The sequence below is a fragment of the Manduca sexta genome, chromosome 18, assembly GCF_014839805.1.
Source record: "Manduca sexta isolate Smith_Timp_Sample1 chromosome 18, JHU_Msex_v1.0, whole genome shotgun sequence".
In the NCBI taxonomy this organism is placed as follows: domain Eukaryota; kingdom Metazoa; phylum Arthropoda; class Insecta; order Lepidoptera; family Sphingidae; genus Manduca; species Manduca sexta.
Window position 1 is genome coordinate 6,036,348 of NC_051132.1, and position 144,179 is coordinate 6,180,526.

The following is a 144,179-nucleotide window of genomic DNA, read 5'->3' on the forward strand; positions in this document are numbered from 1 at the left end:
ACCGTTGGGCACGGATGTCCTCTACAATTGAGAGGGATTAGGCTTTAGTTCACCACGCTGGCTTAGTGCGGATTGTTAGACTTCACACACCCTCGAACTTCCTATAGAGAACTTCACAGGTATGCAAGGCAGGAAAACATCATGAGGAAAGCCTCATGATGTTTTCCTTCACCGTTAAAGCAAGCGATAATTCACAAAGAATACACACTTATTCTTTTTTTTTTAAAGTCAGAGGTTTGTGCCCTTGGGTTTTGAACCTGCGGACATTCGTCTCGGCAGTCCGTTCCACAACCAACTAGGCTATCGCCGCTTCCCTTTAGTAATTCATGTGAAATCTAAGTTTCATTACAATGATCTGGAGATCGCATTTATGCATATTGGTACTAACATGTTGTGTCTGGTTACCTTTTAGAACATTTTCAATTCGCCATCGAAAACGATTATAAAATTTACAATTAGTGCTTGATTAATATAGGCTCCCCTGTCTCATACAGTCTTACTTATAAACTTGTTTTAGCGTTAAGAGGTGGTTAAGAATTGTTTAAATAGCTGTCAAAAACATCACCGGTTTTCTATTTTAAATCTTATTAATAGACAAGATGGTTTTGACTTGATCGAGTAAATTTGTGTTTTAACTAAGTTTATTTTTGCGACTTTTTTATAACTAAGACTGCTAATGTGACAGAAAACATATGGCGAAAAGCGGTACTTATCCTAATTGTTTCTTTGTGTAACCTTTTGGCGATATGCGTGATGATTGTGTGGGATAAATTATTGAGTGTATTAAGTATTTTCTTTAAACGTAATTATATTTGGAAACGTCATAACTGTTTTTAAGTGTAAAATATCAAAATCTGTAATAAGAAATACGGATTATGTTAAAGAATGAATGAATAAATATTTTAATCGATTATATAATATGCATATAATATAATATAAACGTTTGTAAAATGCAATATTAATAAAATTATATAAGAAAATTGCCTTATTATAATAGGTTTCTTTTTTTAGAAATAAAACTATTTTCTATATTGGGCATTCGGAACAAGTTTTAAAATTGTATTATAGAGTTTTTTATAGCTACATGCAGATGCAAATCGTTAAAATGATAATTAGATCGCATGTAGATATATACGAATACATAAATATATTATATGAGAAATATAATTATAGATATTGACCGCGTATCTATTATTTGTTTTGTTTTGTAAATATTATTGTACAGTTAGGTAAATACTAAGATGTACAAAAGTAAAGAATATTCTAGAAAGCAAATTTTACACAGAGAAGATATTATTGATGTATTATATTTGTGTATACAAATTACTTATTTAAATGAAACAATAGATTATTCCTATTAATTATAATTTTAGAAAGATGTGTAGACCTAATAATGGATAATAATATATTCTTATTATTCGGTTTATTTATTATTCTGCTAAATGCGTAAAATAAATTTAGAATTATTATATGATAACAAAACTGCATTCTTGTTTATTAACCTGTTAAATAATATCAACCTGTTAAGTTATTGGCCTTTATGGTGCGTAATACTATGTCTACATACATTGTTGGTGCTAGTACCAGCTTCTCATAAATCATTTGATGGTTTTGATGCCGAATACTATTCCACGTTCCGAGATTTACAATGCAATCCTTATACGATAAAACTATAATTATTTTCATATTAATACGTGAAGAAATAACTTTGTGAGCCCATTGCGCGTATGGAGCAGTACGAGATTTGAAATAATTAGAGTTCATGTAGACAAGGATTGCGGAATTTTTTTATTTATGACTTGCGGATGAATTTCTATAACTGGACGACCACTGTATTCAATCATCTCTACTTAGTTCTTCTTTAATATAGAAAAAAAGTGCATATATCTACTAATAAAAAAATATTTTATTTTCCTTTAACCATTACTCAGATTAGAAAAAAAAACTATTATAATAAAACTATCCTAGTATCTACAAGGAATGGTTACGCATATTTTAACTATAAAGCGACATCTAGCGCAATATCTTCGAACCTTATTTCTCCGAGTAAAGCTTTAAATTTTTCTCTCTACACAGTTTACTAAGATATTGTTTTCTACTTATCATTTTATTTAATGAACACTATAAACCTTATCATATCGATCTACAAAGTGACCTAAATGTGCATCATTGTTATTATTTTCACGTTAAATGTACTAAGTTATGCGTACGGTCTGTGAAAGTGTTCACGATTTGGTCAGCGTTGCGTACCACCTGTGCGAGAACATACGAGCGTTTGTTGCGCTGAACTTGTGAAATTTGCTGTCGAACTTTCTGTGAGTAAAGTGTAATCTGGGACAAATTGGGACAAAAATTATACCTAATTCCATCTCAAAATGATATTAAATTCTACCTTCCTCATTAAGGCTGTAGTAATTATGTGAACAATAACACTTGCCATAGTTACTGAACGTAGTTATAAGTCTGGGTACGGCATAACAGCAAATACCACGGGTGTTATAATGAATATAAAATAGGGAATAGGTGGAGATTCGTTTTAATACTGTAGGAATATAGAGCCCGGCAATGGCTATTCACATCCGCCAAAAAAATAGGAATGGATGTAAATGTAAATTAAATTAAATTCTACCCAATAGTACTGGATACTATTGGGTAGAATTCTACCCAATAGTAATGGATGTAAATGTAAATTAAATTAAATTCTACCAGAGGATAATCATAATGTAGGTGTTAGGATTACTCACGCCTTTAAAACCATATAACCTAACCTAGAAGATGTAGTTATATGCATATCTAGTCATTAGGTTTCTTCAATGAGACTTATTCTTGATAATCTTCTTTGTAACGTGCTGCAAAAAAAATTTGGTTTATTTTATACGACCTATCCTCTACCTAACGTCATACACCTTTGGTAGAACGATTCTTAGGCAAATTATCTTACAAAAACATTAAAAAGTCTTTGCTCACAAGGAAACCCACGACCTACCAGTCCATATTCCCTGACATTAGACTGATAAGCATCAATAAGCATCTGAACTCAAAAGCGAACAAGTCATCAGATTTACTCGACGAAGTTCCACTCCGTATGTTTTCCACATCAAGACTCTTGAAGACTGCCGCCAGACGGGATGCACAAAAAAGTTTTTACGCGCCACTGTTGCGTAAGTGTTACGGTGTTTCTGCTTATGAATAATTTTGATATGTAGACTTCCGACTCTCACCTTGACTACCTATACGATCCTGTCATATTACAATAATTTATTATAGCACTGTTTTTTTTTGGTCTGATAAATGATTTTTATGTCGAATATTTATGCATTTCCTAGTTAATAAAATGATTATCACTGATTAACAGAAAACTCACAATTTTAATTGATTCTAGATAGGATGGATGGGTCTAGATTAGCCATTTTTTATCTGGGCCACTTTAACGTTTCAGTTATGATCCCCTGGTTCACAACTTTTTATTAGCCTTCTGATGTATCTATATACGTAAATAAAGTTTTATGTTTCATTTATTTTAATATGAAATATTTACAGAATTAACTTAATAATTTTATTCTTGTCAGTTTATCATACAGCTCAAACTATCTTTGAAAAAGTCACTTGATTTTTGAAATCAGGTGGATCACTTGCAAAAGCTCGGCGGACCGCTTGAGCAAACCCGGCGAGCCGCATATTGAATATAGCTATTCTTGAAGTATATTTCGTACAGGATTGTCGTGAGATAAAAAAGGCCATAACGTTAAGAAATGCTTTTTAAAGTCCATTTCCAGATTTAAATTATCTTATACAACTAGATGTACAATAAATCTACTAGAATACTGCCTCTACGTTTGCAGCAGTGGGGAAGGCTGCAATTTTCCGAAAGGGAACCCGACAAGAAATATATTATTAATATGCATAAATTCTGTCTGCAATTCATTCTATTGATAATTAAATTTTAGTATACTAGGTTATAAAAATTATAGATGCAATAACAGGACAATTAGTCAAACAGGTACTTTTGTATATATCGGGTTATTTAGACCCTCCGCGATTGATACACAGTTAAGTAGCGAAATTACTTTAATGTATGCTGAAGAGGTAAACGAAAATGCCACGAGCCATAGTATTACTGTTTAAGCTTGGCAGGGTCGAGCAGCTGCTATTCCAGAATTACTCTAAATTCAAATATCTCACATAACAATGTATAACCTAAAATCGAATTGTAAGTAACGGAAAAAGATGCCTTTATTTAAAAATACACTCAAAACTATTTATTTATTCTGTTCGCAAAATAATGTTATAAATGGCTTCATTTATTATATTAACTATGACATTGGGTAAGCTAGTAATAAACCAATGAATAAGTGTAATTTTCAGTAAAAGTTATCCCACATAAAATTCCACCAAAGAAAGTCGCAACATAAATAATTATCCAAAGCCGTAAGGTATCCAAAGTGTTTATTCAGAATTAGATCTATTTGCCCTGCGTCCGACTAGCATACTTGCGGCGGAAATCTCTTTCAATTTGTTAATACGGAGAAAATGGTTTTCTACTATAATTATTACAACGCCATCTAGTGAAACCTGCGCGCGATTTATAATCAAACAGTTTAATAAATAAGTTGCTGTTGCAGCCGCTTGACATCGCCCAATGAATACCTCAGCGCTCACACCAGATTCTTGTTCTAGGCAGTAGACTCACATGGCGTAGAATTAAAAACAGCCTTTTTACAAAATAATTTTGTTACCTTTAATTTAGTACATTTTTTATATCTATACAAACCACCAAGCTCTCTTTCTCTCGCTCCGTAGATATTAATAGAGACTTTAGATACCTAGATATATGTTAAAATACTAAGGTTTAACGATACATACATAAGTACACCATTTATAAATTATATCGTGGATATTTCGGTATTGAATCCGGCCAATTCTCTATCCAGAAGGCTAAGCTTAGTATATTTACTAACTCAGAGATTGGGTCAAAATATTTTCTTGTTTTATCTTATCTTACTCGCACTAATATTATAAATTCAAGTTTGTGAAAATATTAACATGTTAAGATGTTTGTTAGAAATAAAAGCAAAAACAGATAAACAGACTTGGATGACATTTGGCTCACAGGTAGTTGTTTACCTGGATTATTACATATTTTGTATCCCGATAATTTACTCCCATAGGACATAATGGATTTGGTTTATCCATTTTTTTAAATAGATGGCGCTGGCGTGCTATAACGAATATACTACTGGTATATGAATCGCTACAGTGTTTTAGTAACTTTTGTAACGGGAAGGGCTTTTCATGTAGATGAAGCCGCGAGCGGATATATAAATAAAAAAATAATTTAATCCAGTAAAACTGCTTCCTAAAACTTGATTACTGTAAAATTATAATCTATTCGCTATAAGACTTAGAAAATTTACATAGATTTGTTGATACTTTTCCAAAGCAATTTTGCCACTTATAAAAAATAGGAAGGCTTAACCACATATTTTATAGAAAGTTAATTTCGTAATAAATACAATAATTCGTGGGAGTAATTTTTATATACAAAGAAAATGTATATTGTGTTTTGTGTTACAATCACTCTTGATAACTGGCATTACTAGTTGTTATAGACATGATTATGACGCACTTACGGCAAAGACAAACAAGAAGAAAATATTCGCGTCATTCAATAAAGTTTTCTAATGTCGCTATTCTTTGTCGTTAAAGGCTGGTTTATAATTTAGCTGCTTTACAAAAAACAGTAAACATATTTATAATATTCCATACATACTGGTCACACATTTTGGAGTCGTGCCTTATTTAAATTAGTTACTATAAGACTAAGTTGTAAGTAAAAAAATACACGACAAATTGAAATGCTCCTCCTATTTTTGAAATCGGTTAATAAGCCTTTAAATTGGTCGTAGTATACGGAAAGTTATCTGAATAGGATTATTCGTCCAGTCCAGTCCTTAAAACGGAATACAAAGTTTTTCATCACGCATTAATATCTAAGTATATATTAAATGTAAAAGATTGTTAAATAATGTCCACAATTCTTCCACTATTTAGTGTTCAAATATATGTAAACTTTTATTTACACCTATCGTAGTATACAATAAAATTAAACTATTTCACAATTAAAGATATTAATATTGTCATAATATATCTTTGTCGAAGTTATGTTTATTACTGATTTAATAATTTAGAACACTTATAAAAAGCACACACATCACGACTTTTGCAGGGACAAAAGTCGTGATGTGTGTGCTTTATACGAGAGGTGAAGAGCTAAGAAGTAAAACTAGGAAACCTACTTTTTGCCCTTTGTGTTCCGTCCCATGACATGGCATGACATGCTCGCCCCTATCATAATAGGGGCGAGCTTATTGCCATAGGACACTTGTTACGGACCCGTGCTTATACTGAGCAGAAAAAACCAATACTTATTATTTTGCCTGACCCAGGATTCAAGCCAAAGAAAACATTTTAAAAATTATAACACAATTAATTAGTTATTGACTTTCGCTAAATTCAAAGCAACCTTGTAAAATATTGCCCAGTTATGCGTGTTGAGAAAGTAAAAAAACATTAAAGTAAACATTAAACTTGAAAGTGAGGTGATATGAAAACGAAAGTCCGGCGTGTTGTGCGATCTAAGATGTGTCGTGTTAACGATGACGTTTAAAATTTGGCCATATTGCGCCACGCCCGTTCACACCGCACGATTTTGGTAACGTATTTTATTCATTTACGTTACAAAAATCTACAAAAAAAGTGTGTGGTTCAAATTTTATTTCCTATAATATAATATTATACTTTATTTTATATTAGCTTCCGCTCGTAGCTTCGCCCGCGTGGATTTCGGACATCAAAAATGGAGCCGGTCGCGAACGTTCGAGAATGTTCGTTTTACGAAGCTACTCGCTAGGTGATTCGCTAGCCTCTAGGTGCCAAGCAAGCCGCCTGCCTGTGCGTTCGCGACCTTATATATATATACAAAAATAATCCTTATAGCATGATTCAGTATTCACGCATGATGGCTTATTATTAGCGTATTTAATGTATAACTTTGGTGTTTCTATACCGATTTCTATGATTCTTTTTTATGGAATATTTAATAATGTTAACTTTTTTAATTAGGGATGACTGACAGTGTTATAAACGTAAGAGTAGACAAATATAATGAGAGAGCTACGAACTGCTAAACTATCGGGAGTTACACGTGTTATTGTGAGTCAACCATAAAAGATAGACATATGCTGTCGTGGGATATTTTTTACATAATTTTAAGGAGAACATTTCCATCATACATGATTTCTGTGTAGCTTTAACCATTAAGGTTGCACACGCGACGGAAGCTTAAAAAACGGAGTAACTTCTCCCGTTTTCCCAACATTTCCCTTCACTGCTCTGTTCCTATTAATTGTAGCGTGATGAAAAGTATACTATAACCAGCATAGGAGTATGACAAATAATTGTACCAAGTTTCGTTAAAATCCGTCGAGTAGTTTTTGTTTCTATAACGGTTATACAGACAGACAGACAGACAGACAGACAAAAATTTTACTAATTGCATTTTTGGCATCAGTATCGATCCCTAATCACCCCCTGATAGTTATATTGGAAATATATTTCATGTACAGAATTGACCTCTCTACAGATTTACTATAAGTATAGAAGAAGATAGATTTCAAGATTTTGTTCTCTGATATCAATAAAATTTTCATAGAAATAGTAAAGCAAATTATAATTAAATGAATACTTGTAACAAACGAATAGAAAAAATGTAATATTTAAATTGGTATAATGCGCAAACCCAGTACTTTATATTTTTTAACAATTACCTAGTCATTAACCTTTTAAACTAAATCACCAGAAGCATATTGATTACATTAGGATTTCATATTACCACTATTTAGCGAGGCCAATCCTGAGTGAGAGTCAACGTTCTTACATTTTCTACAAACGATAACATAAAAACTTTAAGTGGATGTACAAACATTAGTAGTATTAACATCTAAACATCTTATCTTTATAATTCAAGATGTTGTATGGTATTTCTACTCTATATGGGCGATCGTATCGCTTACCATCAGGCGAACAGCTAACTCGTCTTGTCATTCAAAAAAATAAAAAAATCTAAACTAATCTACCTTGTTCCTAAAATCATCTATTCTTTGCTTAGACCATAGGCTTCAGGAGACGACTCAGCCGGTTTTACGATGTTGCATATCAAAAAAATATTTGTAACATTTGTGACACGGTTTAGTTGGAATCCTGATGTTGATTTCCTTATGGTAGCCGGGACGATGATTTTTGTGTCTACTCTGAATTCAATATTAATTATTTTTTCATTGAGTCAGGGCTTTATTTTCATTCCTTATTTCACTCACTTTAAGACAGACAGACGTACATTATACGTATTTATAATGTTAAGTATGGGTATCCGTTTCATCTAACGATTATTCCCAGACATATCGTATCGTGAAATCTGAACAGGTCGTAACGGTCCCCTGTCGTATGTATCTCCTAACTTTCGATATCGATCGATTATTCGCATTTTCTATCCCTTTCGACGCAACTAGTTATTATTGTTCTCCCTCTCTATTGTATGATAATTGTCTTAATTAACTTTCTTCGTTCAGATTGTTCTGTTACTTAATAGAGCCTAGTTTTTTTTTTGTTTTTGTCGATCTGTTTTGTTTATGTTTACGTGTGCTGTACAAAGCAATGGTTTGTATCTAGTTTTTTTAAAAATCGTTCAATTAATATTTTATTAAGTATCCTGTGGATGTAATTACATGCATTATATTATAAATGTTTGCGTTCGTATTAGTCTTGTTTTGGTTTAGACATAAATATTTTCTTTTTATCTAAATGTTTACATCAAATCGAAAGTTTAGGATATGAAACCGGAACAGTGACCTTCTAAGCAGCGTTTCACTGCCCTTAACTCGTGGGTCAAGTTCTAATTGAAACCTGCTTGTCCTGTTCTTCATGGTTATGAATTCTGTAACGGGTATGAAGTACTATCAATTGATATCTCCGTAAAAATAACATAATTTTGAGAGCTTGTACCTTTAATGTTAAGTTTTTATGGTTTGTTAACCCACAACGCAAAAAGGAGGTGTTATAAGTTTAAGGTGTGTATCTGTTTATCTGTGTGTTTGTGTGTTCAATCGAATGGACCGATTTTGATGCGGTTTATTTCGGAGGTTTGAGAAGGATTTGTTCAGGCGTTTGAGGAAGACCATTAGTCCAATTGATTTGACATTTGGTTTACTGATACTTCGGTGTATTTCAGGTGTAAGTAGTAATTTAAAAGTTTGAAAAAAAAAACTTTTGAATAACCCTTGACATAACAACATCTTTAAAGTAATACGAATAAAATGTGTTCGTATGTCGTTTAACTTGACTATAAACCCTACCTATTTTGACCCTAGCGACAACGCGCCGCGGGACCTAACGTCGGACCGAGGATATGAAAATACATCTATACCGGTCTGTAAAACTGAATGGTTTACTTTTTGTTTGTTTGTATCAACGACTTAATGTTACAAACTACGGCTTTGATTCTAAAAGTTCTTACACTAATATGAAGCTGGATTATCTAGTAAGATTCAACGAATTAAATTGTAATTACTTACTAGGGATCATAGTTTTAGAGGCTGACTCTTATTTGTTGACATGAAATAATTTAGATTATATCTAGCTATGCCCGCGGTTTCGCCTGCGTGGAAATCAGCGTGTCACAATTATTTTCCCGTGTAAATCCCAACGCACGAGATTTTTTACAACCACGCAACCTCTTCAACATTAATAGACAGAAGTAGATTTTGAGAAAATTGATCACATACAGACAGAACGCATTTAAGGACTTTGTTTTATAATATGTATAGATTAAAAATGACTTTCATTATAATTAGAAAGAAAAGAGTATTACGAATAAAGGACATTTTCCTAAAATAGCAAATTACTAATTAGATTATTAATCTCGTGTAGTCCTATTATGATAATAAGGTTTCAAGGACCTAACGTATATGCCTAAAATATTTTGTAGAAAGTGATGAACACACCCGCATTTCATTAGGCTACGTAACTTATTTATTATTCATTTATTCTAATTCTTTAAGAATTTGTTTCCAAGAATATACGGGTTATATCCTTAAATTAAAATAGCAACTTTTATATTTAATAAACGTATTTTGTTGAGTAATGCTTTGGTTTTCTCTAAGAGTACAAACCGTGCCACATTTTTGTTATTTTAGGCAATGTTATTCACTACAATATTGTATATTTTTCCAAAACTAACGAGAACAAATTAAAAACTGACATTAAAAAGAAAATGGTAACAATTTTCTAATATGTGAAAGTGAAAGTTTGTAACAAAAAAATGACCGATCTTATTAACGCGAATTAATAATTACATCATTCAAAACCAAAATCAAAAATTGAGGTAGGTCATTAAAAAAGTCATTTATCAAGTAACTGCACACCGCTTAAGCTTTAAGGTCTATATTCCAGCATTCCTGATCCACGGAGAGTCGCGAGAGCAACCTGCTCCGCACGCTTCAACGGAGGGGGGAATTGATAAAACTGTATAGCGGACGAAATATCATGCCAATACTTGCTTAACGCCACGCTATAATACTAAATTAGTGAATAGAAAAATATATCAAAATGAAAATAGCCGTAGTACTTTTATCCCTCGTGATTATAGTAAATGCAGATGACAGTGACAAAACATTGGAGACAGCGATCAACTTCATTAAGGACTGTCATGGAGACTACATATTGTGTGTTAAGGTATATTTTTGTAGTGAAAGTGCAGTGAAAACTAATGTGAAGTGGAGTGCAAGTTGCATTATCCGTGGACCCGTTAATTTCATTTGTTTAATAATTCTTATCTGTCTGATGTGTTTTTGTTAAATTCACAATTTACTTTGTGTTAATGATCGGAATTTTGATTTCTAAATACTAGGATTTTTAATATATCTTCACTTAAAAACTAAAAGACTAGCTTGCATTTATTAAAATAAATAGTTTACGCCCTCTTTCCATTCAATCATAAGTTTTTGTTTAAATTAATATATTATTTTTATTTACAGGAAAAAATGCTTACAATCGTCGATAACTTACGGACTGTTAGAAATCTGAAAATAGCCGAAGGTGTAGTTTTCAAAGCCGAATCTGAGCCACTACCTCTCAAACCGGTAGAACCCTTACCTGTTGACCCTTCAGCAAGAGATGCTGAAGTTAACTACAGACTACTGGATGGAGTGGTCAATCTCTTCGAAACACATGCTTTGGAGGTTAAGATGAACAATGAAGACAAAGAGAGTCTGCAAAGGTCTCTTGATGAAGGTAACAATCAATATATAAAACAAATTTTTAATACCTACTTCCTTTAGTAAGTAAAATGTACTGATATTTTAAATAATGATAACAGTAAAATTTACATTAACACGAATGTTAACCAAGGTATTTATAATGGTAATTAAGATGCTTATCCTACAAAACTTACAAACATCTTCAAGAGAATATTAATTACAAAGTAAGGTTTATTATTTAGAATTAATAAAGCAAATTAAGTTTATAAGATAATGGTGAGGGTACTGGCATTCTGTCAATTTGGGCTACCGAGCATCAGTGTGCAAACATTGATAAATTCCGGTTGGGAGGATAATAAAGCCTACATAACAATTAAACATTATAACGCATATTTAGTGTTTCAATAGCAAGCACAATGTCGGGCCATGCAGGTCATTGATATTCGAATTTCTGGATATTGTTATAACTGTTTATGAGCAGTTGCAATGCTTACTATCATTCGAGAGATTTGAACCCATTATAGTTAGATAGAAAACTTAAAAAAAACTGTTCATAAAAACAAATCTCAACTAATTATTTTCACCAGGTCGTGGTAAGAAGAAAGGTGGTGGAGCTATTGGAGGCATTATCGGTCTTCTTGGCGCGAAACTGCTGCTTGGAAAACTCTTCATCGTCAAGCTCATTGCCCTGAAGGCGTTGGCGACAGCTAAAATCGCGTTAGTCCTGGCTGTTATCCTCTTTGTGGCATGGTGCCTGAAGCAAGACCACACAAAGACCACTTATGAAGTAGTTCCTCATGCCCTTCATCATGAAAGCCATCACCCAGTTCATGTGGAACATGTTGCCCATGATGGCGGCCATGGTCATGGAGGAGGCTACTCCAGCTACGGTGCTGACTGGAACAAAAACTTGGATGAAGCTCAAAACCTTGCCTACAGCGGCTATGCGCATAATAACTAAAACCAAATACCAATTATAATTTAGGAACCTCTTTTGTACAAAGATTTATTTATTTATTTATTTATTGTAATTTATTAAATTGTTTTTTAGTTATTTTTTCATTTTTATTTAAGCCCCAAATAACCAAAAAAATATTCAAAGCATTCTACATTCAACATGGGATTGAAATGCAGTAAGCAAAATATTATACTTAATATTTTAAAGTTTGTTAATTGAATTCATTAATTTGAACACGAAAGAATTTTTTCTATAAAAACTTTAGTTCAAATAACACATCGTTAGCTACAAGGCAATTTCCCAGCAAATCGATTCTCACTTGACTTTCCCAGCTAAATGACTACTGGTTTTTACCGTATCCTACTTCGTTAACTGTTCGAAGACTGCATCGCCGCTTTGATTCTATAAATATTTTATATAGTAATAAGTAATAGTTTTAAATACCTGCAAAAATAAAAAATAGAGTTCAATTAACCTAAATTGCGAACAGAAAATTTAATTCAATCATAAATCTACCAACATCTCGTTACGTTAATACTGCGGTGCATTCATTTATTGATTCGGTCAGTTTAAAAACACATACACGCCTTTTATCCCGAAAGGGAAGGCAGAAACGGAAACATTCATTATATCCAACAATGCGATAGAGGGCGAGGATATCGCCATATCGGGCACAAATTCCTAACTCCGGCCTGGTGCTAAGTTGAAGAACTCAATGTCACTTTGCTCGGCCCGGAGATCAAATCCGAGACTTGAGTATTAGAGACGTATCGTACAAATACGCCAGCAAGGCAACCGTCACTTTACAAATATCCTTCTGGAGGATTAACAAGTACATACAATAAAAAGGTACATCTTATAATTAGATATATAGATATGTAACAATTCTGAATTATAAATCTTGTGGCTCGAATACTATGATAAGTTCTTGATGTTATAAATTCCAAAGCCTAAAGAAATATTTGCTAAAACACAAACATTATCTACTGCCTCTCATTTAAAACTAATCGGAAACCAAAAATCAACATTCCCACCATTTAAGTGTCATCACTACAAACTCTTAACTAGCTAAGGAAGCTCGTCATTAAAATAGAGAAATCGATTATCATTTCCTTCGTTCGGACATTTTATAGAAGAACCAGTATTTTGTAGAACAGAAATGACGATCCGCAGACGATTTAGGCCATAACTTCACATAGTTTGTGAAGCGTTATGGTCAAATGTAGCGTGTAACGGAATAGAAAGTTCTATAATGGTCGTTATGATATGTCAAAATTGACAATCGTAGACGCCGATGTGTATATAATTATGTTTGTGTATTCAGATTGTGTTTTAATTACTATAGGGCCAAAAATCCTTATCTTTACAATACATTTCAAATCTTTATCGACATACCACGATTATTGTGGTTCTCTGAAAAATAACGTTCTTATAAATAATATTTATAATCATTACATCTATACTATATAGTTAAAAGTGGCGATGGATGCATATAACCCGATTCCTGAGGCTTCTCTTTCATAATTTATGTAAAATTTAATTATTATTAGAATGATTTGGAAACCGCATTTATTTATATTAGTACCTATACGTTGTAACAATTAAATTTCTGAAAAAGAAACATGCGCTTAATAAGCATAAGCCATTCGGTTTCTTTTTGTACTACTGAGTCGAACTGAGGTCAATGACAGCAATCTTGTGTGATTAAATCTTCCGTCATAGCAAGTATAGCGCACCAGACTTATAAATCGTAGATATGAAGACGATGAAATTTTTAATTTGGACCATTATGGTATTGATATAAAGGCGTGAAATGTTCGCATGTGCCGCGAAATATATGACTAGGGGCTTAATTGTTTTAAATAAATGTTTTTTAAGCCAACTTTGATTAGTCTTGTATGAAGAGTACTTTCCCTCTCTAGTTTATTTACTTCATATACTGTTACTATAACGTGTTGCATGCTTTGTTCCTTTATTATCCTCGAGGATAAAAGTATTATGGTATGTTATTATACAGTATTAGTTTTTGTCTGCAACTTTTGCGTGAAAAAGTATCTCCGCAATTAATATTTTCTCGGAATAAAAAGTAAATTTTCTCGGAATAAAATGTAGCTTCCTATTAGTGAATTTTTAATTTAAATTCAGTAGTTTCAAAGATTAGCCCATACATACATACAAACATTCCCTCTTTATTATATTACTATAGATGTACGATTCATAACCGACATACACATTACACAAGCAGCAATTAAAAGGTAGTTTGTATGCTAACTTAATTTATTGAGAAAATACTGAGCGGTGTCAGTTATACCATTTATGACACTTCACACATGATTATCTTTAATTACTTGTGACTGATTATAACGTGAGTTGATTATAAGTCGTAATTAAAATGCTTCTGCACATTGTCTAAATTATACAATACGAAACCAATACAATATGAACAAAATTAGTAAAATAATGCAATCAATAAATTACAGTGTGATTTACATGTATGTATATTTATAACTTTTAAATATATTACAATGGAAAGTTATGTTATAAGACAAATTCAAATTAAATAAAGACGAATTTTTTTAATAACATATTGATTAATGAAGATAATAGATAAATTATGAATACACATAAAATAAAGGTGTATTTTTTATAACAAAGTGATTATTTTTTTTAACAGAATTAATTAATTTCAATAGACAGCAACGATTACGAGAATTCTTATCAATTTTAAATAAAATTTTAAGTTTCTGTTATAATATAAAAAACGCGAAAGTAAGTTTTATTTCGATGTCTAACATTCGCGTAAATATAAGAAAACGTTAACTTTCTGTGTTCATTTATTTATTGGGTAATTTTGTTGTCACATTAATTTTAATACCTTATTATAAATACAGTAATAATAAAAAAAAAAAATAGCCCTGTATTATATACAGCCCCCACTGTTGGGCACGGGCCTCTTTTACTACTGCGAGGGATCAGGCATTAGTGCTAGCCTAGTGCAAAATAGTAGACTTCACACACCCTCGAAATCCCTATAGAGAACTACTCATGTATACCGGTTTCCTCACGATGTTTCCCTTCACTGTTTAAGCGAGCGCTAATTCGCAAAGAATACACACATAATATTTAGAAAAGTCAGAGGTGTGTGCCCTTGGATATCGAACCTGCGGACATTCGTCTCGGCAGTCCTTTTCACAATCAACTAGGCTATCGCCGCTTAATATATAATAAAGTAATATAAATAAATAAATCAGACACTCCTTTTATTTATCGGTCATATAAAAAAAATCTTTTATTATGTTAGAGGTCATAGTGTTACAACCTCTATTAGAAAGGAAATTAATTTTATATCCATCGTAATTAAAATAAATGAAACGGACATTTTTATTATGGTTTTCCTTAAAAGTTCTGTAGGCCGTATATGGTAAACGATATTTTATAGAGAAAGTTTTTTTATTATTTTTTAATGATGGGAAGCGAAAATGTCTATCACAGGACGTTAAAAGAGTAGTCTCAATTTGATAAAAATAGCTACTGTGGGAATTTATTCGTAGTTTTTGTGTCCTACAAATTTATGTATTAAGTTTGTGGGATAAAGCTTATCCTTATTTATTGTATATCGGTAGGACTTCAATTTATTATATTTTCTCTAACACTGTTGATAACAATGTGGAGCACTTAATATAAAGCCAGGTATGATTCCTGTCGCTGACAATCTAAAAATGTGTCGTGCCCTTTTTTCAGATGCTGGCTATGCTATTGTGGACAAAATATATTGACCCATTGCTACTAGTGACGTTTCAGCATAAACAAGCTTGCAATCGTTTATTATTTATACTAATATAATAATTAGTATAAATATAACTATTCTTACCATATTAGTTCTTATAATTAGTATTTATAAGTCAGGTTTAGGTATATCGATATTAAAAATAACTAACGGGAATTTCCTATTAGTTTCAATTCAGTTATATTGTTAAGCGACAGCAAAAATGTAAACAACTTTCACTTTTGTTTTCGTAAAAATGTATTTTTTTATAAATTTTATTTTTTCTAACTTCCGCAATATTCAAATTAGTCTCAAGCGTGTAAAGATGCGTGGAATCACGTTTTTTATTCAAAATGTTCTATTATGTATCACAACCAGTTCCAGCTCTCTCTAATTTATGTGTGGTCCACATTTATGTTTGTTACGTTTTGTCGGGGTTGGTCAGATGAACTTGACTTGCTTGGCCGGAGCTAGAAATGTTTGTGTTTACAGAATCTTATATTTGATACGATTTTTTTTTACTTAAAAAAACATGTTTTACCTTTATTGAGGAATAAAGAACTATTAAACCCTCATATCTTAGACATACTAAAGATTATTATGATTTTGATTGATTATTCGGGTTATGTAAGGAATCAACAACGGTCTGTATAATAAATACTATTTACTATTCCCCACATTTACGGGTTAATTTTAGGACCAGGCGAATAGTTCATAAAACAGCGATAGAATTATAATTTATGTTTCTAAGGGCTGAATTAATAATCAGATAAAAAATATTCGAAGAATATTGTATAATACAAACGGATTAAAAATAGCAGTTGTGTGTATAAAGTTGTAACTTTGCCTCACTTTTATATATAGTCAGTTTATAGTTTATTTGATGGATTTTACCTGAGGATTGAAAACTAAGCCCTTAATATAAAAAAAAATATAAGCCGCGCAAGTATATATTTAAAGATCAAGTTTAAGCCGCGATGGCGGTCTCTCCGTCTAGTAAAACAGGTTGAAACTCAAAACTCACTGGAACTACTTTCTATGGATGGAGTTTCACGTATTTTCGTCCAATTTCTTCATTGAGAGTGAGATTATGGTTGTTACCGGCGTATTAGATTGCCGCCGCGTACACATTCGCTTTTTCATTTAGTATTCAATCTTTGGTTTTAATATTCAACGTTAGTTTATTATTATGTTTATAAAAAACTATGTAATGCTAACGTCTTCGAATATAATATTTTCTGGAATAAGAAGTCTATATATAAATCCAATATAAAATAATCTATGAGCCAAATTTCATCCAAAATTCGTACAGCGTTTTTTAAAGTCCGCCATGACAGTCAAATTCCATTCTACATCATTAGTTTTAATTTGCATGTATACGTGTTAACCGGTCTATAAGTTTTAAGTATAACGGCATGTACATTGCAACTTAACTGCTGTTGATGTTAACTGTTAAGTTGAAAAGATAGATTGCATAGTTTACGTGTGTTAGGAATGAAGGAAATAAGCGATTTCGGAAAAAATCTATCATATTATTTTTTTTTAATGTTTTTGTTATTTTTATATTGATTAATCGTATTATAATGATTTAAAGAACAAGTTTTTAATAATTCCTAATATGCATTTTCAGATATGCTTTCTACCGTAGAAGCACAAGGTGATTTTTATTTTATAGTAATGTACGACTGAAAGTGTTTTCCTTTTATATCTATTGTCACATACTTTGACGTACTCAATACTCATATTGTATTAATATTGGACTTATATATGTTTTATTTTTATTATTGACGGCAAAGTGGCCTCACTGGGCTTGATGATAGGTGAAGAGAAGTTCAAAAACATTGACTATCTCATGTCGGTGTCGACCAACGAGAGGTAATATAATTATCTCCGGTCGGTCGCCACTGTTATGGCGGCTGCTTAGTTGCTTTTTCACGGTCCGCTTGAAGGTACCTAGTTGTATAAAGGAACGAACACGTATGCTGGCAAACATGTCCACAGCTTAATAGTAAAGAAATAGGAATTACTAAACCTTATCATTTAAGCAGGGATGGAAGAGACCACGAAATTTGTCTTAAATTATTTCAAACATAGACATTGCTTAAAATATATTATTTTTCTGTCTGCATATGACACCGTTACACTGGTACGTCATACCGATTATGTTCCTATAAATAATATCATTATCATAACACATACTAAAACATTTTATAAAACTTAAGTCCTATTTTGTTAATGTCGTAGAATAAACATTTACGACTTCGTTAAGACTGCATATCAGAGCTACCAACGTAATAATATTATGACTAAACAGTCTACATAAGGCTCGAAATGTTGATGTTTTAAATATACACCAACATAATATTATGACAAACAAGCTTCATACGCCTACGCTTTTCTGATTTAAATATAAGGTAGAATCGTTTCTGTTTTAAATATTGAAAATTCTACTTAATAGCTTCCATTTATAATTTGTAAGTATTCATATCTCTCATCCTATTGATTTAATAATTAATTAGTTTTGATTTATATCTCAAGTACAGTTCATTCCTACAAAAGGTTACTGATTTTTTTTACACTTATAGATGAATAGAAAACGTAATAAAGATTTTGAGTTTAGGCACGTGAAAATTAATCCTAAGTTATAATTTTATTTCAACCAATTTGTATCATAAATTAAATGCCTTTTGCTACACACTATATCCCGGACAAGGAGTCGAGCCTTGGGTCTAAGAATGCCCTGTATTCAGAGATTGATCAAAGTATCGACAAGTATAATTGCTCTCTTCGACTGTTTAAATACCTATTTTACACGCCTACAATTAAGTTTCTTTTCCATTGATCTAAGCCGCGGGCATCCGCAATGCAGCTGATAAGCGATATGTCCAGTTAATGTTGAATGTACAATTACCTATGTGGGTAAACAGACATTTCATCGAGAAAGTGGGAATAAAATAGAAATTTTCATTTGCAACGAGTCTCTCTGGTATGAGATCGGATATCGTTTGAAGAAGTGATCCTCAAACTTTTTATTTTGCACCTTCTGCAAAATAGTATTAAGGGTGATTAGATAAAGTACGCAGTGGCCAATTATAGATTTTTTATACAACTGAAGAGAAAGACGCCGCTGGATGCAAACCACCTTCGACAAGTTAGTCTAGAAATGTTTACAGGATGCCAATGTTCAGGAATGGTCTTCCAAAGGCTGAAGAAGATGAAGGACAAGACGAGCAAATCTCTCCCCTGATGATAAGCGATACGATCGTTCAAATGGTACTAATATTATCCAAAACTTTTGAATTACCACTTCCTGACATTCTGCTGCGCTTGTCACTCAGACATTAATACATATATAAGGTTAGGGAGTCCTATTCCGTCTATTTAGGCGAATCCGTCGTTTTGCAATTATGGGCATTCTATTCAAAGGACAGCTTTGACAGCTGTATATGTAAGTCTAAAACTCCCCTATTTACCTATACCGCCAATAAAGCTGTCTTTCGATTAGAAATCCCGTGATTGCAAAAAGATGGACTCCGGTAGACGGAATACGGGCCCCTGACCCTTATATTTAAAATGTGACATATAATAATATTAGTCATATGACTAAAAACATTGCAGCTAAATTATAATCAATGTAGACAATGTAGATAATACAATTTCTTGTACTAATTTTTGTTATTGCTTCGAAGCTACTGTGTGTAAGTATTGTTTCCGGTTTGAAGAACATTGAAGCCAGCGAAATTATTAGACATTATGAAGCTTACTTCTGGCGTCTTTGGATGAACAGCGCATTGCACAGACTGTAATTTACTATCCATTATCTATACTAATATAAAGAGAAAAGTTTGTGAATTTATAGGTTTACAAAGGCTAATCTCTGAAATATAGCGACGATAGCCTAATTGGGTGTGGAACGGACTGCCAAGACGAATGTCCGCAGGTTCAAATCCCAAGGGCACACACCTCTGACTTTTCTAAAAAATCATGTGTGTATTCTTTGTGAGTTTATCGTTCGCTTTAACAGTGAAGAAAAACATCGTGAGGAAACCTACACATCTGAGAAGTTCTTTATAGGAATTTCGAAGGTGTGTGAAGTCTACCAATCCGCACTAGGCCAGCGTGGTGGACTAAGGCCTAATCCCTCTCAGTAGTAGAGGAGGCCCGTGTTCAGCAGTGGGCAAGTATATAATACAGGGCTGATATTATATTATTATTATTATTAATCTCTGGAATCTCTTATTATTATTAATCCTGAACCGATTTTGAAAATTATTTTACTAATAAGAAACTACATCACTCCTGCGTGCTACAAGATTTTAAATATTTGCCTAGAAAAACTTTTCCCCACGGGCGCAGCCGCGGGCAAAAAGTAATAATAAAAAAAATTACAATACTATGTATTGTGTTATTAAAAATTCTACTTAGCATTACTATGATTCATCATATATTGGTGGATATAATATATCATCATCTGTAATATCCTAATATATTTTATATCTGCCTGGATAATGACCACCTAATAGAAGATGTTAAACCTGGCATAGTGGCCCACGTTAGTGTGTCGCGTTCCGGTATAAGATTGTGTATATCCAACAAGCCGGCATAATTGTAACGACTGCCGAGGGGTAATCTCTCGTCAGTCGTAAATCTAGACCCCACTCCACTTACCATCAAGTGCATCGCGGACACTTTGCCTTACACGTATACAAAAAAAAACGAATTTTGACAATCAAAAATAAAAATAGTAAAGCTACTATAAAATTTACACACTTTAATATTTTTCCGCATTTTATCAATAGAAATTATTCAAGGATGAATCCCCCTTTATAAAATGAATATCTAAGAACTGTAGGTTGAGAAACATTAATCTACCTTGTTAGTTGAACGCCATTACAGCACAAGTAAAGGTAAAAGTGTATGTGGCTTTCATATATTTGTTATAATGACTGTGTCATATATCATCCATTTAATTGTAGACCGACTACCAGTATGCTTTGTAATATAATGTGCAAAAACATTGAGTCTTTTGTAGCGCGAACAAAGTAAAAGGACCGAAATTGCTTTTCTAACTAAAACATACATATTTGTATAAACCAATGAATTAATATAATAAAAAAAATATTCATAATTATATTTACATAGTGCGACAGTATTTAATCGTTCAACCCAATTTATCTTTAACGTTTTCGCCGTATTCGGTCCTCATCTGACGTATTTGATCTCAGATAACGTTCTCCGACCTAAATTAATACAATTTATTCCTTACCTATGAACGATATTAATTAATGTAATACATCAGTTTGTCGCTTTCTTCTTAATGTCTCATCATTTGGGTGCGTATGAAAACTTTAACTGTTTCTTAGTTTAATCACTGATTAACATGTTCATTAATTAGGTCTTGCGCAGGTGGTAGGTACTTAGGTGTATTGAAGAATATAATTAAGAAACCATCAGTCAACACTAAATTAATATAACTAGCTCTATTCGTTATGCATTAGAACATTAAGAACCAAAGTGTAAAGAGATCTATCTTATTTCTAGTCATGTTAAATTAATGTGATGATGTTTTGAATTGGCTAGGAGTTGCCAATAAATTATATTAGAATTGTAATAAATAGTTCAACTAAGATGATCCAGGAGTGTCAATAGGTAGTATTAACATAGAGGTACAATACAAGACTGCGAACAGCAGCTCGTCTCGGACACGTACCTTAAGGGGCAATGCACTAGCACTATATTTTTCAGTTAGTTCGGTTTTCATATTCACAAAAAATTAAGTACTTAATGGTAATTTATAACATAGGATCAGAATGCAATATATTATGACGTAATGATTTATACCCGATGAGTGAAATGGAACGGAATATGAAGACAGGAATGGACCGAAGGTGAGTGAAAGGGATAACGTAGTGAAATAAGCTAGGAGGAAGGAGAGAAAATGAATGTTAAGAATAAATGAGTGTGGAAGTGAAGAATGGTGTATAAATATATTTAATTATTAAGACTTTAGTCGATTAAGACGATGAAAGTAAAAAGTATTATATATTGTATTAAGTATTATAATTTCTTGTATTATATAATTCCAGAAATTTATCTTTGTTTTGGCTAGTATTGAACATTTCCTACATAATTTTTGAGGGTTCATTCGAGATCTTCAATTAGAGAAGCGTGTATTATTTATTCCTTAATCCGACTGTAAGCCAATTCAAAATAACCGCACAGTACTTGCAACTAACTTCTCTAAAACATAGCAGTATTTGTTTTAATAACAACAATATTTTCTGTATCTAATTTAACTGCGTTAATTACTTGGTAGTTATTTTTAATTGTGGGTTATGCTTTCGTTCATATTAGTGGTTTACACCTGCGCAGTTAAAAGTAATTACAGGGTTAGCATCGTCATGGTTATACGTTATAAAAAATAGTTTCTTGGATATTAAGTGCTGCCAAGTTACTGAGTATGATCTTGATCTGTATTTCTTAAAGCTGAGAAGTATCATCTGCATTTCTAAAATGAAAAATATCTATGTATAGTTTTTTACAACCAATTATACTTTTAACGTTTTCTAATCCAACATTAAATTAAATACAAATTTATATTATCTGTATGAATAATTATTGAATTGTAAAAATCTATAAAAATATTATATGCTGTAAATCAATATCTATAATGTTTGTTAATAATATAATGTATGTGCTAAAAATCTGTATAAATATAGATAAAACTGGTAACTCTACACGTGGGTTACTTTATTCCAAAAGAATTTATGATAGGCTACCATACATAAACGATAAGAAAGGATAAGAAGAAATTGAGTTATTTGGTCGGTAGACATGCATGGGGAAAGTAGGTGCACTAAATGCACCTCTACTCCTTTGGTGCTTTTGTCGCCCGTTTAATGACCTTGATGCCCCTTTGTTGTTAAATAAATGAGTATGTATATGAGTACAAATATGTCTACTACGTGTGTCTACAATTGCAGCGATTTAACTCTCCATGGAACCAACTAAAGTAATTAGTTATTGCCCTTTCAATTATAATAAATACAAACCATTTTATGGTGTATTTTACGCCTAACAATAACAGCTAGCAAAAGTGTAAGAAAGCGATGGGCTGTAGGAAGAAAGTAGTGAAAGCTTTCACTGATGTACAGTAAAGAAGTTTTACTCTTACATTCTTAGAAGGCGCTTCGTTTGGGTTTAAAAATGATATTACTTTTTAATATTTATTAATTCTCGATATCACACATCACGCATTTATCCCCTAAGAGGTATGTAGAGGCGCAACCAGGACACCTACTTTTCGCCAAGTGTGTTATCGTCCTATAATGTGATAGGAGGCGAGGTAATTCATTGCGTTTTGTTCCTGTTATTTTATTTTCTTGAAATTGCTAGCTATAATTAAGAGCGTTCGTTTTCCTAGCATAATTTGTGTAGGGAACGCCGTTGGATGAGTATGGGTGCAGTTTAATACCGTAGTTTTTATGGATAAACGTGTGACGGAGTTTAAGTGGTTTTCAAATGACGTTACTGATGAAATCGGCATAGAAAAAGACATGAAGTACTCAATAATTAAGAAAAATAACACACACAAAACATTTTTTTTCATTGGCGATTCGTATTGAGAAATTCCCAGCCCACAGTTTAAATAGATTACTGCTGTAACCGTAACCTAAGCACATCTTCAATTACTGCTTACTTATATTTGTATAAGATTAAACTACTTTTCTTATTTGTAGTTTCAATAAAATTATTTGATTGGACTTAACGATGAGTCTATTTCATAACCACAGGCTAGAACTAATACAGCGAGAGATGTTGGATTCTATGTTTTGAGAATAATACTAAACTACATTCATTGCCTGTCTATACAATATTTGATGACCGATAAACAAACTATAATATAGAAAATTCTATCTCAGGCTTCAAACATTACAATATATAATACTGAATATTTTTAACCCTAGAATTGACACTAGGACCAGAGTTAGCATCTATGGAGTTATGAGGCGTTTTGTGATCGATGATTGATGACCATCGCAACGAAATGGGCATATAATGAGAGAAATGCTGTAATTTACGCATTCTGCCCAACTACCGAGTAACATAGCGTAAAATTAACTATCAGTGTGCGTGTTTCCTTAATGCGTTTGTCTTAGATTTCAGGTGAGAGTTTAAGGAAAATATTTAATAAATGCAAAAAAAAATGGTAAATATTGTTTGAATATAGATTTTTACAATTAATATATCAAATAATACATAAATTTAAAAACTATTAAATATATGCGTTAATAATGAAATCTGATTTGAAATAGTAAATGAAGAAGAACGAAATCTGAATGATAGAAAGAGTTTAATCTCAACTAGATTAGTAGTAGGTTTTTCGTACACAAGAGTCGGGTTAGGTCGATACCACCGCCATAGAAATACTAGTAATGAACAACATTTAGCAAAAACAGTTGAATTCATTTGAAAAATATTGAAATTAAGTTTTTAATTGTAACTAAAGACTACTGCCAAAGATGTCTTATAAAATACGTGCCACTGCTGGCCCTAGTTTACAGAAGTTCCAGTTGTGAGTGACCGCGGGATGGTCTCGAACAATAATTAATTACCGAACACTGCGAATCTTACCTACTAATATATCAAAGTTTGAGTGGTACTAGTATTTATAGATTGTCCTGTTGTTTACCGTCAGGGCTGATAACCAAAATGCCTTCCTACACCAATAACGTTAACATAAAGCAGAAAAATGTATTGAAATGTCATACACATACGCATATCCCTTCGATAATTCTATGGCTAAGATATATCGTTTATACATGACATTAACGATCGTAAAAAGGCATATTAGCAGCAGCATTACAGCCTTTACGGTTTACCTGCGCCATCATTCATTTACAAAAAAAAAATAACAGATTATATTTCAGAAGAACAAAAACCGATTCACAAGTCAATGACATGATGGTTGTTTATTTATGAAATTATCCACACGGCATAATTAGTCCTTCTACCTACGAATTATAAATCTATACGTAATCCAAAACTGCTACAGTATAAAGGTGGTAAAGGTTGCAGGAACTCGGTAGACGTAGAAATATAGAAATCTTTAAGGGAAAACTATGTTCACTAATGGACTTCCAAACTTCGAAGATGTTCATGAGCAAAAATTAATCACATTGACCTTAATGTACACGTACCACGTAATTTCATACAATTTTACCTAGTTGTCATAGTAAAAGTATACGAAGTATAATTTTTTATATAAATTTGAAAGTTTAATTACGACAATCATAAAAACTACAATAATTATGATGTTGGTGTGGTAATGTGTTTAGATGGTAATGTCTGTAAAAAGTACTTCTTTATATATTTTAGGGAAAGTCGTAGTATGCAAAGGAAATAAGAGTGTTTTGTTCTGTGATGTAACTTTTAACGTAAGTAAATTAAATTAAAAACGCAATTGTAAATGAAGAGTGTAGACTACAAATTGCTAGTAAGCATGATAATATATTATTCGATTATAATATAGAAAAATTTATATCACTGAATTAATAATCATAGATTAGATAGATGCTATATAATAGATTATTAATATACAGCTATAGTGCTTGGATGTGCGTAATTTTTTTTTTATAGGAAATATTGCGTATTTGTTGAAACCGAACTCGTATCCTAACAAATACGTGTACGCTGGATCCGGTGTGCGTTGAAAAATCGAACATCCAAACATGTTCTAACAGTAAGTACTTTTCATAAATACCATGTATAAATTAACGTAATATTAATATGAGTTAAAATGATTTTAAAAAATCTTGTAAAACTGTTGAAAAAATAACTAGAAATGCCATAGTACTTAAATGGTATTCATTATGTTTTTATTTTAAATTAAAAAGGATCAATAAAACGACGTGAACTTTAAATGAAGATGTTTGGTTTATTTATTTTTTGTTACAATAAATTATTAAATTAGCACACATTCGTCCTTTCACACAAATAAACATACACAAATCTACATACAATAATGATATAAAAGTATACATAAAATAAAAACTAAAAAGAGATCAGGCCTATACATAAAAGAGTATTTTATAGGTACTTTGAATAAAAAGAAAAAATAATAAGATAACAAAAACATAAAAGATAAAAATAAAGTACTATGTAACTTCTATTTTGGTGTATCATTACATACCATATATACATCAATATATACAATCAACTATATACAACAGAGCTTTCGATCTCCAATGACCGAAAAGAAATTAGAAGAGTAAACATAAAAACCACTTTCACACATTATAAATACAATCACGCATAAATAAATAAATTTCTCATAAATTCCGGAACGGATTTAAATAAATATTTGGTATTAATTATTGTAAGCGGAATAAGCCATGTTGTTGGCCTCGTTCCGGGAGCGGGACCATCCGCCCTCCCACCCGTGACCATGCTCGACATGAGAATGCTCAACGTGTGGCTCCCAGCCGTGGGGAGCGACTTCCCAAGTCTCTTCTGTGGCGTGCTTCTTCGCCAGAAGGGCTTTGATGAGAGCGATGATTTTGATAATGAAGGCGATTTTGGCGAGAAGAGCGATTTTGAAGAGAGATGCGGCAATCACGATGAGGGCGATGACAACAAGAGCGACGGCCTTGGCTTTAGCGAGGATCAGGAGGGGAATGAGCAGCTTCAGCTTCTTCTTGATGGCCTTCTTCTTCTTACCACGGGCTTCATCGACTAGAATAGAAGTATGTGTTAGATATCAGTGAATGTAAGTAACACGGCCTATGTGTTTAAAAAAAGAAAATGGATAATGATTTCTTATGTTTACGCGAATGTTAGACATTTAAATTAAACTAATTTTCGGATTCTATCGCGGTGCTAGTATTTTATTTTCTCCCGACGTTTCGAAGACTTTGCAGCCTTCATGGTCACGGGGGGGACTGAGGTGTTGTTCATCCGTAAAGTCAAAGTTACAATATCTACCTACATTCAAACCAATTGATCCGGTGAAAGAACTAAATTTCGTCTTACTTTAATATTGGGATCCTAATGGCATGTTATTTATGGTAGTTAAATGTATAGGTTATTTTGAAAATAATTATGCTATTCGGGACAGTAAGACTTATAAGGAACTAAATATCTTAAAATAGAAATTGTGACTAGTTTATGGTAAGCATTAGAAAATATATTATGTATATAAAAGTTCATAAAGAATAAATTAATGAGGAAATTGTTGTTTGACTACTTTTACTGTGTGATATTTTAACACAAATTTTTACATGATATTTTAATTTCGATCTCTCATTTTGGTTATAGAAAGTAATTTTTGGGAGTAATAATGACAGGACGAGCAAATAGCTTGCTTTTTGATTGCTATCCATCAGAAGTTCCTAAAGTACACATGACATGAGGCTAATTACCTAAAGCAGACATGTGGATAAACAATGCAAAGTTAATGCTTAATTATAAAATACCGCGTAACATTTGTCACTCTAAGATATATAATCTTAAGTACCATAATAAAACGTAATTAATTTGCAGCAAAGTCAAAAATAAAATATAATATTAAGCGGTGGTTTTAGCCTAGAACGTTCAACAAATAATTCATACATAATTTTATTTCTTCTTCCCTGCCAGCCCGAGCTGGCTTCTTTGTTTACTAAGTATATTTTTCATTTATTTTATTGTCTTTGTTTATATAAGCTAATCTAATTAAGTAATAATTGAATATTCTCATGTACCTTGACTTATCATAAGTGCAACTATGTTCGCCTACGTGATGAATAAAGCATTTTTATTTTATTTTTTTATTTTTAATATCTTTGCAGTATTATTAGAACGCAGTTACTACTGTCCTTTAATCAGTTTGTTCTCAAAGCCATTTTTTATTATTATTAAAACTAAAATGAAATGTAACATTATAGATCATCAATAAGTTAATTATTATTGTCATATGTCTATGAAAATTTGGATCAATGTTAAATTTACACATCGGGTGCAACAACTTCTTAGTCTTACCATCATCCATAGCTCTGGATTCTTCTTCCTCGCCCCCATAACTCAATTCTAGTTCACCGTTCTGGAAGATATCAGCCGCAGTTTCCCAAAGTTTTTCTGTCACCTGTTTGCTCCTGAGTGCAGGGTCAGTAGGCAAGGAATCGAGGCTCCTGGCTTCTTTGGGATTGTTGTTGAACAGTGTGATACCGTCAAAGATTTTCAATTTGCGGAGGGTGCGCACTTTTTGAACTGCAGTCAACGCTTGCTCCTAAAGAAAAGAAAGATATTTTACTTTGCTATTTTGCGTATGAGAAAATTTAAGAATCTTATATTTTGTTTTATTCTGAGGGAACAAAAGTTTTTTAATTTAAATTTCGAAATTCAATTTTTTTAGGCACAATTTAAAAAAAACTTCCATAAAGATTTTCAATTTATAAAATGCACTTTTGTTTTAGAAATCAGCAAATTTAAATGCATTTTCCAATCACAAGAATGTTAGTCCATCATGAGATATTTCCAGATAAATCCATCTGATCAAACACTAATTCACAAACACAACACTTCACTCCGTACCTTCAAACACGAGTAGGTATCACTGTTTGAACATTTCAACAAGGGATCCATCAAGGAACGCATCATCGGATCTTCTTGCACCAGCGGAGTACACTGCACCACCGCAAACACACTCAAAACTATCACGGTGAACTTCATCTTTCCTGATGTCACACTGATCGAAGACCAAACAAACTGTGTTGATTGCTGATTGCCAACAGTTTTTTATCCAGATCTCCCCCACTTTCATCTTTGGACAAATTAACATTTTTATCTAATATACTACTCATAGAAACTTAGATGACACTATGCCAAAGTGCGTGACATAGATTATTGTATCATTAATATTAATATTTTCGGATATTTCACATTCGATTTTTCTTCTGCTATGTGTTGGATTTATGCAATATGTGTGATTTTGTGGATGACAAATTGCACTTTCACCAGACTCTCTTAAGTTTTGGGACATAGTATATGTGTCAAGAGTTTGGTGACTCTATTGTCTCTTTAAGTTTGAGTTATTATTAAAATGATAATGTATAATGTTACATTAATCTATATTTTTAAAAGAATGATTAACATTCTACGAGAGTTTTTACTATTCTAATTTATGAAACAAATAACGTGGCATTCTAATTTCGTGTAATAAATTAGTCTTGATCAGTGTTGCGTTATCAGTTTTAATAATACCAATAATTCCGAAGCTTAGTTAATATTTAATTATTCTTTTGTCCAGAATTGATATCATATCTTAAATATTCAGAGAACCGCCTCGTTTTTAAAACACTTGTTAATTGAAATGTCATAACCTTATCGATTACTAGGTGTTGCTCGTAGCTTCGGCCGCGTAAAAGAGCTTTGAAAGGATAAAAAATCTACTGAGTTCTTTTCCAGACAAATTTTTACCTAGATGTCAATCTAGGACAAAATCTATCGGTACCTCAAATTTCATAAAAATACGTTCAGCAACTACGGCGTTCAATTTTTACAAAAAAATCAAACGTTCCAACCAAAAATGTTTGTACAAAATTTTATAATAATAGTTTTATTAATACAACGTAATGTTTTCTCTAATTTGAATATATTCCCTCTGTTCCTGAAGATACTGCGTTTTATTTGAATCTTGATAACCTCTCAGTTTCGTGGTTTGCATACGAATAACCGTAATACCTAACTTTGTATTAAATCATTTTGTAATCTGGACTTTATTATACTCAAAGATTATACAAAGCATATAAGATGCTATGAAATGTTTTCTCAAGGTGGTGAAAGTTGTCATAGATTCATTTAAACGTGTCTGAGATTCTTCTAGGAAGACAAACAATCATACAGACAAATATTTCGAAAGGCATTCTGAGATAAATGTTTGTCACTTTGAAGACGGCCGTTAACTGCATGATTTAACTGACTTTTATTTTTATATGAATACGTGTTTTGTAAAACTCATATTTTTCATAGAAATTGACATAAAACATTAAGTTTTTTATATATTATTTTTTTTATTATAATTTTGGATAAAAATAATTGCAATCGAGAATAGCTTTTAAAAATTTTCTAGCAGTATTTGAAACAAGAATACCATGAGTATTTCTATGATCAGAGATTAAGGTATTTTGTTCTATTGACAATGCAGACTTTTAACAAATACTCATCAGTCTACAGGATCTCTGACCTCAGAATTATTTTACTTCTGAATAATGTACTAAAATATATCACGATCGTCACACTTTAAAGGATGTAGACACACAAAAAACTTTACGTATAATTTCAAGAAATAATTTATTATATAAATTAATGAGGTACTTGTACATTGCAGCATTCACACATAAATAATTCACACACATACACACAAATTAATACATAGAATTATCAATGGTTTAGTTGGCCAGCATATGCCAGGGATTGTGCATCATTCGCCTGTCTGCCCCAGCCTCCAGCAGCTGCTGGTTCGTAGGAGTACCCTGGGTGTTCCTCATGATGATGGGGAGCTGAGTAGCTGACAGCGCCACTTGACGAGCTGCCACTGCCGCCTTTGTTCAATAATTTTCGAATGAGGCCAAAGGCACTCATGGCGAAGGCAATCTTTCCGAGGAAGACAGCCTTGACAGCGACGAACGCGATGATTCCAAGGAAAAGAGGAATGAGAGCGGCCAGTTTCAGCTTCAAGAGGAGGAGGAGAGGGAGGAGCTGCTTGAGCTTCTTCTTCTTCTTGCCACGGGCTGGAATAGGAAAGGTTCATATTATTTTGTGTATTGCCCTTGCTACAAAATTAATAAACATTTTTGGTGACTAAAACTAGAAGGCTATTGTTTTTTTTTACGTTTACACAAAGTATCGAATTAAACATTTTTTTTTTGGTGGTTCATTAACTGTTTGTACGGTACATACCGTTGTATTTGGCCTATAAACACATAAGACTACGTTATGATTCTTTACGGTCTTTGTAAATAGACTCAATTAACCATAAAATATCTTACATATCCTTAATTATCAATTAAACTATTATTAAAATAGATGTAAATGTTGCATTTTATAATATTTTTTTAAAAGTTACGTTGAAATAATTAGCGTGGGTAAGATTTCTAAAAATAAGCCGCAAAGGGTCATAAAATGCCTTTGTTTCGAGCTGATTTGTTCTGCACCGTCTTATGTGTTAGAGAAAGCTCTTCTTTGTCGCGACCTGCGTTAGGTGACACATTGAAGCTATTGTTATGAGGGCCTCTTGTATATGGTAATGTACTTATAAATATATGTTTTGTTGCTAAGCGGCATTTTGGTACTCTTAGTATGAAAACTAAAGCATAAAGTAAAATATATTTACTAGCCTCACTTTTAAGAGGAGGCCAATGAATTATGAATGTTACTTAATTAGATATAGAATAGCTTTTTCATTGTATTCACCTTCATCATCCAAATTCCGCGATTCGTTCTCAGGCTCGGACAGACGCAACTGCAGCACGTGGTTGTCCAAAAAGTCCCCAACGTTGTCGGCTATCCTCTCGTTAAGCTGAAGTTCCCTGGCCTTGGGTTCTTCAACCAAAGGCTCGTAACTGCGAGCAGATCGAGCTGATCCAATGTTGATCAAAGATAAGCCGTCAAAGATGTTCATGTCTTTGGCTATAGCCAGTCGTTCGGTGAATTTCAGGGCTTTCTCCTGAAATGATTGTAGAATTTATTTAGAATTATTTTTATGAATTAGATTATTATCCTATCACTGTATAACTTTCTTTAATTAGGCTTTTTTTATATCTGGTTCGAAATTTGAATATAAAAGCACTGTGAACTTTGAGACAATGGATTATTATATTTAAAATTGTTAATTGAATTGAAAATACGTGATAATACTATGTAAAATATGAGAAAAAAAGCTATTTATGCAATTAACACGGCTATTGTCACTTCAAATCTCCCGTTAGTGGAGACAATTAGAAATAAAATCCATTGTGCGGCGTCACACACATCACTTATCACTTAACACTTTAGATGTTCACTCAAATTCACCTTTAGACATAAAGTGGTATCCTTCTGAACACAATCAGACACTGCACCGATGAGATTTTCCGCAATCCCATGCTCCTTCACTGGATTACACTTCACTGAAGCCAAGATGGCCAGAAGAGCTACTTTCTTCCACATATTATTTTTTTCTTTTTTGGAAGCTTGTACTACAACCACCAACGCTGGCCAACTTATGATGATTTCCAAAAAATCTGAATGATTTTATCCTTGGCTCCCCACCACGTTTTTGATGTATGACGTAAAATGTGTGCTTTGTTTGACGTCGTATGCTAACTGATGGCCCGTAGCTCAGTTGAGCCCAACAGACGTAAGGATAAGTAGAAAAATAAATATTTGATGTTAGAAAGTGAAGTTTGCGTTTACGACATCAATATACGAGCTCTTACGGCGGCGTTTGTGATCTTAGTGTAAATGAAACGAAAGAAAAAGTGTGATTGTTTGAGTTTTCGTAAGTCTACACAAGAGAAATGAAAATAGGTGTCGTAACACGAACATAATATACTTAGATACCAGATTCACCACGAAAAAGTTAAAGAAAATAGATAAAAAAAAATTGTTCACTATCGAATGAACATGTCCTAATTTAATATGTAGCTATTTTTTAATTCTATAAACTTCGAGGTCATCACGAGAAACCGGAAATCTTCGAGTCGGGCCCGAATACTGGCTTTCTGTCGCATTATGTTTTACAATATCGTGGGTTTCACAGTGTATTTTTTATTCTATTTTTATAATTTTTGTGTATGTGATAGTTTTAAATGATTTTCTGTATTATGTGTTTGTTTAAATAAATTTTATGGATCATTTCCACTAAAATAATGTGCATTTACTCTCAAGTATTAAGCAATAGATTGTGGAAATCATTTTTGTTGTATTAAATTCAAAATAATACTACGTATGTTAGTTGTTCGCAAATGTCACCTAAACGTATAGAAAAATTATGGTTGGTATATAATTTATAAGATTTTTTTTTTAATATCATGTGACTGTGATTTTGTGCCTATTGGATAAATTACTAAAAGGAAGTTGTGTTTATTTGTTAAATTATATTAAGCGTACTATTAATAATTTGTAATTAATTGTCATAGTGCAAAGATTGTTCAGTAAGTGCCTAAGTCATAATTGTCTTCTTTAAAGTTGCTTAAGGTTCGCAAATTTTCGTTAGTAAAAACTATCGCAGACGTTAGTTTCAAATATCCAAGTATTTTATATTAAGTAATAATTAATTATAAAAGTTCTTAGAGTAAACTTTAGATACATTTGAATACATCTGACTTTAAGATAGAAAAACAATAATGATATTTATAAAGTTTCTAAATGACTGCAACCAAAACTAAATAAAATTCAATTCGAGCGCAAAAAACAAAATAGTTTTCATTAATGGAAATATAATTATTGTTTGCCTATGATTTGAGTCGGTCTATATATTGTCGTATCACGAGATACTAAAGAAAATCTTTTTCTGAAAATATTTGCACTTATTGCACAGCTTATTTCATTAGAGATATCACTCGAGTTTCATTCAATTATAAATTAACCATCACAATCACCAGCAAACTATGCTTTTTCTTTGGTTAGTTTTACATGTTCATATTAAAACCAAAATCAAAGACGAAGTGGATGTCGATGAAGTCGGCTTATCTTTCATTTGGGACATAATAATATATATTTTAAATAAAGCTATATCTCTAATCACATAATCAACTCAAGTATTCAATCTTAAAACCTAAAATCTAGACCATCTAATAATGTTTATAGTCCTCGTTCAGATATGAGTGATGACTAGCACAAATGTCTAGGTCACAATTATTATAAAACGATTAAATAATTGAGTACGAGCGTAAGTAGTGGAATGATGTAAGAGCATTGCATCGAAGTGAAAGTCAATGCGTTTTTTCGTGTGAGTCGATCTGCGCGTGCGGCAGGACTCGGTCATGGTTCGTGGTAAATCGGTTATCAATTTTAATTTATTTTCTTCTTTTTTTAAAGGTTAATTTTTTGTGCCTGCTTCATTTTTTGAGACATTTATTTGATATTTTTAGATTTTTTGTGTATTAAAGTAATTTTATATTTATTTATCTCCGATAGATCGTTTATATTACAATTTTTTAAAAATAATATTTTATAAATCTTAAATATTGGTGGATAGCATAATAGTGTTTCTTCGACAAATAATATTTAACTTTTGTCAAATTTGATTACGACTCTAACTTTTCTTTTGCTATTATAATTTACAACTATTTTTAATTAAATTAAGCAAAAGCTTAGAAACATTTTATGTAAATATTAAAGCATTAAAAAATATTATTAAATAACCAAATTAAATAATTTATTAACTTTTCGAATGTATTATTCTGTTAGAAATGCAAATTCATGTATTTTTGTAATCAATTTAAATAATCTCGTCAACATAAATAAACCGATTTCTCTGTTTATAACACCTTATGAATAAACATGAATATATTGCTTCTTATAGACAGTCGCCGAGCAGCAGTCTGTAGTCACTGTTGTGTTCCGGTTTGAAGAATATTGTAGCATATTGTAGCCAGTGTAACTACTGGACATAATAAGACTTAACATCTCATGTCGTAGGATGACGAACGCAGTGGAATACCAACCAATACTTTATAATTTCAGGTGTTGGAAGATGTTTCCACTGTTTATCGGCGGTCGTATCGCTTACCATCAGGCGAACGCCAAGCTTGTTTCGTCTATGTGATAAAAAAAAACTTAAATCACTACATACATTCGTAGTTTGCAAATACCTATTTAACAGTCTGAGAATTTATGAGTGTTTTCCGCCATAACATTCTTATTTTTTCATAACATATCTATGTTTCTTCCGAAGTGTGTTTTTTATGTCAACAAACAAGCAAAGTGGTCTGTAATACCCGCAAGCTACTTAAGCATACTACCTCGTGATGGTAGTTAATTTAACTACACTTACATAGAAATAATACTATTTTAGACAGGATAATTTCACTGTCTAACTTTCGCGAAAACATGAGAAATCATCATACACTTATTTACATAAAAATCCTTACCACGCGGTAGTGTGCTCAAGTAGGTACTTTACCGGCTATTATAGGGTGACACTAACGTGTAATTTCTTAAATAATCGCACTTATTAAGATGAAGCGTACATGTAGCTACGATGCGACGTAGCCTTGTAATTTTAGGGCATTTTAGAACATTATGCATTTAGCGACATAATTGTCGTGATGTAGCTATATTTTATGTGATATTTTTGGGAGTAGTTTATGTCTCTTTAATTAACCGACTTCAACAAAAGACGAAGGTTCTCAATTAGACTGCATTTTTTTGAGATAGTGGGCTTAATATATTATTGTGGTGGTAACTAGCAGGTTAGCGTTAGTATTCCTATGTCAGTAGTGTATGATGAGGAAACAATGCTGAGGAACAGACTTTTTATCACAGCAATGCTCCGTCCTTAGATAAATAACGTCTATGAATAAGGGGGTTACACGCTATAAAGGTAATACTGTAGCGATTCATAACACCACCTGTACGACTCCAGCGCCATCTATTTCTAAAAATAAAAAGATCCAGATCAAGTCAGCTCTTTCTGCGTTTACTTCTACATAACATTCAATCATATTCACAAAGTTTCGTTTATAATAGTAGTAAGAAGTAAAATAAGATGCATCAATCCTAATTATAAATTTTTATTTGTAATTTAATATTTATTATGCATGTATTTATTTAGTTATTTTTTTGTGAAAATAACCTCTTTTGGCTTAAGTTAAATGCAAATTACATGAACAATAAAGATCTAAATAAATCTTTGTGCAGTTTATTTTTAGCACTAAAAAAGGTAGAGATATCATCGCCCTAATCCAAGTTCCACACATCCTACATTCCACAGCTTCTACATATTTCTTATTTTGTGAAATATATTATTGAAAATTTAAGTTATTTCATTAAGCAATTTTACACAACACACAATGGATCTTTTACACTACAAAGGACCCGCTTTAGAATATTTTGATATACAGTTTAACATTGCATAAATGACACTAAAATAGACTTAAATTGATAAAATTTTGCGTTAAAATTAAAATGTTATTTTATATTGCTTTTGGCTATTTCTACAGATATATAAGTAGATTGGAGAGACGCCATAGCCTACAATAGTTTAGGACGTTAAACCTTTTTATCTACACGTATCTTGTTAATTGCCGTCTCGTAAGACAAAACAAACCATTAAATAAACGAGGCTAACTCCCTTTTACTCGCCTGCAACGCAAAGTGCTTTCTATTTGATGGAACTTTGTCATATGTGCTCAATTCTGTCTTCTACAAACACATAAACAACGCTGTGTCTATTGAACATACTGATCTTTGTCAAGGTAAAGCGCAAGTGCAAGGGAATCCATAGTTTACTTGCGTTCGAGTATTGATCTGGAAATAATTGTGTTTTTCGAATAGACCGTATTTGATAATAATATTATTGTTGCAATAGGTAAATAATGCTATCTACTTGGGATGTGAAATGTTTTTTTTTAAGGAGTAAACTGTTATCACAATATATCTGTAAAAATATTTTTTAAAGATTAAACTGATATTTTCTTCTATATTTTGCTTAATATGCCCTAGATTTAAGCATAATTATATTTTTTTGTTAATTAAATAGGCATTTTATATCCCTGATAATATTTTTAGTAGAAAAGAATGATAATAATATAAATATTTATGAAATGAGAATACTATTGTATTCTTTCTCGTTACCTCTCAGCAGTTTACACTTACTTGGGCCACCATGGCAGGTTGTAACACCTCGATAAGGCGGTCTCTATCTGGGCAGTTATAAAATATATCCTACCACCAGAGGAAGTTTATTATGCCTTATTTATTTAGTTTGTACTCGGAAAGTGCCTAAATCAGGGGTTAGTAAACTTTGTATTGTTTCTTCCCGCAGGAAAAGTCCATATTATGGATGCTATTCTGAAAACTGAGCAGCGGAAGAATAGTTATGTCGAACTCACCGACCTTCCAAACATATGTCACCTAAAAGACCCCTGGGTCGGGCAAACCCGACTAAAACCTGCGGTAGCCTGCCTATTTGTTGATATAGTCAATTATAAACATGAATAGGAAATTAAAAAAAAAGAATATATCTTAATATGATATATATCCTTAGTATACAAGTATCTGATTTATCAAGATCAATTACTACGCGAGTCAGAACTCGCATATTTCTCACACGAAACTCGCCCGGAAAGAAAGCGATGACTAAGTAAGTAGTTGCTATCGGTGTGGTCGCGACCTTCAATCTGTTTGCAGGTACATCCTTCAGCTTTACTACGCGTGCGCATGACGCGAATTAATTTGTATTAAATCATGTAATGTATATAAATCATGGCAAATATTGAAATGTTCTCGCTAATATAAATGCGAAAGATGGTACAAATATTTGGGTTTTTGTTACAACTGAATACAATATTCCATTTGATATAAACTTGAAAGGAATATTTCCCTGGGTTTATATTAAGGTAATGACTTCAACTGGAAAACAGTCTAATTAAAATTATTATTCCATTAAAAAAAGTGTTAAGATGTTAAGAGATTTGAAAGATTTCAGAAAGAAATGTGGCTAGCCACATATCTTTCTAAGATAAAAGGCAAGGTCTTAGACGCAGTCCGAGCCTCGAACAAATCTTGATCCTAGTTTTCTTAATCGCCAAATTAGGAATTACTTAGTCACATTTTAAAAATATCACACCATTATTGAAGAAAAAACATCATAAATATTACCGAGTACATTAGTACCACTGACGGCTATCATTTTGGATACACAGACAAACGTTCAATAAGTATGTAAATTTCGTCGAGGTGATATAAAAAGTGAGCAGTAAACGCCCATAGGCGCGGCGCGAGAACTTTCGCGGGCCACACCTATAGCGGTACATCTTACGGCCACCTGACGGACAGTGTCACGGTAACTGGTATCAAGAGATTACGCGAGTTTTATAAGCATTTTGTATTGAATGAGCCTGCATAGTATGTATAAAAGAGTATTAAAGTAATATAAGTGATTCAATCAAACGCATTGCGTAATTACTTAGCAGTACTCTAGTTATAAGAATTTTAACTTCTTTTCATTTATATTATGTGTTTTTCTATTTTTTTTTGTCCGTTAATTAATAAACTTTATCTTATCTTAATATAAAATATCGATTTCATCGATAAACTCCCAGTGTCCTTCCTATACTATTATGCTAATAATATAAAAGTGAAAGTGAGTTTGTCAGATGTTTGTTAGGGGTAAACATAAGAACCACTTAACGGATTTAGATGACATTTATTTCGGTATATAACTATAAATTGACTGCCTCAGTAGCCTCAAGCTTTAGGGGCCCTTCGTAGACTATACGTACATTAAATTTAGGTGGGCCCCAAAAGTACGCACTGCCATAAATGGCCCCCAACAAATTTAGATATGGGGCCCCTTTTTGGCAACTTCACCACTACTTGGTGGCGTAGTTTTATGATTTACGCAGTACGACAACGCTCTGAGTTCCAAATTTAAATTACCGGGACGGACGAAGTGATATTGAGTTATTCTGCTCAGTATCAGCTCGGAGTATGAAATGTGTGCCAGATACATGCGATAGGTTCATCCCATATCATTCTCATACTTCTGCCTAATAAATTTATGTAGTTACAGAACTATATAAAAAAAAATCTAATCGATTTAATGGGACCCCTAAATTCAAACGTCTAAAAATATATCTTATGAATTTAGTATAAAATATAATAGTAGGCTACAAAATACGATGAGTAATAAAGTGGTGGAAAGGGGGTCGAATCCAGATCACCGCTAGAACTCTCCATCGCCACAAGACTTGACCGTGGAGAGTTAGCAAAGGCTAGCTGCAAGCCCGCAAATGCAATTTAAAGTTCAGAAGACCGCAACCATGCTATAATCGTGTTTGCTATGTGTGAAAACATTCCTCGCATATCCGTGAAGCTTTCTATGCGTATTTGAAGTGTAAAATGGTGTTTTATAAAGTAGGACTGGTTGCATAAGACTAAAGAATTTTTTATTACTAGTTTTATGGTGGCCGGAAAATTTTATGATTCATTTTTGAAGTGACCATTACGGTAGCCATGTTAGTGGGTTACCTGACTTTATGTAGTGATGGCTGGTCTCTTGAATCAAGGGTCTGTTTATGTAGGTACTTCCGCAATGTCTATTTTTACAGTCAAGCAGCATTATTTTACTGCTGAAAATGAGGTAAAATAATGCTGCTTGACTGTAAAAATCGACACTGCGCTTTGAACTGAGGTTTGAAGGATCTTGTAGCCAGTGTATTACTTGGCAAAACATCCAAATTAACTATTTAATGCTGGTCTTAAAGAAAACATAAGGAACAGAAATTTCCGGGGTGAGGGGAATTTTTACTGACATATATTATGGTGTAATTTCAATATTTTTTAAGTGGAGTCGCTTTATAGAGATTTTTACTTGAACTACGTACCTTAACAAAATTCTTACCAAGATACTCGTGTTATATGTTGTAGAAAATCTTCGTGAAGGGGACGTACTGGTTATCAGATTTACCGCAATTCTTACTCATTCCCTAAAAAGCTTTTTTCGCAGAGGCGATATAAATAGGTTAATAATAATAATAATAAAATTCCTCATTTTAAATCACTCGCCTTGAAACTCGCCATCGCAGGGCGGTTCATTTTTTAATATTTTTATATGCACTGATATTTTTAAGATATACAATAAAGAGAATAATAATATTAACTTATCCAAATTATAGGTACATTATTCTCTATAACGGTGATGTACACAATACGTCTCGGCTGTATCGCAGGCATCGGCTTTAATTTCGTATAAGATTAAAGCCGATATCTACAATACAAGCAATGTTAATAATAATTCATAAATCATTATAAACCAGGTTCAAGAATCATAAAAAATTAAATTAATGATACTACAGTCATTATTCAAGTAGTATTTTACTAATCGACTAAGTCTTATGTTAATTATTACATCTCGACATAAATTAGTCTATATGAACCTCTTTATTTTCACTTAATCAACATTCGAAGTTAGAAAGTTATCTTTTATTATTTATTTCCTCTTAGTTATTACGTTATAGCTCATAAAAATATATAATATGAATTAATAAGGTTTCTATTTCGACTTCGATGGTTTTGGTGGAGTAATTGAACAAGCTACAAATTTAATTAGGCTCGAAATAGCATAATTTGTGATGGTTACCTTTCATTGACTGATTGCTACAAGGTACTATGTTAATTTTCATATGTTGCAAAAATGAAATTAACATTTTTCATGCTAGTAAAAATTTGAAAAGACAATAATTCATGTTTCCCCATGTATTTTTCTTCCGGTTTTATTGAATTTTTTTATTCAAAAAGACTTGAAATAATTTGATTTATAATATGATACAATTTGCAGATCAGTCATAACAATGTGAACTATAATTACATTTATCGTAATGTATGTATGTTTGAGGTTCGTAAGTAATAACGATGAATGGGCACAATCCTCATCCATACCAAAGCATTGTAGTAGATAGTTAAATATTTTTCAACGACGAAGGAAAATTTAAACTTAAGCATACCAGTAGAGTGAGATTTAGTTTAATAACCAATCTACCTCTGTATTTATAAAGTTGACATTCCTATGTATGGCTTAACGAGGGGCGAGGCTAGCGTATTATGTATTCCAATACAAGTATGTTCAAGACTATACAGTATCTGAAGATCCTACTTCACCCACTGACCGGGCCTTGGACTATTTTCTCAAAGTAGGAACAACGGCCCTTTTATGGTAATGATTACATTAAATCAATGCCACAGATGGAAAATAACATAAAAAGTACTCTCTATCTTAACCTTTATCATATTATCAGCCCTGTATTATATACCGTCCCACTGCTGGGCATAGACCTCGTCTACAACTAAGAGAGTTTATGTCTTCGTCCGTCACGTCGGTCTAGTGCGGTTTGGCTGACTTCACATACCTTTGAAATTCTTATAGAGAACTGTTTAAGTATCCAGGTTTCCTCACGATTTTGTCTTTCCCTGTTAAAGCATGCCCGACTTCACAAAGAATACACACATAACTTTAGAAAAGTCAGAAGTGTGTGCCTTCAGTTTTGAACCTACCAAGATTGCTACCTATACCGCCATCCCTTTTAGACTTCATCTAGACGCTAAAGAAGCTCCTGTCGTGGACCTCCGATGTCCCCACATAGAAACCAAGGTAGCCCGCCATATGCTGCCTACATTTCGCGGTATTGCCCATCATTCTCTCGAAGTCACACTGCGTAAATCTGATGCCAATAAATCATCTAAGGACATGAGTCGACCATGCATAAATAACAATGAAATGGAAGTAGCATGACACGAACTTAGTCCTGCAGTCTCGGCCGTCCGTTCAACTCCCAACTAGGCTATCGCTGCAAAGTTAACCTTTACTGTGATACCATTCACACAGTCACAACTGAACCATAATTAAATATTCTCGTATATAAAACAAAAACATGAGAATCTTAGATGAAAATTAGAGAGTCAGTTACATTGTCAGTGAATTCACACGTTTAAAAAGTAACGTTTATAGATTTTATAAATCTGTACAAATTAATAATTTAATTGAGTTGAAAGTGTATAGAAAGTGAAATTCGTAATTAACCTTTATAAAATCTATTAGTTTTAATGTCGATGTTAGTGGTTTTGACCAAAACTTTGATGTACTGTTGACTAGCTGGCGAGTTATAGCTACAAGTATAAAATTAAATTAATTTCTGGGTAATTTAAATGTTATGTCTCCCCTTTTACGATTTTTTTTCAGTAGATGTGTATAGTACTTTCTGCAACCCCAAAAGCATATATTTTAAATAATTTATTAATTAAATATAATAACTGGTACTATAAATAATGTAAAAAAATAGGTACGTTAGTATCTTCCCTTACATGCGTTTATCCCATCGTAATATGAAATTTATTTATTTATTTATCTTACGAAACGAGAATATAAACAAAACCTTTCAAATATATTGTTATAAAGCTTTAGTTTTACGATAAGACCTTTTCCTGATTTTCATCCCCCCCCTGGAATTGGGATGAAGGGATTCTATTCTTATCCCAGTATAAAAAATGTTGATCATAATATTTAATTTGTTTTTATTATAGAAGTTGCTATACACGATATAGTATTCCCGAAGTTGCCACCAAAATATAAACGCAATAACAATTCAAAGCTTAGAAGACACGTCATAATAAGATTATAGTGTTTACATAAACTTCAGAATTTAATTTTTGTTTATTTATACATATTCTTCGTATCACTGGTGATGAACTTGTTCTGTAACATATATAAAATATTTGTTCGGACCTACTACCTGGGTGTTGAAGAACCAAAAAATTATAGCAGTTCCTTCTGGCACTATCTTCTTATGTTAGCATGTACTGACAGGACTATGTCAGGAATTTATTTATCAGTTATGGTTATTTTTGAGGTTATGTTAGGTCCGCTAAATTGCATAAAGCTAGCGCGTGGACTAAGGCCTAATCCCTCTCAGTAGTAAAGGCGGTCCGTACTCAGCAGTGGAACAGTATTTTTCGATGATTATTTTTAATAATTTTAATAGTCATAACCTGGAGAAATTTTAAACCGCAGTTTAAATGAAACGTCAATGTTAACAAAGTCAATTACAAATTTTACAATTTATGAATATTTCACTATTAAAGAAAATTTAGTTTCAATTAAATTGCAATAAGGCAATATTTAAATTAAATATACTATAAATAGTTAAATTGTAATTTCTTTTCAAATTTATACTTAAAATATTTCAGATAAAATTGTTTATAAGTTCTACATTTATCATGCAATAATATTTTATAGAATCGAAGTATTTAATAATTCACAAAGAATAGTGAAATTCACACGGAGGAATATAATAAAATACAAATTATAACAAAATGTTTTTTATTGTTTCACGTGGATCCAACGTAAAATAAATTAACTTAATGTTAAATAATTGTCATAAATGTTGCTTTGTACGCTCTTTGAATATTTAAGATTAAACACTGACTCGCATCCCTTACAACACTGAAACTATTCAAACAAAACTATTCAATTATACATTGTACTACATAATATAAAATATCTTTGGAACTATGAATTTCATATAATAAATATTATGTGCATAAATATATACAATTGAAATGAACTAAATAGTATAGATATACGGCTACATATAATAATTACATATAAATCATTGCATATTATGTACATTAGATTGCAAATACTGTACAGACAAAGTTAATACAAGCATAGTGAAATTAAATAAAAATTAATATTAAATAAAAAAAATATAAACGAAAAATATAAAAAATACTATGCATTCGATGAGCGTGGAGGGATTATGGTTTATTCCCCTATTATGGGGGAAAACCTGTGCTTAACTGTGGGAGAGCGAGACTGACGAAGAATATATAAAAATAGATAATAATATAGCGAAGCGTATATATAAAATATACAAAATACTAAAAAATCTTATACTCGACAGTGGTGGATGAAATGGTATCAATATATCAAATAGCACAACAACTTACTAACTAAAATAAATAAATAAATTATTTATTGACTCCTTGACGTCGTAGACGACATATCGATTATACTCTCGATGCTAATCGATATAAGTAGAATCGATTATTCCTGCTTGTAATGGGCGTAGGCAAGATTCTGGGCATCTTGGGACCTTCCCCAACCACCACTGTTCTCCCAGCCTGAGTGCTCATCGTGGGAAGGTTCGGACCATCCGCTGCTCTTGGACTTGGACTCGAGAAGTTTCTTCAGGGCGCCGAAGGCAGCGGCAATGAAGGCGATCTTGCCAAGGAGGTAAGCCTTGAAGACAGCGAAGGCGATGATACCAAGGAATAGGGGAATGAGGGCAGCCAGCTTCAACTTGATCAGAGCCAGGATGGGGAGGAGCTTCTTGAGCTTCTTCTTCTTCTTGCCACGGCCTGGAATGATAATAAAAATTAATAAGTAAGAATTTTAAAACCTCCTTTTAAGTTATAGTCCTTATCCGTCAAAGTTTATTAACAGAAAACTATTGATGCTTCACCAGCTCGGGGAGAAATAAATAGATCTATTAATATCTATGCTAGGACAGAACATAGTGATGACAGTTTATCTAATAAAATATAAATAGCTAAAAATATAACGATTGAAAACTAAACAAAAAAATTGTCAAGCCCGAAGAATCGGTAAACCGTGCCACATTTAACAAACGGATATTATGATTTAATAGAACCACCAGAGCAATAAACTCGCATCAATCAAGTAAATAAAGATTTGAAAATGCAGTTACAGTAAAGTAGCATATTAACATTATACAAAATTATGATTTCTTTTTGAAAGCGAAGTGAAACTTGAGCCAAAGGTTAATTTTAAAATGGCATATGCAGAAAACAATTTCAATACATTCTGGAAACTGTCATTAACTTTGTGCTTAGAGCTACGACTTGAACCTAACTACGTGAATACACTAGCGAATCAGATTTTTTAAATTAGCTCCTATTGACATTTTAATTGAGATAATAAAAAAAATATATATTTCACATTACCATAAGTTATTTCAAGACTACAGCATAGAATTTCTCTTTTTTTGCTGTAGTGACTTTAACAATCGCAACCGTTCTGGGTTGCAATTAAAATGGCGCACGCATACAATGAATCGCGAGTTGCAACTGGCAGAGTAAGAATAACAAATCTGAACCTAGATGGACACATACGTTGAAGGACCTAGAGCTTCCTTGACGCGGATACAATACTGAATTAAGAAAGTTTTTTTTATGATAATAGTCCTAATATAATAAAACACAAGGTCTATGATCTTCCAAAAAATAATTACACTTAACTGCCTCTCGTGCCTCGTGTGCTCATTAAATATTCTATCGTTTGACTCGCCGCCATATAAAAGTTTTTCCATTTACATAACACTCAAGTTGTTTCATGCGTAATTATTGTAATTTATACTTTCTATTGGCTAATAAATGTTAATTCCCGTGAGATTTGAGACGATAGTTCGACGTCTCGTCACCTATTGAATTGTTGTATAACTTTTATGCCTTGGAGTTTATAGGTGGTAATATTATAGATTTTTCTTAAGCTTACTGAGATCCTAAAATATCCCCGAATTTTCCGATCATATAAGAGAAACCGTGTAAGATCATTGCTTTAATACTGAATCTAATACTAATATATTATCAGAAAAAAAAATGTCTTTACAATGAGTTTCTCTGCAGTACTAAATAAAATTCAAGCCTAGAGTGCCATAATATATTATAATACCTTGCTTAATTTACCTCCAATGCCGAACTTAAAAAGAAATTCTTAAAAATATTTCTCGACATTTTTATCAATGACTATTTAGTTAATACGGAAGCAATAAAATCACAAGCACAATTTTAGATTTATTCATTTCCTCAACCATAACTAGGATAAAACCGTTACAGCTTTCCGAACGATGTCTAAGCCCAACAATGATGAGCAAAAAAACACGCGAGCAAACACAATGTCTCTCAATGTCGTGAGAATGTTCACTTGACACCGAACTATTGACATGGCTTCTAAAAACCCGACGGAATTAAAACGCGACATTCTACATTTCTCTTAGAGGAATTCATTAACTTTTAAATTTGGTGGCGTTTTAGAGAGTATTGACTATAGATTTATTGCATTCTATTCAAATGTTGACACTATTATATTTAGGTGTCTGAGCAATAAAAAATTGTATAAATATATAATTTACCTAATTACCTAGTATTCATATTGTATATTTTTTATGAAAATAAAATTCATCTCCGTGTATATATATTACTTCATTTTCCCTCGAATTATCTTACCACGGCAGAAAAAATACATACAGTATACCTAATTAAGTTAAAAATACAAAAATTTGCATTGTTACCAGAAGAAATAGAGTCGACATGAATAAATGAGCTGTGCGTATGTATGATAATATTTACACGATAAAAATAGCAAAATTTTGTTTTTTAAAGAGAACAAATTTTACGGAAATATAAAACGGGTTATTAAAGAAATCATAACCATAAAAATATTCTGCTCTAGTTTTTAACTAGAAGTTATAAAACATCTTTAATATTCTGTGTTTTCGGTAATATTTTTTATGTTATGGTAAATTCGTGTCTATAGAAAGTTGTACTATGCAAATTAACTTTGTATGATGGTTATTTTACTACGTTATACTTTTCCTTGTATTTAATTTTTTATATATCGTTTTCTTTTACTATTTTTAAAAGTACTTAACATATAAAAATTTATAATATGTGTCGTCTGTTTTTTTATATACTTCCGTATTTTGAAAGAACATTCGGAAAACATTAAGACTATTAAAATGAACTATTCTAAGTCGCGTTTCACAAGTTTTAAGTAAATATTATTTACCAGTTTCGTATTAAAAAGCTAATGTAGTTAGTGTTCAATTTATTATAATTTATTTGCGAGCACATATTAAAGTGTGATTTTTGTATTTTGTATATACATTTATGTGACGACAAGCATTTACTCAGCAGTTGTGAAACAGGCTCTTATAAGGTTCAGAAATAAAAACCGCCCAAACTTTGTGCATTACAATTCTTTTGCAGCCTAGCTCAAATTTCCTACATAATAAATCACATAAAATCATAACTAACCTTCTTCTTCAACAGAGTTGTCCTCTTCGAAGGCTTTAGGCATTCTCAGCTGCAAGACATGGCTATCCAGGAAGTCTACTACGTTGTCCATGATTCTTTCTTCAACCTGCAGTTCCCTGGCCTTGGGGTCATCAGGTAGGGGTTCATAGCTCCTCGCTGATCTTGGGCTGCCAGTCCTGGAGAAGCCGATGCCGTCAGTAATAACCAGCTCCTTAGACATCGCCAAGTTCTCTGTGAATTTCATTGCTTTTTCCTGTAACACACAAATTGGAAAATTAAAATAAAAAACATGTATTTTATAAGCCAGCGACATCAAATATAAAAGATTGATGTAACAATTTCTTTTGAATTTGCAATATCAGATTTCTTTTTAAGAATTTTTTTTTTATTTACTCTTCGAGTACTTGTTTATTTCTCACACTGAGTTAACTAAAATATATTGTAATAAAATCTTAGAGCTTTTTTATAATCTTTTAAACTGTGTTTTATATTGCTACGTAGAGACATTTAGACCTCAACCATTTAAACCTGAACCTTCATACTTCTTTTCTTACACTCAATAATGATCTATCTCACAATGAACCATTCATGAACTAAAAAAAATCAGCATCATTAAATCCACCATAAATCTCATTCACACAGCCTATCCGGTTTTAAATCCAACTAACAAATGGAACAACTCTGTTATTCAAAGTTCATTCATTTCAAAATCACTACAAACGCACTCAAAATCACTTCACTTCACTTCACAATCACTTCAATCCACACCTTGAGGCAAAGCATGGTGTCGGTCTCCACACAATCCCGGAATGCAGACAGGAACACGCCGAGTCCATCCTCCTTTCCAATAGGCACCGCGGCCGCAGTCGCTATCAAACAAAGAGCCACGAATGACTTCATCTTCCCGATGGCTTAGCACAAATTGTTGAACCCGCTAGTAAGGCCGGCAGTTTTATTTTGTGTTCCCCCACTTAAAATTTTCATATGTCACGCACTGAGTCTTAAGCCTGTGTGTGTTGTGACGAAATGTAAATATGAACAAAAGCCTAAAGCATTAAGGCGTATTTAACATGTATTTGTCAGTTTTAATGGGATACATCTATGTTAAGATGTCAGTGGCTGGTTTTATAATCTGCGAAAATTTGGTATTGATTTAATTTTTTTAGTTGCGTACACTCGCGTGTAGCTGAAATACGTGTCTACATATTTTTTTGTGCGATTTTTGTTGATTAAGATTCTAAAATATATGAAAAATGGTGTATTTAATTAATAGTCAGGCCATAGTAAATTAATCGAATTTTTTGTTAATTTTGATCTCAAAATAGACAAAAAAAATATCGACGGCTAATATTTTATATACGAGAATAATATTTTTTTCTATATTTTTGAAATCTGTAGTTTTTTATATATTTATCTCAGTCGGTTTTTGTAATGTGAAAATATTTTTTCTGTAACTAATTATCGTCAACATAGTCCATAATATATATTATTGATTATTTTCGTATTGATTGATAACTATGCCAGATACTAGAAACATGAAAAAACTAACTAAATAAAAAAATACATTTTAATCTTCATTTTTATCACGTAGACAGGTCACCTACATTTTCAAAATTACGCAACTCATTGGACGTAGAATGCGCATATTACATTTGCATTATAAAAAGCAGTTGAAACCAAAAGTTTAGAACAATAGCCCATATGATGTCACACCTGTGACCCAAATACTTGAAATGCCGATAATTTTTCCGGTTCCGACGTATGAAGGTTTCGCAAAATTACTTTCTAAAGGCATCCAATGAACTTATATCACAGAGTCCACACTAAACGATTTCCTATAATTTTTGACCATTTGTATTCTGTTGTAAATTAACAGACCATTTGGAAGCGTAACGCAGATCGTATTGAGCGAAAGTTTTTAACTGATATGTACTTAAAGTTGAATTGAAGTGGAATATAAACTGCTGAATTATGTTATTCATACTGTGGGCAGTTCATCACTTTTAATTTCATTAACGCAGTTGACCCGCACCTACTTATTGCGCAATATTCAACTTTCTTCAATTCATGAATAATTATGTAATTGTATATATTTTTTGAAAACTTGCATCACTCGCTATTCCTTTCATTTCGCCTCATGATCGATAATCGTTGCTTTATGGCACATTGGTGGTCCGATGTGAAAATTCTTGCTCGCATGTTCAACGTTTATGGCGCGAAATTACCTTTCTTTAACTACCTGATATATGTTATGGTTGATAATTGCATGGTTCAATATTTATTGCTTCTTTAAATTTAAGACGAGACTCTCTATACTCAGAGAGAAAAAAAGAAGTGTTTGAAGATAAAGATTAAGTTACAATGATTACCGAAGATATATTAGAGACAGTAACATTAGCAGCACTTAACGTCCACAATGAGAAGATTAATGAGACGACTGAGTGTAAAGGTGTGCTTATTACCAACACATCCATAAAGCGAAACAACAATTACGTTTTTATATTGACAGCGTGAATTTGTATGGTTTTAGCTATTGTATTATAAGGAAATGACATTTATTTTTTTCTGTCATCAGATATGAGTAATAATAGAAAGCTTCGAGATGATATCGTTAAAAACCTTCGTCTGACACGATTGTGACTCTGCATTCCATAGATCTAACGATCAACTGTGACTGTAGTTTAATGTGATAAGGATGATGATCATGATCATGATTATCTCTATACCACCCTAAGGTTGACTGATAGAGAATACCTACGGCATTAAGTTCGCCTGTATACATTTGTATATAAAGTGCTAAAAAACTACCAGTAAGTTTTTATTTATTTTTTATTATTGCTTTGAATGACGAGACTTGCTTGTCGCTCGCCTGGTAAGCGATACGACCGCCCATAAACAGTAGAAACACCATCCAACACCTTGAATTACAAAATATTGTTTGGTTTTCCACTGCGCTCGCCATCCTGAGACATGAGATGTTAAGTCATATTATGTCCAGTAGTGCTACTGGCTACAATGTCCTTCAAACCAGAACATAACAGTGACGACACACTGTTGCTGCAGAATTAGATAATACGGGGGTACCTACCCAGGCGGACTCTCACATATGAGAGATCTGCCACCATTGTAAGTCCATCTAAATTGATGCATTACCAAAACTTCCACAAATTATGGACATTTGAAAGTTAACAGTAAAGTACAAGTAACAGAGTGGTTAATAGGACAGTAACAGGGTAGATAATTAAGCGTACGATTTTATGGAATATTATTATCAAAAGTTTTTTTTATAGCATGACGTTACCACAAGAAGAATTAAGGTTTTAAAAATCCCTGTTTTTATTTGAATTAAGATAAACATTTCATCTGTCTTACAATCTCAAGCCGTGAGTAAGATAACAAAACGTTACAAAAGCTCCATTGATAGTTGCATTCGAACATGGAAAGAGTTCATCGTCCATATTCAATATCGACACAACCAAGCAAAATTGAACTGTGTTTTCAAGCGTTAAAATTCAAATTGACGTTACCGCTTTAGACATAGGTCGGAAGGTTTCTAGAGAAGTACTTGGCAGCGAGGACGAATCAGTCAATCGCTTCTGGGCACTCGTTGAATGTGTAAAGGGAGATTTCTCCGCGCGTGGTGGCGTTAATGATTTATGAGATGGGATTTCCGTGTTGGTTCTGGCTTCCTTTTCTCAATTCATTATGCAACAGAAGCTTTACATTCCAAGTATACAAGACCATGATGTCAACTCGCTGAGTAATATGTTGGATAGAAACGTATGCTTGAAACAAAACTTATTGTTCAGGCAAACGTTAAAACGTTTTTAGGAATCCTTTTTAAGATCATTTCAAATAAATAAAAATATTTATTGCTTACATTAGTAGCTATTAATCTTAAGTACCTGTCAGGCTCATAGTACTAGTAATTAAATTATAACGAAATTTCTATTATATCTAAGATAAAAGCTGACAGCATCTGAGCATTATACGAGTAGACACTAAACAGTTGCAAATACTACGACTCAAACATGAGATAAAAGTGAATTTAATAGCCTGTCATGTTCCCAGATGTTTTCTAAAATTTTACAATCGGTACAAGCTATCATCGTGCGAAACCAGGTCATATTGTTCGTATACGAAAAGTGGAGTGATTATGCGTAAAAACAACTGCATCATTTCGCACGTGGAACGTTTCTAAACATTAATTTCACTGTAGAAATTAAAACTGACATTGTAATGTGAAGGCTTGTTAGATCTTCTTTTTTATGACCAAAAGAGTTTAATGAAGCGCGCGTGGGAGCCTCGTCTACCGGATAACATGAATATGAACTGATTACACCTGTAGGCACGTTATAGAATGAATGGATGAACTAAATATTGTAGTTAAAATACAAAATTTTTCTAACATATCAATATACTGGCTTTATCGAGGTAGTATTACTGTCTCACAGGTTATGTGACAGGATGTTTTAGAGTCACGTATAGCCAATGAGACATCCAGAAACCTAAATGTTGTTCTTCTTTTATTAATTTCTATTATTTTTTAAGTTTAGCAGATTGTCCATTAATCTCATGAGGTTCTGAGTTTTGAGAAAACTGACTTTCTTGTCTGCCGATCGGTTTTTACTATAATATAATCTCCTTTTAGTTTAACTAATGTCCCTCAAATTGTATTGGCATGAACCAGCCCGCGGGTGATAAATATTAAACTAAGTCCACGATAAAACACGCCTAAAACTTTCACCGATCCCACATTGGGACGACAGCAGTTTTCCGAAAATTCTATAAACTATTAAGCTTATTATCACATCTAACCGCCTTCCTCATACAAATCCTCTTAAGACCCACTGGTCTTGCAGTGCCTTATATTCCAATATTCAAATAAAATTAATTAATGTTTTTTTCAAACATATTTTGAGATACAGTACAACAGGCACACCCACCGCTGCTTAGGCAATCTAAAGTAGTTGGAATGGAACCAAATGAGATTTTACTATGTGCCAGGGTCGGTAAACATTCCTTGTTATATAATCGTTATCAGTGTAGGAACCGGATACTCGTTGCGTCAGCCGACACGCTGTCTCATATCTCGACATTTTCAAAAGCTGAATGAATATGACTTATGTAATTGATTTATTAGCAGACGGTTCATTCGTGAGAAAGTTTCTTATGCATAAATCATGATTTTTAAACACCATTACGTAAACACATTGACAGTTTACGCATCAATGAAAACTGCAAATACAGTCGTATATTTTCAACATAATAATAATAATATCAGCCCTGTATTATATACTGTCCCACTGTTGGGCACGGGCCTCCTCTACTACTGAGAGGGATTAGGCCTTAGTCCACCACGCTGGCCTAGTGCGGATTGGTAGACTTGACACACCCTCGAAATTCCTATAGAGAAATTCTCAGATATGCAGGTTTCCTCACGATGTTTTCCTTCACCGTTAAAGCAAGCGATAATTCACAACGAATACACAACTATTTTTTTTAGTAAAATCAGAGGTGTGTGCCCTTGGGGTTTAAACCCGCAAACATTCGTGTCGGCAGTCCGTTCCACAACCAACTAGGCTATCGCCGCTCTATAATAAGCTTTGATATAATTTTCGTGGAGGTAGTTAGTACACATGTGAAGAGAATACTGGTACAGAAGCAAAATAACTGGGGTAATTAATGCGTATTAGGCTCTCCACGTTCTCGCTAGAATTTTGGTATACATATTTATAAATTTAATATTTTCTTGCCTGTCAATAATTTAGTGCATTAAACCGTAAGTGTGTAAGAAGTGAATGTTATGCCTTAATTTGCGGTTTGCAAATTCAAATCGTAGAAATGTAATTAGCAAAAAATATTATAATTTTCGTAATAACATATTTTTGATGAAACCAAAAAATATAAAGTGCTTTCATAAATACCACTACTGTGAAGATAACACAGAAACATTTTAATTAACGTATGATCATTAATTCTTATAAAAAAATTCAAACAACAACTAATTTCCGTATAATACACTTCTTGAGAATAGTTGAACGATACATAATAACAACATGGGTTTTATACTTTACGATAATCTTTTATCTCTTATCTGACCGATTATTCGGAGGCTGTCATAGACTATGCACTAGTAGGTATAAGAAAAAAATCAGTCTCTCAAAAAAATTAGACGATAGCACTGTCTAAATAGCCGAAGCGCTATGGTCAAGAGTAGTACAAAGAGTCCAGATGCTTGATCAGTTTGGGGGAGGCTATTTTTAAAAAATAATATTTGATGGGAAAATCATAGATTTTTAATACATACACGGTGTCATAAATTTCAAGATGATAGATATGATCATAATTTGTTAGTTAAAATAATTTAAGGTGTTAGGCAATTAATTTAGCCGTGAATACTTTTAAGTCTGTTTTTAGAAACAAAATATAAAGGCAAAGGAATATTTAGGTAGATAGTCATACTATTACACTGAGAAACATATCCTTATTTATTTTATTAACTATGCGTAATTTTATAAATATAGATAATAGATAAAAGTGTAAACGTTGGGAAAATGAAAAAGTTTTGGTGGATTTAGATGAATTTTAGCATCCATATTATACACCATTAACGTGTAATTTTTAAGCCCTCATAATACTCAATATGACTTATGGTAAAGTCCATTCACGTACACGGTATGTACGAGCAAAACCTAATATCTTATTTTATAACATCTGAACCGATAAATCGTATCTCATGTTGTGAAGGCGATTTCGGTCTCCTATTATGTTATTAAGTAATATCAATATACTAGCACGTCTCACGTTGCGATAGAAAGTTTTATTGGTCAGTTTATTTGATGTTTCGTTTATAATATAGCATTAATATGTGCATACGCTTTTTCTATGTAATCTACCGACGCAAGTTTGTTGTAGGGTGAATATAATTTAACTGATTATGAACCACAATAAATTACTATTTAAACGGCTGATTCTCACCTACATATATTTTCTAAAGCATGCATGGCCAACTAGAATAATACATCTGCATTAAAGAAACCGACGCCAAGACAGTACGATAACCAGAGGCCTAAAATACCCCTAATACACCCTTATCACCTTCTCCTTCAATTTATTTAACTAATCTCGCAGTGGTTCATTAGCAATTATATTAGGAATTTGCATTTGTTGCCAAATTATGTGGGTGGTATGAAAATAATCCGAGCCTAACATTAAGATGCAAGAACTCGAAGATAAATGCTAGTGAATTTGTTTACGCAAGTTTGACGGGTGCTTACAAAAATTTTAGTCTCAGAAGGCGCGGTTAGTCTTTGAAAAACGTGTAATAAGTGGTTTTTTTTAAATGCAATACATTAACTCAAATCAAAAATAAGTTGGCACTTGTGTACGGGGATTCTACACTATCATTTACCACAGTTTTGGCTAGTTGAATGTGTGAATTTTCGGTCCATATAGGACGTTATAATAAAATAGCAACAGTCTTTTGGCAATACCAAACTATTTATGTAAAGCATACCTACTTCCTGAGGCGTCTAATTACAGCCGGATACAATTTTTGACATCGATCTTAACTTTTATCACAGGGTCAGCCACGTGCCAAGCATATAATTACCATTCCAATAGAACATGTGTTTAACCCAATTTTGTCGTGATCCAATAAAATAAAATTGTAATAAAATTTAATCGATATTTTAAGTATCATCAAAATAAATATTTGTCTTATTTTTATTAAGACGTATTTTCGCTCCATCCATTCCTCAATATTTACTTCATGTATATTTTAATAAATTTGCAATATATCTGCAAAATAATCATATCATTATAATTATTATGAACTTGTATAAATTAAATTTCATATATCAAGATACGCAAATATTACAAAATATCTTTTAAACACAATCGGAGCGCCTGATACTAAGTTGCTTCAAACTTTTCATTCAGCGCGTATTTGAACATTGCAAGGCACTCTATAGTACAGATTGAAGGTATGTTGAGCTGGAAAGACCAGTTATACCACTCTATAGTGCAGGTTAAGTTTACTTTAAACATATTCTAAGATAGTGAAGTTTATATTGAACGTATGCTGAGCCCGTGAAGCGAGTATATCGCACTGTTTAATAGAGATGGCAAATATTGTTAGTTTTTGTCGAAAAGTCGTTTATTCGTACATAGCAAGGCACTTTAGAGTATGCAGTTGAGTTTACACGAAGCAACTGCTGCTTAAGCGTATATGATGAAATGTTCCATTTAGAGTTAACAATATTGTATATGCTTTTTGGTACAATGCCGAATTAAATTCAGTCAAGAGCAGTCTTTAAATAGTTTTCAGAAGCTGGCTAGGTTAAAGACTTTGGCATAAAGTACCATAGAGATCTATGGCTGACTTTGCTACAATCAGGCGAGGTTTTACGTTCTCATTTCATAATTTTTTAGTTTTGCATAGATATTTTAAGATACCTACATATCTTTTATAACGTTTACGTAATTTGTGCTTATTTATACATCATTTTAATAAAAATAAAAATAAAAATTAGACTTCAGACAGAAAGTGTGTTTCATTGCACTCACGCTAAATTCATTTACAAAATCTATTTCACATTTAAATTATTTATTATATAATATTTCGCATTCAAAGTAGTATATTTACCATCTGAAGTAAAAAAAGCTTCAAGATCTTAGGTATCTGGAAACAATACTTATGTCCTTATAACATCATCTTTTATAAGTAATCAAGTTTTATAATAGACCGAGGTTTTAGCTCATAATTGTAAAATATTATACTATGAAGTCATGAAATAGATACATAAAATTACAACTCTTATAACCAATATCGAACTTAGTTTTTACACAATTCCTAGATCTTATTGTCTCTCGTAGGATAATATTATGTCATACCAAAAATTTTTAATAAATTTTACGGATTTTATCGCGGTTTTTTATATTATTATCTTCTCCCGACGTTTCGTAGACTTTCCAGCCTTCATGGTCGCGGGGGGACAGGTATTGGCACGAAAAGTCAAAGTTACTATATCTACCTACATTTTATAATTATATATTTTTTTTTATTGTTAGCTACTGATACTCCGATGTACGCAAAATGTCTAACATTCGCGTAAACATAAGAAACCATTATACCAAATAATGTTTAAAATTATAAAAACAAAATAAATCTATTCTTATCTCAACTTAGTCACGCGATCTCACTGCTGGGCGAAGTTATCTGTTTATGGCGTGTTTTAGATCATAATTCTATCACGTTAGTTTAAGAATTCCCAATCGGTCTATAAACTATCAAGTCATCTTAACAACAGACTGTCATTCAAATTAAAATCACCTTAAGAATACATAACTTATTAAGCGATAAAGAGATTCTAAAATTGATATATTCTTAAAGGGTTTATGTAGACGAGGCTGTAATATTTGTATAATATATTTTTGATAAATATCTATATAAAACAAAATCCCAACAGCTGTCTGTATGTATGTGATTGATTTTCCCAAAATCTATTGAACGGAGTTTTGTACGGTTTTTACTAAAAGATTGGGCAATTCTTGGAGAAGGTTTAGGTTAATAGTACATTATGGTTTTACGTAAATTTACTGAAATAAAACGATTACTATTGAAAAAAATAGGCACGATAACCTTTGTGAGACACTGATTTACACGCGGGCGAAGCCGCGGGCACAGCTATGCTTATAAATAAGTAATAAAACACACATTTATTTTTAGTTCTTTATTTGTACGACTCATTGAGAAATATAAAAACAATGATAAGTGCACAACAAATAACATATGAGTAAAGCTGAGAAGAACCAATATACTATGACATAACGATAATAACACCTGATAAATAATATATAACGAACAAAATAAATAAAATAATATTGGAAATGAAATAAATCAAATAAAAAGAAAAAATAATCTTTACATAAAATAAATAAACAGAATAATAAATAAGTGCAAATATATACGATGAAAATAATATCACAGATAATAAATACATATAATAAATAACATAAAATTAAAAAATAAAAACTAATCTATAAAACAGGACTTAGAGAGAAGACTAGACGAAATCCCATATAAGTATAACTATAAATTATTTTTAGCAATAAAAATACACAAATACGGATACCGTATAGGGTGTGAAAGATATACTAATATAGTATAACGACATCATACAAATTCAGAACGGGGGTTTATGGAAAAACAACAACATTACAACCCCTTACAAAGGGGCGTTCCTTCAATAAATAGTTAATAAATATCTTACGCTAAATAAATAGTCATACGATCTCAAATTTGAACTATACGAGTATGAATCATTAATACATCGCCTAGTCAGTTTTTAACATGGGCCCCATAGGCCAAATTCTGGACTTCGTCGATAGACCTGCCCCAACCATGGCCGCTGCTGGCATAGTGTTCCTCGTGGTGGGGATGAGCTACAACCTCGTAGCTGGTCTCAGTGTGTTTGCTTGCCAGGAGTTTCTTCAGGGCAATGATACCAGCGACCAGTAAGGAGATCTTGGCAAGGATGACAGCCTTGGCGGCGGCGAACGCAATGATTCCAAGGAACAGAGGGATCAAGGCCATGATCTTGAGCTTGGCGATGGCTAGGAGAGGGAGGAGCTGCTTGATCTTCTTCTTCTTGCCACGAGCTGGAATAATACATTTAATTTAATAAAACCCAAGGCAACAAAACATAATTGTGGCGACAAATACTTTTTGGTACAAATGATGAGGCATTATATTAAAAATCGATAAAACATAGGATCTTGTCTCCTTGTCTGGTTTGTTGCATGAAAATTAAAATTACAAAAAGAAAAATTCTATAATTTTCATATCAATCCACCAAGATTAAGAGCTTTCAATCCTCCTTGCTACTTTCATAATTTTACCTTATCACTTAACTAAAATATCGATTTTCATAAACGTTCAAGAAAAATATGAAGATCATTCTAGAAGAAACTAAGCAAGCGCGTATAAAATATGCACATGTTCGTTCCACAAGTGCATGGCTCGAGGGTATAATCGCGTCCTACACATCTTGTATCTTGATCAGGTTTCCGAACACTTTCACATTTTGCTTGTGCACGTGCGAATGAACATTGTTCTTGGGCACCGTCATTGTTTACATACAGCCTAGTTGTTCGTTTTGGAATTTGCATGTCCTGTTATTGTTTTACTTTCCTTCGAAATTTATTATTTGTATTGGATTCAATTGTTTTGATTACAAACTAGCATCAAATACAACTTTAGTCGGTTGATTTTATTACAATTTCTAGTATCCATAAACTAGGGAGCTTTCGTTTATGGTATACGCATACAACTTACAACTATCTCCTAGCAGTAACGGCAGATTCAAACTGATGACAATGATACCAGATTTTATACTGCAGTAAGAAGTAAGTAAAGAAACCACTGTTTCCAACAATTAACCAGCAAAAGCTGTAGTCATTTTCGCCAAAACGTGAATTTGACCAAAACTTGATCTGTCAGAGCGGACCAATTGGAAAGGCAACTTTCTTTAAAGAAGACACTTGGGAGTGGTTGTTTATGGCTCGATTTCACGATGACTAGCTCACAGCAACTGGTTCTGTCGGAGTCCCACACGTCTAATGACCGCAGCAGGAATGCCGTTGCCGCTTTCATGTACAAAATGTACGTGCTCGTGTTTTTAAATTGAAAGTTATTGTAATGGGATCACCGGGTTTTTAATGTTTATGTTGAGGCAGGATATTGGTTTTATGACCGGTTTAGACTCAAGTATTTTATTGTCTAGGAATGGTTAAGTTAATGGAGCTTTTTAAACTTTATGCGTTTCATAACGTTTGCTTTGATTTATTATCGTGCAGGGTGCCGTAACAAATTTAAAAGGGTTAGATTATATAAGATTTAAATTTGTTTTCAAAATATAGCCTTTTTAATAAACGTTTTAACATAATATTTCAGAAATTAGCCACATTTTGAAATAAAAATTAGAAACGGTCGAATTAAGATTTATGCCCTTAATGTTAGACAGTATTGATAAAATATATAACCTATAAATAGATATTATTGAATTTTGCATATTTATTACTTTATTTTATTTTCTGATTCTGAAAATTATGATATCCAAATAAATTTTATTAACATAATCTACAAGTATCCTTGCTTATATATTAATTATTTAATTACTTATTAAATTTGAAATTAAACTAATTTTCGGATTCTATCGCGGTATTGGTGTTTTATTTTCTCCCGACGTTTCGAAGACTTTGCAGCCTTCATGGTCACGGGGGGGACTGAAGGCCATGAAGGCTGCAAAGTCTTCGAAACGTCGGGAGAAAATAAAACACCAATACCGCGATAGAATCCGAAAATTAGTTTAATTTCAATGTCTAACATTCGCGTAAACATAAGAAATCATTATACTTATTAAATTATTCGATCAGTCAATTATAGTTTTATATATTATAATTTAATTTAAACACTCCAAGTTGTTACGGAGCAGAAGAGCTTTCAATTACAAACAGAAAATTGTAAAAATAGGAACAGCTAATACAACATCATTTCGTGAGTATCAGGTTTCTATAAATAAAGTTGAAATAATTCTAAAACCTGATTTCAAAATAACTAAATTAATAATTTCTCCATCCAGACTTGATTAAAATTATAATAAAATATAAATGTCAGTTATGTACAAGAAGTCAAAACAGAGACAGCAATACCAAATTCAGCTACTATAAGACATCAATAAAAATTTAGAAACCGAGGTACTGATTAAATAAATTAATATTTTAATTATCTATAGAAGCTTAAATGTGTATTTGTTGTAAATTCACGTAAATCTGTTAAATTGATAAATGTAACTAATAAGTAATTAATGGATTCTTATTTCTACACGCTAATTAATAAAATCTAGGATACTATGTTAAAAGAAGTCCTTGATAACGGACCGAGTCAATCTGGTTGTACCGTTGTCTGACCAAACGTGATGTGTGCGTGGTAAACAACCCGTATGACCAACATGGAGGAAACGCGACGTGGAATCCAAAGTTTTTAGCTCATCAGGCTAATTGATTAGTTAAGCGTATTACATTTGAACGCAAAAGTGAAAGTTTTGGAGACAGTGAGACGCGAAATCTTATTTTATTTATGACTCTAATTAAACTTTTGGGTGTGTTACAGTCAAAGCGTGTTGATGATGTATTTTATGATGATAATTTAAATATTTGAAAGCTATTCAAAGAAATGTGTTATCCTCGATGCAAAATAAACAGAGCAAAATGCAAAAGATTAATTAGCATTGCATGCTCAATTCACAATCAGACCATAGCGAGATATATGCAGTTTCAGTCGGATTCATCGTACATATACTAATTGTAACTACCAATAAAATTTATTGCCTAAGAAATTATCGCCTCGAAATGACATGCGAAATATTTCGAACATCGTTTTAAGCTCCAGTGAATCTACAATACGAAGAATTATTGCGTTGAATTGACGTTAAATATCTAGATTTGCAGTTACGCTGACTGATTATTATTTTCAAAAAGCACATTAATCGTATATATCTTATTATATTATTACCAATAAAATTCAAATTAACTAGACCTATTGATGACAAAAAGCCTTAATAATGATTCAAGCCTTGTACTTGATTTCAAATTAGCAAATACTACAGATATTTTTATGCCAATTACTTAAAACCTATTATTAAATGCAAATAAAGTATCAACAGTTTTGCTCCATTGATCTAATGCACAAATGAATTGTGTTCCATTGACCGCTCTTTACTCTCAGCCATTGTAACACTTAACTTATTTATTTTCACCGTCTGCCTCGATCATTATTTGTTCTTTCTTTCGTTTTGTTTGAACGTCATTTTATATAATGTTGGTATTATAAAATTGCTCTTATATCATATTAGACTACATTACGATGTTTTGTCACGATCTAAGTTTTGAACGTTCATGAATTTTCGATTTGTATTCTCAAGGTTAGGGGGCATGTAAAGGAGTCATTTGTATTCAAAAGTTTTGGGAAATGATGCTACCGTTCGTGACCATGTTTATCATCATGCAACTGCCCAGCTTAATTATTTATTATCTCTAAAGAACTGTTTGCTTTTCGTATTCGTTAAAACGAAATTGCGTCAATTTTATATTTGTTATTTTATCGACTGCTCATATATTTTTAGAACCAATTTATTAGTTTGTTCTTTGTTGAATTGTTTATCAAATTATTTATTTTAGTCTCTTGCGTTAAAGTAACCTCATATATCATAGTGTGATAATACACCATAATGTAAATACCAAATGTACATATACATGATATTGTTCAAATTATAATATAAGTATTTTATATATCATGATTATGAATTTCAAAATAATAATTATTTTAATATTCAGAATTGACTCTGTTTGACTTTTTTCATTAATCCTCTGAATGTCTGATAATTTTTAATCTCAACTAACAAATTTTATCAAAGAAGAGAATTAATTAATACTTAATATATATCCTATTGTCCATATCTTACCGCAAATACACACTTTAATTATGCTACTTTTATTGTGTCTAAATGCAAATTGAATGCTCGATAAACTCTTCCCGTGTATGTCGAGGTAATTAAGCAAGTATTTAGGATTTAAGTATTATTTTATGGATATTTCGTTATATTTTTAATGTCAAATATCTTAATTTTACGTGATTTTCTTCTGTTTTTAAATTACTGTAACTTACATTTTATGAATCTGATTAAAATTATAACATGACGTCCTACTTATGTGTTTAACGTTTACCAATATTTGCCTTGCAGTTGATTAATCTTAGTATTCCAACATGCTTAACATACAATTAAGGTAATCGAAGAATTATATAGACAAGCAAATTTTTATCACATTATTTCAATATAATCACACTAATTTGTACATACCTTCCTCAAGAGACCTCCTCATGCCCTCAACAGCAGATGAAGGGAGTTTGAATTGGACGACATAGTTTTCAAGGAAATCAGCAACCGAGTCCACCAATCTGGATTCCACCTGTGCTTCACGAGCTTGAGGCTCTTCAGACAGCGGCTCCAAGGCCCTGGCGGACCTCGGCGAACCCTTGCTGTCCAGAGTAACACCATCAACAACAGTAATCTCCCTTTTCGACCTCAAAGTGTCGAGATATTTCAGTGCCTTCTCCTGCAACCAAAATACAGACATGACTTAGTTAAAGAACACTGATCACAAACACTTCACAGCACTTGAACACACCGAACCTTGAGGCACAAGGACACGTCGCGCTCCGCACACTCCTTAACGGCTCCGAGGACGCTTCCCATCATGCCAGGGTCGGCATCCTGTTCCGCGGTGGGCATCGACCGCACAGCGGCGACGAAAAGTAGGACAAGCGTATAACACCTCATATCGTCCGTTCGAAACTACCCCTACGAAAGCTAGCACAAAGTGTGGTCACAGTGCATGAAACAGTCTGTTTTAAATCTCTCACCCCACTCCTTAGCACGGTCAAGAAAAGTGAGTCCAAATGCGGCCGATTAAAGTGGCACCAACGAAATCATTTTATGTTAATACAACTTGTTGCGTGTACGCACGTTTTTTGGGGCTCATTCATATGTGTGTTGTGCACTTGTGTGAGTCAAGTACACGGTCACGGATGAATGGTTGTACTAGTTGCGTGAGATGCGCGCGCGGATGTTCGCACATAGTGCATGCGTGCTCTGTGATTTGTCATGTTTTCGTGTTACAGGTGGATTTATTACCTAATAAGTTCCGAATTGAAAGCGGTTGCTTTGATTTCTCGTGTAGGGAAATTTTATTGTTCTGATATGTTGATTAACGGGACTGGCACAGGAAAGCGTCTCTAACAAAGAATGCGTAGAAGAAAGTATAACAGCCACATTAACATGTTTTAACCGTATCCTTAGCTTTCGACCGTTTAATCTGCCAGTTTTAGTGTGACGTGCCGTTGACATTAATTTATTATTTTTACAATTTCTTTTTTTTTATTGTACATTCGTTCAACGGGTGAAATTTCGCAAAATGTAACATTGTATAATTTTTTAAATCATTATAATTATGTAGACTAGTGGTCGATCAATGGTCGTCCTTTAAATTAAATTTATTTTTGTAACACACTCCTTCTTTATATGAACTTTATTTATACTAAACCTTACAAACCTTCATGCGCTTAATGTGCCTAAAATTCGGCATAACGTTTTTTATTCACGTATTAATATATACGTATGTATTCGAGCTAGAAAATTACTATAGAAACTAGCAAGAATAATTTTAATGTTAACAGAAATGCATATGGTATGAGTAATAAATTAAAGATTTGAATATTATATATGTAGTCGAAAGTATTACATGCATGGTTACAGACATGTAACATAATTATTTTATTTCAAAATTTCATGCTACTTACATGAAATTTTAATTAATAATTTAATAATTTAAGCTGGGCAGTCAATATCTTATGGAGTCAAGCCTAAATTTTATTTTAAGGAAAATATTGTAATATCTAACACAATCTTCAACTTAGATGAACTGTTGTATAGATATTCTTTGTACGAAAGAACAGATAGGAAAACAATTAGGTTCATAATCGAATGAACAGCTCAAATATTAATAACGTGGATCAACTTCGACATGATCTTCAAAATGTAAAGACAAAAACAGCAATATCAACGATTAATTGTATCTCATATGAGAATTACAGAGGCGTTATTAAAATCATGTTAAACAAAAGCCAGTAACATGGAATCACTATTAACTTTTCCTTTCCCACGCTGTCGAATAATGGAAAATATTGTAAACGCGCTTTACTTTCCATCTTAATGATGTTTTTGTTTACGATAATTATCTTTTCAATATTATTAGCACTTTAATTATTATATTTTCTAGCTAAACAATGAATTTTTGTTCGGTTCATACCTTTGCTTTCTACTTCGCCTGCTTAGAAGTCCTCCGACTAAGAACTATTGCATTCAGTGATAACATTGCTCAAAGACAAAGAATTTTAATAATCGGAGCACTTCCAAAGATTCAAGTGTTCAATCTAACATCAGATTTAAGATATTAGTAGCGATATATAGATATGTAATAATTAAAACGACTAAAGTAATATTGTACCTTCCCTTCATAATTGAGAGACCGCCTAATATAACAATATTTTTTTTATTTCTTTGAATGACGAGACGAGCTTGCTTTTCGCCTGATCGTGAGCGATACGACCGCCCATAAATAGTAGAAACACCATCCAACACCTTGAATTACATAGTATTGTATCGTATTCCACTGTGCTCGCCATCCAGAGACATGACATATACGTCTTATTATCTCCAGTAGTTACACTGGCTATAATGTCCTTCAAACCGGAACACAACAGTGACTACTCGCTGCTTGGCGACAGAAACAAACATTGCGGTGGTACCTACCCAGGTGGACCCTCACATATGAGAGACCTACCACAAATAAGTACATACTATATTTGTAGTTGCGTTGCAAAGTTTATTAAGGTTACAGGTAGAATTTGGATTGGAATGCAGGAAACAGTAAGCAGCTCAGATACATCACTAGATTTATAACCAGCGGTACTTGACACACCAAACTTGTTAGCCACATTTGTTACTATACTTGTATATAGCTATACAGCTAGATGTATAAAAACCCACACGAACACATCCAATCAAAAAGCATGACAAGCACTAAAAGAATTTCAATGGTCGTTTTTTGAAAAAGAAACAACTCACTTTCATGATGTAACCTCGTTACAGCGTGAGCGACTATTGTGCTTCTTTCTTTTTCAATACGTTGTGTAATTTATTTGGGTCAATAGCAACGATGATTTCAGTGTTAACGTGAAGTTTACTCTACTCATTAGTTTTTTACTTTTTGTTTTGATTAGGTATTTTGAATAGTTAAGTTAAAACTGCGTCAATCTTTCAGCCAATAGTTTATTGATACACCCCACGCCTTTTATATATTGAATGGTCAAGTTTAAGGTTATCAAGCTGCTAAGTCTTTCCGCTGATTGATTTAATGATACACATACTTTAATCACCAAAGGAGTAGGCAGAGGCTAAACAGCTACACCCCCTTTCGACCGTATATATTCTGTCCCATGATGAGATAAGTAGCGAGCCTATCGCCATAGTTGGCACAATATTCGATTTATTAATAATTATTTAAAAAAAAATTAAAGCTGTCGAAAAACAAATGAAAACCTCTCATATGTCGTGGTTAGTATATGATTTCGAAAAGTAATTGGTGTTATTGAGCCAGCATTAAAGCCAAGTTTATGTAAAATCGTATAATAAAATCAACCCTGTATTATAAATACTTGCCCACTACTGAGCACGGGCCTCCTCTGCTACTGAGAGGGATTAGGCCTTAGTCCACCACGCTGGCCTAGTGCGGATTGGTAGACTTCACACACCTTCAAAATTCCTATAGATAACTTCTTAGATGTGCAGGTTTCCTCACGATATTCCACCAAGGTAAGATCCCCTGCCTGTCGTAAGAGGCGACTAATAGGGGCCACGAAGGGGGTCGTCGGCGGGCAGCAGGGGGCTGTCCGCCCTAGTACATTTTTGTGCATTTTGCACATTTTTCGGTTGACCCCCGGGATGGACGGCAGTGTGTTGTTGGCCTAATACTGCCGTAGACGCCGAGGGCGTACTTTGGTGCGCGGGGGCTTCTGAGGCCCCCCCCCCCATAGGAGACGGGCCGCAAGGCGGCACCGCGCAGGGACGGCTGCGGTCGTAGACTTAGACACTACAACGTCAGAGGAAGCCCGCAGCCGTCCCAAATGCGCCGAAGAGGGCCACCGCGGAGTTTTAGCTGGTAGGCCGTGCGTAGGTTAAGTTGTACATATGGTTAGGGACTCGGCCCGGCGGTCGCTCGAAGGTCACCATCAAATCCGGGCGGCTCAACGTCGGGCCGTAAGGCACGGTTACCCCAGCATAACCGCTCAGTCGCCCCCCGCGAAGGCTGGGCGGTAGTAATAAGGTACTTTCTCCGCGAAACCAAAAAAAAAAAAAGGTTTCCTCACGATGTTTTTCCTTCACCGTTAAAGCGAACGATAAATTCACAAAGAATACACATATGATTTTTAGAAAAGTCAGAGTTGTATGCCCTTGGGATTTGAACTTGCGGACATTCGTCTTGGCAGTCTGTTCCATACCCAACTAGGCTATCGCCGCTACAAAAGTATGATCTAAAATCCTAATATATTCATATTTTTTCTTTTTGCAAGGTGGTATCCCAGATTAATTAAAACTGCTTTCTTCTCAAAATCTTTTTTATTTCGGTTAGTTTTCAGTCTGAAATGACATCATTACGCCTCTTGTCTCCCTCTAAGACGTCAAGTTATAATATTAGTATATATTTGTTGAAAATTACACCTTACGGTCATGTACATACTTATAAATATACACATATTAATAATGACACCCGTTACTGATATATATATGATGCAAAAATACGAGAACACAAAAGGGCATTTAACTTACACCCTGTTAGAATAAATAAAGTTTAAGTAATGGATACCCAAAAGAGCGTTTCTTTCTTTAATTCCAAATTCCTTCTTATCAAAATGTACATCAAGACTTTTCATTAAACTAATGGTTCCAACACTTACAGGCATTGAAAATCGAAATCACTTTTGTTATCAATCTGAACGTATAATGGTGACAATGACCCTAATTACGACAGTCATTGCGTCTGCGTTTAGTTTTACTGTCATTAGTTGACTTTACTTTTTGTTTAATATTTTCCTTTTTTTCATGGAAAAATATCTCCTACATACATCTCAATAAGATATGCATTGGATGTTACATTATTTGGGCGTTATTATATAGCTACTACGGACTACCGAGACGAATGTGCGCAGGTTCAAAATCCAATGGCACGCACCTCTGACTTTTTTAAAAGCTATGTATATTCTTTGTGAAGTGTCGCTTGGTTTAACGGTGATGCAAAACATTGTGAGGAATGCTGCAAACTTGAGTTCTGTGTTAGAATTTGGAGGGATATGTGAAGTCTGCCAATTCACACTAGGCCTGCGCAGTCGACTAAGGCCTAATCTTCCTTAGTAGTAGAGGAGGCCGAAGCTCAGCCATGCGACAGTATATAATACGGGGCTGATATAAAACTTCTCTCGTTTTGTACACCTACCTCTTTAGTCTCTGCACGCCCTAAAGGTTGACTGGTTGAGAATGCCTTCGGCATTAAGTCCGCCTTTATATTCTTTGTATATAAAGTGTAAATAATATACTGCTTATATGAATTATGTCACACTTCTTCCCAGTATCTTTCATCTTACTATACTGGTAGGTGGCGCAACTAACTTTTCGAAGCATATCCTAGAGAGAGTTTTGATGGATAAGATTTTAAGCAGTCATATGCTTGACCACAACTCTTTTCCGACAAAGTTCTAAGAAAGTCGTGTTAGAAAAGTCATACAGTGTTGCTCGACCTGGAATCAAATCCAGTACCTGCAAGTCCATGCACCATATTACAAGACTAAGGATGCGACAATGTCATGTCTGTAGTATAAGCGATAAATTACTTGAGCAAAAAACAGAATTGATACTCAGAAACCATCTTGTCTATGGTGTGAAGGAGAAAGTACTCTGTAGGCATTTATGCTACACCATAAAATATATCAGTTGGTGTCACTGTATTGTCATATCGGCTTTCGCTTATGTTTTGAGATATTGCCTGTAATTTAAATGTTAGAGATTGAAACCGAAAGCTTTGTAATTACGTCTTTAAAATCCCTTTCAAAGACGTAATTACAAAATTATCGTTGCGTTAATTATCCTATCATGCCTGCAACCCATGTCTATAGTCCCTAGCAGAGCAGATGTACGTGGATGGCGGTCATCACTCACCATCAGGTTGAACCGTATGCTCGATTACTATTATAAAAAATCATAGTTGTCAAATTAAGTGTCGAAAAAAAAAACACAGAAAATGTGTATAGGGGAGTTCCGTAACATTTTTGATGGAGTGGAATAATTTCTAGTGGTCTAAGTTGTTACTACTGTAAAAGCATATTCTCTGCTTCTAATAAATATGAAAGCATTTTATTTAAATAATGAATATTTAGATTCCGGTAATATTTTTTATTCAGTCCCCAATTTCGAAAGTAATTTGGACTAGAAAATATTCCAAAACTGCTCGTATTAATGCTTATTAATATTATAATATTTTTGCTTCTTTAACTCACCTCTAAGGAAACTACTAGGTTACTATATAAATAACATTTTCACTACTACTTCGTACTAATATTTAATGTCCTCCATAACTCATTATCTTCATTGCAGCGTCACTAAATTCTTTAACAATCTATTAAGTTTGAAGATTTATTTCGTTAAGTTACTATTTATTCGAGTCAGGATTCTTGTGTTATTTTATATTTCAATTTAAAATCTGTTAGGATCTTGTTCAGTATTTTATGTGTGTTCACTCACCGCTTCTAAACGTAATTAACTAATATAATGGGGTTAAATGAATGTAAAATATATTTAGGTACCCTACTCTAAACTATTTGTAAGCTCACCAAGTCAGTTGCATATGTAGATTTCGCAAAAATTCGGTCACAACCGTACTTCGATTTCATTGGCCCAATTTCCTATGGCCATACTACGACCAAATTTTGGGCACACAATACTATTTTGCATAATGCATGAGCTCCTATTGTCCCGTTTCCATACAAAACATGTATTAGGTAACAAGAACGTTTACTTTTTGACGCGAAACTTTCAAACGGATGTCATTAATTTGCGAGTTTAATGTGATTTGGCGAAATTGCATAAAATTTATTAATGAGTGTTTATTTTTAGAATATAAATGGTGTATTTTTGAGTTTATTAATAAACGACACAAAATTTGGTTGTATAATAAGTTGAGTGCTGCATGTTTAATAAAAATCGGTTATATTATCTGATACTTTTGGTGTAAAATACTTTTTCGTTTGAAGAAAATTTCGACTAAATACTAATGTGAAGCAAAAAATATTTTTTCCATTATTTTAGGTCCTAAAAAATAAACTAATCATATAAAAACAATATGAGTACCAATAGTTTATTCATAACATTTGATTATAATGTAGTTAAATAATCAAAAACATTGAATGAAACGTAACAATTAAATTATGGAAAATAAATAAATCATATTTACATTGCAATCATAAATTCTAAATACGAGAAATAAAATATATAGTATACACTAAAATATATACACGTAAATAATTTGTAATATAAATAAATAATTACATTTACACAAATAGATAATAAACTAAATAAACCTGCATATTTTATTTACATATGTACATTTGAGGAACATATACATGATATTTACTATACATACGAATACATATATATCTATAATATATGTGTTATATTGATTTATTTATTTTGTGAACAGATAAATAATATAAGGTGCTGTGTGAAAATCTTTGGGATGGTTATATGTTAAAAGCCTCTAATAATTATAAACCCGATTATCCTATCAGTGGTGTTATGAAATATATACTGAAATATAACGAATAATGGATTTTTCAAACATATAAATGTCATGATTATTACATAATAAAAATATATGACGATAAAAATATGTTTCTATCTTAATGGATGTTTATAAAAGATCTAATGGTAGATTAAATATATCCAGAGCTCAAAAAACAGTGCAGAAACTTTGTAATAACAATACAAATGGGATATAATAACACTTTCATGACTAAAATAATGTCACGATAATAAACTACGAATAGCATAAATAAATATAATAATAAGTATATAGTAGCCCTAAGCTCAAAAAAGGGATAACGGAAATTTATTATTATTTTAAAAGATTTTTACATTTTTATATATATTAAAAATATAAATGCATATAAAAATATAAAAAAAAACCAATCACCCTCTGATGGAAAGCTCAAGACCCAATGATTAGAGATTCAAAATGAGGAATCTTCTCACAATGCATGCTGTGACCAGCAATACGGCCTTTCGTATGTGGCCTATGACCCTACAGCCAAAAGAAGGCTTCTGGAGACGTTAGTCGAGCTCTTTGGTGTCAACATGGACAGAAACAACAATCGGGACAATAATTATAGAGTTCACTTATTATTAAATATTATCTTTTTTTGTGCTGGAAAACTAATATTGTTATACGATAAAAACACTTTGTTTAATAATTGATCTAAATAAACTAGTGTATAGTAAGTTATAATAATGCACAATATATTATATGTCTATAAAACGGTACTCTAAATATTAAAGCAAATTCCAAAGACTTAATATATATGCGTTATATACATAAATTATATAATGTACTAATTAACTAAAACCTAGCCGTAGGTATAAATACTGGCAGATTGTGCTTGTTTTAGGAGTATTTGAGGTACTGGAAATGCTTAGAGAATCGGTGGATTTCTCTCTAACTCATTTTTTATATGCAGGTCAATCAGCACTTATGACTGGAAGTTAACAAACTCTTTTTGTAACTTTAACAGAATTTCTTTCTAAAACTTTTGATAAAAATAAATATTGGAAATTAATGAGCGAAGCTTCTCCTCGCATCACTGAACACCAATAAAAATTTTCCTTCAATGTTTGAAAAATATTTGAAAAAATAAGTTGATAGCATTGATTGACGAGCTTATATTTTCACATAAATAATTCAATAAATATTATTCTGGTACTGATACGTATTTAGGCATAGTTTCAACGTTTCCTTAATCGCGTTATAAAGGTGGGTATTGTCTGATCGGCTACTGGGTGTACGCGTTGTACGCTAAGTCGTGGGATTTCTCGAGCGACCTGGAAAATATCGAAATAAATACATTAAACTTTCTTACTTTATGTTAATAAAAAAATATTGCGAAATTTGTGATTTTGTTTGGATGTTTATTAGAAGTAAACGTAAAACCAACTGAACTTACTTAGGTGAAATATGCACACAGATGGATCATGTCCTGAATTAAAAACATAGACTACGTTTTATCCCGGTCGTTTACTGGTGTGAGAAATAATGAAATTCTTTAATTAGATTTTGAAATAGTATGACTTCCTTCGATTCTAAGATCAGAAAATAGCAACATCTCGAACTTTTCTATTTAAAAATAAAGCTGTTTTATCCGATAGTTTCACCGCCTCTTATATCATGGAACTAATATAGAGTTCTTTTATCGATAGCACGCCAAACTGGACTTATTGCATCTGGTATTAAGTGCCATTATAGGTTCACTGCACTTTGCCTTAACCTTCATACAATCATGAGGTTTCCATGTTATACATTACCTGCTCCAACCAGAGCCCGAGTGTCCAGCAGAGACAACCACCTCGTGCGCCTCGTGTCCTCCGCCGCTCGGTGACAGGAGTTTCTTCAAGCCGATAATGCCAGCCAGCACAAGCGCCAGTTTCGACACGATTAACGCCTTGCCGGCCAGCAGGGCGAGGGCGCCGAACGCGAGCGGCACCATCATGCCGATGATCAGGATGGGGATGGCCAGCATAGGCGCGAGTTTCTTCCTCCTGCTGCGGCCTTCGTCGAAGGAGAGGTCGTCGGAGCTCGTTGGGAATTTGACCTGAAATGTTTATTTGAAATCGATTACTTTATCGTAACAGTGTTTATGTTATGATCCTATTTTATTTATTTATTATGCTTTATTGTACACCAGAGGCAAAAATTATAGTACAAGAAAAGAGAAAAAAGTACAAATGGGGTCTTATCGCAAAAGGCAATCTCTTACAGACAACCATGAAATGGATATAAGAGATAACGGAATAAAAATTCATTTGGTTAATAAACAAATAAATATTTATGTTTTTTTTAAATATAAAGGAATAACTAAAGACTCCCATTATAAATTAGTAGATTTCAAAGAGTCTAACGTGGCACTAATATTAACTGTTCGTATAGGTATTAATAAAAACATTTCCTACCTGAAAATTAATATACTAGACGTCATGATTAAACCATATTTTCATTTATTACATAAAGTGCAGTTCCGTAATGTAGCACGCGATAGACTTTGGGAATCCTAGGAAGTATTCATGTATGTAATTAGTATAAAGTGTAGTATTAAAAACATAATCACAACAAAAATTTCAGGCTTGACAGCACGAAGGTGTATACCTATAAATTTCTTAAAATAAAACATTCTATTTTAATGTTTTTGTCTAGAATATATTACCGGCGCAAGGTCAAAACCCGAGAGATTTTTTTAAAAAGTTATGTCTGTATTCTTTGTGAATTATCGCTTGCTTTCAAAGCAAAGCATCGTGAGTAAACCTGCACCCCTGAGAAGTTCTCCATAAGAATTTTGACGGTATAAGGAGTCTACCAACCCACACTAGGCCAACGTGGTGGACTAAGGCCCGAAACCCACTTAGTAGAGGCGGCCCGTACCAACAACAGTGGAACAGTATATTATAAAGCTGGGCTGATATTATTATTTAATATTATTACGATAATCCTATTACCTAATGTGTACCGCTGCTAATCTTCACCTAATGAGATTTTTCGAAACGAGATTAACACCGTATTTAAACAATGAATATCTTCTTAATTGTAATATCCATAATTATAACAACCATGTAAATATAATAAACGTATACTGTCTGATTAAAATATTAAACATCAATGAGACAGCTATCTCCAACCTACCATACTAACAATGATACCTCCTAAAAACAAAACATCCGAATGACCCAAAATGCATCACAATTAGAATCAAAATCGTTTAACGCTATACATTGCTAATTAGCTGAAGAAACCGCTATCGCCGAAGCTAAGTGGGTGGACACACGAGAAAACAGCTAAATAGAGTGTGGCAGTGGAAAAAAAGTGAAGATTGAATTAATTACATGCTATTATCAAGATGCAATGGGAAAGCGGTCACGGTGCGTCGACGTGCGGTATGCACGTTTTTCAATTGCATATGACTTGTGCTGCATTAATGCATTGAAATATCATCGTTTGTTCACGCAATGATCTTGAAGCTCATGTTTTTCTGGTACCAAGTTAATGATTAAAATATGGTAATTTTCACAAACAAAGGACTATGTAAGCAAGTCGCGGGCTGTAAACAAAACCTAGATATATTTATTTTCTAAATATTTGGATTGTCTCATAATGCCTACTGATTGCTTTACAGCGCTATCGTATTGCAGTTATTAGTCCCTCTATGAAAATTATTAACATTTAGTACAATAATAAGGGGAAGTTAATTTGATGCTAAAACTGTTATATTTTGTCATATTATTTTTGGAGATTTTCCGTTAAAAGCTGTCGTTCGAAATGCAGTTTTATAAAAAAAAATACTATTCACCTCTTTAGTGCTATATTGTTCTTTTTTAATTTGACTTATAAATAATGTTGTGAACTTAACTAGCTTTCCAAGGCATTTGTTCATATTTTGGTAATATTTTTACGGTCACATATTTAGAACCACATGATCTACCATGGAAATATCAATTTTCTAAGTTTATGTAGATTTCAAATTTGAATGAGTATCTCAATTAAAATGCAAGATAAAAGATAAGATTATCTGATTGATTGTTTGCAATCAGCTGTTTGTAGCTTATGAACTTATTCTAGCGTGATATTTCTGGAGGTAATTTAATTACTCTAATATACAGGATCTCACATCAGTATAAAAGTGTTATGGATGGGGAAAGCGCTTAATGTTTACCGATAGATGGCTGACCACAGAAACACAATCTTCTGCATTTATTTCTATTTCCTGTAGTTTTTCAGACCTTCGTTGATTTATAGCAAAATAAATTTCATAACGCTAATCTACATCAAATATTAAACTCCGGGAAAATAATATGCCGAAAGTTGCATAACCTTTAAAATACACTCACTACTTACACTTTACTCTTTCATTTTATTGCTTGGCCAAATTCCGATAGGGCCATGATCAAAGAAAGCTTTATTAGTAGGCCCAAATTTAAAAAAACAAAATTAAAACAATAGACAAGAAAAACAAAAAAAAAATCAATTACGATCAACGACCTACTACAACTAATAAAGCGAACAATGTTATCATAATGTCATAACCGATTAGTTAAGACGTCGTTAAGCGAAATTAATGGGTTTTTAAAACACGTGCTGTGAATATCAATTGGATGCTATTGTGTGTTCTACAATATTATTTTGCTCGAATGTTGTTCGGATTTACTGTTATTCATTCTTGTCAGATTTAGCGTCTTTACGATCTATCTTAGAATATGTTTCTTCATCTTTGTCAGGATCTTCTTCTTCTTTATTAACATTATCAACCACAAAATGTCCAACTTGAACATAGGCCTCCCCCAAATATGACATTTTATATTTATTGTCAACTTATTTTGCTATTTGATTATTTTTCTTAGCTCTTCAAGATATTACGAAAATCTTAGATACTCGCCGAGCTTTTGTCAAATAAAATGCGCATGAAATTGACTAGGCTCATAGGAATTGTAGTGGCGGCTGTATAGGCGGGATTGTCACTCTTATTCATTAGTATTATGTATGATGATAACGTGGTATATATTGCCAAATGAGCATTAGTGATATGGCGATAGCTTAGTCGGGTGTGAAACGGACCAGACGAATGTCTATAGGCTGAAATCTCAAGGGCACGCACCTCTAACTTTTCTAAAATGATGTGTGTTTTCTTTGTGACTTATCGCTTGCCTTAACTGTGAAGAAAAACATCGTAAGGAAATCTGCATACCTGAGGAGTTCTTTATAGGAATTTTGAGGGTGCCGGAAGTCTGTCAATCCGCACTAGGCTAGCGAGTAGACTAAGGCCTAATCCCTCTCAGCAGTAGAGGAGGCCCGTGCCCAGCAGTTGGACAGTATATAATACAGGACTGATATTATTATTATAGTGGTACAAAAATCTTAAATTACCTCAATTAGCTATGTGATCAAATACGTGAAACTTTCTGTGACTTAGAGAATTTGATAGCTTAGAACTCATCAAGGGAATAAGGTTCACATACCTAAAATGCTTAAATGTTGTTTTAAAAAGAAGCATGTTTGGTAACATATGTAGAAAATCCATTAATGGAATTTAGCATTATTTATCAAATGTTATATTTCTTGAGAGCGCAGTAACACTATTTGAAAAATTTAAATGTGTATCCTGTAAATTGACGACATTAATCTTCATCAACTGTTTATTTTCCAGCTTTTAATGCTAATACTTTTTTAAAACAATATTACTCATTATTTCGAGTTTTAGTATAGAATTAGTATTCGAAATTTACCTGAATGGTGTGAGTCCTCATGAATCCAACGATCTTATCAAATATGAAATTGTCCAACGAGCTCTCGTCCAAGCTCCTCGGAACCGCCTCGTCAATTTCCACGTCATTGACCTTCGCATCCTTATCTTTGGTTATCGTGACACCACTCACTACCGACAACTCATCGCTCTTTGACATCCTTGACAAAGTCTTTGCTAGCTTCTGCTTCAAGCAACTGGAGATCTCTTCGCCACTGCATTCTTTGTATGTGTCATAAGCAACTTTCAGATCCCCAAGCAGACTGTCTTCAGAACTTCTTCCCTCATCTAGTCTGTTATGGGATGTGCTGGCGGTCCTGGCACTGGCTGCCACTGCCAAGGTCAGGATTAGGAGGTAGTGTGGTACCATTTTGAGGCGGTTCTCACTTGGCTGACGATATGGGCACTGCGTTAAAATGTAGACCACGTGCAGCGTTTATATGCGCTTGGTGTCACGCTACAGTGGACTGTACTGAGAGGGATGCATTGATGCATTTATGCAGTCGGTTGGATAGATGATGGCAAAAGTGTTCTAGGTTATTACAGGACTTCTATAACCATCTAAATATTAGCATTATATCGCATCAAATTATATCTAACAACAAAAGTTAAAAGACCACGACACAAAACACGTAAACTTTTATTAGCAAGGTTGACCAATTTGGCAGTGATCGATCCAAAACAGCACTTGCAAAATGTGTTTAGATTATTTTATTTTAAATAATTTAACATGTTTTTTTATTGCAAATAAACACATTGTAAAGCCAACTCTTTGGGATTTGATTCGTTATATTTTTTAAAAAATATGAGTATAATCCACTCAGATAAACTATCTTGCCCATAGAACATGTCCCTATAAAAATTTACGAACGAAAAATGTGTGTTTAAAGTTGAGTCCCATAAAATACATAGTTTTGGGTACAGAACTTTATTCACAGTTACCATGTAAATATAAAACAGAAAATTCATACGACTATATTCAATGCGTTAGAACCGCGAAGTAGCTACTTCTACAACGGCACGAATCATTTTATTCGACAAACGTGGTACCACCATCACTAAAAAAAGGTTTTGCATAAATGGTCGAAGTGCACCATTTATTACAAATTGGTCATTTTCAAGGGCAAATAAGATATTTTTATTGCAGTTAAATAACCAGACAAACATGCTAATTGAGTGGTGGTAAGCGATACGAGCACCCATAAACGGCAACATCACATAGAACTTTGAATTACAAAGAACTGCACTCGCCACCCTGAGGCATAACACGTCAAGTCTCATAATGCCCAGTAGGTGGCTTTATTACACTGGCTACAATCCTTCAAACTGAAAAAAACGGTGTATGACGGTAAAAATATGCACTGAGATGGTACCTACGTACCTATCCAGGTGGCTCATCGCATTCAAGACCCACTAGTATATAAGTAGAACAATGACGTCATAATCACTTTTAACCGCAACAGTACCTAACGTAGAGCAATACCATTCCAGACTGTGTTACTATCGGTATAACTGTAACGATATATCAAACTGTACATAGTTGATACAGCTTCATTACATCCTGATTATAATCAATATGTATTAACCGCTATTGGTCCTTTTTATTCATTTTACAATTAAATATCAAGATTGTTTTTTATTGAATCCTTGAGATGACATAATTTGCAAAATGTTCTTATGGTTATCATTTTACATACTTCAGATGTTTTGTATTACTTATATTGTGTTTGTGTGAACAAAACGAGTTAATGAAGGTAATATAAAAAGTAATGATTAGATTTTTTTACCCATAAAGTTCCTTTATTAGTTTATCAATTTAATCTTAATGCATTCTTTAAACGAATATAAACTGCCGATGCATGGATCGTATCTCAATGAAACAAAATAAAACTCATTGCATTGAAGATTCGTAGACTTGAACCCAAAATTCGAATCCATCATTGGTACAAAATTATAGCAAACTTTAAACCATATAAACACTGCAAAATTTAAAAATAATAACCACTTATCGTTCGTATATTATATAAATAAATATTATTTATTTACTTAATATTAAGTACATATTGGTAGAAAGTAAAATACTAATCGCAATGGCCACGTATTAACAAACAGAAATTTCTCATTTCTTGAGTCTCATGTTTTTAATTAAAAAGAACGACAACACGCAAATCGAGTGCGTGTGGAGAATGTGATCTGAATTTTGCTACAATATCTGCTTTGACGACTAGAATACATAATATCAATATTCACGACGAAATGAGATTAAGTTTATTTAAAAAACTTACATTAAAAACGTTGTTTACACTAATAAAGAACGCGTGTAAGATATATTTTGTACAAATTTGATTATATTATTTGTTTTACGCGATTGATTCTACACTTATATTCGATTCGAATTTCAAAAAAATTATAACATAACATGTTTATTATAAATAAAACAACATATTATTTTTTTGAAACATTTGTTTCGGCGAACACGTTTATTAAAAAAAGTTCCTTACAATTGACCCTAAACATGATAAAGATTATACCTTACGTGTCTAACATAGAGCAGCGGCCAAAAAAAAAATTTTGGGAAATCTGAGTCTATACTAAATAGTTTTATACTAAAAGCTGCAGGAGAAAGGCACAAGTAATATCTTTTAGGTTCTAGACAATATAGTACAATAACGCATCGCTAAAGTTGACAATAATAATCCAATGCATTATGTTTTTGCTCAGGCAGGCGTCACTTCGCGACAAATACGCTGTCACATTTGGTTAGTTGAATATCTTTTTTACGCAATTGAAATGACTAGACAAGCATAACGCTTTATGGTTGGAAACGTTTCATTAAAACTATGACAATCGTCTAGAAAGGGTTTAAAGTCACTTTAAAGCACTACACTAAATATCATAATGCACATTAATTATACCAGCCCTATTGTGATAGAGCTACAAACCACAAATTTACGTGTTCTAGTATCATAATGATTTCGTTTGAGTAACTTTTTGTATGGAAATTTCAATAACGCCCCATGAGCGAATTTGCAACAAAAAAATACACCTCGAATTGAGAATCTCCTCTTTCTGAAGTCAGTTAAAAAACGTGTAAACTTATAAAAAATCGCGGAAGCCTATGGTTAGCCCTTCTCTATAGAAGCAAGTATCGAATTCGACCATCAGTTTCACCAGAATATACTCACTTTGAGAGCAACCGTGGCTCGGAAACTGTAAGCTTTGGTTGAGATTGTAATTCGCTGTTTTTATTATATAAAGAAACATCGATGCGTCCTATCTATACGAAGACGAAAATCTGTAAGTTCAAAACACAACGCACTTCTGACTTTTCGAAGTTACGCATGTATTCAATTTTCAATAATCGCTTTAACAGTAAAGAAAAACGTCATAAACTGTTAGTTTAACTGGTTTGTTAATACCGAAGGATTCTAGATAAGAAATTAGAAGCTATGTTAAGTCTGCCAACCCGCTTGAGGCTGGCGTGATGGCTTAGGGCCTAGGCTAGGCTTAAGCATCAATAGTAGAGGCCCATGCCTAGCAGGTAGGACAATATATAATACAGAACTGATAATGTAGTGTCTGAGTCATTGCCCAAACCCTAATTGTGGTAGTCGAGGCCGGTACCTCCTCCAGTTATAAACTTACCCCCTTATTCATAGACGTTTTTTATCTAAGGACGGAGCAAAACTATGATAACAAGTCTGTTTTTCAGTACAGACGGCATGGCAGCCTTCGCAGTACGTAGACATAGAGCCGTTGTGATTGGCTAATATTGAGATACAACATTCTATTAATACGGGGGTTAGTATTGTAATCATTATATTTACTAATAATTTTATATCCATTGATAAGACTACGTTAGTTCTAACGCTATCATATCAATGTAATACACAGAGATAACGATCGAAACCGTAGTTTTAACGCACAGTTGGCTTCGATAACGTTATAGCCTCTACGTATGTGGGCCGCTCACTGATCGTATTAACAATTTAAATGAGTTGAAAATACGTACGTGATACTACAGCTATCTAGATATCGGAGAAAATATTTATACGATCAATTAATCATAAAATGAATATTTTTTCTTAAAATATTTCTAAAAATAAAAATTGTGTGAGATGTGTCTATAGTTCGTTAATATGATGACAATATAAACGTGTTGAGAATTTAATCATGATACAGTTATAAAAAATTAGCTCTTTTAATAAAAATCACGACTAAATAAACAAAAATATATATGCCATGTCCGCCCGTGACCAAGAAAGCTGCAGTCTTTGAAACGTCGGTGGAAAATTCAAATACAAAAACCGGGATACAATTGGAAAACTAGTTTCATTTCGGCATGTACCATCGTCGTGAACATAAGAAATCATAATATAATAAGCATACTTAGGTAATACCATCGGATCTACTACCATTCATTTTACTCATTAACTAGTATTTATTTTAATGAAGTATAAAATAACGCAGCAGCAATAATTGAAAATATTTTGGCATTTTAAACAAAACATAGCCCAGTTTTCAATATTACAATATCTTCGATAAATATCCTAATGTATTAATAAATAGATTAATAGATGACACGTTACGTAACTCCTCCCTATCTTTCTGTTTGATTAATTTCGTTGCGGGATAATGACAAATTAGTGTTTTCTGAGACTCGCCGAGCTTCACTGCTCGGTGTAAAAAAAAAAAAAAAATAAAAAATAAAAATGCTTTATTCATCACGTAGGCGAACATAGTTGCACTTATGATAAGTCAAGGTACATGAGAATATTCAATTATTACTTAATTAGATTAGCTTATATAAACAAAGACAATAAAATAAATGAAAAATATACTTAGTAAACAAAGAAGCCAGCTCGGGCTGGCAGGGAAGAAGAAATAAAATTATGTGGTGTCATAAAATACGTGCCACTGCTGGTCCTGGCTTACAGGAGTTGTAGTGTGGATGCGAGGGTGGGAAAGTCTCTGACACGTTACGTAAGACAATAAAATCGTCTAAGACGGACGTAACAGGTACATCCTGCAGCACCGGATAGTGCCACTTTCTCGATGTGTGTAACTTGAATACTTTAAAACGGGTATTTCGTAAACATTTTTTGTAACTGTGATAACATTTTTAGATATCTTGTTGCATTATATTTTATCTACTTTTATTTAAGTTGCAATGTTTGTATGTATGTATTGTTCTTTTCCCTGCCAATCTTATAACAACAGTTGCCTTTTGTAGAGTCAGAATTAGGTATTTTCCCGTTATCCTCCACACTTTATCCCTCAGTAATGAACAAAATTAAAAAAAAATCGTGGATAAAATGTGGGGGACAATGCGAATAGACGTATAATTACTGCAGAAATATATTGCGTATAAATTGTGGTTACAAGTATTTCTATTTGATAAAATTATTTCTTTCTTGTATCTTAATTAAATAACTTTATTTAATAACCTAAAACCTTAATAATTTCGGTTATTTTATTATACTTATATAGTTAAAGCAACACAATAATTCTTCACATTATATATAATGTGCCTGGTTTTCCTGAAGAAAACCTAAACGAGAACAATCTCTACATATAGCATTTTGCACGTCATTCGACTTACCACCCTTTTGTAATACACGATCCTAATCTCAGTCTTCAATCCTATTCTGAGAATAAACCAATCACAACAACTCATTTGTTAGCTTGTCAAAAAAACTTTGTTCTGATTGGTCAATTTCGCGATAGATAGAAAAAAGCGATCAAGTTCGTTTTTTGAAAATGGCGTTAGAAGCAGCAAGACATTTTCTAAATATATACACCATCAATAATTGTAAAATAAATTATTTGGTTGATAAAAATCTTTCAAAAACATCCGGAACCCTAAAATATTTATATTCAGCTAACTCATAAAATTTACAAATAGTTGTTATATATAGAGTTAAACCACACGAACGTATGAATGAATACCAAATGTTAGTATCAATTTACATCTGAGCTATTCCTAGGCGGAAATACGTGATTGTGCAATTAATTAGACGTCCGTTACAATATTGATTTTATTATGCAAATTTGTCATTAGTTAAAAGCGAAAGTCATTCAGAATTAGGACTGCGATATTTATAGATTTTCAAGTTATCAATTGCGTAACGCAATATTTGATTTCTGACTCGGTTTCTCAAGCATTTTACGTAATATGTATATATTTATATAATATAACCGTTATTTAAATATCAGCATTTGTTTATTGTATCTACTTACCTAGATCAAGAAATATAAATAAATATCTATACATTTTTATTTTTTTTAAGACCTTCCACGGCAAATTGAACCCGCTGCATCTGATAGTAAGTGGAGAGAAGTCAAACAGAATGTCGGCAGACGAGAGATGACTTCCCCTCGGCAGTCGACACAGTTATATGTTGGAACCGGATATACACAGATTGAACCCGGAACGCAATACATTTACGTGGGCCACTATGGCTTATTTTAACACCTACGCTGGTCGCTATCCGGCCGCATATAAAATATATTCTACCACCAGCAAAATAAAATAGCTCCTTTAATTTGTTTCTTACTATACCTACGTATAATATGCATACTTAGGTTGTACTATCTCCGTTCATTTCGCTCGTCAACCAGTTACGCTTTGCAAGTCGTCACACAGTCTCGCCTGTGTTTACTATTCACACAAACCTGCCTACAGTAACGCAAATATCAAGTATTATCTGCAAGTTCAATTGGAAATGGATGTTTATTATTTATAAACGAATGTTTAACTAAATTAAAATACTTTTTTGCAGCAGCAACATAGGTACCGTCTTGTTGGTAAGTGGTTACCACCGTCCAAGACCACTTATGTTATCAATATAATTGTGTATATTGCTGATGCACCTCTAAGTGTAATGTTTGGAAAAAGGTTGAGATTTTTACTCGTGCATTCACATTAAACGTATAAAAGGCAAGAGATAAGTTGGTACTTCCTCTCTCTAATAGGAACCAATAGTATCTCCACGGTCGAGTCGACTCGTTCATACCATAAACGAATCTAGTTACATATATATTTTTTAATTATATATTTATCATACAAAACGATAATATTCTAATAGTTCAAAGTATATTCGTGAACTCTGCAGCCGCTTACATCATTAACTCCATTATGCAGCATCCGCGAAACGTAGAAAACAATAAACATAAATTAAGAAAACAACCTGCGTACGCGCAGGTCAAATTATCATATTCGTCAGAGAAAATTGAATGGTTATTGTTTGAATGACTTGCAAATTGTCACATGAAGCTGACGTTTGGAGGCGGAATTTCATATTCTATGCAACATTGAATGAGGTTACTGCTTATATATCCATACATAAAAGCCATCTTTTTAAAAATATATATATGTTTTAATACATAAATAATATTACATAAAAAATATTATCCAAAATTAATGAATTGAGTACGTTTTACTTATTTCTATAATGAGCGTTCAAAACAAATTATCTGAATATATAAAACCTATAAAAACATTTAACCAGAGTAATCAATCATCATACTACAGTTTCAAGCCATATTAAATCATTTGACTAACGAATCAGACATAAAAATGTAAAAGTCTAGCAATTAACAGATATTATTGGTCTAACCCAAATTCCTTGAGATGCTCGTTCATAGACATAAAAAGCCACATTCCTTCAACCAGAATACAACACTTTACGTCATCCTAAAATATTTATGTCAAACGCACCTACGACATCCTTTTTCTAAACGGAAAAAAGTTGAAATGAATTTCTCTTCGCACACGCTCCTGTGTCCGGTTCACATCGGACGCTTTTCCTTTAAAGCGTAAAGCTAACATAGTATTTGTGCACTTGGTGGAATAATAACAATATATTTTCAACTCTAATCCCTTGATATAGAGGTTAATAAAAAATACTGTGAAGTTACGTAGGTGCACGTCTTACTTTGTGTTTCTTATACGATAGCCAAGGCGAATACCTGTTACGGAGTGTAGCCTTCCAATCAATTTTAAACTCTAATACAATGTAATAAGATTAGAAAGAATTTATTACCTAATACAATCCAAGACACAAAGGTGTATGAACTGTATATCGTAGCAAACTTAAATATGACGTTAATGAAAAGTTCCCGCAAAGTAAATTAGCCCTTATTGCTTTAAAATTAGATAATCCAGTCAATGCAACCATATAATACGACAAACACAATTAACTTGGCTAAAATGTGTGGGAGAAATATTGGGAGGGGAGGTTACATAAAATACGTGAGATACAGAAAGCCGATGGCCCTCAGGCGACAACAGCGAAAGTGCACCGATGACTAATGTACCACGGAACATAGGTCATGACGTCGCATCGAGACATACCTGAAGATATGCGCTTGCGCATGACTTGAATCATCATTTACTCGCAGTATTCTACTATTGCTAATATTAATAGTTATAAATGTAATATTATCAGGCAGGAAGTCGTCGAATTCTCGCTTTCATTTTACAACCGGAAATTATCGTACTGCACAACATTAAACGCGAAAATTATTAATTATTCTAGTGGATTGTAACAAAATTATACCTTGTACCCATAGAATAATGAAAAACTGTATACAGTAAAGTCGAAACATAGTATGTAAGTATAACAAAAAACTACATTTGCCTATCAAGTTTTATTGGTAAGTAAAAATTTATTTCAAAACAGTTCAACTACCCTACTTCATGCTTTAAATATGTCTGTAACAGTCCATACTTAATAAAATACATAATCACAAATCATATTGGTGGTATCAATGTAAAACGACGAAACTATTACATCAGCCACCACTTTTACTAAGGAGAACCGGACGTATAAGAAAAAAAAATACTTTCACTAACAACATGATATTTATCACACCGGCGTAACTTTGCCACTTTTTGCACGGCAAAGTCGATCATTATTTACTTAAATTAGAGATCATTTTCCCATGAACGCTACAAGAGATTAGAACATAAAACATTTAGCATAAGGCGTAAGACAATGCAAAGGTCAAAGGCTCCATACGTTTTGCACTTTAGTACCCTATATAGTAAGTTTCTACGGTAACTTGGTTGCAATTTAAAAAGTAAAAGTTGTATGTCGATACCATGTAATGAACCGAGCGGAATATTAAGTGGATGATTATGTATCAAAGCTTAATTAACTTTTAATTTCATTATTGATCGGTTACTGTCAAGGTTACTTGTAAGATAAGATAATTTGATGAATGATGTAGCAAATTATGATATGAAGAGTTATATCATTGATCTTTTTTATATTGCCTTAGTAGGCAAACTAGCAAGCGGTCCGCCTGATGGAAAGCACCATGTACCGCCCATGTACTTAATGCTAAAGGCACAGCCATACCGTTGCCTACCAGGACCTGAGCACTCTTCTTAAACTTGGTTTTAAGAAGGACAAGTCATAGCGCTCCGGAAAAACCGATGTAGAGAGTTCATTCCTAAGTTAAGAAGTGAGTTCCATTCATAAGTTTTTAAGACTTATGTGATCAAATATATGCCTATGTCTTTTTTTTAACCATTTAGTAAGTCTTTTGAATTTTCAATAAATATAATACAATACTAAGTCTATCGGAATATCTTGTAAGTACGTGAAAAATGAGTTTTTTACTATTATTTTATAGTTTAAATTGAATAAGACCTAACTAATAATGTTGCTCATTTTAGAAGTCGCTATACAAACTACATTACTTTGCTTCTAAATTAAATAAATGTGGGACATTGAAGTTAGAACAATATTTATTGTTAATAATCTTTACACATTATTTCATACGTCCGAGTGTCACCTGATATTTCTCTATCGTTCAATATATTTATAATCAGTCAGCAACTTAACAAGAATAAAACCTTTTAGGTTAACTATTCCCACATAATTATTATAGTCAACTAAACATGTGCTAGAAGGGAATCAACCAACTTGCTTGATTAATTTCCAAAAATTCGTTCGTAGTGCTCATCTACATTACATAATGAACTTGTGAGAAGTATTCCGCGGCAAGAGCGGTCGGTTTAAACTATGTGTTGTCTGTCTGTCAATGTTAAGAATTGTATTAGTATTTGATATGAACATTTAAAACCAAGCTATTTTCAACTTTATCAATATGAATAGACCAACTTGAACGGAGCGGGATTTTTTTTTTGCCGCTAAGTCACCTACGTCGTCCGATATTTTATTTTCAATTGCACCGTAACTACAAAGCAGAGTGCAACTTCATACAAAAGTCACTTCTAATTAGATCACTACACATTACATAAGACACGGTAACGCAGATCTCTCAGATACACAAATCTACATCGAATTTTCACTCTATTGTGCATCGTGTGAAGCCTCCGTGACGACCGCACTTTGTTCCTCACGAAAACAATGGCAAAGTTCACCCAGACATAACAGGCAAAGTCTATAAAACGAACAAAGTTTTGTTAATATACCACTATATGTATTACTCAATCCATGGGGTGCAGTGCTCTTCTTTGTCAAAATTGTATGTAATTCGCTATTAACTATTTGATTAACTTCATGTAATAATATTAAAGGAAGAAGATTTAAAATGGGAACTAGATTTGTATTTAAATCAGTTTTTATATTAGTGTTATTAGCTGAAGTTATACCGATTCAATTGTCACTTCAAGAAGGAGAAGAAATTAAAGAAAACAATGTTGATAATTCACAATTAAATGATTGTATCAGTGTCAGAAGAGGCACAGAGATCGGTGTATGTTTTGGGAAGGAATTGCTTAATAAGTTAAATAACTACGACGAAGCGGAGTCGTTTAGTTTGGCTACGGGTGTATCGTTAATTAGAGATGAGAAAACTCCGAGAGATTTTGGAAGCTTTCTGGATAAAGACCCAATGGATTTTCGGTATGACATTAATTTTTTATAATATATTCAATAATGCTAGTAAATTGTATGATTCTGGACCATAAGTTCATACGTACTCAGATATAGAATCCTTTTCGTCAAATTATTATAAATCTTTATTCCCAAAGAAATACATATATTTCTTCGTCTTCTAACATAAAATCCAAAACTAGCAATTAACTTTGTACACTAATAATATAGCATAAAATTATATGCCACATCCTAACACGCAAGGAAGTAGACATTAATTTAAAATGTCCGCTTTCATTCAAACTTTTGGTTTACATGCCTACTAATTCACACATGACACGAATGTTACTTCCGACATAAATGACTGCTTTAAAAACCTTAATTTCAATGAATTTGTCGCATGCGGCAAACATTTTGAACTAATACGTGAAGAAATGCATACGTTTCACTGATAAAAATAAATACTTGTTCCTGCACATCGTACTCTATTTAGAGTTTGACTTAAATAAAGCTATATTTAATCAGATGTTCGATTTTTTTAGAATAGAACTAGCCATTGGTATTATAATGGCTAATTCAATAGAATTAGCCATTATAATACTAATGGCTAGTTCTATGTAATAACAAATTATGAGTAACTGTTATCGTTGTTCCATCGTCAATATATTCCCATTACTTCCTGTACTCTAAAATTCTTTCCTCAGATCAATAATAGAAGATGCAAGTCACCTCATCTCCAAAAGATCTCTGCAATGGGATATGACTGGGTTATATCCAGGCCTAGTAATGAGGATTGGTCCAACGTTGGCTAATGGAGTGCTGGAGTTTGTGGTCGACCAAAGGATTAAAGACCGGGCTTATCATCAACCTTATGGTGAACTATCTACGGGTGATTATGTTCTATTTATAATATTTTATTGGGAAACAATTAAATGATATTGTCTAATGTTATGCAGTATGTTCAATGGAAACGTTCTTCAAATATATTTTTTAAATGGAATTTTACAAAAGTTATGTACCACTCCTTGAAATTTAAATATGACAATGTTAGGAACTATAGACGTTCCAAGTTAAATCATACTATTATTATAACAAATAGCTTGTATAGAATTTTTAAAGTGGAATTCTACCGAGATCCATCATAAGCGTCTCCAACGATGCTATATCACTTTTAATATAGACATTTTCACTGTGAAGGGTAGATCTTGGACACCATAAAGGGTACAAATTTTTTAATATAAATTCTCTAGATCATTCCTTAGCATTCCTATTTAAAATATATATACTTATTCAAACGCGATGTTCCGGACGAAACTTATAAATAATCTCACTTATAAATATTTCCTACTATCATTATTAAAGGTTATTTCCGGGTATAAATCTCATAAAATATGTATGAATAAAACATTGCTAGAATATCATGACGAGTTATCGCTTTCCTTTATTGCACAACATAATCAAACTATATTCACTATAGCGCCATCTATGTTTTAACAGTGTTACTAATGCAACCTTCACCAAGTTACCAGCGACATTGAACTTGACTTTATAACGCCATCTATCAAAACCACATTGAGTTATTTGATTGCTAATAAAACTATATTTGTTTTCAGGAAGACTTCTAGCAAGGAATCTTCTAGTGCCATTCCTTCTGGGTTTCAAGTTCCAAATTTCGACCCTTCTTCCATTATTACTAGGATTAGTACTTCTAGCTAGTAAAAAAGCCTTTCTTTTATCGAAGTTGGCTCTTCTGGCTGTCACCGTATTTAGTAGTTCTGGTTTTGGTCAGTCATTTGGAGGGTACACTCCTTCTCTTGCATCATATACTTCTTACGAGCATCCTACTCATTATCCTGACCATCATAGTTCTGGAGGTAAGGTTAAATATTATTTACTAACATAAAAACACGCCAATTATGATTTTTTCACCAATTCCATTCACACTGCATGCTCAATATATTTATGCATTCAATAAATTAAAAAGACCTTTGTAGAATATTTCACACTTTGGTCATTTAAACTACGCCACCGCACCAAATTAACTCCTACAATTTAACCATTACTTAACAAAATCAGACATGCATTATGTTAATGTACACACCTCAAGAATGAACGTTTTATTAAAACAGGGTAACGTGTAGGCAATATTTATGGACAAAGAACTTGAAATTGTATGAGGAAAAAATTTGAATGGTGTGATGCTGTAAATATATAGTCCGGCTGGTGGTAGAATATATATTATATCCGCCCGGATAGCGACCACCAAACACAAGATAGTAAACCCGCCATAGTGGCTCACGTAAGTGTGTCGCGTTCCGGGATCAGCCTGTGTATATCCGGTTCCAACTGGCCGGTATAATTGTATCGACTGCCGAGAGGTATTCTATCGTAAATGAACATATCTGTCGTAAATCGACATTCTATTGGACTCCACTGTAGTCCACTTACCATCAGATGCAGTGGGACCAAATTGCCTGCCGGTATATAAAAAAAAATATAGGTATTATGTTACATGAATGAACCTGTTCCACCAGGATATTCCACTGCTGCCAAACCCAAAGTTCACTAACAATTGGCTGTTATGTTTCATATTATGATAAGTGAGATTCTGCTTACTTCTCTTCCTAATCTCTAACATTCAATAAAGCCAACAATTCATCCACGATTTTTTTCGTATGGTGTTTGTAAGAAGGAATACAAATAATATAGATGTGTGGTAGACTACGTTAAAAAATTCTATTTAAAAATTCTCAATCATTTTTTACGACACCTCCGTAAATTCCTTAGTCCAGAAAAAAAATACTGAAACGCTTTTCCTGATTTCGGCGGCAGGTGCGTTAACCACATGTCGATGTTATGTAAACAAGCCCAGCACTGATGCTTTTCGTTTTAATTATGATTAAATGGATCCAATATTATGTGAGTAAAACATATGTTGTATTGGCGCTTGTAGTATAGCTTATAATAATATAATATCAGCCCTGTATTATATACTTGCCCACTGCTGAGCACGGGCCTCCTCTACTACTGAGAGGGATTAGGCCTTAGTCCACCACGCTGGCCTAGTGCGGATTGGTAGACTTCACACACCTTCGAAATTCCTATAGTAGTATAGCTTGTAAAAATGGAATTGGACTGGGTAATGTTAATAGTAGGTAATGTTATAGTTATCCAATATAGTTTGAAGGTCCGAAAACACATCTGGTTGGAAACTTTTTATAGATTCTGCGTAGACAGAAGAAAGCTTCCTTTCATTGAAAAAAAAATGTGTTACATGATAGCTTTTTGGACAATATTTTATATTTAAACTATTTAATTTTAGGTACTCAATTGATAAAGGTAAATTATTTAATTGCAAATTGAGCGTTACCTATATATATCTCTCAGCAATATTTGGAAATTTATGAAATTAATTTTAACTTTCAGGTTACTACCGACATCCTCATCACGAATATTATTACAAAGAAAAATCAGCCGAATCCACCACAGGATCTCCGATAACTCCTGATGAACTACGAGATAGGCTCGAAAGACTCTTCGTTACTAAAAAAGACGAACCGATTAGAGATGACGGCAAAATCAGGACCAGCAGAAATTTTGTATGGACGCCTATTAACACAGGCTGAATCTGTAATGTCTTAATATCATGAAATCTTGTGACGTATTGTGAAATATAGTATAAATATATTAAGAAAATATTTCTATAATAATTTTATAATACCTTAATTTCGAGGGCTGAAACGAAAAATTCAACTTTACCTTTTTTGACACTTTAAAAGTTGTTTAACGCTCTTCTAGTCAGTGTTTTTAACGTTGGATATTAAAACTGTTTATTATTGGTTCAGAGTCCTATTTTTTTTTGTTGTTTTCTAAAATAAACATAATAATTATTACTTTTAATAATAAATTCTGAATTCTTATATTGCTAAAAAATTTTCAGTACCTCCATAACATTATATGTTTATAAATTAGATTTGGTTACTTTAAATGTATATTAAAAACAATGAGAAACCATTTTTTTGCCTTATTTTTTAACATACGTTCCATCTTTCTCTTTTTGAATATAAGTTTACTTATCTAAGCATATTCATTTATCACTTAGATATCTAAAGTTTGTCAAAGGTTGAAATCAGTTCTGAGCAAATATCTTCAAATAATTTATATTATAACTTCTTCATTAAAATTCTCTTGTTCAGTATCTGTTATATAAAATTTTTCGATATCAACATATTTCCTTCATAAATCATTTTCTATATCAACATATTTCTCTCTAAATCAAAAATCCAAGTAAAATCATTGTCTTCAAATACAATAAATAGGTCTACATAACTAGAACAAGAGCCAGTTGTCGTGTATATCGACATCCTGTACAATACGATTACACGCTCTGAATACTGCGAAACTGCTCACAATGCGTTTGCGACGATAGGAAGCCGTTCCGACTTTTATTCGTTAATTAGACCATTTTTCAAGTCTTCCGAAAGTTGGAGAAGGAAGAAATTTATAGCATGTTTATTAATCACTGTCACTTCATGGTTTTTGTTTATAATTATTGAATGTTGGGTTATTGTTTCCTGTGATTGTTAGAAACTAGTGTGGTAGCATGTTACTAAAATAAATGTAACTGTGAATTTTTCTGGGAGTAATTCTTCTCCAATTGTAACACTTCTCTTTTAATCTCGTAGAAATACTCATCCCGCTTTATGGTGTTAACACGAATTATGTAAATAAAAAGTAAATCATATTGATGTTTTTTTTTTAAAGAGCTTAACAAAGATATTTAGAATACTTTATTATCTGATAGTAACTTACTACATTCACACATTATTTAAAGCTTGTTATACATATTAAAAATAATACTTAACTATAAAATAAATATATGAAATTACATCACAATAATATATACTTAACTGCTTAAAATTAATTAACATAAAGTAATTTCGATAAAAAATAGAAAGCAAAACATTACACAATTATAATAATAATGTATAATTTTTTAACAATATTAAATAATTACTGTGAATAAGTTATTTTACATAAATCGTATACATTGTGAACCGCAATTATGAAATAAACTTAGGAAATAAAAGTGTACTTTCATTAAATAATGTTGTTTTAAGTATCTTAATTACAATAATAGAATAAACAGTCAGAACAATACATCCTTAAAGTTTAAACTTTGGTAGATCAATAAGATTTCTACATTTTGTAAACAAGTAAAATCAAACAACATACAATTTATCAATGGCTAGCTGTTGCCCGTAGCTCTGCCCGCGTCTAAAAGTTTCTCTGGGATAAAAGTTACGCTTTATATTTTCCTGCATTAAAAAGCCTGTAGCACTCAGGGGTAACATTACCTATTAGTGAAAGAAATTTCAAATTTATTTAGTAATTCCAGATATGAGCGCCGACAAACAAAGAAACTCACTAACTTTCCTCTATAATATTAGTATACATCAAAATACATTATTAAAGTTTCCTCGTTAAATCTAAATTTAAAAATTTTCTAGACCCATTATCTATCCCACAATACAAGATCAATAAAGTATAGTCCATAACGAACCATCCAACTAAGTAAACCACACAACTTGTAGCATTAATTTATAGCAATCCACCTCTACTTGATATACTTTCATGTTTTTTCAACAGAATACCAAGTAGCAATGGTTTCATATCGCGTGTCGTTCAATGTTTACAGATAATGCGTATGCTTTCTCGGGCTTCTCGCCGGGTCTACGGCCCTGGTCAAGAACCTGATGTTACGTTTATTCCCCTTTTATATAGAAGTGTTTTTGGTTTTCCGGCTCAACATGATTTGCTAATGCATTTTATTTTAATATATATGAAAGTATTTTATTATGTAAATATAAATTTATTTATTTTTCTATTTTAAGTTAATATACATATATACCAATAATACAACTCTATAGTCTAAGAAGCGTATATTGAATCTTTACATAAGAATAGTCAATTCTGAGAATTTTGTGAGTTAATATTTGAATATATACATGACTGGTACCTGTACTAGACGAACCTATATCGCGGGCTACCCGAGAATATTACCAAGATATATTTTAACTCGGATCTTACAGAATGAGCTAAAAAAACTCATTAACCAAGAATATCATATATTAAACAGTATCTTTTGCGAAGATCGATCAAGTATGTTGAGGGTTCATAGCTATGATTTAAAATAAAAGAAGTATTAAACAGTTGTCAGAAATTAAAAAAACAAATATCGATCACGAGTTGGTGATGAAATGGAAACTATATTTGATGTAATTTTTTTAATACCAGTTGACTAAATGAGTAAATCTGACCGCAACAAGACCAGTGATATAACGCGAAAGCGCTTGAATTATATAATAATATTATATTACGTGTAATCTATAATGTATACATTTTTATTAATTTCAAAACTAATTTACATTAACACTTAGCACTGAATATATTGTAAGTTACTTGTATTAGCCATAGCAATAGATCTAATAACAAAATGCAGAAAATGAGCGTAATCCATCCAATTTAATATATCAGATACATTTTTATCTAAACAGAGAAAATGACAGTATACTAGAGTGGATATACATGGGCCATTCAAATTTTTAGTGTGTAAAAGTTTATCTTTTTTAAACTACAATCTCATAAACACGAAAAAAAAATATGGGAAAACTACGTTTTCCTGCTATTTAATACTGGTTGTAGTGTCCCTAAAACACCATGTTTCTTGTGTAATTGTAATAATTATTGTCATATTTAAGATAACGCAATTGTATTCTTCGGTAACTCAGTTGTTTTTCATACAAAATATGGATGTCCCTGTATATCCTTTTTGCGAAACCGTTTAAGAAAAAAGAAATAATTTTAGATATTCAACAACACCGTCTAACCACGCCAGTGGCTATCTGATCCATTTTTTCAGGACTAATCAGTCTTCTGATGCTAAACTGTTACATAGCGGACCAGTTGTGCTCCAACTGCTTCGAGATCTTATTTATTATCAGCGTCAACGGTGAACACGCGAGCGCCGTTCATTATTATATTTATAGATTGGAGATACAATTAAGATAAATTATGAACGATAATATTAATATCTATATTTACATTGGGGATTTCTTTTTCATCTGACGCTGGGAGCTCAATATTACCTAAAACAATGATGTGAATTATAATAAGTATCAAGTATGGTATCTAAAAAGTACTATTCAATACGGAGGTAAGAAAAAAGTAAGAAGTAATCGTTTTCATATGTATATACACATAGCTAAGTTTGGTTATGGCTGATTGAATAAATTCGAATTTTAATTTATTACTCTAGTAGAGGAATCAATGAATCCAGATAATCCGATTTTGGAAACAGCCGTTTTAATCGCGGACATGACGATTGAATTTATTCGTAGAATGCCTAAATAATCTTATCTTATATTGTGTTTCTAACTTGAGAAGGTATGTTTATTGTACCCTAGAAATTAATATTCAAATAACAATACAAAATTGTGAGATAATTACCATGTTGTATAAAATGATATTTCAATGTAAGTAAAGCGAAGTGTCGACCATGTATCTCCCATAAGTTTAATTAAAAAAATGATTATGTAAAGCCGTATATTAATAAGCATGCGACGTTCTGAAAGAGATTTCAATTAATTAACTATAATATAATCCTGCTACTCTGCCTCAAATTGCTTAATCCACCAAATATGCCAATTATGTTACTAAAATATATTGTAACACATTTATGTTCTTTACATTTTCACACCTAAAATGAATATTTATGAAAAGATTACGAGTGATGCATTCTTCCTCAGACTTCAGTTCCTTGTATGGACGTAACTCAGTATATATTTTTAACGGATAAATAAAAAAAAAACATAACCGAATGAAAATATTATCTAGATTCTAGAGTATGCTCACCTATTAGTGAACCCTTTTTATTGACTTTTGTCATTATTATAATTTTACATATTATTATTTATATCGGCTTTACGTTTTATACAACCAATAAAATATAATAAAAATACTTATAGCACAAATATTGAAATCAAAATGTAAGTTTGTATAAGATTTCGTTTGTATAATGTATTATAATCATTGTCTAAATAAGCAACAGCTGTTTCAAGTTTATTAAAATAGATATCTATTTTAATCAAACATAACAATGTATTAATATAATATAACATAATTATAATATAATTAAATTAGTAATGATTTGAAAATAATTATACAATTTATTTTTACGTTATTAATTGAGCTGTTTGACTACGCGTCAATTGATATAATTTCTAATTGAATTTCAGTAATTTGTCATTCATTACGGTTATCAATTTGACGGAATTTTAATTGCAATAAAATTGACATTTGGTACGTTATAAAAATTGTTAGTCTTAACATTTCTGGGAGGTGTATGTCCAATTTTTAAATTTCCGTCACAATGATATGATTGATTATAATTACTTTTTTTTTTTAATTATTTTGTGATTAAGCCATTTCATTTATATAAGAAATATTTTCGGTATATTTTTTATCATTTTCCAATTTTCTATAATAGTTTATTACTTTTGTTTATATTCAAATTGCATATCTTTTTAAACCCGTTGTTTATTTAAAAAAAAAGTTGATCATATTACGTAAAATGGAAAATTTACGTTTACATAGACACTGAAACTGAAAAATAAAATAATACTAAACCGAGTTTAACAAAACTTTATTGTTTACCCATTGCATATTTCAACGTCCATTCTGAATCCATTCAATATTTCAGTTGTAGTTTGTCATTCTTTATTTGTAGATCTTAACACAGGATCATCATCATAATTGTCATCATCATCTATTACAATTAACATTACACTAATAATATGGTTACATTCGGTACACGATTATTATTTATTTAATATTTCTTAAATTATAATAAATAAAAGGTACTCGCGTAACCACCTTGAAGATGTCCAACAAAGAATTGTAGAAAACATATAACTTTACCTACTTAACCTAAACAGCACCATACATGCAAGTAATAATATGAATAAATAACGCTTAAGGGCTATTTTTACAAAACTGGACAAACAAACGTTTCGAAAAACGAAAATGCACAATACCCGTCGACTAGCCTAATTGATTAAATTAAATAAATAGTACATAATTAGTCATTACGAAATAAATAAATTATTGTAATAAATTATTTGTTTACCAACTACTCATAATTATTTGGTGCGATTGATTACATAACATTTATCTAAGATACACCAATACATTACTTATATTCACATTAACAATGTAATAAATATTTTAACAAATAATTTATGTTCTAATGATTAATAATCTTAATGTTGTAACTAGTGTCGTGTATGTATTTTTGGCTATATGTTTATGCTATCGCAAATATGCCAAAACATAGAACGTTTTGGTGGTTGCATCGTGCGCGTGAGTATGCCGTGTCGTTGTATTTGTAATTGGAGTCGTAAGTCTAGAGATTTCCAACCTACTGCTTCTTAGCGTAGGCTCTGTAGGCTCGGTCCTGCGCAGCGGCTTCGTCTTCTACACTCCTCCTGTAGTGGCCTCCAGGTCCTGTCGTGTCGAACTCGCCCCCGTAGTGGGAAGAAGAATATGTGTGACTCTGGGACACCTGCGGATGCTTCACGATTTCGTACGTAGTTTTCTCGTGTGATTCACCACTGGACACCAATTTCTTTAAGCCAATAATTGCTGATAATAGCAGTGCTATCTTACCGATCAGTAAAGCCTTTCCAGCAATGAGGGCGATGGCCTGGAAAGCTATGGCGAGGAAACCACCTTTCAACGCGAGACCGGCAATTATCGGCCCGATCATTTTTTTCAGCTTGCTCCTGGCTTCGTTAATTGATCTTCCCACGTCCTCGCCTAGTGATGATGGAGTGATAACCACGCGGTGAGTCTGCGTCAGCTTCGTTGTTGCTAATTGTAATAGTTTATCCACCTGTTCTGATGGTAATGAATTCAAATCTCCTTCAGGCAGCACCGATGGGAAGGACCTTCCCACGTCAGACCGTTTCACCATGGTTACTCCGTCAAGTATCGGCAGGGTCTCCATCCTGGCCGCGCGGTCAGCGACCCTCGCCGCCTGGATCTTCAGACATTTAAAGATCTCCTCAGACCCCTCGCACTTCTCGTACATCTTCCCGAGGAACTGAAAACTCGCGAAGGTGTCGGCTGAGGCTATTGTGAACATGACACAGAACAGGACAATACCGCGGCACAGCATCTTGTTGGAAAACCGCGGTTGTCCCGTCACTAAGCGCACCGGACCGATGTCCAGCCAATGCGGTTGCGTCAATTGAAATGTGAAGAAAATACATGTGCACTGGCATTTATCTATTTTCACCGGGAACTGCATTTATCTATAAATCTTTTAGAGCGTGCAATAGTTGCATCGTATGGACGAGCGGCGATGTGAGTGTGTGCTCGTGGAGCTTGTTAGGGTGCGTGCCCCATGCATGTGTGTATGGTAATGAAGTGCGGACCTTATGCGGAGGGCTTTAAGTTCAATGTCAAGGTCAGTTTTTTTTATTTTGAATATCTTTTAAGGGGAAAAATGTAAACTTGACCATTCTTAAATTGGACATCAGATAAAATTTCGAATGAGTTTCTTTTATTCAATCAAATTATGATAATTATTACCAAAGTATTTATTCACGTCGAATGTAGAGTTTTAGGCACAACCATTTCTTTTATTTAAAAAATAGCCCACTTTAAGACATAAGTTATAAACTCTCTCTTAGAAACTGATATTTCAAAATACAAAAGAACATGAAGCATAGATCATTCTCATTCCTAATTCAACGTAAGGATATTAGGGTGGAATCGAATTGTTCCCGATTCGATAAATGACTTATAATTTAAAAATATATTCATAATATTATTTATAAGAAACATTGTACAATAATATACTATTTATTATTACACTTTGCATACAGAATAAATATACAGACTTAATTCCAAAGGCATTTTCTTCCAATCTACCTTAGGGTGGTGCGGAAAAAGACAACGTAGGTGCATCTACAAATAGTGGGATATACAATTAAGAGTTATATATAACTTTCCCAAGATGCAGGCGTTGCCTAGTTTGGGTACCCCTGGTAATTTGCATAGTTGTTTATAAGTATTTCCGGTAATTTTATATATTTTTGTATATTTTAAACTCTTATGTACGTCTGATTTGTAATAAACTATTTGAATTTGAATATATATTAACTGAATATTATAGGTGCCCTGGTTGCACTTTTGCATACCCCTTCGAGGATAAATGCATGACGGGAGTATTATATAGCATAAATCAATTATTGTATCAACGAATATTAGGAACATATTTTTTTTCCTACTAATGCTTGACAAAGTAATTTGGATGTTTCTTAGAGTAAAACGCAGAAACTTTTGAATTGATTTGGGTGAAATTTACTACATAGATAAAACATACCCTGGACTAAAATATCGGCAACATTTTTTGTGAATAAATACAAGAAGAACGTTTATTCTATGAAATATTTTGGATACGGAAGCCTCGAACAACTTCGAGTATCATATAACACCAAAATATACAAACAGAATATACAACTTAACATATTATGTCTCAGGAATAAAAGCGTTGATGCGTAAGTTATTTAAAGATTGTTTGTGGTGTTTTACTGTTTATAAAGGATAATGTTGCTGAGTATCTAACAAGCAAGCATACCAATTTTATATTTAAAATAGTATAGATGGCCTATATAAATTGCTTATAAATTATATTCTGCGACGTCCCACAATATACAAACTTTCATACATATTTAGAAGTATATTAGTCGCATGCACGCAAGTCGGTACCATAAAACCTTAATTGCTTCACATAACATCAATGAAATGCAAATAAGGGACAATAAAAATCAATAACGAACGATCTCTATATGTCATCAAGAGTATTTGTGATGATTTTTTTTTATAAATATTACAAAATATACACGTAATATAAACATTTTTTGTAATTCAAAGTAAAATTAACTTACACTTGGTAAGTAAGCAATACCTAATGATTGAAAATAACCCTTAAAACTTCACCGTCATACGAACACAGCGTTTATTCACACACTTAATTGTTTTTATTCAGTAACTTTTGTCGGTTTTTAGATAAATTAACTATAAATAAAATACAAAGACACTTTAACAGACAAAAAAATGTTACATTCAATTTTAGTTAAGCAGTTCTTTGCTTCTACACGCTAAAATATCAATAATGTAAAACAGCGACATCTACACTCCAACAACAGAACTAAGTTATAACTTCGAACAAAAGCGTTTGAACGGTGTATTGAATTGGCTCTGTTGAAATTTCTTCGTATTTATAGTTAAATTTTTTATATTTCTTACGTGAATAAATAATTAGCAAATAAAACAAATTCTCAAGCTTATTTGAAATTTAATTATCGGTATTGGTAACCCCTCCACCAGTTCAAGGGTTCACGGTTTTAACGGTCATCATTATTTTCCCTGAGGAGCATAAGTACCTAGTAGCAATACTGTAGTTGTTTACAAAAAAATCTACGTAATTTTTCATATAAAATAACAATGATTATTTCATTCTTATTATTTGAAAAATTAGGTTAATAAAAAATTTATAACGTGAGGCACCTACCGGACAGTTTCTTCATTGCCAGTAACAGTTAAAATTACTGTTACTTTTCCCTGAAATTTTACGATTATTTTGTGGCAACTCTAACGCCGTTTACTTTAGGGATATTTTTTATAGCAACTCTTATAGCTTTTACTTTAGCTGCTACTACAGGTTTATGCTGTCTGTGTACCTATTCCAAATCAGTGTAGAATGTAGATTATTTCACGATACAGGCATAGCCTAGTGTGAACATCGTTGCTAATTGGTATAAGTTGTGTAACTTTTTGGAAAATAAATTTATTTCTTATTCAATTATGATAAATATACTTAGATTCTAAAGACATGAACGAATTTTGTAAAACAACACTCTACACAGATATCCAGGTTGAACGACACGACACTTCTGATTGTTTAATTAAATCTTCGTGATCGCGTGCATTCTGTTATGTAATTTAACTGATTTATGTATTTTTCAACCATTTTAGCTATGACTGGCCAGGTTATGTGAACCATTGTTTGTATATTTTGCTTTATCATTAAAGGGTCTACTGAAATTGGCGTATAATGCATTTACCCGTGTTTTCTAACGGCGGAACTAATTTTATTAATAGTTGGGATGTGTTAGTAATGTATTAACTTGCTTGACATTTACATATAAACCTTTTTTATTACTCACTATTAGACGTCCATAATTTCCTAGCCGGCTTGAATAGGTACCTAATTAATATAAGCTAGCCGCTCGTTTTGTAGTCCACTAATTATTGTAATGCATCAAAAGCTTTGTGGAATATTTTTTTTTGTTTTAATTTTTAAGACGCAATGTCATTAATAGAAAATAATTAATTATTAAAAGTTTTAATTCTTAGACGGATGTGACGCAGTGGATATTAATTTATTATTAAGTTTTTTATAAGTATGTTTTATCGCTAAGCCTGCAACTTCCACAAGACTAAAAATAAGTTTAGACTAGCAAGTTTTAGTTGAAATATTGCAATAGTTCTATACAATTGCGACTTGCCGCAAGTCCAAGAAGCTTTACAATTTTCAGATATCAGCTTCTTCTTTAAAGACACGGCAAAATGACCCCCCTGATGGTAAGTGGAGTAGGGTCTAACAGAATGTGAACTGACGAGAGATGGTTTGCCCTCGCCAGTCGACACAATTATGCCGGCCTGTTGGACCTGGATATACACTGGCTGATCCCGGAACACAGCACACTTACGTGGGCCACTATGGTGGATTTTAGCACCGACCGAGCGCACAAGGATTCCTCAGGAGGAGAAACGTAGATAGTTATGTCGGTGAATTAAAAAAACTCAAACCAAATCTTTTATGAAGCACACTTAAAAGTTGACGCAACTGGAGTAATTCCGCTGACATACTGGTATGTGACAAGAGTGATGAAAAAGAAGACTTTAATTCGAGGACGCTTATTTATTTTAATATACCGATACTTGTATGATGTAGAATTTATGGCAAAACCACTCCTTGAAAAATAAACAATAATGTTGGACCAAATTCACCTGCGGGTGTACATTAGTAATAAGTCACGCTGGTTTAATTCTTAAGTTTGTAGCCATATTAATGCATATTTTAAGCATTCGTTGAAGAAAAAATAGTTTTAAATTACATGCGCGTATTTTCCCGGGATAAAAAGTAACCTTTGATATTGTTTTTCTTCGTTATGTTATGACCAAATTACAGAAAATCATTATAAATTTTAGCCTATTTGTTATTCCGATATATAACCAATATTACTGTAAAATTTCATCCAAATCCATTTAGTAATTTTTTCATGAACGAGGAACAAACATTAATTTTTCGCATTCAACATTCGCATTTATAATATTAGCATAATAAGTATATTGGTATAGATTATAACTATATTACAAAAAAGAATTTTCAAAGTTAAAAGCTTTTATTACTGCAGTTGTTTAACATGAAAGCCTTAAGGAAAAAGTCATTTATACTAACGCACATGGAGGTGAAAGTGTAAACTATTTTTGTTGCTTATAATCGACGTCAGTCTTGAGTAAATTGATGATAGTGTCACGCGTTGATGACATTGATGATGATGACATGGTGTTATGAGTCCTAATTCGATACGTCATTTTAGTCGAATTGTATTAAAAATGTAATTAATTTTGTTGAAATTGAAATTATAATTTATCTATCCTGACGGAGTTTTAGGATTTGCGACCTAAACGCACATTCAAAAATGCAAAAATGCCTATTCCATAGATTGGACCAATATTAACGAAATCTTAGACATTCAAAATCACAAAAGCTATATGAGACATAGGTCCGTATCTATAATGGAGATAGTTACAGTTTCATTATTATAAGAAAATGTATTGTAATATTTTAACACAATAGATATACAAGCGTAACATTATAAATCTATATAACAGCATATTTAACATTATACGTATCAAAAATAACAATATACTTTGATGTTTTTATACACCTTTAAGGTTCAACCTTTCACTTGTAAAATGTTTTTAAAGATTAATTTCAAATTAAATCATTTAAAGATTCACTATTAGTAAGTACATATGTCAAAATAATTTTAATTCCTAAAATCTCGCACACATATATTTAACTAATTAATTGTAATTTAAATAAAATGAATTCCTGGACAAATTGCAGTATTTAGATATACATGTAGCGCTAAGGCAAAAGAGCGTTTTTAATATAATAATTTTCTACAAACAAAACCTTCAAAAAGTCACAGAAATATTTCAACTAGGTCAAACCTCCTAAAGAATGCGGAACGTGGCTTTTGGTGCACAATTTTAAACTAATGTGAGAACGCTGCAAGACAATAAGAAACATTTTCCAACCTCTTTTATAGCATTCATCTTTATACATAGATTCCAAAATTCCTGTTTATTATCATAATTATTTTACTTCTAACTCCCGTGCTACTTATGTTATAAATAAAATATACTAATTCAGCCCAACAGTAGATACCTACAAATATCTATTCTATGAACTGACGAATCGATGATCCGTACTCCGTAATAAAGGATGGAATATGTCAGTTTTATTCAAATAAATACTTCAATAAATGGTTATGAATATAACTATAATTTTTTTGGAACGAACCACTGTAGTATCAAGGCATCTCCACATCAGTTACTTACTCAATCAATAATGCTGGAGTCCATAATAAGAGTATGTTCATGAATACATAGTAATTAATACGTCAATTTACTCATAATGAAAAACAACAAGACGAGCGCTGCAGCGATAAAAAATATCAAAGAGGGTAGAAGTTTGTATTACGCCACTGTCAATATCATTGCCCGCACGAAACACAACGAAGTCGTTCGCATTGATTTTCAGGAAGACAGTGGTACCATCTCGATCAAGCCATTTCTTGAGCCGAGTTTATGTCGAGCAAACTGATTAAGTTTACCTGACTTTCCTAAATATATAGGGTTTTTCATCACATTGCAAAACTAAACTATCATATCCTCAATTCTGTATTTAAATTTAAACAGTTAACGGTTTAAATTTAAATACAGAAATTTTTCTACTTAAGCATAATGTTTTTAAAAGTGGAATTATAATGTCCTTGACATACTTTAAGGCCAGTACGTCTTCTTTGAAATATTTCTGGACATTGAAATCATTATAAAAACGAATCTTTGCCGTAATAATACATTAGATATGTATGTATGCAACAATTAACCAACCGAAATCATTTTTAATTGCAGATAGGATAGTTAAACACGTACGTTTTCATATCAAGTATCATAATTATATCTTTAACATCAGTTTCTTTGGTAAAAGTGAACTAAAGCTTAACTAATGCTTTCTCTTAAAATTGCAAGGTTGTAAGTTGTCAGACTAAGATATCAAGGTCACTTTCTATCCCTTTCTAGAGGTTCATCCCTGCACACTTTATTTTGAGCTACCATAACGCCGGCTCCACACGTTGGCGCCAACATTGGTCCTAACGCTGCTTGTCCAACATGTGGATTGAGAAATTTGCATTGGTCTCAACGTTAGGGATTTGCCGTTGCATGTCGATTTTATTAATAGAATCTGCACCAACGCTTGTGAGACCTCCACATATTGGCACGAACGTCAGTCTGGTTGCAATAGGCATTGATTGTGTGCATGTCGTATAAGTTACAACAGTCCGTTTGTTTTATGGAAATGTCATTCTAATCCACGAAATCGCCACCCGCGTGCCCAAAAAGAAAATTACAGTAATTACGATTTCTGTATCGTACTTTCTCATGTTGACTCTGACGGGATACAGTTAGTATATTAACCAACGTGTTACGAAATTACCCATCCAACTTCGGCACGATCTTTAAGACCAACGTATGGAGCCTGCCTAACATCTCTTTAAGAATTTAATTTTAGGGTCAATCGTTTCAACGGTTTTAAAGTTTCATATCAAAATAAATAATATTTATAGATTTACTAATAGGAAGTATGTCACTGTTATTTAAATTTTAAAATTTTGCAGACATATATCAATTAATTAATTAAATTTATAATTAAATTAATCCCTGGATGAATTATTGTATTAAAATAAACACGCGCTAGGTGAAAAAAAGCGTATTATTTTATATCTCAAGGTTAGAATATACTCGAGTACCATACGTATCTTCCTATGCTTTACAATTTGAATTAAAGTGTGCAAAAAATATCACAAAAAGTGGTAAAATTTTAGTTTTTGTTTCATGAAATATTAGACTGACGGACGGATGTTCTTAAATAATTTCTTGCTAATTTAACTTTTTATATTTCTAACCAATTATTCTATTGATACAATGCCTCTATCATCAGTTTAGCTAATAAGTTACTATTATATATTCTTCCTAATTCCCAAACTATTGCGTTTACAGAACATAAATAAATATACGCAAACGGAAAATTAAATGTAAACTATTAAAATTATGATTCTTTCGTGAAAGAGAAATTAATTGATGAAATAATAATAGACGATTACTGCTACAAAAAACTACATATTATTTTATTACAACTTATTTGCAAGCTGCGAACATAATATTTACTTAGATTTAGAAACGAAATGGATGCGGTATTATAAGGTGTGCTAGTAAAATGCTACTGGTTCATGATAAATGTATTTTGACTTTTGTAGTAATATGGTTTCGTTAATTGTATTAGTAATAGTTTGAGATCAATAATCGTTTATGCGGGTCATCTAATTGTCAGTTATAGCCCAAGATTCCCTAACAATTTAAAATGAATCGTGGGTGCAGTTCCGACAAAACAAATTTATTTGTTTGGTGTCAAACAGTAATTTATTATATCAAAGGCCACACGAAAAAAGTTATTAACTATAGTACCAAAATAATACTTAACAATAGAAATTTACTGATAAATACTTGTTAAATAAAATGCTGGCTTTTGGCTAAATAATATAGTACAAGTATAATAATTATTTGTGTGTATCGATATACGATTGCTTATTAGTTTTAATATCGTAATCATTCCTAGCTAGATCTGATTGAATAAATCGAGTATATTAATTATTGGCGTCCCTCGCATAAATAAGAAGAAAATAAGGAAGCCTTACTTTCTTGATTCTGCAATTTATAACAGCTTTTAGATATCAAATTAATTTGGAAATATTTTGTAGTCTAAAAAAAATTAAAATATACCTTTAATATAAAATTTTAATCGTATTTTTTGTCCTCAATTAATGTCGGCTTATTCATATTTGATATAAACAAAACCGCCTCATCCAAATCTACGTTACTCGAAGCTATTACCTTAGAACGCTCCATTCATACACCGCGGTATCCCCGATGCCAGCGGTTTTACGCACCCTATAAATACACTCACCGTTTGCGCACACGCCGCCAGTGTTTACCACCATCTCGTACGAAAACCATCCAAAATGAGGCTGATTTTACTACCACTAATCCTAACCCTCGTGGCAGCTGAGGAGTTCAACTACTTTATGAAAGTGTACGAAGATTGCAAACGATCAGAAGGCTTATTGCCATGCCTGCAGAAGAAAGCGATTGTATTCTTCGACAGAGCTGCGAGGATGGAGAAGATTCCTTTATTTGAAGGAGTGGATGTTGTCAAATCATCGAATGTAAATACTGTGCCGTTGAGTGAAAACGAGATTGATGTTGTCCTGTCGAGAAATCTAGAGGATAAGCATGCGGCGTTGACGCAGATGCTGTGGGACAGGATAGCCACGTTTGCTAATTCCAGGACGGTGCAGCTGTCTCTGCCTAAGATTAGCGGTGAAGAGCTCAACAAGGGTGTTGAGGAAGGTATGATTTTGAAATATTTTTACTACTAACAAATAATTTAAAAATATTCAAGTCCCAAAATGAGATACTGTTTGGTTACTTTAAAAGTTTATATTTTGTAAAGTATTAATTCACTATTATCTAGTTTCCTTACTTCAACAATTGCGTTTATGATTCAATGCTAAAAGTGCAATTAAAAAGATCCTTTTATTCCAATTTGATTTTTTTTCAAAATTTATCACAAAAACAATATTTATACATATATTTGAATAAAATATGATTATTGCATAAATTATCACCTAACCAGTAAGACTTCGTTTATTTCAACGTCCCTTCAACTAAAAATAAACTAACTAATTAAAACACATATTCTAAGATAAATACTTAATAATGAACCACTGTAACATCTCCAAAACAAAAATATTATTTTCAAAATCCTGTACAAAACAACACAAGTCTACTAGTACTCAATGCATTTATTAAAAAATGCGTAGGCATACACTTAAAAACAAACTCACGAACCGTTAAATTAAAATTATAATAACCACAATTACTAAAATCACGCCATCTTGTGATCGAAAACATAATTAAGGGCACGTGTCACGAAGTTTATTACACACTGAACCAGTCACATGTAAAACTCCCTATTGTCTTTAATATGACTCGCTTGGTTTTGTGTTTGGAGCGAAAATAAAGTTAACATTAGCCGTAAATTTGAAGTGTTTATCATTTTTATCACATTACAACAGTGTTTAGAAAATTTATATGATTTCGTGTAGAACAAAATGATGGGTTATTATACAAATGTTACTGCTACTTGAGTTTATGTTAATACTGATTATCATTAGATATATTTGGGATAATATTCACTTTTACTTTACTTTTAAAATATTATAATTTAATATTACAGTTAATTCATTGTCATAAGATACAAATTTTGTAATTAAAATTCAAAACAAAGAAGAACTTTTCGTCCCATACCACACAGGTCCTTGACTTATATACAAATATGTTTTTACATATTTCACAGAGATCAAAGCTACTACGTTGTAGTCCTCATCCCTTACCAACTAATCTACCGTTGTGCCTTGAAGAATATTAATACAGTATCTTAAAAGCCGCAAGACATACATCCAAGTCACAACTGTAATATTCAATCCACAAGAAAATTGTATAAAAATCTATACAAAACAATATATTTGCCTTCCTCACTACAGATTTGAGGCCAAGACTTCTAACTCCTCAACAAGGTCTACAATCAAACAAATCACGGTCCAGACCACATTAGAAGCGGATGCAACTTTCTAGATACTTCAAAAATCATATATAAGTTTATTGAAAATTTCCTCTCACATCTTTGGTATAAACATTATTTTAAACAGCAGCCATTTATATAATAGTGAACCATTTTTCTCGAAAGACCTCATGATTTTTGCTATAAACAGGCAGCTAAACGATATGTCGTTATAAAAGACGACTTGCTCTAGTTTCTGAACGTTTACAACTGATCGTTTGATCTGGAATGATGTATTCTTAAACTGAAGACGGAAATATGTTGGCAGATCGAAGAAATCTCAAAGATTTCGAGTTATTGTTGATAATATCACGGAAGATCATCCTACTGCTTTTATATTTAAAATTTAACAAAGTTTTGACTTGCTCTATGATGAATGTACTCCTATTTGATATCAAGCATATTTAAATTGTTTTGTTATTATGATTCTGACCCCTAAGTTTCAATTTTGACAAGGGTGTGAGATCATTTGCAAACCTAACGATGCCAATGCAATCCACATATTTTTAAACTGACTTATAAAATCGTTTTTGAATTTTCTCATTGAGACACTATTAATGAATGTCCAACACGTACGATTCATATCTCTTGGTGTTATTATAAACTAATTTAGATACCGTGTTTCGGACTAGGAAAAAGCAGTATCATTCTTTCTAATAAGACTATTTCATTATATCCAAAGTGTATTAAATTTATCTCAAGGTACCTCTTATTCTAGATATTTAATGACTTAGGCAATTCAGGAGTATTTTTATACATCTATTTATACTTTGTAAGTACTATAAAACGATATGTATATGATATGAGGTAACAGAATCTCATATTAATACATTAAGAAATTAATTGAAAGTTACAGAAATTTCTACGCTCGAGTTACATTGCAATACGATCAGTTTTATGTTTACAATTATTGTTTATAGATCACGTTTTTACTTTTTATTATGAAAATAAACAATTCACTGAGGAAGTCACGAATATCTGTTATTATTTTCTTAATATTTGTTATAAATTGCACTTTCTATGTCGTTGATTGATTGTAACATAAATTGTCGATGACCTTTGATTCTTCACTTGGTGCTTGGGTAATGACGTCGTCTTGCTAACGACTTCCAAAATCTAATACAATTACCATTACCGCTCAGAATTTTTTTTTTTGTAGTCACTAAGGGACTGGTCTAGTACACTTCGCTAATGAATAAAGTACAGCCAAACTATACTAATGCATAAACCTGAAGAGTTTGTTTATTTGCACGCTAATAACACTAATATTAGGAACTACTATACCGCGTTTTATTAATAGGTAGTTACATTACACAGTGCTATAGGCAACTTTTCATCCCGGGAAAATATAATACGAGATTTTTATCCCGAAAAAACTACACGAAAGCGGAGCCGCGAGCAAAAGCACGTCTTTAATATAAGTTGCCTTCTCAGTAGTAGAAAGGGCATGCGCTCAGCAGTGTCCAATATATAATTCATATTTACAGTGATTACTGCGAAGATTTTACGACATGTTAATCTATCTATCTATCTTCTATATCTATACTTATAATAAATCTGTAGAGAGATCAATTCTGTACATGAAATATATTTCCAAAATAACTATCAGGGGGTGATTAGAGATCGATACTGATGCCAAAAATGCAATTATCTATATACTTATAATAAATCTATATACTTATAATAAATCTGTAGAGAGGTCAATTCTGTACATGAAATATATTTCCAAAATAACTATCAGGGGGTGATTAGGGATCGATACTGATGCCAAAAATGCAATTAATAAATTTTTTGTCTGTCTGTCTGTCTGTCTGTATAACCGTTATAGAAACAAAAACTACTCGACGGATTTTAACGAAACTTGGTACAATTATTTTTCATACTCCTGTGCTGGTTATAGTATACTTTTCATCACGCTACAATTAATAGGAGCGGAGCAGTGAAGGGAAATGTTGGGAAAACGGGAGAAGTTACTCAATTTTTTAAGCTTCCGTCGCGTGTGCAGCCTTAATGGTTAAAGCTACACAGAAATCATGTATGACGGAAATGTTCTCCTTAAAATTATGTAAAAAATATCCCACGACAGCATATGTCTATCTTTTATGGTTGACTCACAATAACACGTGTAACTCCCGATAGCTTAGCAGTTCGAAGCTTTCTCATTATATTTGTCTACTCTTACGTTTATAACACTCTCAGTCATCCCTAATTTAAAAAGTTAACATTATTAAATATTCCATAAAAAAGAATCATAGAAATCGGTATAGAACACCAATGTTATACAGGAAATACGCTAATAATAAGCCATCACGCGTGAATACTGAATCATGCTATAAGGATTATTTTTGTATATATATATAAGGTCTCGAACGCACACACAGGCGGCTTGCTTGGCACCTAGAGGCTAGCGAATCACCTAGCGAGTAGCTTCGTAAAACGAACATTCTCGAACGTACGCGACCGGCTCCATTTTTGAAGTCCGAAGTTCCACGCGGGCGAAGCTGCGGGCGGAAGCTAGTATAAAATATATTTATCTGCTACTACGCCTTATTACCTATTCGGTACATGTCTTAAACCAGTCTTTTATTTAAGTTCAGTGAGCCCTATTCCGTGGCATATCCGTCTTTTTGCAATTACGGGCATTCTAATCGAAGGACAGCTTTGATGGTCGTATAGGTAAATAGGTGATTTCTTGATTCTCTTACCTGTACTGCTATCCAAGCTGCCTTTTGAATAGAACGCCTATATTTTCAAAAAGGCAGATTCACCCCTATAGGCGGAATAGGGCGCACTGAACTTATATTAAGCTTTAAAAAAAATCTAATCAAATACATAATAATATTAACCACATAACTATACCTCAATTTCCTTTTCATTTTAACAAATGAATTTGATACATGTTCAGGAAATTACTTTTCAAGAATGCAACAGCACCGAGGTATTTTCTGTAATTATAGAAATGAAAGCGACACGCAAATTTTACACATTTCCACGTAGCATGCAGTCTATAAGTTTTAATTTATACTTAATTAGCTTTCGCAGCAAATATTGTGCGTAATTAAACTAGAAATCAATAAGTGACTACTTACTAGGGTTTGCTCGCGACCTCACCCGCAGGCACATCATTTTTCAAGGTTTGAGATGATTCCGATGGTTTGTTAGAATAAATTACGATCATCATTTGAAGGTGAAATAATAACTTCTCAAGCAATTCATTATTTCAAGAAAACATTTTTTTTTATTCCTTGTTACGACTTCACTGGAAAAAAACTACCCAGTGTTTACGTGACATAGTATTATTATTTATTATGTGTAACGTGTTAAGTATGCTATGATTTATGTCTAATAATTAATGCTTCCCACTTCCTCACAATTCAGTTACAGTCTATTAAACAAAGGTAGGTACCGCCTCAGTAGTCCTATTTGTTCATTTCTATTAATTTAGTATGATAATTATAACTTCCGTTTTATTATAGATTTAAAATAACTGCCACTGAACTTATGCGAAATAGGGAATAATAACTTAAATACTATAACCCTTTTTCCATTTTAAAGTGTAGGCAAGGGTGTTTGTTACACATCCATATTTCGTTAGCTATTTTAGGTGTACAAGTCCATAACCACAAAGAACCTGCATAAAAATTAAATATCAACAAAATATTTTAATCAATATTAAACTTATGAGCATTTAATAAACATTCCAGGTCGAGGGAAGATGAAAAAGATGATGGGCATGATGATGATGGGAGCGGCGATGAAGATGGTTGCCATGATGCCGGTCGCGATAGCCGGCCTCTTCGTGCTAGCGGGGAAAGCCTTAATAACCGCTAAGGTACTTTACATATGTTTATTTAGACTATAATACTCACAATTAAGTTCTAGAATTTTCTTGAATTTTTATTGCAATTATTAAAAAAAAAAATTCACGTCGAATTGATAACCTCCTCCTCTTTTTGAAGTCGGTTAAAAATAGAACCCGTAGAACCGATTTAACCTAAAACAGGAATATTTTAAGATTTAATTAAATCTTTATACCTATACTACTAGCGCATTTTCAAGAATAAGTATTGAATTTACCGACCAATACTGTTTTGCACGAAGGAATCTCTAACAGTCTCGGTTATCAGGATTAATATCAGCGTATCTAATATGAACACGGATAGGATAAAAAATATTGACGTCAATAGCTGCGGATATTCCAATGGCTACTAAGTAAACTATCGTATCTAAAAAATTGTGTATTTCACTTTTCAACGTTTCATCATCTATGTACGGTTTATTACCAAACCCATTAAAAAAATCTTCATTTACTAACTTTTTTGAGTGGGTTTGGAACTGAGTTAGTGAATAGAGAACACTGAGAAGTGGATATTACAGTAAATAGATAACGAAACGCTATAAAAGTGTAAATCGCATTTTTTTTCTGATACGGTAGTTTACTTAGGAGCCATCGATTTAAATAAATTTTAACCATGCGACGCAGTAGTTCAGACGAACAGAAGAAAAATACAAATAAACAAAATTTTATATAATAATAATGATATAAAGGTTAAAAATTATTTAAACTGAAATGGGGTGTATAGTAAGAACATAGAAACCATATTGGTTTAGCAGTAAGATAAGCCATCTATGATACTCGGATTAAAGTAAAGTATTTAAACGAAACAAGTTGAAAACATATAATTAAGATGTCATCTGAAAAAACTAAACAGTCATTCGTGTTGGAACTTTCACGATGTTCCATGACTAAATATCGTTTAAAATGAGGTACACCACGCAATTTGCATTGTTATTTGCATTTGAATATTGATTTAAAATCACGGTTCTTACTCTGCTATTTGCAGTAAAAAAATATGTTTGTTGACAGGTGGCTTAAATGTTTTATATTTGTATATATTATTTCGACTGTTGATTTTGTAAGTAATGTTGCTGATGTTAATTCACACACACACACACACACACACACAAACTTAATTCAAGGTGAATCTAACTTAAACATAATTTAAAACGTAGGCAATGACGAAGAGAAATAACTAATACTTAACATCCGTATTAGAAAACAATAAACCGGTAATCAAGATACAAAGAGAAAATAAGGTATAACAAAAACTACAATTTACTCCAGTGCATTCATTGTCCCATGGGAATTATATCAATAGGTTACTATTTATTCACTATTCAACGAGAAAGTGGTACTGAATACAAGTATGGCTATTGTTATTTTATGTAGAATCATAGCTTATGATTTACATCTTAACACTAACGCCACAGAGCCTAAAATGCTGGCTTCAGAAGACTGAAAATTGCACGCAATGTTATGGAAAGGAGATGATGACAAAAAAATAGTTTTTGAAATTCATCCCCTAAAGAAGTTAAATCCGACGGTACGTACTACTGGTTAATTATAAATGTGTAATAAAGAATACAATGCGCTATTGAGTATGTTAAGTTAACAGAAAAATCACCAAACTGTCGCTAGGTATCACTAAATTTTTATAACACAGATTCATTTCATAAAAGAAATGATATTGTTCAGAAATATATTTAATTCGAATATGATAATGTTTAATTGAACAGAAAACATAAAAGCCTAGATAAAACAATTCCTGGCACAGTTACAAAATAATACCTTAGTGCTGCTGGTGTCTAAGAATTCGATTTATAAATTGTGGTTGATGTAAAAGCAATCTTCAGTACAGTATGCAAAAATAACAAAATCTTGTAAAATGAACCTAGTCTTCATTACAAATAATTAATAAAATAGTGATGAGCACTAAAACAATCCACCATGTTAACCTTACTAATATAGAAGAAATAAATAAATTGCATTTTACATTTTTAACGTTTGAACATATTTTTGGTATGTCATCAAATATTACATTAATGTAATCAATACGCTGATCGCTGTAACAACGCATATTATCAACGATTTACAGAGGAAATGCTGCGAAATATATAACAGTTGTAGATTCAATAAATTATTTAGGAAATAAACAATAAAATACCATTTTATTATACCGGCTATGGACGATGGCTATCAGGTGTTCTCTTTCTTCTTTGTAATTTTTTTGTACTTACTGGTAAATAATTAAATTTCGAACGCACCTTATTTATTAATCTCTCATATTGTTATAGATATTACGAATGACTGCATATAAACTTTAAATATCATAATTTAGATGTTGCTCGGGGCCTTGCCTGCGTGAAAAGCCTTTCCCGCTGCCAAAGCCCTTTAAATAATGTATTAATTCAAAACGCCAGCCTAACGACGTCATCTATAAAAAAAACATTATTTTTCACGGAAGTAAATTACCGGTATAAAAGGTAGCATATGTGTTAATCCAGGACATCTTCTACCCGTGTGTCAAATAGCATCCGAATCCATTTAGCTTCGTCTGGGTTTACTTCTAGTAAGGACCCAAACATTCACAAGCTGCTGCATTTAAAACTATTATTAATATCGTAAGAAGTACGTATTTTTCCACGAATTAATAATAAAATAAATAAACTAAAGTTGATTCTGACGGTACCAATCTCCCGAAGCGTTATTAGATTACAGATAGAAAGGAACGCTCTTCTGTTTTATATCCAGTACGCTTGTATAACGTTCTATGTTCTATAATATTATTACAAAATATGCTTTACTTTTAAAATTATTCCCTCACCAATATATTTTGTGAGTAATAAATACTTAATTTTTAAAGGGTATCCAATGCAACATTAAAACCAGGTTTCCTTGCTGTTCTACGCGTTTGAGGAGTTTTCCTAAAATTAAAATCCAAATAACATTTGAAACCAATATTCATCAACATTTGCATGACAAAGATTATGAATGAATCATTCTAAAAACTCAAGCCCTCAACATTAGCCCTCTACTATAAAATACCAAGTTAAAGCCACATATACTTTAAATATAATCACCTTTTGAAAGTCAACAAACTGTGAATACATAGCGATGACCTCTGATCACGAGATAGTCTGAGGATGACGAGATGAAAGCTCGGGTCAGACGTGCGCGTACAAATTGCACTTTTTATACCAACATCAGATCGTCATCATGATTTCAGTTTGTATTTACATCATTAGCCCCAACGATATAGGTAACATCTTTATATTTTTTATTTATCATGAACATTGTTATTTATAGTACTATTTAATATATTATTTATTTTGTGAATTAAAATGTACATAATTTCGTACTCTCAACTTGAAATTAAATTAAAATGTACATAATTTCGTACTCTCAACTTGATATGATAAAATTAAAATATCTTATAAAATTTCCCTCACTTTTACCTATATATTTCGGTTTATATATAAGTCTAACAATCATTTAAAAATTCATTGCTTTTTTTAAAAACCAGTTACGGTAAACATAACGTTATGTAAAATTTAATAAGATCTTATTTCATAATATAAGCTTTATATTATAACAATTAGTCAAAAGTCTAACCTTCTCTAAAAAAATCTAAAAAATCTTAAATCTAAAATAATCTTGCTATAAAATACCAGACATTTCTTAGTGTAATACAGCAATTTACCAGTGTTATAATGACTTAAACAGCTAACAGAGGTTCAATAACTCCAATTAGAACAAAAAGTGTCCTCGCGCAACTATTACTTTCTCATGATTCTTCTTGTTTCACACGCGATATATGTCAATAGAATTGATGCCATTTATCGGAAGTAAGGCCTATTGTTAACAACGGTTTGTTATTGATAAGGTACAATATATTTAATTTCGTAGGTTATTTCTCTCCTAGACAAGGTGACTAACAAGTCATATTTACTCAAGTAATGATTAATTTCAGGCAAACTCTGCAATAGCAGATAAAGTCGATAGTATTTTTCCATACTCTACTTGATCGTAACTAAATCATATCAATAAGTATTTAATATACATAACCTTTAAAATTGAAGTTGTGGACTGCCTCGGTGGCGTAGTTGCGTTACGATACGACTGCAGTGCTGAGGTCTTGGGTTCGAACCCCGGGTTGGACAAAGTGGTATTAGGTTTTTCTACTCATTATTAGTACCATAATTTGTGGTCAATGTGGTGATAGGCTCAATCCCTATCACATTATGGGAAGGAATAGATACGACGGAAAGTCAGTGCACCAGTTACGCCTCTGCCTACCCCTTCGGGGATACAAGACGGTAGTTTGTGTGTGCCTGTATTTAACTTTATTAATAAATCTGAAACCTGCAAACAATATCTCCAGAAGATATAAGAATGCATAAATAGAATAAATTAACGTGGTAATGATTAATTTTCCCGTATGGCATAACACCTATTCTCGTCGTTCATTGACCTAATATACGTCGAACACCAGCCAGAATTACAGCAGATGTGGCGGTGATCAGTATTATGCAAGATGTAACCTTGAAACGAGACAATGCACTCCCAACAGGTAAGCAGCCAAATGAATCGGTAACAAAAGACATTCAAATGTAACCGGGGCGATGTTTTCAAAACAGTTTTGTAGCGAATAACAAATGTCTGGGTGTTATGACGAATGTAATTTACGGCATCTACTATCAGCTCAGTATATTAAAACTTTTTAAACGCTATTCATATACTAACCCATAAATGCATTCAAACTGAAACTCAACATAGATTGATTTAAGATATCATCTAGCATTTAAACCACTTTTAAAGGACACGTATGCATGTCCCTTCACCGAAATAAGATGAATAATACTAAATATTTTAACAAAAATCCTTCACATATGGCATTTCAAGATAATGTTATTCCCAGCTACAATCACCAAGTTTCTTGCTAACCACTTGATTGCTGACAAGCGCCTGCAGACATCTTTACGATGATTGCAGCCTAGATTCCAACGTCTAGGTCGAAAAGGGTACTTGATTATAAGTACTTGAAATGGGTGAAATCATTCACGGCATTTTCTTAGAAAAACGTGTGACAGTTTCAGACACATAAATTAAGCATGAGAGCTGACTTCTTCATTAGTACAACATTATGGTGATGCATAAGTTTCCAATGGACTTATGCCTGGATTTTTAACCGACTTCAAAAAAGAGGAGGTTCTCAATTCGACTGTATGTTTTTTTTGTGTGTTTATTATTACTTTTTTATTGGAGCACGGCAAAGTGCCACAACTGTAGTTGGTGGTATGATCTATTAAAATAATCACAATCAACTCATCTGTTGTCAATACTAGAGATGATTATCCCTAGCTAGTCAACAAAATTATGCTGGCCTGTACAAAACCGGATAAACACAGGCTGATCCCGGAATGCGACACACTTACATGAGCCATCATGGCGGGCATCATACTTTGTTGGTTGACCTTGATGATCGCTATTCGTGCGGAAAAAATATCCTACCACCAGCAGTTTCCGAGTTGACAAGGACTTAAATTTTTTCAATAAAATTAACTCCGAATACATTGAAAGCTATAGTAATTAGCAATCATGCTATATCGACTTACCCCACATATATGACTGAAGACAGTCATTGGTGTAAGTTTTAAAATAAAATAATTATTCTAAATGAGATCTCATGAAAAATTATAATCACCCCTGCTTATGGCCTAATTGATAAAATTCTACACAGTATTACATTTGAAGTGTAAGCGTTTAAAACAATGATAGCTGGTACTTCAGGTTTATTTTTGCCAAATAAAATTGAACCTAAAGATTTACACTTAAATGCGATTAAAATTACTAAATAACTGAGTAAAGATAAAATTATGACCTATTTGTATTCATGGCCTCAGAAGGCAATGTCGGCGACTCGAATATTAAACCTAAGTTTTAAAGACTAACTCACTTTGTATAGTAACCAAATGTTAGATTTTAACAGGAAATATTTTTTTAAAGTCAAGTAATAACTTTGACTGCGGTATCGAAATGGACAAATAACAAACTATAGGATGATGCCTAGTGATCAAAGGGGTCTTTAAGTTAAACCATATATTTCTACACAACCAACAAATTCGCTAAATATATTTTTTATTCGCTTTTAGAGGCTAGAAATAACATAAGGTTAAATTGAGAAAAAATCACTTAAAAAGTTTTATTTATTTCATATTTACCTTTCATTTATAAATATGACTATTTCTTCATCAAGGCCAATCTAAAAATAATTATAAGAATACCATTCGTTATACACGCATACGAAAGATGTTGAATATGTTAAGAAAACTAATAAGTTTATTTCAGTTAATCAATACACTACCTAAAATTAAAGCCATAAGGACGATATTCGTTTATTCGATTCTGAATTCAAAAGGAATTTAATAAATATTGTAATGTGGCCGGTATTCGATGAACCATAGCGTTATACCAGTAAAATGTTGTTGTGTTATATTTAAATTCCCGATAATTTTCAATAATATTTTCTATTAACAAACAAATTTCAACAAAATTCATCAATTATAATGTCGGCTTTAATGTTAACATTATTTTTTTTCCAATTGCTAGTGAATATATTACTTAATTGATTTTAATATTTATTAAGAGTAGCATAAGTTGTAAGTAGCGTATTCCGACAATAATTATTTCCCCCTACCACAATATTAAATTACAATTACTATTCGATATATTATAATAAATAAAAAATCGTACCAATATATTTTTACAATACCTCTAATGTTCTAAATTCAAATATTCCGACACAATCAGCAACACAGATAAATTAATTCCTCGCGGAGCACACAGTATAACCTCAGGCAGTCACCATCATGCCTCGAGCGCTGGCGGTCGTTCACGTCACAGGAAACTTTACTCGTCGATCCAAGTAAATCTCGTGCGGCTTTTGCATTCAAAGCCGTTCGAGATTTACTTAAATCGATGGTAAATATCTTCGTTCGAGAATAATTTACAATCGAGTATTTATGGTAATTCTATTTTTATTATTTTATTGTCACTATTTTCATTGCAATTGTAGATGTTTATATTGTTTTAGAGTTTTGATAGACATGTGATCTTTGAGGTTATATTCATGAATAGGCTAAATTCCTGTGCTATTTATCAATCATCATTTATGGTAATAATAATAATGTATGGCAACTTAAATATTTATGTCAGAATTGGAATTATCAGTAACTGAATTATCCACTTCAACCATCCATTGTTATATGACGTAACGTTAGAATTTCTAATTATTTATCAATTTCCATGATACTCCAAAATCCGCAATGATGATTAGATTGTTATCTATAATTAAATAACCATTAGTGCAATGTTGAAAATTGTTGTTGGTGTTGTTGTTGATAATTCATTGCTAATAGTTTATCGATGTTAGAAACGATAACAACACAATCAACTGAACAAACAATTCGATGATTTGTATCGTGAAAAAATAAACTAATTAATGTGAATTTTTCAGGCAAAATTTATTTACAGATTATGAATTGCTGTTAGTCATACATATAAAAATTGTGGACTAATCTTAATATTGGTAATTATCTAAAAAAAAAATGGTATTACAAAAAAATGTAACATATTTTTAAAATCATTATTTTCACCACAATTTTTTTGACAAATTCAGTCTGGTGATCAATAGTTTATCATTAGTTATTGTCAAAATTATTAAAATAAGCAGCTAATCTTGTTACGAAATTAAGCACATACAATCATAGAAATCAATAATTTCGTAAACTATAAATTGTTATGCCAAAGGTTAACTAAAAAACGAATATCCCTTCCAAAGAGAAATAATAATAAATGAAAAACTTTAAAGCCAATTATAACCCAAAACAAAAACGCGTCATACTATGATAGTCGTAAATATACGAAAATTTGGTAGCAATTGTTAGCTTCCGGTTAGAATTTGTTTTATCTATTCGATATGCGAGCGTATTTGAATACTCGATATGCTGTTGCTATGCAACAATAAGCTTGGTTTGATATTGCACGAGATTATGGTATCTTTATAATATTAACACGTGAAGAAAAAACGTTCTTCCCTTTTCTAACATTGCGCGCGCGGAGGAGTGTGAGATTTGGTATGATTTATATAGAGGAACGCAGAAACATATTATAATGTGCTACAAATATATTAAATTTTAATTATTAGGTCGAATTACGGTTACTGCACAAACACTTGTATAAATAAAACATAACCACGAGGTCATCTTTTAATTATTTTTTTGTAACAGATAACTTACTTTTTGCCTTTGTGTTGAAGTAACTTTTATGTATGGATTTTACTTTAGCTGTTACGTGTACCATTCATAATGAAAATTTTTGTTAGTATTAGAAACTCAATTGACTAACACCAACGAATATTGGATCACATATTTGTCAATAGTTTCCAAAAAAATCTATGATCAGTTTCTTAACAAATTCCTTAAGTTTACATCAAATCATCATGAATTTTATTACCAACGTTGGAACATAACGTTCAAATTAAAACCGTCTCAAACCTAAACCAGTGGAACACGTTTGGAAGAACTTTCGAGGTCAATGTTCGTTGAACTATCCGAATCTAAAACCAAATGAGTTGACAGATAATGTTATCAGTTATTACAACTGTTATGCGGGTTATTTGTTATCAAGCAAGCGCCCCGGTATAGATAGAATGACGTCGAATACAAGTAAAAAATAAATATAAATCCCGCACCCAGGTTTGGCTAATATTTTTGTAGGCCCGGATAGCGACCACTGTACACAAGGTGTAAACCCCGCCATAGTGACTCACGTGTGTCGCCTTCTGGGATCAGTTTATATCTAAATTTAAACAGACGGATATATTTGTGAATGGCGAGCGATAATATCTGTGCAGTCCACATCCTCTCTGGACTCCACTCTGTTTACCATCAATTGCGTAATTTGCCGAGACCCTTTTTAAAAAACATGCCGAAAACTTTTGTTACATAAAGATCGTACGGTTAATTCGTTTTGCTTTAAACTATTAAAGAAGCAGTCTAATAATATATGTATACGAGGAAAACGTTATCGTGAGGTCATTAAAATAGTGACCTAATTAAAAATATTTATTTGTTCACGCTATAATTTAAATCGTTATTTCGTTGATAATGACAACCGATCTGTTTTAAACCAACTACCAAGAAAGGAGGATTTATTTATTCGTTTGTTTGTATTTTTATTTGTTTATAAAATAGGCTAAATAGTATAGGTCACATCATAACAAGTTCGTTCTCTATAAACCTTGATTTTACTAATATGAAAACAAAGATTAAAAAAAGATTTAAAAAAAAAAAAAAAAAAATTCCCGTTTTTTTTATCTATATTTTATCTATTTTATGTACTTACCCCTTTTTAGGGATAGGCAGAGGTGGAACACCTCAGCGCGATAGTCGTACCGTATGCGCACAAAAATACGCCATCGAGACTGTCTAATTCTTATTAACACAAAAAGCAATAGACCGCCTTCAAAAACCACTCAAAACCAAAACTAATTTAACATAACAGGTTACCCATTTTGGAATCGATGACTAATGCAAATTTAACTTTGTATATTATTTCGGTATATTTCCTCATGTATTTATCCAGCTTAGCTAGCAATTTTAGAATCTACACTACTATTGAATACCTAGATTACTCTTGAGTGCTATTGCTATATTTTTTTTATTATAAATATTATAATAAGCTATTGTTACCACAATAGCCCAGCTTCAGCAATTTATTATTATAAAGTCAATGAATACAAATAATATTGTGTCTACCTCTCGAAGATAAGGAGAAATAAAAAAAAATATAAATTTCGCAAAGGTCATCATCACCAAACACAGGAATCAGGATGTCCGCTGCTGAACATAGGCCTTTTCCAAAGATTTCCAGATTGACTTATGACAGACCTATCACAATAAATAATAATATATCAGCCCTGTATTATATACTGTCCCACTACTGAGGGATTAGGCCTTAGTCCACCACGCTGGCCTCGCGCGGGTTGGTAGACTTCACATACCTTCGAAATTATTATGGAGAACTTCTCAAGTATACAGGTTTCCTCTCGATATTTTCCTTCACCGTTAAAGCAAGCGATAATTCACAAAGAATATACACATAACTTAAGAAAAGTCAGAGGTGCGTGCCCTTGGGTTTTGAACCTGCGGACACTCGTCTCGGCAGTCCGTTCCACTCCCAACTAGGTTATTCCTGCTTATATAGACCCTCAATACAACCTCAATACAATTTAAATTCTCTTGTTCCAGATTGCCCTCCTGCTAGCAGGAATCATCGCTCTGAAGAAGCTCATGTCACAGAAGGGAGGCGGTGGCGGCGGCGGTGGTGGTCATGAGAGCCACGGCTGGGCATCAGGCGGCAGCGGCGGATACGACCGACGTTCGTACAACGACGTCTCTGACATGGCCTATTCGGCCTATAGACAACAATAGACGACAAGTCTAGCTAAGCGGAAAAATAGATGCCTATTGTTAGGCAATAGAACGACCTGTTCGGCTTAAGTATTAAGCTAAATAGGTCGAAAGTGAATTAAGGATTCTAACGTAGCCTTTTGTTTCTATCTTTACCTTTCTTCATTCAAAGACTGTTTAAAAGGCTAATGTTTGAACTATCTATTTATTGTTAGTTAATTTATTTATGAAATCTTAGGTTAAATTATTTATTTTTAGATAAGATATATTTTTTTAATTTAATTGTAAATTTATTTATTGGTTACACGTTTGTAATCTGAAGAGCTGACAATGTAATCAGCTTTAATGTGAATTTATATTTCAAGTACATTTTATGAATAGATGTTTATTTATTGCTCAATAATTTATTAAAATACATTCTGAACTCTGTTTAATATTGTTCAAGGCTCATTATTTAATAAAGTATAATAAATGGATGTATCTAGTAAGCGATGTTACTGTACAGTTTCAAATAAATTTATTTATTTGTATAACACATTTTATTATTTCCCTTGTTCCTAATAACACGTATTTACCTCCACGTTAATCTGGCTTATGAACGTCAATTTCAAGCAAACATCGCTATAAAAGCACACAGAGTTTTGAAATAAAAACTATTTAAACGGATTTTATCGCGGTTTTTTATATTATTATTTTCTCCCGACGTTTCGAAGACTTTGCAGCCTTCATGGTCACGGGGGGGACTGAGGTGTTGTTCATCCGTAAAGTCAAAGTTACAATATCTACCTACATTTTTCAAATATACAACTTTTTAAAATTTTTATCTGTTGACGGTCCGATCTATGCAGAATGAGCTCACAGTGTCTTGAGGTCAGGCAGCCGGTCTTTTGGGATCCGATTTAATTAAATGTAAAACAGGATCCCAGGCTTGTGCAAGCTTCCAACCATCTTCCCTATTGAAATTTGGGTGTTTTTTAATTTCAATAGCCTCGCGAATCATCCTAGGCAGGAATCGGTGTTCTTTGGCAAGGATTTGTGGCTTGTCTAATCGCAAATAATGATTGGAGCCTCCTTCAGAATGTTCAGCGACTGCAGACTTCGTAGAGCGTCGGTGTTTCACGTCAGCTATATGTACTTTTACGCGGGTCCCTATATTTCTTTTTGTTTGTCCTATATAACACAGAGTTTTCTTGATCTGGATACCGACTACCCAAACTAAGATGTACTACTATCCACAGCTTCCGGATAAGGGCACCTAAACCAATTATATAATAGAAAAAACATCTTATTTAAAAAAGAAATAGCATTTAATCTATATATATAAAAATGAATTGCTGTTCGTTAGTCTCGCTAAAACTCGAGAACGGCTGAACGGATTTATCTTATCTTGGTCTTGAATTATTCGTGGAGGTCTAGGGAAGGTTTAAAAGGTGAGAAAAATTCGAATAATTGCCGGGAAAATCCTCAAAACAGCATTTTTCTATTTCCCATACAAACGTTTTCTAAATAAAATGGAGAGTCAATTTGTAATTTATTACCGCTGCATAAAGTTCAAATTCGCGTGCGCGTTGGAGGATCTAATATCACGTTCTGAAACTCAACAAAAGTGATATCGCGGACCCGACTAAATTGAACAGTCACAAAATTTAATATATCATTAGTTATTTGGTTGGCTTTACGATATTATTTCTTTTGTTTTACTTTAAAATGCATGTTTTCGTTATGGACAATTTTTGAGCTACTTTTGCATATCTATACTTATAATAAATCTGTAGAGAGGTCAATTCTGTACATGAAATATATTACCAAAATAAGTGGGGGTGATTAGGGATCGATACTGATGCCAAAAATGCAATTAGTAAAATTTTTGTCTGTCTGTCTGTCTGTCTGTCTGTATAACCGTTATAGAAACAAAAACTACTCGACGGATTTTAACGAAACTTGGTACAATTGTTTGTCATACTCCTGTGCTGGTTATAGTATACTTTTCATCACGCTACAATTAATAGGAGCATAGCAGTGATGGAAAATGTTGGGAAAACGGGAGAAGTTACTCCATTTTTTAAGCTTCCGTCATTTCGTGTGCAACCTTAATGGTTAAAAGTTCCTTCGATTTCACCAGGATCCCATCATCAGACCCTGACCGGACAATCGGACCATCTGCATACCACCATAAATTAAAAAAACATCCCGACAAATTGAGCACCTTCTCCATTTTTGAAACCCGAAATCCACGCGGGCGAAGCTGCGGGCGGAAGCTAGTCATCCATATATATGTACTACGTACTAGATGTGGCTTTACGCACACTCACTGTGTTCAAATGAATTGAACTGCAATCCATTCAAAATGACTTTACTATGGTGTCAAAATTGACAGCTATTTAAAGCGCTTTAGCGCTGCATGATTTAAAAGATTCAAAGATGATTTAGTTTGATGATTTAGCACTGCAGCAAACTTTAGTTCTAACTCCAGATTTTGAACGAATAGTTTATAAGGACATTCATGTCTTTGGAATATACGTCAATGCATTTAATAGTATTATTGTGATAAGAATGTAATATTTCTTATCATTGTTTATTCGATTTTCATGCTTTCTGGTTATTTTTACATACCACGTTATAAATTACCTAACAATATTTTCGGAATCATTATTCAAGTACAGCAAGCGGATTCCTTAAAAGGCACGTAAAATATTTGTTCTTTTACGTCGTTTCTTTTAAGTTTATTTAATTTCATTTAAGAAAATGAAAATAAATTTAATTTAAAAAGGTACCTTGTAATATTCACAAGTTATTAATTTCTATGCGACTTAAATACAATGTCGGTCGTCAAATAACAGACGCATCGAACTTTATTACAATACTATGTCGACCCTGAGTGATAGGAGGTTCGTGATCTGTACAATGAGTGGGATAAACAAATTCTTTTACCATTATGGTATATTTCTATTTGACTGCCTCGGTGGCTTAGTTATAAGGCATATATGGCGGCTAGTTATAATGCATGCATGCAAGGCTTAGTTATAATAATGAGTAACGCGGACGAATACTGCGCTGAGGTCCTGAGTTCGAAACCCAAGTCGGGTCAAACATAACTGGTACTGGGTTTTTCTATATGTCTCAAAAATTACTCAGTAGCAGCCCAGATTCAGGAAGTTGGCGGTGTGATAGCCCCGGAAAAAGGAAAGCACGTGAAGCCATTCGGCTGTGCCTGATATCTCTCCAGTCATTTCACGACACTATGAAAGTAAAGTAAAGTACTTGTTCACAATAATATATCCTGCGTACCTGGCTAATCTCCGTTGAGATTGGCCGCCGTGCCCGATATTGGCCGAGTTAGGATTATAAGTGGCATTCACATTAGTCTATTCTTAAGCTTACTTCTCACAAAGACAAATGACAAAACCCATGCCAATATTTCGAAACTTATATTTTCTTCTATATTGCGTGTTAAACCGCCCTTTACAACGATGATTGTTGAGCCTAATTTTGATAATGTACCTCAAGTAGGTAATAAGTTAAGTGACGGCCCAGAATGTAGTAAAATCATTAATTTATTATTTTATTATCTTTGGTCGGCGTCGAAGTTGGTAATCTATTTTGAACCGACGTCAATAATGTATTAAAGCGGGTATTAAGGAATACTTAGTTCAATATTACGTTGCTTTAAACGAAGAATAATTAGATATTTTTTTCTTAAACTATGTATACTGTGATGAAACTTTGGTACGAATTTTAAATGGTCATCATAAGTTTAACGTACGACGATTTTATCTACTTAAATTTGTTTTCGATTGAAAACTATGGGCTCGCTATACTTATGGCATTTGAGGTCTAATAACCTCCGATAACTGGTAGTTATGAATTATAAATCCCGGCCATGCTTCTATCTATGACATTTTAATTTTTTCTTAAAGATGGTAAGTAGGTACTTAGATTTTATATAAGAATTTAAGAGTTATATAAGTTACTTTTTCCTATGTATTTCATAACGTAATTTAACATCTAGTTTAATTGCATTACTTTTGAAATTATAATACTTACATAAAATTTTTGTACCTACATTATATTTATAATTTTAGGTAGCTATAAAATGAATATTGTTTATATTATACTTTTTATAAATTGTGAAATAGCGCCATCTATGATACGACCTATAAACTACGGCAATAGTTTCAAAGCAACGTGTACTTGAAGATTATGATAGATATGCTAAACAATCAGTAAAGAGGTAAATCATTAATATTTCACCAGCTTTAGCTCAAGGCTCTGCGAATATTCTTCCTCAGCAGAAAACTTAGTATTCCCTGAGACTCGCCGATCTTCACTGCTCGGTATCATAAATATATTATATGCCGTACGCTCAATTACGCTCTGCTCTATGTTATTGTTCAAACGGGAGAAAGGAGTAGAGGAGGAACATGTGCTCTCAACTATACCTACAGTACTTACTTTTCTCATTCTCCGTATCAACTTACCCCCAACCTCTGGCGACGCTCTTGGGCAGATATAAAATTTATCCTACAACCAGCAAGTATGAATATATATTATGTATGAATATTGTGAGGCAAGCCACTAGTCTTTTTCTTTCTCCTTTTTTAAAAAAAGTCGTACACCTTCGATCTTGCTGACAAAGGTTTTTATGCCGGGATAGACAGTTGTATCTTTGAACAAAAAACGACACATTTAATACGAACTATACATTTCCTAATTTGTTTGAATCATGCGTCGCTATGTTAATTGTGTGGAAGCGAGCGGCTTCCGTTCGTGTCGCGTTTTTTCACAATTCGGTTTACGCACGATCGTTCCACTAATGAGGGGTGTTTGTCGACGGTTTTGTACTGGCGCGGCGTGGACGCTACATTAGGCGTCTTGACGCCGAGTTCCGCGTTTTGAAGCTACTTTTAGAAAGAGATTAATTCATGTTCCGCCTATAAATGCGAACTATGTGCAATAAATTGGTATAAAATTAAGAATTATCTGATATTCTCGTATGTCTAATTGTTCAGTTAAGTATTAAATTGTTAAATTTGTTAATGAATGTCATTAAAAACTCTATGGAAATTCTTAAAATAGTAGTTGAAAGTTACTTTTAGTTGTTACTATTTTCATGACATGTCTTAATATTTTACTTTGTTTTATGTTATTTTTCCAATTACATACATAGATAAAATAGAAATAAATCGAACTCTTCACCACATAATTACATATTTAAATTTGAAATCTCAACTTTAATTTGCATGAACAACATAAATACAACGTAGCAAAAACTTTTTAATGTAATTTCATAAAATATTATTTCCTTGAAATAAACACGCCAGTGTGAAACTTGTGAAAAATTACCGTTTACAAATTAATGCATCACGTTTCGTTCCAAAATAAATCGAGTTTACAAACACAAATCACAATGAATGCGCGGCTATTAGTCAAATATAGCATTGTTTGTGTCATTAGATGAGCAATTAATCACCACTTTCTGCAAACCTATTTATCATATTATTGCTTTTGTGATGATTTTGAGGTCCAGGAAATATAAATAATTAAAATAAAAATGCTAAAAAGTACTCTGGACCGGCGAGAATGCATGAAATGATTAATAAAGGTGAAGGAAGCGAGAGAAGTATGCCAGAATCATGGAAAATGGCAATCCATAGTCTCTGTCTACCTCTATGGAATAGAGGTTTGATACTATGTATGTATATTGTATATAAAAGTGTTTGCAGGTTTTATAGTCGTCAAATGAAAACAATGTGGGATAGGCAGGACATAATATATTTTTTTACATTTACATACACACTCACGCCTTTTATTCCCGAAGGGTTAGGCAAAGGCGCAAGTGCAGCCACTTTCCGCCGAGTGTATTCCCTAACATGATGTGATAGGGACGGGATAATTGCCAATCAGGCATAAATACCAGATTCCGGGCTGATATTGACTAGAAAAACCCAATATCGCTTTGCCCGATCCGAAATCGAACCTGAGACCTCAGCACTCCAGACGTACCATAATACTAGGACGCCAACGAGTCAGGCATTATTATATTTTTTACAATGTTTTCAAATTTAGATATGTTGTTTTGTTTTTATAGCTTGTTGTTTATGTAATGTTTACTCTTTTTAGACGATTTAAATTCCTATAGTATATAAATAAAACCAAGGATCTTCCAGTTTACTGCTTCTGCTACAAAACTATAAAGATCGTAATATATAATTTTTCTTTCATTTTTGAAGTAGGCAGCCCTAAAACCAGAAATATTAAGTGGAATTCTGCACTTTAACCTGATGAAGATAGGGTTCTAAACTTTACCAGCACAAACCAAACTATTGGGTAACATTTACGACAGCATGATATTGATAGCCTTGTTGCGGGTAGTCATACAAACCTTACCAAAGGAACGAACGTTACGCTCACAATGATATAACAGCCGTATCTATTACATACTAACTTTTGCCCGAGACTCCGCCTGCGAGACACTGTGACCTTCTTCTGCCTAGATCGGACCACCAACAGCTACAAAAAGTTGTATAATTGTAAAATGTAGGTAGATATTGTAGCTTTGAAAATTGGCGCATGACCAACACCTCAGTCCTCCCCGTGACCATGAAGGCTGCAGTCTTCGAAACGTCGGGAGAAACCTAAAATATTAAAACTGCGATAAACTCCGCAAAATAGTTTAATTTTAAACTCACAAATTTGTCGTTGTTATAATATTAGTAGATATAGAATGTGTACTATAAATTCAGACCTCGTAACAAACTATTACACAGATAAACAGTAAGATGTCTGCCATTACTCTAAGTAAAAGGACTGTAAAGTTTAAAATAAAAATGAAAGAATACTTAATTTACTCAGAACAGTTTTTTTATGAAATTGAAACGGGTTTTCGTATTCCTAAACAAATTAATTTAAAACATACCAATAATATAATAAGGCGCGGATTACATTTAGAATGATTCAAAAAATTCAAAAAAGCCCTCGAATTACGAAATACCATCATTATTTCGAATATTTTATCGTTATTCGTCGTAAATTAGTGATTATTATATCAATAAAAATACAACAAAGCATTGTAAAGCAAGACTGAGATAAATTGACGACGAAGTAAAACACATGTTTTTATGTTAGGTATAATTTCAAACGTAACCCTAAAACCAAACATACCGTAGCAATTGGCATATAAAATACAATGTTGTTGATGTATGGAACGTAAATTACTATTATACTTCACTGGTCTGTTAAATTTGCATAAAATGAGCATTAACCAGAAAAAGTGCTGATATATAGCCGTTTTCAATAAACGATCGCAATCTCAATCTTTAATCCGATTCCGACAACGAACCAATCAGAAAAGTTATTTGTATGTATGTCAAAAAAAAATTGTTCTGATTGGTCCTTCTTCGAGATAGATCGAAAATTTGGATCGTTATTGTAATTGCCGGATAATGAGAGTAAATATTAACAACTATTAATCATCGATATAATATATGTACTACGTACTATATTTGGAGTTCCAAACATGCACTGTGTACACATTGACCTGCAACCCGTTGTATCTGACTTTAATATAGTCAATATTGACAGCTTGTGGTTGAGTACAAAGTGGCGCTCATGATATAAGAACTCGACTCTGAGTGTAAATCTTCATTTGATTTTAAAATATTAATCAAATAAGTAAAATTATTTGTTGTTCAAGTGAATAAATAGGTTTTAACAGTGAAATTTTGGTTGCCATTTTAGTTCAGATTTTAACAAATAGTTTATATGGACGTTCGTGTCTATAGAATATACGTCAATGCTGTTAATCATATAAGAGTGAAAACCTTCATAATTCTGCCAACTATCAAGAGACGTAACATTTCGTTGGCCGACATTACATTTGAACTTCATTCTGCTTACTGCCCTCTGGAATGAACTTCCCTCATCCTGTTTCCTGGCACTATTACATTTCTTTCTATTACTTTTCAACTAAATTATAAAAATCTAAGGCCTAATCTCTCATATGCGTAATAACTGCCGTTCATCGGGATATAATAAAGCTTGAAAATTGCATAATAACACTTTGTTTCCTAACGGACCCAGTAGGCTGCAAGACATTTTGCTTCGAAGGTAGAAAAATAATAATATTCTCTTATAACTAATATACTGCGAAGCAGGCTGTAAGTAGCGGCTGCTGATTCCATCTCCATATATGAACCAATAGATATGTTATGAACCGCAATATTTGTTTTAGCTCCGATCTCTCCCTTATGTTTCATGTAATACAAGACACAAAACTGGCATCAGGGGGAGGGTTTTGGACCAGATTTAATTGATACTTATCGTTTGACGTTCTATTATTATATTTTTACTCAGAGACAAGCCATTGCGATAACATATCTCTGAGTATATATTTATTTTCAAACCTCAATAATCAACAACCCTCGTACAAATAGACCAAACTTATCCACCAGTATTTTTTTAATTAACTTACTGGTTATTAAGTATAAACAGCAAATTAACGATGTTACCGATGGCTAACTCAAATCATTTCAATTATTGTAAACAAGACGGCAATCATAAACACCTTTGCTTTCCAGAGTTTCCATCATTCATAAACAATTAAACTGTAAGCATGTCGATTACTTGCTAAGCAGCGGAACGGGAAAAACTGTTTTTAATTGCACCAACTAATGATGACGTCGACGTACAATGTACTATGGACGTTATGTACAGTCGTGTGGCAAAGCGTCACTCACTATGAGCTTTATTAATGGACTTCTCGTAGCCTAATACATGTTCTTCTAGGTAGTAATATTTTTAAATGTGTAGGGAAAAATGACCCCACTTCACCTGAAACCCAAGTAAAGTCCAGACAGAGTGTTGAATGAGGAGAGATAGTTTTAGCCGGTTTATTTGAAGGGTATATCGGACGCCTGCCTACAAGGTGGACGGACGACCTGGCTAAGGTCGCAGGAAGTCGCTGGATGCAGGCCGCTTCCAACAGGTCGACGTGGAGATCCTTGGGGGAGGCCTATGTTCAGCAGTGGACTTCCTGTGGCTGAGATGATGATTATGATGATATAAGAGCTGATCCCGGATCAAGACACTTATATGAGACACTATGACGGGTTTTATTACACCTTGTTTATGGTAGTCGCCATCGGAGCGAATACAAAATATTTTATCAGCGATTGTACTAATCACACGCGTCGCAGGTTATGAAGAAAATCGAGCATGCATGCTAAAATCGATGATATTAATATGTGAACGTTACGCAAACTATAATATGATAGTATACAAAGAATATTTTTTAAGTAACTATGAATTCTGATTTATTTATTCCATCGATTATTGGTTTACTGCAAATATAAGGAACGCAATATTTTCTGCCTTTTTCTACCATTTAAAGGTAAATATAAAATTTATTCTTGTAAATTTAAAATAAACCGGGGAGTCGTCGGCGGGCAGCAAGGGGCTGTCCGCCCTTACTGCAAATCGTGCGGTTTTGCACATTCGGGTGACCTCCGGGATGGACGGCAGCGTGGTAAGCCTCATGCTGCCGTTGACGCTGAGAGCGTCCTTCGGTGCGCAGGGGTTCTTTTCTTAATATCCTCTACAAGTAATTTAATAAATCAGTGACAATTAGTTATCTCATAGCCTCCATCTATAGGACAGAGATGATAAATTCAGATTCTTCTTTGTAACAAAACTATACTCGATCCAGATAATCTTCATATTAATTCAGCGAGTGACTACTGTGCATGTTGGTAGCGATTGGACCACCAGAAGTCATATGGCTATAGAAAATTAGTGCTACCGGTGTCAAGCCGGAGCAGGTCGCTGTTAATAAACGTTGTCCTTTCTGTTTTATTAACTTCATGTTATCCACTTCATTCACTTCTTTATTTATATTTTTTTCATTATATGTGAAATGTTTATAATCATAATCCTCACCTTTTCAATGAAATTTTATATTTCCATTATGAACGACATCTGTATTGCTTTCTATATACCGTGTATTTAAATTCAGATGATTCTCCAACTCTCGAAATGAAATAAGAGTGATGACATTGCTCATTCGACTTCACTCCTGTAATTTGAAGACGAATTAATTCGTCCAAGATAAGTTCCAGAGACTAGTCGCCGACATGAAAATGACAATAATGATACAACAACACTACAAATTGCCCTACAATCTATTGGAGAAAATTGGTATCGGAGTAAAGAACCATGACCGGAAGAAGCGGCGCGTAGTGCCTCGAGTGATAGCACGCGACGCGGTTTTTATTTTGGTGACTTTTGTATATTGTCCATATCGGAATTGTAGCCCGAGGAAGACAACTAGCCCGTCCGACCGTGAACAGTCGGGAAAAACGCAACTTTACACTTACACATGTATAAATATAACGTCTTACAACGATAGTGATTCAGTTTTGCGCGATCGCTCGCAACAAAATGGTGGTTCAGACGGGCGGGGTGACATTCTAGCCGTTAAATCCGAAAGTGAAGTGACTGCAATCGGTGACATTTAATTGTTTATTGATAAGCAAACAATCGGACAAAATGGAGGTGAAATTGCAGTGGCAGACTTTAGTGTTGTTATGTATTGTTGTTATGTCAACGGCTGATGATTACGAGAACAAACTGACGAAGCTTTGGTCGTTGTCCGGTGCGTCGAATAGTGATGGTTCGGCTGTGGTTAATGTGACCCGTGCATCAATCGTGATTCAACCTTCAAATTACAACATCGAACAGCACGATAAAGCTGCACAGGCTAGGAAGTACACGTTCAGACCCCGAGCAATACCTTTGGTGAGGGATCAGCCTCAAGTGGAAAGGAACGTGTATTCACAGGACGCTGCAAAGCAGTACAAATCTGACATACTTTTCCCCGGTAATTACATGCCAATTGCCAAAGAGAAAAGTAATAAGAATCTGACAAAGGACACTGTGTTAGCAAGAGGGATGCACAATGGCCCGAGAGTTACCATACCATTGATAAGGAATGAAGAATTTGAGAGCAGAGCTTTGGATGACTACGAGGAACCGATTATAGAGAAACCTGAAGGATTCTCGGAGCCAACAGCATCTAGAAGATCACTAACTTGTGAGTAGGGTCATTTAATTATCTCGTTATATATTTTTTTCCATTACATCTAGAACACGCTGGAGCCAGGAGGCCGGAGGCCGCTTACGCCAGGTAAATGTTGAAAACTTTAGTGATGGTCTATGTTCAACAGTGGGCTTCACATGGCTTATGATGATGATGATAGCACCCACAAGAAGTTTTCGCCGACATCTCCTATGTATCAAACAATTTTGTTTTTCATCTTGACCATATTATATCGCAACCAGTGTCCGGTCATAATGTTCTCTTTGATATTTTGTTATTGCTGATTTTCTTTAAGTATAATTAAACCAAAGGTAATCTCAATGGCATATATCTCCACCGTAATTTCAGCACTTCAAATATAATTTAATTTTATCACCTTCGTTTTAGTTCGCTTAATATTTTTTTATTAGAGCGTTACCACAGAAAAACAACTTATAAAAAAATATTTATTAATCAAAATATGTTTTAGGCTTTGATTTCATATATTCCGTACAAAATCTTTATTTCCGAATATATAGGTTTCAAAATATTAGATTGAACGGGCGCTAATATAGTCACAAGCAGTACCTACAACTCCAAGCCGTCACGCCTTCAATGTAGCTATCGTAATTAACGATAAAAACAATTGCCGAGTCGTTGCGACACGTATTAATTAATAAATTACAATGATCATTAATTTATTTTCACTATGTTGATTTTAAATTATTCTTATATTCACTACGTGATGAATGACGTGCAACGTGTGTATTCGAGATATTTATGTATCTACGAGGACGCAATAATATTTTGTCTTGAACCATTACCAATGCTGCGTGCTACTTATGAGCAAGCATGTTCATAATATCTTAATTTAGGTCATCGGTTTGAATGTAGGCTAATAGGCGCATAGGGCTTTTAATATCTTTTAACGACGTACATTATTTTTTTTAAATCTTATATGATACATAATTTAACTACAAAGAATTTTTCATTCTTCGTTCCAACATCTCTAAATTAAGTTTAAATTAAATTCTCAGCAAGGGATATTACTTGAGATGCTTTGACTGATAAAATCTAATTAATCAAATGTGACAGAATATTACATTTAAGAAACATTCGTTTTAGAAATTTGCTCATTGGATATACACAATTGATTCCTACCAAAAACACGCAATATCACATGATGTCGATGAACTAAAACGCATAAACAAAAAGCAGCTAAGTAAACATCACGAAGAAGGCGCTGTACCGTAAAATTTTGCCAATCCCGCCACGCAATATTATAATATATCTTTTATAGTCTACAAGCAAAGCTGGCATGATTCGTGAAATTAGGTTAGGGAACAATATTGACGGGTGAACTATGCATGACGAAATCCAATTTGAATGTAAAAATTATAACTTTTTGAGGGGAAAATGTTTAAAGAATGAAGCTGACATACATTCAAGCCGACTTGATAAGCTAAAATTTTGTAAACATAAAGTGTTTCCTGTGTTGACCTAAAAATAACAATTCATAGGAAGTTCATAATAACAGAAAACATTATCCTAAATAAGATTTAACTAATGAAATATTTTTGGGGTTCCCAATAATTGCCAAGTATCAAGCTCAGATGATGATCTTCGTCATTTCCTTTGGAAAGTCGACTTTAATTATTAATGACAGCCAACTAAAGATTATTGAGATTTAAATCTTACCCGACCAGCACGTTTCATATAACTTTGTTTTGAGCGTAATCAACTACTTACACCGCTTCACGAACCACGGAAAATCCAAAAGTCCATTATTAAAATTACGACGGTAAATTACAAAATCACTGGTGATGCCATAAATTAAGCCGCAGCATCCATAGCGTGTAACTCAATAGTTTCTACTTATGTTTAGCTTTCAGGCAAAGAATTTTATGTTAGTTATCTTCGCAAATCGCCAAGATAAGATTAACGATTGCATTTAACAAACATATCGTGGTGCGTTAAACCAATTATAACACACGCATTGTCATAAAATGTTACTATTGGATAATGAGGAGTTGGTAATGGACACGCATTTAATGCAATAGCAGTTAATTACTGGTTGTAATAGAAAAATGTTTGTTATCCACGCTACGGTAATGATACTACTAATATTAGTTTAAATATTGTTAGTTAGTAATAAATTTATGTTAACAAGGCTCATTGAGAAAATATATCGCTTTTGTAGTAATTTCATCGTGATCATAATTGTGATATTACATTTAAATTACATTACAAATACTACATAATATATGTCAGATCTCATACACCTACACATCTATTTTCATTGGTGTTTCTTCACAGAATAATTTTAAAGTAGATTTTTATGATATTATGTAAACTTCCAGCCATTTTAGACCTTCAATTAATATTTATTTTTCACATTTTCCAGATTTCTTTGGTCTCGATGATGACGACGACCAAGAAGAAGAAGAAGAGGAAGGAGAATATGAAGTGGAAGAAACTGAAGGACTAACAGAGAAGGAACTGAAAACCAAAAACAAACTGAAGAAAAAGAAACTGAAGCCAAAGAAATTGAAAAAGTATATGCTGCCCTTGCTTCTGGCTTATAAAATGAAGTATTTCGCATTGGTCCCGGTTATGATTGGAGGGCTAGTACTACTGATTGGAGCTACAGGCCTGGCAGGATTCTTCTTTGCATTGTTCGCAGCGGTCATGGGTCTACAGAAAGGAGGCTATTGAATAAGATAACGAAGTCGACGAACTCGCAGTTGCCATCCAAACTAAGTAGGAAATTCTTGTAATCTGGATGATTTGCTCAATTAACTGGATGTAATTTCAGTATCTAGTTCCTTCATTATTGTCCTTTTAAACAGACCTTTTTCAAGCCTAAAATTATTTAACCTATTGTATAGGTCTTTAAAAGCCTGAATTATCAAAATTTTACTAATATTTATTCTCTTTTAAAAATATTCTTTTGTCTTTTTCTTGAATATTGTTCACTAATTGATTTGAGTTTTGTGTTAACAGTATTTCAGATTTTAGGGTAAGCTCGCGCTATTGTACATATTTCAAATCAATAATGTAATGTATTTATATTGTTATATTTAAGTTATTTATTGTAATTTATTAATTTTAATTAATAAATAAAGTTAACAGACCATTATAGAGAATGAATGCGTAGTTACCATTGAACAAAACATATTATATTTATAGCAAAGCCAATGCTTACTTTAGTACATAAATTATATATACGTGCTTAGATCGCTTTGTCTCTTTCATTTCCTTGTAGGGATATTCAAACGTGATTAAATTTAGACTTTGTAATGAATAGGATAAATACAACAAACAAAAGACTATAGGATATATATCCTTTTGAATTATTTGAAGATGTTTACGAATATCTTTGCATGTTCATTGGAAATAAATACATTAACCACTAAATTTCTAGTAAAAGCTTGTGATGTGCATAAAATAAGAGACAAAGATCATTTTCCTAAAGTTAAAATTATTCTTATATTATATACTTACTTGCGAACTGTGATGGTATAAGCCGGCATCAGATTATTGCCTCAAGTTATAATTTCCTCTATAACTGATGATGGTCAAACCACTGATTAACATCCAATAGACGGCAACGAAGAAATCTCTTTATTTACGTGTATGCAATAGAAACCTTAGACATTGTAGAAAACATTTCATTTATTTCTATACCACAGGCTTTTTAATGTATTAAATATATATAAACATTTTGCTATCATAAATACTATTTATCTAAAATAGTTGCAACATAAATGATGTCATATGCATTAATAAAGGAAACTATATGTACACCTATGGAAACCTCGCAGAAATTAACACGAGTACTCTTAATACTAATTCAGGGATGTTTGAGGCACTATAATTTTTTTTATTCAAAGAAATAATTAAAGCTGTTAGAAGATAAATTAATAAATTAATCTAAAATTGATTAGCAATTAAATTAACATAAGTACTCTTAATACTAACTCGTGGATATTCCAGGCGCTGTAATCATAATAAATAACAAACGGCAACTCATGAAGAAACAACCAATCGATTTGACAATAATAAAATGGGTAGCAAAACAGCGATGGATGTTCAAAATACCAAAACACGAATAAAATGAAATTTTTGATTTATAATCAAAACCTAACTAGCGGAACCGGGGTCTTTGCATAGGCCTGCTATTTGCACAATTGCTCTGCGCTCCACTTGTTGCTACAATTGACATCCAGACATTTGCGGTAAATATTGATGACATTTATAATGACGGTTTTTGGATTTGGAGTATGCGGTATGCGGTTCACTGAGCACGAATTAATTTATTCGATTACAAACATAAATATTTGTGTAGATGAATGTGAACTGAGCTTTAACAAAAGTCTTTAAAACTAGGCTAATTACGATTTCTCAAAGTCTTGACCTGGGTATTGAATAATGATAAAGGAGCAAGAGAACCTGTAGGACCAAAATCTGTCACCTGAACCTATAATCCGATTGGCAACATTGAAGTGGAAGGCTTTAACCGAAACCTCAATAACCTTAATGACTAATATTTTAGAACGATTTGCTAGATATACCAACACAGGTTGATTAGCATACTTAAAACGTCTAAACAAAATTTTCGGCTACTCCCAGTGAAATCAAAGGGAAAGCTTTCTACAAGTGAAATTATCATTCCTTAATTAGCAATTAAAACAAAGCATAGTCAAAGTACATGTAATTTGTTCAACGCTTCATAGGACATAAAGCGCACAATTACACTCGGTATAAAAACTGAGTGACACTTTATGTCGTCGGCATAACTATAGTAGCCATGAACAGTTAAATACTTCAATAAAAGAGTATAAATTTTGCGCTGAACTGGTTTTGTAATAAATTTATTAGTTCCAATGGCAAGATTCTAAATTGTTCGAGTGGTAAGTAAGTTCAATAATTATTTGTTACTTATTAATTTCTTTGAAACTTTTATTGATCACAAATATCCATCTTAATAATCCGCATAATTGTGTCGACTGCCAAAGGTTAATCATCTTTCGTCAGTCGACATTCTATTGAATTCCATTCCACTTACTATCAGGTGCATTGGAGTCACATTACCTTAACCGTATAAGAAAAAAGCTTGTTAGATACATAGTGCATACATTGCCTGCCTCGGTGGCGTAGTTGTATTGCATGTCCGGTACAATAGCGCTCTGAGGTCCTGGGTTCGAATCCCGGGTCGGGCAAAGTGATATTTGGGTTTTTCTGCTCAGTATCAGCCCGGAGTCTGGAATTTGTGCCCGATATGGCGATAGGCTCGCCCCCTATCACATCATGGGACGGAACATACTTGGCGAAAAGTGGGCGCCCTAGTTGCGCCTCTGCATACCCCTTCGGGGATAAAATGCGTGATGTTATGTATGTAGATACATAGTGTAATTATGATGTATAGTGCTGAGAATTGCTAGTCGGTGCTTCATAAGTGAATTTTCCGCATGGTGATCCTAATGTTTATGAGCAGTCATATCGCCATTCTGAGATCAGCTTATTTATTTCATTCATCAACCGCTGTTTTAAAAAGACTCTCTAACAAATTTGTCTAATAATTTCTATCTTCTATATACCTATTTAAAAATTAATATGCGTATCAATGAAAATCGATATTTAGGTATTAAACTGGCTGTCTCAAAAATGATCCCGTACTCTCGTGGATTAATATTTGATAACGCAAGTAACTACGGCATCGTCAAAACCGAGACGGTGTTTGGATTTGGCCCACCGAGTCACGAAAACTATGTCAATAGCAGCTTCAATTCGACAGAACCTTTGGAATGGATTTTCTCTCATCAAGATTTTTCTCCAAGATCCTTACAAGGTAATTTATTCCCAGGACCTCTTCGTAATCTTTACCTACTATGTAAGATAACTAAAAACAATACAGTCATTTTACGAAGTCAATGTTAGTTTGATAAACATTTACAACCATTGTCAATTAATTTAACTTTTAAAGACTAGTGTAAACTACCGATTAAGATGTTGTCTTGACTGAACCTTCAACTAAAATAATCATCAATAAAGATAATATGAAAAGTAATTTAAATACAAGAACCAAAGTAAAAGATGCCTGCAATAACATTACAAATTTTACCATCAACAGCCGAGACTAAACTATCTAAGGACCTAAATGTGCAAAAGGTAAGAACAAAGAATTCCCATCAACGCAGCAAGAGAAAGAAGAAAATTAAAAACCACAGTAATATCAAAGATCGTAAAGGAAGAGGTAAAGGCAAGTGTGTTTTCAAAGTGATAAAAAAAGGAAAGAAAAATAAGGGAGGAAATAAATCTAATATGCGGAAGAAATATATGATGCCTATGATATTAGGACTGCTGGCTGCCAAAAGTTTGCTGATTCCCATAGCTTTAAAGGCACTGGCGTTCGTTTCTGCTAAAGGTAAAAAGCTTTGACGGTTTTATTGCCAATAAAAGTATGAAAGTAGCTTTTAATTATACTCTCAAAGCTTAATTAATGACTATGCTTTTTGAATTCAGCAATTTTTATAAGTGATTTCATGTTTTTTAATATAAGTATTAAAGAAGCATTCATTGATAAGCGTAGATTAACATTCCTTTTATTTAATTGTATTATTAACAATTCATGAAACAATACACTGGAAGCACGATATTCAATATATTTCGTACATTCCTCAATAGCCTCTAAAACCACTCTACACATTATGAAAAACAAGTATTTCATAATTCTGGCAACCACTGACGAACACATTGTCCCTTGGTGTTCGTCAATATAAATGCACTATACCAACTATACGGTGCAGTTCGGATATTTAGCCGGATTAAGTTTACAATAATACTTCTAACTATAAATTATCTACCAGGTCTGATGATGGGATTCTTCTCAACCGTGATGGCATCGGTGCTAAGTCTTAAAGGCATGTTCGACCATTCCCATGCCTATCAAAATCGGAAAGACGATACCAAAACTCAAGTAGAAATTATACAGGTTCCGTCAAAAACTGAAGATCATGTGTATTACGATGAGCACTATAGAAGAGGCGACTATGTACCAGGACCTTCCAATTCATAGTACTATCGACACAATAGTGAAAAACGACTGACCTACATTCAGGCATTTTTAGATACTTAGGTACTGAGACTGCTTTATATTAAATGTACATGTTTACATTCATTATTTATTGTTGTAATAAGTGTTTAAAATTATAGTCCATGTATTCTTAGATGCATTTTTATTTATTTTCCCCATACATTATAAGAAACCTGGTCATATTCTAACGTTATACTTTAATTTCGCAATATAGTTTCATAGAAGAAATACGAATGCTTTTACCGTATTATAATGGATAAAAGTGTTTATCATTCTGTATGTAAGATGATAATAATAAAACACAAGAGGCAAATTATTCCTATTCTAAAATAAAATCTGTTTAAACTATTCGACTATTGCTTTATTAAAATCATAGCACAAAACTAATTCACTGTATGTTACACCGGTCTTCATAGAAATGAACGCTGAACGGATTGTCCAAAGCTAGCGTGCTTTCGGCTATCTTATCTCGAACTTTGTCAGACACTGTGTAAATCCCTCCCATCATTTTCCTGACTCCACGCTCGATGAACATCTTGGGATTGTGTTTGTGGAAAAACGCCTTCATCTTTTTATGTTTCAACAACATCTTCCGCCTCATTGGATGGGGTCGACTGAAGACGGACCTCTTCTTCTTTGGAAAGATTTTTCTCTTTCGTTTTCCCATTGTTACAACCTTCCGGATCTTTATTCATTTCATTTTGGGATTTTTTAATATTTTTCTATTATATTTTACATTTCTGCTTCGTTGTGTTTGATTGTGTCAAATTATTTTGACAGAATTTTATATAGTGCTCGATGTAATAGCCAGTGACAAAATTTGTCGTCATTTCATATAAAAACTCATTCGTGAAATAATAATATAAGTTTTTAAAGTACTTTGTATTATATTATATTATATTCAGACTTTATTAGAAACTAACTTTTGCCTGTGGCTTCGCCAAAGTAAATAAATTTTTCCGGAATAAATATTTTCCCGGGGAAAAAGTATAGCCCATAGCATGCAGGAGTAATGTAGCTTCGTAATAGAGTAAAGAAATTCAAAATCGCTTTAGTAGTTCTTGAGATTAGGGCGTTCAAATAAAGAACAATGTCTTCAGATTTATAATATTAACATATAATATGTATGTTGTATATACAATAACAAATTAATTAACTACACATAACAATATAACTACATATAACATATATCAGGAATAAACATAAACGCAGTTATACTCACTTCCTAAATAATACTAAAAATTTTTGTCCTTATCTAGTTGACCATGCTTAGACAGTTCAGACTTCAGACGCTTCCATTACATCTCTGGCTAAATAGAGTCTACCTATAACTTCGAATAGAAAGACGTGTGCTGATAATATGTTATTAAGTATCAGATTAGTAGTTAAATTAAACATTACTAATAAATATAAAGAACTCTGAACCTCTGAGATATAAATAAAATATATGATATAACGCGTCAGTGTGCCAACGCACTCAAAACCTGAACGTTGCGCAATACTTATCCGATTATATTACCAGTGTAGTATATGCAAGGCGAAGTTAAAATACAGTTGTTGAATATTGATCAAATCTTACTAAAACTGGCAAATTACCTAGCCACAAAACGTTTTTAACAGTCTCCGAATAGAAAGAAAGAATAATTTATTGTCGTGATGTATATGCACATACATTTATACGTAAAAAAAAAAAACTAAGTATTCATATCTATTCCCCAATCGCGACAACTAGAATATAGACACAGACACTAAAACACACTTTCAAAGTAATGATTTTACTTCACTTACCTAGTATATCTATTATCTATACAAAACTTGAGTACCAGCATAGGGCCAATATAACCCAATTCCTGCCGACTTCCCTTTATGTAGAATTTCTGTAGAATCTAATTATCATCAGAACGATTTGCAGACCGCATTTATGCATATTAGTACCTATATTTTATGTCGGGTTCCCTTTCAAAAAATGTTACCTTCAACCACTGCTGAGGAGGATTGTATGCCTATGAGTTTCATGCCAATGTCATTTATATACAATTAGTCTAAGCAAACCTTATCCAACGTGAAACAACGCTTCATTAACATTCAATTCGTCTAAAGTTTTAAAATAAATTCTATGAAAATTGGTAACTGGTTTAAATCTTACAATTGACAAATCTTGTTATATACCTAGAAATGTGTTTTTTTTATCTAAAAACTGTATAATCTGTACTATAATATCAAATTCTCATATTAAATGTATCTTTTACGAAATCATACCATGATTTTGAATATTCTACGCGCAGCAAATAGAAAGTAAGAAAAGTTCATTGTCGCGACCTTGAACGCATCCACTGACCATCCAGGGAGTACGAGGGTCCCGGTGAAAGTTACCTTGACCCCTTTGAAGAGTCCATTCCCATCTCCCAGAGAGATCGGAATTATCTAAGCAATCTTTAACAACTATAATCAAAGTTAAGTCCCTAACAATGAAAGTAGAACGACGTTTAAAATTCGAAAATCCATGAAAATGGAATATGTGTTTTATAAACTGTTATAAAACGAATTGTTTAGAAGGTAAACAATGGTTGTGTATTGATTCAACATTGTTTGAGAGTTAGTAAGAAATTGTTTATACAATTTTCTCGGAGAATGCATTGGCAATTTGCATATTTGTATAGTCTGGGAAAAACGAAACTAAGACTTAGAAATATCTATAAACTCTTTTTAATAAAAACATAATGTATCCCTTGTGATACATCCTTGTGAAAGCTAAACAAAAGTTTTCCCTATCACAAAATGTATGACAATGTAAGTGCCAAGAATGTGGTTTTGCCTTAAGGATTTCACTAATAAATATTTGGTTTTTGGCAACAGCTGGCAAGTTTATAAGTGATGTATTTGCAAAGTCTTTTCAAATTATTATACAATTGTTTAAAAAGCATATGTTTACACAAAAAAAATACTTTATAAAAGAACATGTAAAGGCACTACAATAAATGTTATACAATTTATTCCCAAAGAAATAAAATACAAAATATTTTTTTGTTTGATAAATTAAATAACTTTTAAAGTATGCTTTTCCTCCTATTCATCTTTTGAACGACTTTATAGGCTACCGTTTCGTCGTAGTAACATATGAATGAAAGTTTAACAAAACATACCGAAACTTAAATGTTTTGATACTTTTCTGGATTCAAAATAGTCTCGTGGGCATACCGGTTTAATGTGGATATTTTATTTAATTTAATTATTATAATAAATTAAGTAATTAACATCGCCAAATAACGTGGATAAAGTTTACACAAATTTCTGCTTAAATCTTCTATACGCAAGCTAAGTTAGATTGAACGATTTTTCTTCTCAAAAAGCACTAGTGGCACACTATCTCGCATTTAACTATGTTAGTTGACCATTTTAAGGTCCAAACTCTCATAATTTTGAGACAGGAAAGAATTTTTGTTTTACAAAACATTTCAACATAAATACCTCCTTAGACCACCGAAATAAACTAGACATTTTTATACTATGTTTATGGTAATTATTACATATTATTTTATTCAAAACAATAAGAACATCTAATATTACTAGGATTTAGTAATCTAACTTATTAAAGTAACTGGCAAACAATGACACTACGTTACTAGTTAAATAAAACCAACAAGCACCAAGACTATTCGTCCCACGCGGAACAAATTTCGGATGAGCCTGGCCCTACCACGAATATAAGCCGTCAATATCCCTAGCGCTTCTCATTTGGTCCTCGGACGCGGAAACAACAACTCCTCAACGGGAATATTAGGGAAAGTTGGGAAAATGCGTGCAGTGTGTTTGATACTGTTGGTGGTAGCAGCCTGCAGCGCGGCGCCCGGACCTAGTACCGAAGACGATGGCAGAATTGAGCTGTTTTCTGGAGTTGTATTGGAGAAGTGAGTATATCATGATTTACTTGGGGTGCAGTGGGAAACTTTACAAGGACATATCAGCGAGGTCTATTCTCGAAATGTGACTTGTTATAATCTATAACATGCTAGTTATAAGAAAAATTAATAAAATAATTACACTGTAGGCAGCTGAAATTGTTGCTTTACGATTGGCTTGTCCAGGTTATGGACCGTTATCTCCCAATATATCACTGAAATTGTTGTTTCATTATTGAATTATGTAGTCAATGAGATCGTCGGAAGTTTTATAAATCCATTTCCTCGAAAGGTTTACATAATTTGCTAGACTTCTGCTTTAACTGCTTTATATCGTATACTTAAACTCGCCAATTTATGACAAATTATCTTAAACAAAATTTATTTTATAAATTTCTTAATACTTGCTTTAGTCACCCACGAAAACGGTTGCTAATAAACAAACTTTCCTAATGGAAGTGAAAATCATTATAACAATACAGTGAACGTGTCAGTGATTTGTTACGCACTGACAACGTGTGACAACTGACAATCGTCACGCGCTGGTCACTGTTTCAACAAAATGCGTGTTTACTTTGAATGATTTGTTTCTGACTTGTACTAGAAAATTAACCATGTCTTTAAGTCTATCTTACAATCTAGTTTCTTTATACGTATAATTGGTAATACTTTCGAGTTACGCCTCATTTTAACGTATCAATTATTGCTAGCAATAAACGAACGTAATTATTGATTAAAAATATCTCCCTCTACACATACACAATGGCAGGGCAATTCTTGATTGCCTTCACTTGTACGATCCTTTTGACAAATCAAAAAAAAATTCAATAACAATAATTTACTAAAAAGTTTTATATTTAAACGCTAGTGGCAACAACTTTACCGGTGGTAGGATATATTTTATATCCGTCCATATACCACCGTACACAAGGTGCTAAATCTCGCCATAGTACCCTACATAAGTGTGTCTCGTTCCGGGATCATTCTGTACATATTCAATTCCAACAGACCGTCCCCTTCCTTACCATCATGTGCATTGGTATCACTTTGCCGTGCGCGCATAAGGAAAACGTCATCTAGGCTAGATAGAGACATAAATAAACGTCATGAAGTGGCAGATTTGCTATTGTATTTTGGGCATTCTCTGACATAATAACTAAGATTTTTTTATCTCTTTACAGCTGGTAACCAAAAATTTATGAATCCTAACCTCTTCAAATAATCGTTGCTTTAACAATAGACCGTAAAAACCCAGAATACGCGCGTCTTAAAATATCCCTTTTGTAGCTATCGTTATGTTGGCAAGCTGACAATTATTTTATATATAATAATATCAGCCCTGTATTATTTGCCCACTGCTGAGCACGGGCCTCCTCTACTACTGAGAGGGATTAGGCCTTAGTCCACCACGCTGGCCTAGTGCGGATTGGTAGACTTCACACACCCTCGAAATTCTCATAGAGAACTTCTCAGATGTGCAGATTTCCTCACGATGTTTTCCTTCACCGTTAAAGCGAACGATAATTCACAAAGAATACACACATGATTTTAGAAAAGTCAGAGGTGTGTGCCCTTGGGATTGGAACCTGCGGACATTCGTCTCGGCAGTCCGTTCCACACCCAACTAGGCTATCGCCGCTTTATATATCCTTGATTTAAATAAATAG

At 32.8% G+C, this 144,179-nt stretch overlaps 11 protein-coding genes across 12 annotated transcripts in view; 5 read left to right on the forward strand and 6 right to left on the reverse strand.

The window, feature by feature from the left end:
• The first annotated feature begins 10,620 nt into the window (after positions 1 to 10,620).
• On the forward strand, positions 10,621 to 12,311 carry LOC115454700. Its single transcript, XM_037440202.1, has 3 exons — positions 10,621 to 10,788; positions 11,091 to 11,346; positions 11,900 to 12,311. Exons 1-3 carry the CDS (start codon positions 10,663 to 10,665, stop codon positions 12,271 to 12,273), a joined length of 756 nt encoding a protein of 251 aa, XP_037296099.1. The 5' UTR covers positions 10,621 to 10,662; the 3' UTR covers positions 12,274 to 12,311.
• A 13,698-nt stretch (positions 12,312 to 26,009) lies between these two features.
• On the reverse strand, positions 26,010 to 28,764 carry LOC115450378. Its single transcript, XM_030178380.2, has 3 exons — positions 28,607 to 28,764; positions 28,055 to 28,301; positions 26,010 to 26,770 (listed from the first exon to the last, which is right to left on the reverse strand). The coding sequence occupies exons 1-3, from the start codon at positions 28,742 to 28,744 to the stop codon at positions 26,406 to 26,408; spliced, it is 750 nt and encodes a 249-aa protein (XP_030034240.1). The 5' UTR covers positions 28,745 to 28,764; the 3' UTR covers positions 26,010 to 26,405.
• Positions 28,765 to 30,345: 1,581 nt separating this feature from the next.
• LOC115450379 lies at positions 30,346 to 32,288 on the reverse strand. The gene is made up of 3 exons (XM_030178382.2): positions 32,087 to 32,288; positions 31,487 to 31,739; positions 30,346 to 30,804 (listed from the first exon to the last, which is right to left on the reverse strand). Exons 1-3 carry the CDS (start codon positions 32,219 to 32,221, stop codon positions 30,455 to 30,457), a joined length of 738 nt encoding a protein of 245 aa, XP_030034242.2. The 5' UTR covers positions 32,222 to 32,288; the 3' UTR covers positions 30,346 to 30,454.
• Positions 32,289 to 43,077: 10,789 nt separating this feature from the next.
• On the reverse strand, positions 43,078 to 47,765 carry LOC115450380. Its single transcript, XM_030178383.2, has 3 exons — positions 47,600 to 47,765; positions 46,832 to 47,084; positions 43,078 to 44,134 (listed from the first exon to the last, which is right to left on the reverse strand). Exons 1-3 carry the CDS (start codon positions 47,729 to 47,731, stop codon positions 43,821 to 43,823), a joined length of 699 nt encoding a protein of 232 aa, XP_030034243.1. The 5' UTR covers positions 47,732 to 47,765; the 3' UTR covers positions 43,078 to 43,820.
• A 9,019-nt stretch (positions 47,766 to 56,784) lies between these two features.
• Positions 56,785 to 62,289, reverse strand: LOC115450381. Its single transcript, XM_030178384.2, has 3 exons — positions 62,089 to 62,289; positions 61,756 to 62,011; positions 56,785 to 57,496 (listed from the first exon to the last, which is right to left on the reverse strand). The coding sequence occupies exons 1-3, from the start codon at positions 62,233 to 62,235 to the stop codon at positions 57,177 to 57,179; spliced, it is 723 nt and encodes a 240-aa protein (XP_030034244.2). The 5' UTR covers positions 62,236 to 62,289; the 3' UTR covers positions 56,785 to 57,176.
• A 7,459-nt stretch (positions 62,290 to 69,748) lies between these two features.
• Positions 69,749 to 75,524, reverse strand: LOC115450376. The gene is made up of 3 exons (XM_030178377.2): positions 75,100 to 75,524; positions 71,137 to 71,423; positions 69,749 to 70,656 (listed from the first exon to the last, which is right to left on the reverse strand). The coding sequence occupies exons 1-3, from the start codon at positions 75,484 to 75,486 to the stop codon at positions 70,608 to 70,610; spliced, it is 723 nt and encodes a 240-aa protein (XP_030034237.2). The 5' UTR covers positions 75,487 to 75,524; the 3' UTR covers positions 69,749 to 70,607.
• Positions 75,525 to 85,589: 10,065 nt separating this feature from the next.
• LOC115450377 lies at positions 85,590 to 89,904 on the forward strand. The gene is made up of 4 exons (XM_030178378.2): positions 85,590 to 85,996; positions 86,671 to 86,855; positions 87,580 to 87,840; positions 89,393 to 89,904. Exons 1-4 carry the CDS (start codon positions 85,683 to 85,685, stop codon positions 89,590 to 89,592), a joined length of 960 nt encoding a protein of 319 aa, XP_030034238.2. The 5' UTR covers positions 85,590 to 85,682; the 3' UTR covers positions 89,593 to 89,904.
• A 4,838-nt stretch (positions 89,905 to 94,742) lies between these two features.
• LOC115450383 lies at positions 94,743 to 96,263 on the reverse strand. The gene has a single exon (XM_030178386.2). It carries the CDS (start codon positions 96,201 to 96,203, stop codon positions 95,445 to 95,447), a length of 759 nt encoding a protein of 252 aa, XP_030034246.2. The 5' UTR covers positions 96,204 to 96,263; the 3' UTR covers positions 94,743 to 95,444.
• An 8,181-nt stretch (positions 96,264 to 104,444) lies between these two features.
• LOC115454579 lies at positions 104,445 to 120,979 on the forward strand. 2 transcript variants are annotated; one of them, XM_037440282.1, is made up of 3 exons: positions 104,445 to 104,860; positions 109,838 to 109,965; positions 120,285 to 120,979. In XM_037440282.1, the coding sequence occupies exons 1-3, from the start codon at positions 104,473 to 104,475 to the stop codon at positions 120,465 to 120,467; spliced, it is 699 nt and encodes a 232-aa protein (XP_037296179.1). In that variant the 5' UTR covers positions 104,445 to 104,472; the 3' UTR covers positions 120,468 to 120,979. The 2 variants fall into 2 exon arrangements, 1 of the variants encoding a protein (XP_037296179.1); XR_005112589.1 differs by lacking the exons at positions 104,445 to 104,860; positions 109,838 to 109,965 and adding an exon at positions 116,805 to 116,999.
• A 9,890-nt stretch (positions 120,980 to 130,869) lies between these two features.
• Positions 130,870 to 134,472, forward strand: LOC115454510. Its single transcript, XM_030183239.2, has 2 exons — positions 130,870 to 131,532; positions 133,922 to 134,472. Exons 1-2 carry the CDS (start codon positions 130,989 to 130,991, stop codon positions 134,230 to 134,232), a joined length of 855 nt encoding a protein of 284 aa, XP_030039099.2. The 5' UTR covers positions 130,870 to 130,988; the 3' UTR covers positions 134,233 to 134,472.
• A 7,471-nt stretch (positions 134,473 to 141,943) lies between these two features.
• LOC115452905 overlaps positions 141,944 to 144,179 on the forward strand; it is a 4,745-nt gene continuing 2,509 nt past the window's right edge. The window contains exon 1 of the mRNA XM_030181529.2: positions 141,944 to 142,521. Within this exon, the coding sequence (XP_030037389.1) occupies positions 142,409 to 142,521 (113 nt within the window). The 5' untranslated portion in view covers positions 141,944 to 142,408. The remainder of the gene's footprint in view (positions 142,522 to 144,179) is intronic.

Excerpts from the sequence above, each read along its gene's own strand:
- LOC115454700 (XM_037440202.1), top strand. The coding sequence starts at position 10,663 with ATGAAAATAGCCGTAGTACTTTTATCCCTCGTGATTATAGTAAATGCA. Across the intron at positions 10,789-11,090 it reads ACTACATATTGTGTGTTAAG|GAAAAAATGCTTACAATCGT; the intron begins GTATATTTTTGT and ends TTTTATTTACAG. Across the intron at positions 11,347-11,899 it reads GCAAAGGTCTCTTGATGAAG|GTCGTGGTAAGAAGAAAGGT; the intron begins GTAACAATCAAT and ends TATTTTCACCAG.
- LOC115454510 (XM_030183239.2), top strand. The coding sequence starts at position 130,989 with ATGGAGGTGAAATTGCAGTGGCAGACTTTAGTGTTGTTATGTATTGTT. Across the intron at positions 131,533-133,921 it reads ATCTAGAAGATCACTAACTT|ATTTCTTTGGTCTCGATGAT; the intron begins GTGAGTAGGGTC and ends CACATTTTCCAG.
- LOC115450379 (XM_030178382.2), bottom strand. The coding sequence starts at position 32,221 with ATGTGGAAGAAAGTAGCTCTTCTGGCCATCTTGGCTTCAGTGAAGTGT. Across the intron at positions 31,740-32,086 it reads ATACCACTTTATGTCTAAAG|GAGAAAGCCCTGAAATTCAC; the intron begins GTGAATTTGAGT and ends CAATCATTTCAG. Across the intron at positions 30,805-31,486 it reads GCGGAATTTGGATGATGAAG|CCCGTGGCAAGAAGAAGAAG; the intron begins GTGAATACAATG and ends TTCCTATTCCAG.
- LOC115454579 (XM_037440282.1), top strand. The coding sequence starts at position 104,473 with ATGAGGCTGATTTTACTACCACTAATCCTAACCCTCGTGGCAGCTGAG. Across the intron at positions 104,861-109,837 it reads CAACAAGGGTGTTGAGGAAG|GTCGAGGGAAGATGAAAAAG; the intron begins GTATGATTTTGA and ends TAAACATTCCAG. Across the intron at positions 109,966-120,284 it reads AAGCCTTAATAACCGCTAAG|ATTGCCCTCCTGCTAGCAGG; the intron begins GTACTTTACATA and ends CTCTTGTTCCAG.
- LOC115450381 (XM_030178384.2), bottom strand. The coding sequence starts at position 62,235 with ATGAGGTGTTATACGCTTGTCCTACTTTTCGTCGCCGCTGTGCGGTCG. Across the intron at positions 62,012-62,088 it reads ACGTGTCCTTGTGCCTCAAG|GAGAAGGCACTGAAATATCT; the intron begins GTTCGGTGTGTT and ends TTTTGGTTGCAG. Across the intron at positions 57,497-61,755 it reads GAGGAGGTCTCTTGAGGAAG|CTCGTGGCAAGAAGAAGAAG; the intron begins GTATGTACAAAT and ends GTATTATTCCAG.
- LOC115450383 (XM_030178386.2), bottom strand. The coding sequence starts at position 96,203 with ATGCTGTGCCGCGGTATTGTCCTGTTCTGTGTCATGTTCACAATAGCC.
- LOC115450376 (XM_030178377.2), bottom strand. The coding sequence starts at position 75,486 with ATGGTACCACACTACCTCCTAATCCTGACCTTGGCAGTGGCAGCCAGT. Across the intron at positions 71,424-75,099 it reads TGAGGACTCACACCATTCAG|GTCAAATTCCCAACGAGCTC; the intron begins GTAAATTTCGAA and ends TAAACATTTCAG. Across the intron at positions 70,657-71,136 it reads TCGGGCTCTGGTTGGAGCAG|GTCGCTCGAGAAATCCCACG; the intron begins GTAATGTATAAC and ends GATATTTTCCAG.
- LOC115450377 (XM_030178378.2), top strand. The coding sequence starts at position 85,683 with ATGGGAACTAGATTTGTATTTAAATCAGTTTTTATATTAGTGTTATTA. Across the intron at positions 86,856-87,579 it reads TTATGGTGAACTATCTACGG|GAAGACTTCTAGCAAGGAAT; the intron begins GTGATTATGTTC and ends ATTTGTTTTCAG. Across the intron at positions 87,841-89,392 it reads TGACCATCATAGTTCTGGAG|GTTACTACCGACATCCTCAT; the intron begins GTAAGGTTAAAT and ends TTTAACTTTCAG.
- LOC115450378 (XM_030178380.2), bottom strand. The coding sequence starts at position 28,744 with ATGAAGTTCACCGTGATAGTTTTGAGTGTGTTTGCGGTGGTGCAGTGT. Across the intron at positions 28,302-28,606 it reads ATACCTACTCGTGTTTGAAG|GAGCAAGCGTTGACTGCAGT; the intron begins GTACGGAGTGAA and ends TCTTTTCTTTAG. Across the intron at positions 26,771-28,054 it reads ATCCAGAGCTATGGATGATG|TCGATGAAGCCCGTGGTAAG; the intron begins GTAAGACTAAGA and ends CTTCTATTCTAG.
- LOC115450380 (XM_030178383.2), bottom strand. The coding sequence starts at position 47,731 with ATGAAGTCATTCGTGGCTCTTTGTTTGATAGCGACTGCGGCCGCGGTG. Across the intron at positions 47,085-47,599 it reads ACACCATGCTTTGCCTCAAG|GAAAAAGCAATGAAATTCAC; the intron begins GTGTGGATTGAA and ends TGTGTGTTACAG. Across the intron at positions 44,135-46,831 it reads CAACTCTGTTGAAGAAGAAG|GCCGTGGCAAGAAGAAGAAG; the intron begins GTTAGTTATGAT and ends TTATCATTCCAG.